Source organism: Sesamum indicum, linkage group LG1 (genome assembly GCF_026168435.1).
Source record: "Sesamum indicum cultivar Baizhima isolate 11 linkage group LG1, ASM2616843v1, whole genome shotgun sequence".
Classification (NCBI taxonomy): Eukaryota; Viridiplantae; Streptophyta; class Magnoliopsida; order Lamiales; family Pedaliaceae; genus Sesamum; species Sesamum indicum.
Window position 1 is genome coordinate 10,731,413 of NC_142657.1, and position 113,617 is coordinate 10,845,029.

The 113,617-nt window shown below is 35.9% G+C and overlaps 6 protein-coding genes, 1 long non-coding RNA gene and 1 other non-coding gene across 9 annotated transcripts; 4 read left to right on the forward strand and 4 right to left on the reverse strand.

Moving 5' to 3' along the window:
* Positions 1 to 22,175: 22,175 nt before the first annotated feature.
* Positions 22,176 to 24,963, reverse strand: LOC148789450 (uncharacterized). The gene is made up of 6 exons (XM_088883099.1): positions 24,882 to 24,963; positions 24,596 to 24,825; positions 23,941 to 24,273; positions 23,517 to 23,790; positions 23,130 to 23,326; positions 22,176 to 22,358 (listed from the first exon to the last, which is right to left on the reverse strand). Exons 1-6 carry the CDS (start codon positions 24,961 to 24,963, stop codon positions 22,176 to 22,178), a joined length of 1,299 nt encoding a protein of 432 aa, XP_088739225.1.
* A 17,678-nt stretch (positions 24,964 to 42,641) lies between these two features.
* Positions 42,642 to 45,191, forward strand: LOC148789451 (uncharacterized). The gene is made up of 3 exons (XR_016067531.1): positions 42,642 to 44,767; positions 44,925 to 44,991; positions 45,121 to 45,191. It is a non-coding gene; the product is annotated as an uncharacterized LOC148789451 (long non-coding RNA).
* A 1,775-nt stretch (positions 45,192 to 46,966) lies between these two features.
* On the forward strand, positions 46,967 to 50,711 carry LOC105157444 (rRNA biogenesis RRP36-like protein). Of its 2 annotated transcripts, none has more exons than XM_011073856.3 (10): positions 46,967 to 47,126; positions 47,444 to 47,556; positions 47,811 to 47,941; positions 48,025 to 48,091; positions 48,830 to 48,882; positions 49,090 to 49,144; positions 49,230 to 49,304; positions 49,405 to 49,522; positions 50,078 to 50,124; positions 50,218 to 50,711. In XM_011073856.3, the coding sequence occupies exons 2-10, from the start codon at positions 47,473 to 47,475 to the stop codon at positions 50,323 to 50,325; spliced, it is 738 nt and encodes a 245-aa protein (XP_011072158.1). In that variant the 5' UTR covers positions 46,967 to 47,126; positions 47,444 to 47,472; the 3' UTR covers positions 50,326 to 50,711. The 2 variants fall into 2 exon arrangements, with proteins under 2 accessions (XP_011072158.1, XP_088741549.1); XM_088885423.1 differs by having other exon boundaries at positions 46,983 to 47,122.
* Positions 50,712 to 51,580: 869 nt separating this feature from the next.
* LOC105157455 (F-box protein PP2-A12) lies at positions 51,581 to 54,383 on the reverse strand. The gene is made up of 3 exons (XM_011073867.3): positions 53,831 to 54,383; positions 53,384 to 53,502; positions 51,581 to 52,353 (listed from the first exon to the last, which is right to left on the reverse strand). Exons 1-3 carry the CDS (start codon positions 54,158 to 54,160, stop codon positions 51,933 to 51,935), a joined length of 870 nt encoding a protein of 289 aa, XP_011072169.1. The 5' UTR covers positions 54,161 to 54,383; the 3' UTR covers positions 51,581 to 51,932.
* A 9,868-nt stretch (positions 54,384 to 64,251) lies between these two features.
* On the forward strand, positions 64,252 to 64,323 carry TRNAE-UUC (transfer RNA glutamic acid (anticodon UUC)). The gene has a single exon. It is a non-coding gene; the product is annotated as a tRNA-Glu (tRNA).
* Positions 64,324 to 73,165: 8,842 nt separating this feature from the next.
* LOC148789452 (uncharacterized) lies at positions 73,166 to 73,711 on the forward strand. The gene has a single exon (XM_088883104.1). It carries the CDS (start codon positions 73,166 to 73,168, stop codon positions 73,709 to 73,711), a length of 546 nt encoding a protein of 181 aa, XP_088739230.1.
* Positions 73,712 to 84,401: 10,690 nt separating this feature from the next.
* On the reverse strand, positions 84,402 to 87,732 carry LOC105157467 (GRAS family transcription factor). Its single transcript, XM_011073876.3, has one exon. It carries the CDS (start codon positions 86,783 to 86,785, stop codon positions 84,767 to 84,769), a length of 2,019 nt encoding a protein of 672 aa, XP_011072178.1. The 5' UTR covers positions 86,786 to 87,732; the 3' UTR covers positions 84,402 to 84,766.
* Positions 87,733 to 90,528: 2,796 nt separating this feature from the next.
* On the reverse strand, positions 90,529 to 99,575 carry LOC105157473 (plant UBX domain-containing protein 8). The gene is made up of 11 exons (XM_011073882.3): positions 99,339 to 99,575; positions 97,591 to 97,652; positions 96,899 to 97,478; positions 96,729 to 96,812; positions 96,545 to 96,660; positions 95,793 to 96,012; positions 95,456 to 95,671; positions 95,259 to 95,381; positions 92,808 to 92,951; positions 91,043 to 91,099; positions 90,529 to 90,897 (listed from the first exon to the last, which is right to left on the reverse strand). The coding sequence occupies exons 1-11, from the start codon at positions 99,420 to 99,422 to the stop codon at positions 90,790 to 90,792; spliced, it is 1,794 nt and encodes a 597-aa protein (XP_011072184.1). The 5' UTR covers positions 99,423 to 99,575; the 3' UTR covers positions 90,529 to 90,789.
* Between the last annotated feature and the right edge of the window lie 14,042 nt (positions 99,576 to 113,617).

Sequence of the window (113,617 nt, forward strand, 5' to 3'; positions counted from 1 at the left end):
GAGGTACCTACTGCTACATCGAATACACTAATTTGTGCTTTTATGCAGGGATTACAAGATGGGGATTTCTTCAAATCCTTAATTAAGTGGCCCACTCTCAATTTTTACAATCTCCTAGCACTAGTGGAATAATACATTAACTTGGAGGAGGGTATGGAGTACAAGAATGAAGTTGTTGGTGAAAAACGCAAGGAATAAGAGGATGAGGACCTACTCCAAAAAACGCTTTCTCAGAATAAACCCTGTCCACAGGCAGACATCCTCTTTAGAAAATAAAGCCCTACCCCCAAGCAGGCATCCTCCTCACAATAAAGCCCTGCTCGTAGACAGACATTCTTCACGAAATAAGCGTTGCCGCTAGGCAGGCATCGCCCTCAATAAATAAATCTTCACATTCAAGCTTCTATCTGGGAGTATTTTTAATATTTTAACTTAATAATCTTGGAGATTTATTTTACCACATTCAATGTGTTAACATGTGCCTTCTTGTAGGGATTTCACAAGGGAGACACCCTTCTCAAACTTTTTAGATTAAAGCCCTGCCCTAGGGCAAACACCTTCTCAATAAAAACCCTATCTTCCACACAAGCACAAGGACCTCCTCCGTAGAGGTACCCCAACCTTTCGTCGGGCAGACACTTAGGTCCTTCTCTGATGGATTTGTAAGCTCTGTCCCGTGCAAGTATCTAAGCCTGATTTTCAAAGGACACTTTGTTCTTCCTCCGACAAGGTTCCTAAATCTTGCTTCAAGTAGGGCCCCCTCAAATAAGCATTTCTCCAAGGAGGCACAGTAATTTTGCTCCCTGTAAGACCATACATGTCTTTATTATTTAACATTATCTTGCAGAACAATAAATCCCTACAAACAATTGATCCAAAAGGCCCACACTCCACCGTGGCATCCAATTGTCATAGGTGTCAGCAACCACCTCAAACCACATCAACCCTAGGGTTCCCACTTGAGTAAGGAGGGATTTCTTGGTAGTTGGGACTCCTCACAAGTGAGGGGTTTCCGAAGACAAAGATGACTCGTACTAAAGCACTGCTAACTATGGATAAGGATGATTTATCCCTTATCCAAACTAACTTTGGCAAGATTCTCGAGAGTGGGATACACCTCCTTAATACGGGGGCACTCCCTCTATAAATATAGGTTTACTCCTCTATACGGGGGACATCTTTATTACTCTCTAAGCATTTTCTAAACATTATTCGAGCACTCCCCAAACATATTATCTCGTGTTCTTGCTCTTTTCATCAATTTTATTGACCATATCCTAATGTTCTATCAAACTTGTTTACTTTTTGGCTTTATTCAATCTCAAATTCAATACTAACTTGAGCATCGGAGTGCTAATACCTTTTTTGCAGGTCGCCCCTTCAGGATTTGCATTTGTTTTGACCCAAACTTTGAACGATAGTCTACTTCCATAGTAAATAAATAAAGAGAGAAAAGAAGAAAGTAAAAGGGTAATAATTGTCTTTGTTTCAACCCGAGTGAAAGTGGATATTTGTGAAAAAATTTATTAAATTTTAGATTAACTTTCAAAAATGTAGAAGAATATCATATTTTATGTATTTAAATAAGTTATAAATATCAAGTGTTAGATAATTGAGTTATATTGATATCAAATATAGTGTATCAAAGATTATGGATTTTTGATGTATTCTAAATTTAGTTGTCATTAGACGTGTGATGATGGGTGGAGAATGGGAGAGTTGGGAAGTGGTTTAAAAGAAGGGTATTTTTAGTAGTTTAATAAATTGCTATAAGAACTATTTTGAATATAAAATTTTCATTTTTGTTTTTTATAAAATGTTAAATTCATTTTGCAAGAAAAAAAAAAGAAAGGTTAATTATATTTTGTTATTCGAACTATGACCGTTTTTACATTTGGCATCTAAACTTTTTTTTTTTTTTTTATGTCAACTTACTATTTAAACTTTACGAAATTTTGCACTTGCTATCTATAATTATTTTTTCATCAAATTTTTTGTTGAAAAAGCATCACATGCAATACCACTACAAAAGAAGGGGGGATCTGGCACGAATAAGACAACCGTTCCGAAATTCATTCCATATTGGAATGGGTTTTGGAACATATTAGGAATGGAACTTGGTACATGACGTCATGATCCCCGCTTTGTATGGGTTATAATTTTGGAACGGCCACAACGTTCCAATATGTGTTCCAACAAAATAGTTACAAACTCAATTGCAAAGACCGTTCCAACATAGTAATGGTAAATAGTTGAATCTCTATTTGGAGCACATTATTAGAATTACGGAGGGTCTTGCAATGACCATTCCTATATGTGTGGCAATGGATGTCAAACAAATGACAGTTAATAAATGTAATCCAAAATGAGGTACAATTTGAAACGGTTTGAGTACGCACATAAGCAATTATGCGAAAAATCCTTCCTAATTATGAGTTTACATAAGACGGAATGTGTTACAATTACCGTTCCAAAATCCGGTACAAGTTGGAACTTTGTTGTTTTAGTAATATATATTACTAAGACTGTTCCAAAATAAAGTACAACAGCTATAATTCAACGGTCAAAATAGCCATTCCTAAATTCGGTACAATAACCATTTCAAAATATGAAATAACGGCTACTTTTTAATGGCTAAATATGTGTTCCAGTACCTATTTCAAAGTTTTCTATATATATATATATGTGTTTCTCTCTTTCTATTTAATCTCACTATCTTCTTCCATTCTTCTTATTTTCTCTCTATTTCCTCAATCTCTCTAATTTTTTTTATCTCTCACTGTCCCACTAATATTGTTATACTCTTGTTCGTCAATCTCTCTCGAATTTTCATTGATATTTGATGTTATTTTGATCAGGTTACAACTTTAATCCTTTATTTATCAATTGATTATATTTGTAGTAATTTTATCAATTAAATTTAATGTTATAATAATATATGTGTGTGTGTGTGTGTAGGACTCATCATCATATTAAGACAGTCGGGGAGATGGATGAATGAGAAGAACCTGCCGAGAAAGATGGGTCTTACTTTAGAGTTTGGGGATGGTGTTGCTACATTTATATAATGGGCCAAATCTGGACATGCATATATAGATGGTGAGAAAATTAAGTGTCCTTGTCGGAAGTGTAAAAATGAAGTTTTCAAAACCATGGACAAGGTAAATTTTGACTTGTATATGAAAGGTTTTATGCCGGAGTATTATGATTGGACTTCTCATGGTGAGGAGAGGGTGCACGAGTATTTTGAGGCCATCACTGCTGCCCCTTTGCAGGAGGAGCAAACTTTCATTTCTCATGTTGTGGAGGGTACTAGTACGCACTGGGGTGATGCGGCACAGATGGATTGGATGCAGATTTTTTTATGCTAGGGACCGACTATTTGGTCTTCTAATTATAACCAGGATAGTGTGCCTGATAATGGTATAAGGTCTAGTTCATATTACAGTGGGGGCCCCTATGATTATGTGTCTGGACTGAACAGATCGATTTCACGATGTAGTACGTGCTATCGAGCAGCCGTTGTAAGATGGTTTCACCCAATCTCAATTAGGGACTGTAGCTGAGTTGGTGAATATCAAGATCGAGGGCCATATTTCTCAGCATATATATGATCGAATATCCCAGTGTGTTGATCATATATTGCCCCGTAATCACACCCTTCCCATGGATTACTATAGTACAAATCAGTTAATAAGAGACTTGGGTTTACCTATTGAGAAGATTGATGCGTGTAAGAATGGTTGCATGTTATATTAAAAAGATGATATTGATCTGGATTACTGCAAATTTTGTGGAGAAGTTAGGTACAAGCCGACCAGGGTGTGAAATCCTAACCGCAAGAAGACCCCATATGCCATTCTTAGGTACCTGCCGATTATCCTCGCCTGTAGAGGTTGTATGCTTCAAAAGCCATTAGCGAGCAAATGACGTGGCATGCCAACCATCAGACAGAGGAGGGATCCATGTGCCATCCGCTTGATGTAGAGGCATGAAGGCATTTTGACCGAACATATCCGGATTTTGCAGCAGTGCATCATAATGTTAGACTGGGATAGTGCATGGATGGGCTCGCACCAGGCAGTACAATTGTTCATACTCATGTTGGCTCGTTATACTTACACTATATAATCCCTCATCGAAAATGTGCATGAGTTCTTACTATATGTTCCTGACAATGGTGATCCCCGGTCCTTCCAATCTGAAATGTCTCCTTGATTTTTACTGGAGCCGATGATCGAGGAGTTGAAGAATTTGTGCCATGTCGATGTACTGATGCGCAACAATGCAAAGAATGAGATATTCACAATGCACGCCGCGTTGATGTGGACTGTGAACGACCTACCTACTTATAAGATAGCGTTTGGATGGAGTTCCGCTGGTGTTATGGGGTGTCCAGCTTGTATGGATAGCACACATGCATTCTAACTGCAGAATGGTAGGAAGGCGTGCTACTTTGACTGCCACAGACAGTTCCTCCCTTCGAACCATCCGTACCGTAGGAACAAGAAAGCATTCACTAAGAATCGAGTAGAAAAGAAGGTTGCATGATCAAGATTAAGGGGAGAATAGATTCGTGATTTGGTTGAAGAGTTTGGTCCTGCGGTTGAAGTACCGTTGCCACTCCCGAACGGGTACAGTAGCGAGCATAAGTGGACAAAGAAAAAGCATCTTCTGGGAGCTCGAGTACTGGTCCAAGCATCTGATAGAACACAATCTTGATGTCATGCACATTGAGAAGAATGTGTTTAACAATATATTCAATACCATGATGGATATAAAGGGAAAAATGAAGAATAATTTGAATGCACGGAAGGACCTGAAGATTATATGTAATTGGCTGGATCTTGAGGTGGATGAAATGAGGCCAAACATGATGCCCGAAGCTGTATAAACCCTGACCAATGAGCAAACGAGGATGATATGTGAATGGATTAGTCATTTGAAGTTTCCTGATGGTTGCACATCTAATTTGGCCGGTTGTGTCGACATGGAGCTGAGGCTTCAAGGCATGAAGAGTCATGATTGTCACGTATTCATGTAGTAGTTGATCTCGATTGCCTTCCGTGAAATGCTTCCTAAGCCTGTGTGGAGTGCATTAACAAAGGTCAGTCTTCTATTCCAGATTTTATATTCGACGACTTTTGATAGAAACAAGGTACAAGAACTAGAAGCTAATGTCACAACCATCTTGTGCAACCTTGAGAAAATATTTCCGTCAGCTTTCTTTGACTCAATGGAGTACCTAATTATTCACCTGTAATATGAAGTGCACGTGGGAGGGCCTGTGCAATATAGGTGGATTTATCCATTTGAAAGGTAATTAGTACATGAGTTATTCTAGTTTTTTGAAATAGTTCTAGTGTCATTAGGTTTTCTAATAAATATTCGGTTATTAGATTTTTTTGAGACTTGAAAATGAAGGTGAAAAACAAAGCACACTCAAGGCATCAATTATAGAGGCGTACCTTGTAGAAGAAATTGATCTATTCACTTCTCACTACTTTGAGCTGCAAATTCTTCGCAAACCAAACATGCAACGCAAAAATGATGACCTTTGTATGAACAACACTAGTATCCAACAGTCTGTTTTCAACTACTCTAGCCGAGGTAGTGGTGCATCAAAGAAGAGATGCCTCAGTGGATTAGAACACCACATAATCGAGACGTACATATTGACCAACTATGAAGTAGTCACGTCGTACTACGAGTAAGTGTAAAGATACCAGTTATAGTTTATTCACATTGTTATTGTGGACTTTTAACCTATGTTTTGATATGTATGTGAACAAGTCCTTTTTGAATGAACTTTACGATCACCATTCGAAGGACCCTATTATTGAGGAGCTAGTAGCTAATCAATTTAAGGATTGGTTCAAACATCGTGTAAGTTGTGTTTTATAAATTGTGCCTTTTGAATTGTGTTACAACTATAATTTGTCAATATATGGTTTCTCTCATATGTGCAACACAAGTAAAATCCAAATTGAAATTACACGGACAACGAGCTTTTCAAGTTGCATTATTAGGGTCCTACAGCTGAAGTCACAACATTCCCGCACTACTTTTTAAATAGTTACAATTTCCACACTGAACTTCACAGTGTAGGCAAGTCTACTATGAACTATGTGGTATGTGTTAAAAGCTCATCATGTACAGACACGGACTGTGACTTCTATGGGATTCTTAAGGAGATAATTCAGTTGGATTACCCACTTATTCTAAACATGCATATCATTCTGTTTAAGTGCCATTGGGTCGATCTCGTGAGAGGTGTGAAGGTACATCCTCGTTATCACCTCATTGATGTAAATTTCAACAAAGTATATTAAAAGAACGAATCATTCATCCTGGCACAACAAACAGTACAAGTCTACTACACGGAGTACCCTAGCATGAAGACAAAGTGGACTGGATGACCGTCTGCGAAACAAAAGCCAAAAGAATCATTATGACTCTCGATGGATTGAAGTTACATTTCAGGAGGAAGAGACAATACCTACTCCACAAATTGCGACGGACAATCATAATTATGACAGGAATGACCAAAATGGTATACAATTAGTCGTTGAGCTTTCTATTGCTAATCAACAAGGAACAGGTACATCCCGATTGGAAAATTGTGAATCTGATGACGAGTCTGACGAAGATAGCTCTGACGAGGATTACGAGACTGAAGAAGACAATAATTATGATTAACAGTTCATCATTTCTGTAATCAGACATCTCTAAATAATCCTTGCATAAATTAATGATTAATTATATATATCTGCAAAAAAAATTATTCTATTTAGGAACTGTCCTGAATAGAAAAGACCGTTCAAAAATCGTTCCTAGTAGGAATAGTCATAATTAAAAGTCGTTCCTAAATGTATTCGTTCCTTAATATTCGTGAAAAATATTAAACTTCCAATAGGAATAGTAAAAAAAAAACGTTCCTAAATACATTACAACATCCTATAGAAAAAAAGAGGAAAATTCAAAATATAGGAATCCCCCGTTTATTTTGACTGTTCCAAAATCAGTTCTTGAAAAATTTAATTTCGCGCCAAATAAAAAATGGAGGAAATATCAAATATTGGAACGAGTTTTAAACATTTGATACTTCCTAAGCTGAATTTAAAGAAAATCGTTCCTAGAGGAATTCCAAAATCGTTCCTAAATATGCCCAAAGATTCTTAGTTCACTTTCAAGTTACGATATTTCAATATTTGGGACCCTAATTAATTCCAAACTTAAAACGCATAATAATGCTTTACATATGTGAACATATCTAGTAATCTGATGTAAAATCACATGGTCTGATAGACAATTGCATTGTTATTAACCTCGCTGATTGTGTATTAGATACGACATCTTAGTATCCATATAACAAAAATGTCCAAAACTTCACCAAATATAGTATTTGTCAATTTAATCATATCCAATGGTCTGATTAGGCAATTCGGTATAACAGTATAAGATGCTACTTACATTTATATAAGACTAACAATCTTATATGTACAAATATACACGATCTTCCAAACATGTATCAATTTAATTCAAAGTATTATATGTTTTCAATGACCTTAATTAATTTATGATTTACTTTTCTCTGATCATTAACATGTCTTAGACAATTTTTTCTTCATTTTTTATTTTTATAATTATAGAGAGAAATTGATTTTGGCACAAAATTAGGAACGATTTTGGTTAAAATAGGAACGTTCATCTAAATATCCTCTGAATACGGCATTATTTTTGGATAAAAGGAGATTGTTTTTCTATTTAGGAACGATTTTAGGAACAACAAGACCATCATGTCTAAATAAACCACGAACACTTGACCAATGTGCATCAACTGAAACGACGTAGTTTTGATTTTTAGGAACAACATCTGGAACAGTTTTTTAAAATGTTTATTCCAAAGTCCGCTCCAACATTTTAATATATATACAACACTTAGTAGATTTTTTCTTTCCCTCCCTCACTCTCACTTTCTCTCTCTCAAAATTTCTGAGCCGCCGCCCACCGCCGCCTATTCGTTCTTCGTCCCTCCCAGATCTCTTTTAATAGTTAGTGCCCCCTTTTTTTTTTCTTTTTCCTCCCCCATTTTTCTGATCCCCCCATTTTTCTGAAAATATTTTCAGAAATTATTTTCTAAAAATATTTTTCCCCCAACCCCCCCCCCCTTCATTTTCTGAAAATATTTTCAGAAATCATTTTTGAAAAATATTTTCGGCAATTTTCCGCCCATTTTCTGAAAATATTGTGTAGAAAATATTTTTGTAAAAAATAATTTTCTGAAACTTTTTTTGAAAAATTTATGAAATTTTAACTTTTTTAAAATTAGAAAAATTTGCAGAATTTTTTTTAACAGAAATTGAAATATAATATTTTTGAAATTAAAGTATATTTTTCTAAAATTACAATATAATTTTCTGAAATTATAAAAGTTTATGAAAATATAATAATATATATATATCACAGTGAAATTAAAATATATTTTTCTAAAATTAAACTGTAATTTTTTGAAATTAAAACATAGTTTTCTAAAATTAAAATATAATTTCCTGAAATTAAGATATATTTATGAAATTATAATATATTTCTGTGATTTTTGTGTAATTTGTGTAATTTTTGGAAATTTATAGTGTAGTTCTGTAATTTATGCAATTATTGTGTAATTTATTGCATAGTGTAATTATTTGTGAAATTTCAGTATTATATATATTTTTGGTGAAATTTATTGTATAGATGTGCAATTTATTAATTGCAATAATCGAAACCTTAGACTAATTCAATTTTCAATAACAATATTATTGAAAATTTCAATATCAATAATCAGAATTTTGCTCATTAAAATTTCTAATAATATTATTTAAATAACAATATCAATAATCACAATCTTAAATTAATTAAAATTTCCAAAAATAATATTATTTATATAACTATATCAATAATCACAACCTTAGACTAATTAAATTTTCAATAATAATATTATTTAAATAACTATATCAATATCAGAACCTTAGACTAATTAAATTTTCAATAATATTATTATTTAAATAACAATATCAATATCACAACCTTAGATGAATTAAAACTTTTAATAATAATATTATTTACATAACTATAGCAATAATCATAATTGTATGCTAATATTTCCAATAATGTCAATTACATAATCATTACAATGACCACAAAGTGAGGATAATATTTTCAACAATTATTAATTAGTTGAAAAAATATAGTTCCTTTGTAACCACGTACAAACAGATCATGTATGTCTTTAAGCTTCTTTAGTGCATCAAGTGAATTTTGCCAGTAGAACTAGTTAGATTTATCTATTTTCATCTGTCAAAAAAGACAATGTTGATAGAAAAAATTGAATAAATTTAAGTAGTACTATAACAAAAAGTTCAAGTGATAAGCTAAAAAAGCTTAAAAAACAATGCTTGACCTATTATATGTGCACAAGAGAACTATACGCTTTTAAATAATTAATGAGTACGATAATCACAACTTCATGATAATATTTTCAATGTGTAAGAATTGGTATATTCTTTTTTATTTACATATTAATGTCAATAATTGCAAAATTTAGATTAATACTTCTCAATAATTTGTATGGATCATGTCCAATGGTACGCCTCATGTACCACGTGGTCGTGGTTGTGGCCGCGGTCGTGGCCTTTCACTTCCAGCAACGCCATCTAATGCTTCTCAGGTTGGAAAAACAGTCCTTCTATCACCCCACCACCTGACACGGTCAGACTGTCATCCCATCCATAGACTCTAGATGATGTTGGAACATCTAGAGCTGCACTGGCAGCTGAGGAGGCCATACAATAGTTTACTACACCAGCAGCTGCATCCACCACCACCACCGCCACCACCAGCTATCCCCCCAACCATCAGCGCGTCTGTACATCAGCCTCGATGACTCGAGGTAAATTTATTTATGAAAACTTCTTGATATTATTTCAGGTCTAACCGTCGGTTCCACGAACGTATCAATGCGGTGGTGAGGGAACACTTTCCCCACTTTTGGCCATGTCTAAGGTAGGTGCTGCCAGAGCACCAATATTTATGGTTCGAGAGCATGAAGGTAATATTCAGTATCATAATTTGGTATAATCTAATAATCTAAATTATTTAAGGAATTTTACTAATGTTTTGTTTAATTTTATTATTATAGATGATCTACCGGTGGGACTGTGACGATGAGTCCATGTTTTGGGTATTCCACATATAGGCTAGAAAGTACATTCGAAAAATATTCTCCATCACCCGGTCGAGCCTGGTCAAACCACTTTGGATGGCCAACGATATCTGGCTCCACGGTGTCCTCGATTGTGTACCACTGCAGATCTTCCTCTATCGGCATGCACAAGGGGAAGTTGGTAAATACATTATATTATTTTTTAAGATTTATTATTATAAATAAGATGCTAACTATTTTATTCTTCTACACGGGTAGAGCTCGGTCGGCCGCCCAAGCAGATGGAGTTATTTAAAAGATGCTACAAGAAAAAAAAAAAAAAAAGAGTGGCAGCTGGAGTGGGCTGAGGTTGGCTGAGGTGGCGGTAAGTACTTTATTAATATTATTTTTTTAAAGAAATTAATTCTTGGTTAAAAGTACTAATATTTTTTTTGTTTTGCAGAAGACATTCTAGGAGCTGATGGAAGATCGTCAGCCTCAGCCCACGGTCAAGGACCACAATCCCCTGGCCGAATCGGAGGCTTCGGTGGCGATGACGGAGCAGCAGATGTGGTTGGCTGCAGTCGGGGGCAAGAACAAGGGCCGAGTATTTGACATTGGTTCTGAAGTCTACGTCTCCAACCAACTTTTACATCACCATTGCCACTGCCATCGACATCTCCAATGCCATAACCAAACCCGGCCATGGAGGACCGCATGAACTGGCTCGAGACAATGCAGGCCACGATGAGGGAAATGCAGGCCACCTCCTCGACTGCGGGACCGTACCAGCCAACTGCCTCCAATAGCGCCCTAGCACCGCATTCTACAAACCTCCCAGCCTCGAACCAGGATAATATGGACGCCGCTGATAAGGAGTGTTGAGATTAGGTTTTAATTATTTTTTATTTTTTGAATTAGATAATATTTTATATTAATATAATCTTTTTGCTTAATCATTCATGTTTCATAATATTTATTACATTCTATTATTTCATATTTATTCAATTAATTAAATTCATAAATATAATTACTTAAAAAATTTATTAAATTAATTTAATTATATATTACAATTTATTATATTATATAAATTTATTTATTTATTAAAATTTATTACATAAAAATATAAAAATTATAAAATATAAATAAATTATAAAATTATAAATAAATGACCGTTCATAGTACCATTACTAAAACAATTCTAAACACGTGTTCCTAAAGTGTGTTGACCGTTCCAAATACCATTGCTAAAACTATTTCAAATACGTGTTCCTAAATAGTGGCTGATTGTTCCTACGACCATTGCTAATACAATTTTAAATACGTGCTCCAAAATAAGAACGACCATTCCTAATACCATTACTAAAATAATTTTACATATGTGTTTCTAAATAAGACTAACTATTCCTAAAACAGTTATAGAAGAATGTTCCAAGAAAAAATATAACTGTGCCTAATACTATTGCAAAGATTGACAAACAAACTATACCAAAGACCATTCCTATATTTATCACCAATACAAGTAAATACAGTTTCAAAATTTAGGCATGAGTATTACAAAGACCGTTCCAAAAGTAACCCAAAATAAATAATATAACTTTTCTAAATGTTGTCAGTTCGTTCTAATTAAAAAAAATATAATTTTTTATACAAATTTAATATTAGAACAGTTACCAAGAATCATGTTAAGATTAAGAAGTTAAGTAACAAATATTTTTTATAATCTCTCCCCCCCTCTCCCATCTTCTTTCCCACGTAATTCGCCCACTAGTCTTCTTGCCCACGCTGCGGCCCTTCCCACCACCTATCTTCTTCCCTCCCGATGTGCCAAGGGCACTGGCATTTCAGGCACCCTTGATGCACATTAGGTCATGAGGTCGCTCAATCAGGTTGAACAACAACCTTCATAAATAGACGCTGGACTCCGCAATTTTAGAGTTTTAGGCATAAACTTTTTGTCTTGTAACTTATAAATATTTATGTTTACTCATGGGGGACTTTATGCCTCTTGAAGTGTGAATTTCAACCTTTTCAGTATCCGGTGTTGTAAATAGGAAAAATATTTTTAAGAATATTATAGGGGGAACGAGTATTGTGAAACTTGGTGTAGTCTATGTGTATTAGTCCCCCTCAAGGCGATCGCTTTGCACTAGCATCATTTCTACAATGTTTAATTTCTTTCCATTATCAATGAAATCCATATTTTGAAATTGCGCTCAAATTTAATGCTTACGTACTGCACCATGCTTACTTGTGTTGTTGTCGAATTTCATGTTGCTATTCTTGTCGGCGCTCTCTGTGCAAGTGTCGGTGGGAATTTTGTGGTTGTTGCTATCGGATGAAAGTAGTATTTACTGCAGGCTACTAGCCACACGGTGTCACTTTCCCAGCATTGCCGAAGGCGCCTCGTGAGAGGTGCTATATGAGCCTCGGTACCTAAACCATGGGGCATCGGTGGGTTGTAGTGACCCATGCAAGTACTGCTAGAATGTCGGGCCAAGATGCTGAGAACCCAAGATAGGCGGTGTTGCCGAGCGAGCGAGCTACGAATCCAAAGATGAAAACTCCTGGTTGACTGAGATGGTGATTAATTTGGAAGAGAAGGTCCCTTCCATGGAACAAGAGATCACAATGTTGAATTCCGAACTGGAGGAATGTCGGTAAGTGGTCCAAGAAATGGCCTGTGCTTTTGGAGGCGGTGGCATTGTTGATATGTGGCGTGAGAAGGAGCTGATGTCTATTCAGGTTGGTCTACTCCAACATGCGGTGAGCATTATCCCTGTTATTGCTCATGATCCTGATGCTAGGTTTCAGATTCCTGAATTGAAGACCTATGATAGTGCTCTTGTTGCGAATGATGCCAAGAAATTCCTTTGTGATATAGACCAATGCTTCCTTGCTGCAAATGTGGAAGATGAGGGTATGAAGGTGACGACTATGATGATGTACTTGAAGGCTGATGCCAAACTATGGTGGTGCATCAAATATGTTGAAATTCAGGTCCACCAAGTGCAACTAGATATTTGGGTCCTTCTTCAGGAAGTAATTCAAGAGTAGTTCTTCCTGGAGAGCATAATGGCAAGCGGGCATTGTGGAAGTTGGAACATACAACCTCCGTGTAATAACTCGATTCCATGTAATATTATTTAGTGAATAAAATGAATATTCGCTATTGGCATTTCCTGTGTTGTGCTCATTGTATATGTTTGTATTTCTATTGGATATCACAACAAAGCCCACAGACCACTTTGACATCCATACAGCAGTTGGACTACGCATTGGATGACAGTCATGAAATCAACTGCCAAGGGTTGGGTCTGAAATATTCCAAGTCGAGTACCTTGAGAATGGACATCGGATATCCTATGGAGACTTGCATTAAGAGTTGCATTCATTTAATGAGTGCCGCATTTCATCGGCGACAAACATGGGACATCTATGTGATCTTAGTGGTTCAATTGGCTAGGTGTCGAATCGACTGAACTGACTCGCGAGGATCGTCATAAGAAAATCTTGGAGGCTTGGTCGGTATGACTGGATCCCCGGCTCCGATAGTACAGGAGTATAGTCCTCAGGCTTGAGGAATCACGACAGTCACATGCATATGATGACTGTGTCTTATATTTGTGCGAGAGGTGATCGTGTCACAACTATGGTCATCATAAACCTTGCCCAGTGCAGGCAAAGCATGTAGCGAGGACGGTGAGTTTTAAGAAGAGGATCTGTCCTGTGTCGATACATGACAGAGGTATCTCCTATGCACTTGGAGATGCATTTACGCTTTATGAACCTGTGGCCACAGTCATTGGTCGAACAGGAAAAGAGGTTCCTATGTCGAGCAATTTGGCGTAATGCTATCTCAAATATTAAGCATAGATGCTTGGTCCAGGATAGGAGCCGACACCAAATTCCATGCCCTAGACTAAAGTCGAGAGACGGTAGACGGAAGGAACGTACCCGTATCGACTCGAGAATCTAAAAGTTCACATGGATATTCGCCTAGTCTCTAGTGCCATAAACCGTTGTTAGACGGCCAACCATGGTGACGGGCTATTTTGATCAAGGATTGATCGAAAATTATTAATTAAATTTGATTCAATTAATAATAGTGTTTGACAGTAGCCCAAGTCTAGTTGAGAGGTGAACATAAATAGTCACACACAAATCATCGAGAAGGGACGAGGAATTAATTCCATAAGTAATTGCATTACTTATAAATGAGAAAGATCTATTGGATGGAGGAGCCTAAAGATAAATTAATAGGATTAATTTATATTGAGCTTGCTCTTATTATTTAATAAGTTGGACTTATTAATTAATAAAGACTTATTTAATTGAATTAGATATATGATGAGCTTAATTAGGTGGATTTTAATTAAATTGGATTTAATTAAGATTAGTTGGGGCCTTGTATTTTATCCTGTAAAATCAGCCAAAAGCCCCCTAAATTAAGCACATTGGATGGTTCTACAAAAGAAAATAATTGACTAGAAATTCTTACTTTTGAAAAGTACTATGTTGATCGTTCTTTATTTGGAATAAAGAATATATTGCCTTATGGATAATGGAATAAACCTAGACACATTCTAGCACATCCATACAAGGTATATGTGTATTCTAATTAGTTAATTTGGAATAATTAATTATTACACAACACAAAAAGGGTCCTTCTACCCTAGAACAACTCCAATCGGCCGCCCCCTCTCTCTCCAAACACACTTGGTGTGTTTTCTCCCTTATTCTCTTCTAGCAAAGGGAATTAAGGGATCCCCATTTTCCAAAGTGGTGTGGACGTGTCTTTAAAGGACTTCTACGTTGGAGTCTCGCATGAACAAATCAACAAAAAGAGGTTCGAAGAAAATCAAACAAGAGGCAATCTTCGATTTTATGTTTCTTGTACTCCTCTGTTTTAATTTCACCATGAGCCTTGTTTTAGTTTTTATTATTTATTTAATTAACTATATTGAATGTCCGGGAACTCCAAGGGTACACCCCTTGGAACCATGGTCTTATTGTATTCGATTTTTAATCAATATTTATTTTTAATTACCGTTTTCGCTTGCACGTTCCCGGGCCGATCTAATTGCCACACTTTTCACAGGTGAGAGATTTGGGATCGGCTATGGTAGCGATCGAACGCTTGACAGATTTCAACATCGAGAACTAGACTGAAAAGCAGATGATGTATAACCCTGCACAGAATAAGTTGGGAGGGGCAAAAGCGTTCAAGAGTTATTCCAAAGAAGTAAGGGGAGATTGAAAGCCCCACACACAGAGTAGTACACAGGACATTTCAAATAGGCACAAGCCCCACGAGAATAGGAAGGAGGCACCATAAAAAAGCAGTGGATGCTTTCTATGCGATGGTCCACATTGATATCGGGACTGTCCAAAAAAGTAGTTGTTGAACGTGTTGGCAACCTTTACTGACAAGGCATCTCCAGCAAACCCAGTGGAGCCACGAGCATGTACGGTGGTGAGAATGAATCGGAGATGTGGACAACTTGGGTGCCATCTCAATGGTGCAATACATTGTCCCATCAGGTGGCGACAAATAAAACAATGCCACTCCAGACGAGGAAGGCTGCCCCGCCTCTAACTAGAAACCTAAGGACGAAACACAACCTAAACTTCTAGGAAAAGAGGGCTAATGTCTGTTGATGTGAAGATTCATGGCAAGCCAATCTGTGCCATGTCCGATATTGGGCTACTCACAACTACTTTATGAGCATCAAAGTGGAGAGACTTGGGTTCATGCTATAGAAGGGAGTTGATCAGGTGAAAACGATTAACTTGGCCAGACAACCTATTGCTAGTGTCGGCCAATCTGTGCTAATCAAAGTTGGTTTATTCGAGGGCAAGACCAATATTTATGTCGTGGTGATGGATGATTTCAAACTCATCCTTAGGCAGTATTATGGTGTGGAGCTTAGCAAGTAGCTAAAGGATATATTGGAGAGCAGCATTATCAAGCCCGCTAAGTCATCATATGGTGCGTCGATGCTCTTGTAGAAGAATGTCGATGGCTCCTTTCATATGTGTTGCGACTATGGGATTTAAATAAAAACACTATGAAGAATGAATAACCCATACCACTTGTGGTGGAATGTATCAACCATCTAAGTCGGGCGAAATACTTTACGAATATATACTTGAGGTTGGGTTATTAGCAAGTTCGAATCTAGGAGAGCGATGAGGCGAAGACGACTGTTGGCTTGATGAACGCTCCGAAAACCTTCAACACTCTAATGAACCAGGTACACCATGATTCTTGAAGAGTTTGTGATGGTGTACTTGGATGATATTGTTATCTACAGTGGAACCTTGGCTGAGCACGTAGAGCATCTACGACAGGTTCTGGCGAGAATTTACGAACATGAGTTATATATGAAGATGTCAAAATGCTCGTTTGGTCAGGAGACTATTAGTTTCTTGGGGCACATTATGGAGAGAGAACGAATTCGAATGGAACCCAAGAAAGTTTAAGCTATCAAGTAATGGCAGCCACCAAGCAATGTACACGAGTTGCGATCATTTCTCGATTTAATGAATTTTTCATAAGCGTTTTGTGAAGGGTTACTCCACGATAGCTTGGCCCATGACTTACTCACTTAAGAAGATGGAGACTTGGAGTTAGACACCCTAATGCCAAGTAGCTTTTGACAACTTGAAGGAAGCGATAGTGCCAGACCCTGTATTGGCCTTACTAGATATGTCGAAACCATTTGAGGTAGACACCAATGCTTTAAACTTCGCATTAGAAGGGGTCTTAATACCTTCAGAGCAGGAAGCTAAAAGATGTATAGCTGCACTATTCAGTGCATGATAAGGAGTTTCATTCCCTTACACTATGGCATCATTATTTATTGGGCTCTCCATTTGCGGTCAGGACAGAAAACACTATTGTGAGCCATTTCATGACTCAACCGAAGTTGACGAGTAGGCAGACACGTTGGCAGGAATTGCTGTCAGAGTTTCATTTTGTGCTGGAATACTAGGCAGGCTTTAGCAATCATGTGGCAGACGCACTAAGTTGCAAGGTGGATTTGGCAAGTTTGGGGTCAGTAGTAGCGCTCTCCTCTAGTGTGGTTGCCACCTCTGATTTAGCAGCATAGGGCCTGGTCCACCTCATCGAGCAGGGCAAGGCTCTACAGTTTTGGTAAGAAGATGAACTCCTGATGACCAAGAAAAACTGTTTATATGTACCAAAAAGCAGGAACCTGAGGAAATCATTAATTTCAAAATGCCATGACACTTTTTGGGCGGAACATACTAGAGAAGAGCGCATCTACGCGTTAGTGCATGGGCCTACTATTGGCCACGGGTGCAGAATGATGTGGAGACATATGTCCGCGCCTGCTTGATTTTCCAACACAAGTAGACCACAAAAAAAAAACTAGTTTGCTGCAACCATTTCCCATTCCAAAGAGACGTGGGAGAGTGTTTCTGTAGATTATATCTTAGGATTGCCTAAGGAGGGAGAGTTAGGTTCCATCATAGTTGTGCATGGTAGACTGACTATCAAAATATGCCACATTTAATGCAACCCCGAAACTTGTTACGACGAAGGGACAACTCATTTATTTTTCAAGTATATTGTCAAATATTTGGACCTACCAAAAGATATTGTTAGTGATCAGGATTCCTTTTTTCACTAGCATCTTCTAGACCGAGCTGTTCAAACTTCTCGAATGGAAGCTTAGTAAGAGCTCTAGCTGTCATCCACAATTTGATAGCCAGATGGAGTGCTTCACTTCCATATTGGAGGAATACCTTCGATACTTTGCTTGTGGTATTAAAAAAGATTAGGTGAAGCTCCTGGATATCGCCCAACTATGTTTCAATGCTCAAAAGAGCTATTCCACCAACAAGAGCACTTTGGAAATTGTCACTAGGCAGAAGCCGCTCTTCCCTCACAACCGCGACTCCCAACAGAGCGTGAGATCCCCTCTAGCCCGAAGTTTATCTTAGGAATAGAAGCAAAACGTTGACAAAGCCAGAAGTTTCCTAAAGAAAGCTCAAAAGTAGATGAAAAGTATGCAGATAAAATATGGCACCTCATTAGTTCAATGCGGAAGACTTTGTGATGGTGAAGGTCCTTGACCCGAGATTGTTAAAGGCATCTACGGGAAGAAATCCTCTGATGCAGAAATATATAAGCCATTTATCTATCATCAAGCGTGTTGGAACAATGGCTACGAAGTAGAGTTGCCTTCGTGGTGGAAGATCCACAACGTTCTTCATGTGAGCTAGCTAAAGAAATATTTAGCAGACTAGGAGGACGATGCTCGTGATCATTCTAGCCACCCACAACTTGAATTGACAAAAACGAAGAAGAAGGTAGCTGAAGCAATCTTGAAACACGGCGTTACGAGTACTACAAAGCGTAGTCATACAGAGCACTTGGTGAAATGGAGGGGATGCAACTGCGAGTAGAACCCTGGGAGCGAGTGACGGACCATAAGACATTTCAACCTCTTGTCGGAGCTTACCATACTTCCCTTGCGTCGAGGACGTCGCCATGTCAAGTGGGGGTGAATATCAAGGGCCATTCGCACAGACAGTCTAGATGCACATTCTTCCATGCAGCCGCTCTATCAGGCTGACCAACAACCTTCGCCGTCAGATGCTGGACTATGTAGTCTTAGAGTTATAGGCGTAGGTCTTGTGCACTTGTAAATACTTATGTTTACTCATAGGGGACTTTGTCCCTCCTGAGGTGCGATTTTCAACTTTTTCAGTATCTAATGTTGTAAATAGGAAAAAAAAATTTAAGACTATTATAAGGGGAATGAGTCTTGTGAAGTTTGGTATAGTCTGCGTGCTAGTGTCTCCCTCAAGACAATCCTCTTGCCATAGCACCGTTTGTAAATCATTAATTGCTTTTCGCTATCAATGAAATTCACATTCTAAAATTGCTCTTTGTTTACTACTATTATACTGCACCCTACTTGCTTGTGTTGATGCTGTCGGATTTCGTATTGCTATTCTTGTCGGCGCCTTGTGCGAATGTTGGTGGGAATTCAATTGTTGTTGATGTAGGGCGGAAGTAGTAATTTACTGCAGACCACTAGCCACATAATGCCCTTTTTCCCACATTGCGAAAGGCACCCCGTGAAACAATGTCACATGTTGTCTTTCTTCTAGCCCCCCCCCCCCCGTTTTCCTCCATCGCCCCTTCTTCTTCCCTGTCGCCACCACCCAATTTCTTATTCCTTGTCCTCTTCCCCCAACTCTTTGGGGCTTTTATCTCAATTTGGAAAAATGATACCAATATTAAGAGGATTCATATCAGTTCATATTTGAAAATGGATTATCATACAAAGTAAACAACAGTATCAATTTTATCCAATCGAAATAATATTGCAAAGTAAAACTCAATAATCATCGTGTCATCCATTATCCCTATACACAAATTAAACTGGGCCTCGGTATATTATCACTATATTATTTCATTAAGTTAATAATTAAAAAGCAATAATTCATAAAAATAATTAGTTTTCATATTTACAATCAAATGAAAGTTGAAAATTAAAACGTTCAAGATTTATGAATTTGAAATAAGCTACGTTTAATAAAATAAAAGGGTTTCTTTTCATCAATTTTTAAAACATAGAGGGTATTAAAATAATACTTTTTTGTTGTTATAATTCGGTACATGGATGGGCATGCGTATATACTACAACAAAAGAAAATATTACTTTCAAACTTATTATTAAAAATATATGTTAAGTAATAAATATTTTTATCTCATTATAATAAAAATTATATATAAAATTATCACTGTAGAAAATGAGAGCCACATGCGTAGTGATTGCTTAATAAGATTTTTCCGCACTAATTATTGTAAGTGACGGCTTCTAAGTATTATTGTGACAAAAATCATCAAAATGACAAAATAAAAATTATTGTGACTTAATACATATAACTAATGATAATTCAATCCTCCAAATGCATTTTTTTTGTAGGATATGATAAATTAATCAAAGTAATATTGTGTTTACTTCAATAGTGTAATTAATGGATGAAAAAGTGAAAAAAGTCAAAATATTGTCTACTTTATTGGATAATAAGTGTGACAGATGGAAATAATGGAAATGTCAAAATATATATATCACAGTGTTTTTTTATGTTTGGATTTGTATTTTAAATGGTTTGTTTTGTGCTTTAAAGATAGAGAGGAAAAAATAAAGATAAGTATGTGTTAAAAATAGGTGGTATATTTGGATTTGTATATTGAGGTAATTTAAAATATTTCAAAATAAGTGGTATAGATTTGATGTTGGAATTTGAGAGATAAAAGTCACTATTTATTATCAAATCATGTCTCTTTTATATTATATATATATATATATTACTTAAAAAGTTAAAAAATAAAAAAAAACACACAGATAAGATGTAAAAACACAAAAACAGACATTGGAGTGTTTCACTTTGGTGCTTTGAAGATAAAAAGAGAAAAAAAAAATAGATAAATATGCATTGGAGATAAATGATATGTGTAGTTTTGTATCTTGAGGTAATATAAAATAATTTATAATGAGTGGTGTAAGTTTAATGTTGAGATTTGAGGATAAAAATTAATATTTTGTCAAATCATATTTATTTTATATATATTTGTATATAAAAATGTGTATATATATAATATTTTGTTTGTGATTGAAATATAGTACAAGTATTTATGTTAAGTAATTTTCTTTGTTGATGATTTGTTTTTATATTTTAAATAATAATTACAGATCAGAATGAATAATTAAATGTAATGTAGTATTGTGTCCAAATTGATTTCATTAGACTTTATATTTAGACTGAAAAAATATAATAACTCAAATAATAAATTTTTTGAATTAAGAATGTATTATTGGTATATTGTCCTTAATTTTTAAAATTTTCCAGTATTTCATTGAAATAGAAAAAATTTTGAGTCCAAAAATTTTAAATAATTTAAGCTGAAAAAAATTGTAATTAATAGTAATCCCACTTCTAAATTAAATCAAAATAAATTTAACATTAATTCGAAAATTTTCCAATCCAAATTAAACCAAAACAATGTAAATTTTTTTCTGAAAATTAATTGTGAAACCCGAATTTTTTGATGTTATTGGACTATTAGTGCCCGAGGTGGGGGGGGGGGGGCACGTGAGGCGCATACACCGTGGAAACGGGCGGTGCGTGGAACAGGGCTGCCGGGTGACCAGCGACGAAGGGAGTTCGGTGGCTGTCTTCCACGCAAGAGTCGGCGGCAGAAGACGTGAGGTGAAACTCCAGGCAACAGGCGACGGACGACATCGACGACGCGGGCGGCGGACGGGACTTAGTGGGCCAAGCACACAGGCTAGCACGCGGCGCTATTGTTGATTGACGACCAGAGATGAGATTGGGGACAATTGATCTGGATATGCGGCGCCTCGTGAGTTAATTATTTTATTTATTACAAAAAAATAAAAAAAATATATTAATATAATTTTTTAAATAGTATAATATGCGGCGCCTCGTGAGTTAAAAAATATTTTTTAATTATTTTTTTATAAATTAATTATATAAAATTAATTTTCAATAATATATTAAAGTCCAAAAAATTATAATATTAAAATTGTATTAATTTAAAAAATTACAATTAAGTGTACAAATGTAATAGTGTATATTTCTTGTATAATTGTAAAAAATACAATGAAGTATACAATTTTAAATGTCAAAAATATCCACCCGTTCCACAATTGTGTATGTGGAGTTGACACCGAGGTCTTTGTATTTCCTCGTCCACATTTTGCATTGGCTCATTTTGCGCCTCATTATCATCACCACCGAACTGACTTGATGTTGTTACAGAATTAGACTCCACATTATCACGATACGCACTAAACGATGGAAATAGAATTAGTAAAATATTGTATCTTGGTGGATATGGCTAATTAATACCAAGACTAAGGTCAAAATGTACTTGTGAAGAATAATCTTGTGTTTGGTTTGACATATATAGAGTCGATTGAAATCAATCATCTTGAGGCGATTGACGCACGTAATAATCATGAGGTGTATATATTGTAGAACGACCAGCTATATCCGCCCCAACATCATGACGTTCAACTGAATCAGTTGACATTCGGCTAGAACTTCTTCTTTGCCTGTGGGATGTTCTGAGAGCATCTTCGGATGGAGAAGCAATTTGTTGTGGCTGATAGATTATAACTTCCTTGATAATATGTAACCCGTGTTCGAATCTATCCACCAATTGACTATATCCTTCAATTTTTTTTTTTGGATAAACGTAATTTTCATTAAGTAAAAATAGTTGTATAACAAGGTGTTCATCAGTTGATTTCTCCCTTGATAGGCTAAGGGATACGCCATAATCTATATAAAACACTTGTACTAACAAAACTGGCAAGATTAATGCTGAGAATCCTCTGTCTGGCATCATCCACGATCAAGATAGCAAGTGTAACGGGCGTTCTCTCTACATGCTCAAATCGTCGGATGTTCCTTTCCCTCCAAATGTGGTAAACGCATGAGGCAAGTAAGGCCCGAACCGCTATGTTGATGATATGCTTACCTCTCCATTTTTGTGAAGCCCACTCAATGTCTGTCCCCCAATCCCGATTAGGCCATATAAATCGAACCAATCTTCGTACCTCCGTAAGGCATCTCCTGCTAAAGCGACACCGGAAGAACAGGTGAGTGTGGGTGTCCGTCGCCCCCTTGTCACATAACACACAGTCACTAAGATGGGAAAGCCAAGGTTTACCGTCGTGGGCAGTTTGTCAAGGATTGACATCCACAAGATAAATAAGTGGCGAGGGATCTTCAAAGAGCCCGAAAGTAGTGCAGCCCAAGCTACTCTCGTCCCCAGCGGCTTCCACAGTCTGTAAAGTGCTTGTACTGTGGGTCGGCCCTTCTCAAAACGCCAAGTGATACGATCATTCCCTCCAAGGATCGGCGGCAGTACCTGTGTAATCTCTAAGCACTCAATGTCAATGATGATGGGCCAGTGCCATTGCCCCTCCCTGATCACACTGCTAAGTTTCGCTTCGTCCGGTAGCTCAAGAAGATCCGGTCCATGTGGGAAGGTATCAATGAGGGGGCCGAGGTGGTGCCATGTATCCTGCCAAAAATAGTAGCTCTGTCCATCGCCAATCTGGTAGTCTGCCATAGGTCGAAGTACACTGCGTAGTCATAGCATCTTCCTCCAGCCCCACGAACCCCCACGATCAATAACAATCCAAACAGAGGTATCCCGTAACCTCCCATGGTAAAGCCACTCCACCCAAATAAAAGTCCTATCACACCAGATGATGTCACAATTTTTTGCATATCAGGGCACGATTAAGAGTACCAGTATCTCTAAGCCTTAGCCCACCCTCCTCCTTCGGCTTATATACCTCCTGCCACGCTACTTTTAAGTAGCAACTCGTTAACGTGCCTTTCCAAAGAAAATCCCTCAGACGCTTCTCGATCTCTTTAATGACCCCTTTTGGCAAAATGAATGCGGATGTCCAATAAACACTGAGATCCATAAGGACTGATTTAATAATTTGGACCCTCCCCGCATATGATAACGACATTCCCCCCCATCCATTAATACGCGCATCAATTTTTGATAAAAGTGGCTGACAATCAGAGAAAGACAATCTACATGAAAGTAAAGGAAGACCCAAGTACCTCATCGAGAGATACCCCTCCTGGAAATCCAAAACCGCTAACATCTAATCTTTTATCCCTTGTGCATATCGTGAGATGATGAGGTGGCTTTTTTGTACATTCAGTCGAAATCCTGACCACTTCGCAAAGTGGTCCAGCCCCTCCTTAAGAACCTTGATGGAATCAATATCAGCTTTGCAGAAGAGTAGTAAATCATTTGCAAATCCCAACTGGAAAACCCTCGTTGTCTCACATTTCCAATGATAGGTAAATTGCATGTCATGCTCAATCAGTTGCAAAAATCCCAAGTGCATAACTTCCATGACAAGCACAAAAAGGTAAGGCGATAAAAGGTCTCTTGTCGTAGCCCTCTCGCTCCAACAAAGAACCGGTGGGGTTTTCCATTGAGGCATATCGAGAATGAGGCCGTCGTGACACACTCCTGAATCCACCTAGTGAACATTGGTGGGAACCAAAAAAGCTGCAAAACCGTTAAGAGGAAGTCCCACTCCACTGTGTCATAAGCTTTCCTAATATCCACTTTCAGAGCGCATCTCGGAGGAAGGCGGCCTGATTGTAGCCCGTGAATAAGTCCTGCGCTAGCATAATATTATCTCCAATGCTTCATCCTAGGACGAGTGCTGCCTGACAAGGGCTAATTAACTTGTCCAAAACCACACTCAAATGTTGGATAAGTAGTTTAGCAACAATCTTATATAAAATATTGCAACATGATATAGGTCCAAAATCACCAACTGACATAGGAGTGTGTACCTTGAGAATCAGAGCCAATAATGTGGAGTTGACTTGCTTAAGAATTCTCCCCGTGACAAAGAAATCCAGTACCGCCCTTGTTACATCTTGCCCCACCACTGGCCAGGCTGCTTTAAAGAACCCTAACGAGAACCCATCAGGTCCGAGAGCCTTGTCCTCGGCTATGTCAAACACTGCCTGCTTCACATCATCCAGAGTGAAGGACAGTAGTAATTGGCGAGTCTCATCATCTGTAAGTACATGTCTCACCCACGGTCTAATAAATCTGATATCCACCGGTACTCACCGTCTGGTATTGCCTCAAAGGTTCTAATAGTATGAGACAAACTTATGGATAATCTCCCCTGGCTCCATGTGGACGGTACCATGCTCATCATTAATCTGCAAGATTCTCCTTACCACCCGTCTCTAAGCAATCTTGCGGAAGAAAACACCGGAGCATTGGTCACCTCCCTTTATCTACTGTATCTTGGCTCTCTGTTGCAGCATAATTTGTTCAAGTTTGGCCGCTTTGGCATACACTAGGCGACAGCAATGTTCCAGGCACAAGTGGAGCTCATTCTGTCTGTCAGAGCTCAACAGGTTTTGCATTTCTTTAAGAAATCCTTTGGCCAATTGGACATTGAGCGTCAAATCCCCCTTATTCCTCCTCTGCTGTCGGAATACAAGTTTCAGGGCCTTGAGTTTACGTGTGACCGCATACATAAACACGCCAACCACCTCATGTTGCCAAATATTCTGCACACTGGGGATGAAATCAGGCAAAAGGGTTAGGTAGTTATCAAAGCGAAACATACCTCCGAGTTGCTGCTGTCTATCCCCATATTAGACTAACGGAGAGTGATCAGAAGTTTGTAGCGTAAGGCTGTAATAAGATGGAGTAGGAAACCATGCCAACCATCTATCATTTATGAGAACCCGATCCAACCGCTTTCATAAACTCCGCGGGCTCAAGCTGCAATTATACCATGTGTACCATTCACTTTGCATAGGCAATGGCATCAATCCGGCCTCCTGAATACCAGCATTAAATTCTTCCATGGCCATCCTTATATCTCTAGATATGCCCACATACCTCATTAAGATCTCGGACTGCATTGAAATCTCCCCCCACCAACCACGGAACGTCCATACACTGGCGAGCCAATGTCCCCATATTATTCCAAAGAGCCCGACGGTCAACCACCTCAGATGCACCATAAACAAAAGTAAAAATAATGGATTCACTGATAGCCCTAGTAGTCACAAGATAGTGCATAAATTGTTCTCCCAAATCGAGTACATAGACATCAATAACATTATCATCCCATGCAAGCCATATACGATTTCCAACAGTAGCATAATCGACAAATCATTTCCATTGAGGTAACAGAAAAGACTGTATATGCATAATACGAACGCGAGTTTCTAAAATGCCCAGAAAATGTAATCTGTATTCCGAAACAAGGTCCTTTAATGCAAGTTGATGGTCCCGTTTATTCAGCCCACGCACATTCCATACAACGGCATTCAACATGGATCACTACTAACGGGGTTGCATGTATTAGGACCCCTAGTAGGCTCATCTATGTCATCAAGTAAACGTAAAGCATCAAAGGCATTATAGGTGACCACTGCCATACCCCTATCATTATGATTGGAGACATTGCGTTCAATAGGGACATCGCTCTCTTCAGGTCTCGATACCTTAACAACCTCACAATCCAGACCCTGTGGTCTTCTATCCTTTTCCCGAACAGTGGTCGGTGGCTGTCGGGGAGCGTTTACTTTTGGCACATACACAGCTACCAGTAGTTGTCGGGGAGCGTTTAGTGGTCTAGATCGATACAAAGTTTCAAGGGCATTCACCTCGTCTGCCTGAAAATTGTAGAAAAATAATGAGCCTTGTGTTTGAAAAAAAAATATCCAAAATAAAGTATGTGATATTATGTAACAACGTAACACAACTTGCAACATAGGTGCTTCTCTAGGTTGGTACCCGCTTTCCACACGTTTATCTTTAGATGAGGACACGAAATTTCTTGTTATATTGTAGTACTCCAATAATCTCGTTATGTTTCTCTTCTATTGGAAATAGGTGGCCTCTTCGCAATCGTATCATATTTTCTTTGTCGTCTGGTGATGTATTTTATGTGTTGCAGGTGTCAATCTGTGCCCGTGTGATTTTTACAGGAGATCTTATGGAGGCTCATATCCCGAGTATCCGTCGCTTTTGGAATATTATGCCTCATCTTGAATTAGCGAAGAACCCGTTCGGGATGATGCATTTCAACTATTGCATAGAATACCAATGGATATGATGATCTCCACAATTGGGGGTTCAAATCAGCGACGTAAGTCATAATGACATCCAAGTCCATATCATACGGCTGCTAGATGAACTGTAATAAATAAAAAGATGTAAATTAATTCGCATTTAATTCACGCTATAAATGTATGTATAATATTAAAATAAGTTACCTGATCCGCCCGCATCTCATCCAATATGTCTCTTATCCCCCGGATAATAGCTCGTACTGTTTGGGTGAACATGTGCTCGCAATTCCAAGTAGCACCATATGATGCTGTTGGGAGCCAACGATTGTTGTCCATTTGGACTTAACTCATAAATAGTCGTTTCGCACCAAGTCCAGGGCAAAGTGGAGTGATCTATGACCATGCCCTAATCTGTTCGAATAATACAAATATGTTAATAATTAATATTCATAACAAAAACATATTGTGTAAGTATTATTAAGTAAATTTTACCTGCAACAATTGCAGCTTTGCCTTTTGTGCTGGCATTGCATAATTCACAAATAAAAATATCAGCACAACACTCTCCCAACTATTGTTCCTGGCCGTTTCTATATCTTCTAATTTTGAAAGATATAGTGATGATACCAGGTTACCTGATAAATCTGGGCACATCATCCCTCCCAATAGAAGCAGCGCAACAGGACAGGCGTACTGGACCATCGGGCTAGAAATGGAGATGATACGCAAGTAATTTGTCCACTTTCTTCTCCCAATCCAACGAAGTACCTGTAGGACAGAAAACACGTCAAACTAGTCGGGTCGTTGCCCGACTATAAGACTCCGACGCTCAAGTCAGAAAAGTGAGATCGAATGATTAATCTTTTAGTGATAGAATTCTCATAAATTTTGTAATTACCTTCCGCAGTATAACTCTGATCATATTTATACAATCCCGACTTTCCTTGTACGACTGCCACGCGTCTTAATCTTGAGCCTTCTCCACCACTTAATTAGGCGGCCAATATGGGATCATGCATCTGGGTCGCCTAATTAGCTATATTCTCGGGATCTGGTTGCCTTAATCACGCCGTGAGATTTCTTGCTCTATATGGAATAAAAAGGACCGTTGAAGTGCAAAATGTCATTAATACCCTCCTTCAAGGGCATTTATGTCTTTTAGAAATTCAATCCTCATCATTACTCCCCCACTTCTGCTGTGAAGTTAATTACTGCAGAAGTCGAAAAGTCTACTCTATCTATCTGATAGACTATCAAGCTAGAGAGGACACTTGGCAGGCTATTAATGCGCATCGACTTGTGTGCGGCAGTACCTGTCCACGTGCCTTTCTCCTATTAGTGAGTTCTCCCGCCTTCTGCTTATATATATAAACATCTTGAATTTGAAAACTTACTATTCTTCACTTTCTAGTTTTTACGCCTTTCTGAGGTCGACATCTTCGAGCATTCAATCAGGGGTTTTCTTCATAACCGTTTTCAAACCATTTCCAGGTACAATGTCTTCTTCTCAAACTTCTAATATTGGTTCCCAATCTGCATCTACTTCTACTCCATTAAATACGCCCATTCATGCATTAGCTCCTAGGATTAGACCTGATAAGGGCCGTTAAATAGAAGAGTCTGACCCTGATGAGGCCCATACATCCAGTCCATGGTAGAGCCTAGTCCTTGGATGGGTATTGTAAGTACTGTGCGACAACATCTTCAAGACATAAAAGATAGGTTTTTCATTCCTTCTAGTTATGAAGTTATCATACCTCGTCCCTTCGATCGTATGCATCAGCCCCCTCCTGGTTGCTGTTCCTTTTCACTTCATCATTTTGAAGTCGGTTTGCGGTTACCTTTAGCACCATCCGTATCCCACATCCTCCATCATCTTAAGTTGTGTCCCATGCAATTATCTCCTAATTCTATTCGTCATATTATCCTTTTTATCATAATCATGCGAGTCCATCGTTTTGAGTCTAGCTTCGACAATTTGTGGTCGCTATATTCGTTTACGACCTCCAAAAGGTCAGCAGATGCGGGTTTTTTTCTATTTATCTGCTCGTAAGGATTGTAGGTTCCTTGGTCCTCTTACTTCAAACGTTGGTCCCTGGAAGAAAAAGTACATCTTTGTTCGCCCACCTCAAGGCCGTTCCTGCCCTTTTTCTCTTAATTGGGTCGTAGAGAAACCTAAGCCCATTACCGAAGGAGGGGGGCTGGAAGGAGATCAGATAGGTAGCCTTACCTCTTACCGGTACGACCCGAAAAATCTTTGTAGAAGAGGTTCTCCGGCTCGCAAATCTATCTCCCCCTCCCCTCCAAGTGGAGGGTTCTCTAGGTGATTTTTTTTTTCGATCAGTATTCTGACCTGTATTTTCCTTTGCGTAGAGAATATGGTGAGCCAAGCTCGTCTTACTCAACGTATCCAGGAAGTCCAGGCGAGAGCAGCCGCCGAGGCTCGAGTTGCCCAAGCCGCTCAACCATCCACTGGCTCTACACCACCAGAACCGGCTGCTTCTGCGACCCTAGGGGTCGTAGCTCCTCAGGTGCTTGAGACAATTGAAGTTGGTAGTGAGGAGACGCGATCTCAGGTTCATTTGCTTAACCCATTCGGTCGCAACGACACCCCTGGGTCTCACAGTGGATTAATCAGGGAGGAACCAGCGGATGCTTTGAGAAAACGCAAGGAACATGGCAAATCTCCTCTACGTCCTGATCGAATCATTCAATCACGATCTACTGGTCCCTATCAACACTCGAAAGAGGAGAGGATTGAAGAAGAGAGGAATATGGATGCCTTAAGAGGAGTTACTAACTGCTGGAGGAAGGCTAGGAAGGATCTTCGTAGCCCTTACCATCGAGTGGCCGAGCTGGAGGGTGACAAGTGGGTGCCTGACTGGAGAATTTCTCCAAATAGTACTGTTTTTAAGACACTGTCCGGACAAGACTCGTGGGAGTTATACGACGCCAGCTGTCTCCCTCGCGATCAAGCCGCCTTGCTACTGACTACCTTCACTCGGCTGGAGGAACATTGCGATCATTCTCTAATTCAGGTAACGATACATACCTCCTTTTCCCCTTCTTTTCTGTGTTTTTCCTTAGATATAAACATCGCGTTTGTATGTTTTTTCTCTTTTCTTAAGGCTGCCAACTTTGTTAGAGGCCTATCTCTCAAGTGCTCGGGTTTTAGGCAAAACTAACTAGCAGCCGAGCATAGGAGCAGGGATCTTAGGATCCAACTTTCAGAGATTGCGTCACGCGAACGTGAATGGGATAATCAACGATCGTCTATGGAGGCTCGTATTAAAGAACTGGAGAACCAAATGGCCTCCGAGGTCGCTAAAGCACGCGATGATGGCGAAAAGGTTGGGTTTGACGCTGGTCATGCAGCAGGAAAAATAGCCGGGTTAATTGAAGGTCGAGAAGTCTTCCTCCGATCTGAATTTGCAAATCATACTCGGGAGACTCGCCTTCAAGCCGCTAGAGATTTTCTAAAGGACCCTGCTTTTGAGTCCGCTTTGGAGATAAAGGCTGCGGAATTCTTGATGCGCAGGTTCGATAGATGCAAAGCGCAGGTATCTACTTTGAATGGGTTTGCATCGGGTTTTGACACCGCACGTCTCGATCCCGGTCTCGACGGCAACCTTCAACCATTTCCTGAAGAGGAGTCCCCTGCTGTTGCTGATGATAAGTTCGTTGTTCTTCTAGACGAGTTGGATGAACATTGATTTTGTGTTTCCTGCGAGTGGCCTTTGTATGTTAAGACATCTGACATGTATCTCTATTTTCAGTACCTCAATCTCTTAGATAAGTTATCAAATGACAACCCAATTCCATATGTGGCTATGACTGCTATACGATCTTTTACAGATCACTGAGCTTCAGTTCCCATACGATCTTTTACAGATCATCATAGACTTGGATAGCATTAAGATGCTATATTCTCGATAAGCATTCTTTTCCAGAATACTCTTTTCGAGATCTTTAAATAAAGTTTAAAGTAACCTTTCTCAGGCATTCGAACGAAATCGCATACGTCTGTGATAAAACTCTTTCTCAGATGTTCTAACGAAATCACAAACGATAAACCATCTTTTTCAGATGTCTGAACAAAACCATACGAATAGAAAATCATCTTTCACAGATGCTTAATTAATTAGTCTTCGAACAAAATCGTACAAATGATAAATCATCTTTCATTAGATGTTCGCTTATTCTAATTCGAATAAAGTCACATAAATGAGAAATCATCTTTCACAGATGTTTCGCTATTCAACCTCTAGATAGCTCGACCTTTCACAGGCTCTCTATCGATGAAGGAAAATAAAATCCAAGGGCGGTTTAAGGGCGACCATTAAGACAGCCTTTTTCAGGCTCGTTTCTATGCGTAGAATTTTCTGAGGTTTTGGATGTTCCATGGTCGCGGCAAGTTTTTGCCCCGCATGTCTTGCAACTTATAAGCCCCACTTCCTATGATCTCAATCACTTTGTAGGGTCCTTCCCAGTTTGCATCCAGCTTTCCCACATGTCTGGAAACTTCCACCTTTTTGAGAATGAGGTCGCCTACTTGCAACGATCTAGTCTTCAAATTTTTGTTGTAGTTTCTCAGCATCAGGCTCTTGTGGTGCATCATTCTTGCCTGTGCCAGATCTCTCTTTTCTTCTATCATATCCAGATCGAAGCTTCTTTGGGTCTGGTTGAATTGCGGGTCGAATTTTTGGATCCTTTGTGATTCTTCCCCAATCTCTGCAGGAATCACAGCTTCAGAACCATAAACCAAACAGAAAGGAGTCTCACTTGTAGAAGACCGAGGGGTCGTTCTGTAGGCCCATAGTACTCCAGGTAGCTCCTCGTCCCATCCTTTCTTCGATCCTAGCCTTGTTTTCAAATGGTGGAGGATCGTCTTGTTTGTAACTTCTGTTTGATCGTTTGACTGAGGATGGCCAACCGCAGTAAAGTGCTGACGGATTTTTAATTCTTTCAACCACGACACGACCTTCTTTCCTTGGAACTATCAGTACTCGAGGTATTCCGAATCTACAGATTATATTCTTCCAGATGAAGTTAGTCATTTCTCTTTCGGATATCTTCGCGACGGCCTCCGCCTCCACCCACTTAGAGAAATATTCAACTGCCACTATGATAAACTTTTTCTGTGCCTTAGCAGGTAGGAGGGGTCCTAGTATGTCAATGCCCCACTGGTCGAATGGGCACGTGGTCGAGATCGGAGTCATAGGTGTTGCAGGTGCATGTATCAGCGATGCGTACCTCTGGCAGTTCTCGCAAGCACGCACAAATTCCCTGGCGTCTTTTACTAACGTAGGCCAGAAATACCCCTGCCTTAATACTTTTAATGCCAACGGTCTAGCTCCCGAGTGGTTACCACAGCTCCCTTCATGGATTTCTCTCAGAACGTACGCAGCTTGATCTTCATTCAAACACTTTGCCAAGTGCCCTTCAATCGTTCTCTGGTATAACTGTGAACCGATCAGTGTGCATCTAGGTGCCCTCGATCTTATCTTCCGAGCTTTTAATGGGTTCTCTGGCAATACCCCCTCTCGCAGATAAGATGCGATTTCTTCTATCCATGCGCTCGAAGTTTCGGTCGTATGCATTTCTCTATTACTGGAAATTGAATGCTGCTTCTTGATCATCACCGTTATCTTTCTCTCTTTTATCCCCAACAGAAGGGCTCCGAACTTTGCTAGAGAATCTGCCCTCTCGTTCTCATCTCTCGGGATCTGCTGAAGTGAGCATTTATCAAAGCGTTGCATGAGTAGTTCAGCTCTCTCCTTGTAAGCTATCATTGTTTTTTCTTTAGCTTCATATATCCCTTGAATCTGCATCACGACTAACTGTGAATCGGTGTATGCCTCGAGGATGCGTGCTCCAGCTTCGTATGCCAACTCTAATCTTAAAGTCAGTGCTTCATACTCCGCCTCGTTATTTGTTACAGTAAACGATAATCGAACGGCGACTTCCATCTCAAGTCCACCGGGCCCTTCTATTACAATCCCCACGCCGCCATTATTCGCATTAGCCGACCCATCTACATGCAGCATCCAGATGCCTGGTTCTTGGGGTGGCTCTTCTGACGTTTCATTCATGAAGTCTGCAAGTACTTGTGCTTTTTCCGCGGTCCGGCTCTGATAACTAATATCGAACTCCCCCAGCTCGACCGCCCATTTGATCAATCGACCAGACGCCTCTGGTCGTGAAAGAATGTTCCGTAAAGGTTCGTTTGTCCTTACGACTATCTTATGCGACTGGAAGTATGGTCGTAATTTTCCCGCTGATACCACCAAGGCTAAGGCCAGTTTTTCCACTTGCGTGTACCTTTTCTCTACGCCTTGTAGCATTCGACTAACATAATAGACTGGATTCTGTCACTCTCCGCTTTCCTTTATCAAGATTGAACTTATGGCATTATCCGAAATTGCTAGATAGATATATAGTGTATCTCCTTCTCTAGGATTTACTAGCAGTGGTGGGGATCTCAAGTACTCTTTCTATTTTTGAAATGCTAGATCACAATCGCTAGTCCACTCAAACCTTTTGGCCTTTCTCAATATTTTGAAGAAATGTAAATTGCGATCTGCTGATTTAGATATGAAGCGATTAAGTGAAGAAATTCTACCTGTTAATTTCTGCACTTCCTTCACGGACGAGGGAGACTTCAGGTTCAGGATCGCTTCAATTTTCTCCGGGTTCGCTTCGATTCCACGTTCGCTAATCATGTAACCCAGGAATTTTCCTCCACCAACCCTGAAAGTGCATTTATTTGGGTTCAGCTTCATTCCATACCTTCTCATGATCGCAAAGGCCGCCTCCAAATGCTTTAGATGGTCTTTTGCTTTTTGGTTCTTCACAAGCATGTCGTCCACATAGATTTCCATCGTCTTTCCGATCAGGTTCGCGAACATCTTGTTCACCAGCCTTTGGTAAGTGGCCCCTGCATTTTTCAACCCAAATGGCATTACATTGTAACAAAATATACCTTTGTCTGTAACGAAAGATGTTTTCTCACAATCTTCTGTCGCCATGAAGATCTGGTGGTATCCCTGATAAGCGTCCATTATGGAGAATATCTCATGTCCTGCCGTAGAATCCACCAACAAATCGATCCGAGGTAAGGGATAGGGGTCTTTTGGGCAAGCCTTGTTCAGATCCGTGAAATCTGTGCACATTCTCCACTTCCCTGCTGTCTTAGGCACCATCACCACGTTGGCTAGCCAATTAGTGTACTGTACTTCTGATATATACCCGGCCTTCAGTAACTTGTTGACCTCCTCCTCAATAATACAATTTTTCTCCACTCCAAAGGCTCTCTTTTTTTGTTGAACTGGTTGTACGGTGGGATCGACGTTCAATCGATGCATTATCACCCCTGGGTCTATCCCCTTGAGGTCGGTGGGTTCCCAGGCGAACATGTCAACGTTTTTTCTGAGGAAGGTGATCATAACATTTTCGAACTCACCAAGTTTTGATCCTATCCTCGTCCTTTTACCGTGGCCTTCCTGCATAGGCTCGATTTCCTTATGGTCCATTGGTTCTATCCGTTCCATCAGCTTTGGTCGCTCCATCTTGCTTGAGTCTTCGCGCCTTCTCTTTTCGGTAACCTCGCCCTTTTTCAGGGACAAATTGTAGCACCTCTTCGTTTCTACTTGGTCACATAATACTTCTCCTATCCCATGTTGTGTAGGGAACTTCATTTTTAAGTGGTAAGTTGAGACGACTGCCCTGAAAGAATTAAGACCCGGTCTCCCGAGAATAACGTTACAAGTAAATGGTGTATCAATAACAAGAAACTTTACCATTAACGTCTTCTTTTTTGGTTCTTCACCGATAGACACCGGAAGGTCAATCGCACCGAGGGATTCTACTTCTGCTCCTCCAAAACCGACCAGAGGCATTTTCACAGGTTCTAATCTCACACTGTCCAAATCCATTTTCCTTAGTACCTCTCTGAAGATGATGTCTGCAGAACTTTCGTTATCAACTAAAACCTTATGGACCGTGAAGTTCGCTATATCCATCTTGATCACCATCGGATCGTTATCTGCACCTGCCCTTTCGCCCACGTCGCGGTCACCGAACACGATCTCTTGCTCAGTATTTATACTTATTAACTGAGCTCGTTTGTTCGATTTATATTCTCTTTCAAATCTTTTCCTCATTCTGCTGGAGCATCCGTCTGAGCCTCCTGCTATTATATGTATGATGCCTTTTCACAGGCGCATTGTCTCCCCTACCTTGATCATTTCCGCGTTCCCCCCAGATCCTTTTTCTACCTGGGCTTCTCGATCGGCTACGACAAACATCTTTCATGTCATAATGTTGTAATTTACCCTTAAAGTAGCCTTGTCGTAGCAGACGCTCGATCTCATCTCTGAGTTGATAGCATTCTTCTGTGTCGTGCCCTTTCTCCCGATGGAAACGGCAATATTTATTCGAATGTTTCTTCACTGGCGTGAGCCTTGTGTGCTTGGGCCACTGCAGTACATCATCTTTCTCCACCATCATTAGCGCTCTTGCTCTGGTCATGTTCAACGGTGTGTATTGACTGTATTTGGGTTGGTATGGGGGTTCTCTAGCTCTTTCAACTCTCGCTCGTGGTTCCTTCTCTCTTCCTCTTTGTTCTCGAACTTGACCTCGGTCCGCATTGTATCTCCATTCTTCATCCTTCATGGCATTCATTTCTTCTTCATCTATATATTTTTGTGCCATTGCCATGAGTTGTTCTACGTCTGCGGGAGGATCTCGAGCTAAAGCAGATGCGAAGACCCCTTTCTTCAACCCATGAATAAGAATGCTGATCATCATGTCAATACGAAGGTCTTGTACTTCTAACATTTCGTTGTTGAAGCATCCCATAAAACTTTTTAATGTTTCATTCTCTTTCTGCCGTATAGTAAAGAGATGTGTCGCGGACCGTCTTTGCTTCCTCTTACTAGCGAAGTGGAACGTAAATCTTTGAACAAGCTATTCGTGTGAGTCTATACTCCCAGGGTGTAAGCTCGTAAACCATTCCTGAGCCTTACCTGTTAAAGTAGTAGCAAACAGCTTAGCTATAATGGGATTGGGCTGCCCGTATAAGTTCATTACCATATCAAAAGCGGCCAAGTGCTCTTGGGGGTCTTTGGTGCCGTCGTACTTCGGGAGATCAGGCATCCTGAAGCTAGGGTTGACCGTCTCCGTAAGTATCTTGTTACAGAAAGGAGAGTTTTGATTATGTGAAACAATCTCCCCTCGTTTCTTGAGTTCATCGATCTGTTTTCCCAGTGTAGCTATTTGTTTGCTGACATTGTCTACCTCCGCCCTCGAGATAGCCGGGCCCCTCTGACGGCTTCGATCGCGGCTGCTAGACCCGACCTCTGAGGGGGCATGATACATGGGGACTGTTCCCTTTTTTGCTAGTTCCTTCCGACATATGTTCCGAGTCTTTAAATAATTTCTTCTTTGTAGTTTCTTTTTCCAACAGAGTAGTAGTCCTCCTCTCGTAGGCTACGACCGCATTTCTACTAGCTTCTTCAATCATTTGCTGGAGTTCGGCCCTTGTCATCTGGATCATCGGTTCTCTGGTTTCCACAGGTGTCTCCATATCGGGCATGTTTTCTTTGGAGTGTCTCTCCATCTCTTCCCACAGACAGCGCCAAATTGATCGGGCTAGAAATGGAGATGAAACGCAAGTAATTTGTCCACTTTCTTCTCTCAATCCAACGAAGTACCTGTAGGACAGAAAACACGTCAAACTAGTCGGGTCGATTAGTCGGACAGAAAACACTTTCTTCTATAAGACTCCGACACTCAAGTTAGAAAAGTGAGATCGAATAATTAATCTTTTAGTGATAGAATTCTCATAAATTTTGTAATTACCTTCCGCAGTATAACTCTGATCATATTTATACAATCCCGACTTTTCTTGTACGACTGCCACGCGTCTTAATCTTGAGCCTTCTCCACCACTTAATTAGGCGGCCAATATGGAATCATGCGTTTGGGTCGCCTAATTAGCTATATTCTCGCAATCTGGTTGCCTTAATCACGCTGTGAGATTTCTTGCTCTATATGGAATAAAAAGGACCGTTGAAGTGCGAAATGTCATTAACCACGATTATGTCTTTTAGAAATATGTCTTTTAGAAATTCAATCCTCATCAACCACGATTTCATGGGGAGTGTTATGAGTAATATCAACCGCCTCTAAATGAGATATAATTGCCTGTGTTTGTAGTCGAGAGCCCTTGAAAGCATTTGCATCCGGGCTAACGCCTAAATAAGTCAGGCGATATTCCTGCCATTGTTGTGTTTGTGCGGTTGATATCAACTCCTATCACCGACTCGCCATCTATTGGGAGTGTCCCATATTATTTGGATATCTTGTAGGGTAATTGTGTTGGGCTTGTTGAGATAATACAGTCCCATCACGAGGGTCGTACAATAATCGTCTTTCTATTTGTACAAAAAATTAATTTGTCTAACCCCACATGAAATATTTGTAAGAATATAATATGGTAAACTCTTATGAATGAAAGTAACACGAGATGTTTGATTTGAAAATGCTTGAATGAAAGTAGCACGGTAAACCCCAGCCTTTTATAGACATTCGACTAGTCAGATTTAAATTTAAAGTGATAGTGATAGGTCACATTGATTGACCCATCACTATGGACGTTAGGTGGCAGTTAGTCGCGACCAGCCTTAATTTAAGACTGGGCGCTGGCAGCCTTGTTGATTTAACAAGGCTGACGACGGTCAGCCTTGTTGTTTAATACAAGGCTGACCATCATCAACCTTGTGTTTTTTAATTGTTAGCCTTTTAATTAAATAAGGATGACACATCGTTCAACTTTTTTTTTTAAAAATAAAAAAGTTGGTGGTAGGTTTGATTGCATGTATAACTAGTTGCGGTTATGTGCTTGAAATAGACGCAACAACCCATTCAGTCTTTGTCATCTCAAATACAGTCATGCATTATTTCTCTGATTCTTGCAACTATGTCTACTTCATCTTCTCGCATTGAAGTTTTTGTGTATTTTGGTGGTGAATTATCGAGCGATGGATGGTCTGTTACATATGATCAAACGCCCATTACTGAGGATTTCTCGTTCATCCAGGTATGCTCAATTTCTGTCAAAGATTTATCAAAAAATTGGCTGAGTTAGTGCCACCAGTGAGCTAGCTGTGAACAAACACCTAAGGGGAAAGAAGCACAAGTCAAAAGAGGTTGCATTGAGAGCTCAGAATGCTGCAAAAAACTATAGCATCGGACTGTTACCAAAGAAAGCTACCAAGCCTATCCAGGTTCCAGGCACAGAGGAAGGGGTGAAATTTACATTTCACTCTTTGGTGTATATATGCTTGGTAGGAGTCTCCTCTCAGAAAGCTTTGAATGATCATAACAATGGGAAGAAACATATCCGGCAAGAATAATTATACTTCATTGTATTTTTTACAATTGTACAATAAAAATATATACTATTATATTTATATAATTAATTGTAATTTTTTTAATTAATATAATTTTAATATTATGATTTTTTGGACTTTAATATATTGTTAAAAATTAATTTTATATAATTAATTTATAAAAAATTTAATTAAATGAAATTTAAAAAAAATGCCCCAAGTTGCGTTTTCTAATCACAACTTGGGCTTTTTTATAAAAGAAATTATTTTTTATTCCAAGTCATGGTGTCATATTAATATTAATATATTATAATAAATTATATTAATATAATTTTTTATTTTTTTGTAATAAATAAACAATTAACTCGGTGCCCCATCGATGGGAGAGCGGCGAAAGGCCACCGGTCTTGAATAGCTCATTCCTGACACCGGTGCGTCTGGTGATGTTACCAATCTCTGTCCTCGATGGCCAGTCTCCGCCTCTTGATGCGGCCAGAAGACGTGCAAATCATCATTGTGGTGGCAGCTCGTAGCCTCGACCAGTGGGGGAAGAAGAAGAAGTGGAGAGAATGGGCCAGAGAATGGGCCAATCGAGCTATTATTAAGTATGATTACATATGTACTTGGGCAGCAAAACCAAAAAAAAAAAAAAAAAGAGTTATAAAAAAACACAAACAGTCAAAGACACGCCTAGACAAGGTGTAAACTGTTGCACTATGTTTATATTCATATTTTTGCATTTTTCAAAACAAGATAAAACACATTCAATGTTTATTTTTATGTTTTTACACCTTATCTCTGTGTTTTTTTAATTTTCAACTTTCTATATAATATATATATATACACAGTTATATATATAATACAAAAGATATATGATTTGACATTAAACAGTAATTTTTTTCTCTCAAATCCCAACACCAAACCTACACCATTTATTTTAAAATATTTTAAATTATCTCAAAACACAAATCCAAATATACCATCTATTTTCAATATACGCTTACTTATCTCTATTTTTCTCTCTTTATCTTCAAAACACAAAACAAAATACTCAAAATACAAGTCCAAATATAATATTGCAATATTTGAATTTGATTTTGGCCCATCTAAAGAATTGTCCGAAACCAAATCCAAACATTCTAATGTGTTTTTCCTTTCTCCCTCCCATCCAGCCACATGGGTTGGATTGCAAAACCAGACCTCCTAATAGGGGCTAATGGAGATTAATCTCAGGCCCAATAAATTTCCACTGGGCCCAACTCATTATGGACGAGGGTGGATTTCTAGCCCAATGTAAACAACCCCTAGTATTATTATCTTCTTTTTAGTGTGAATTTGAATTTTGGATTACACATTCTGTTTCGTACCAATAATTACCAATATTTGTTTCCTAATAGTTGAGGTCAAATATTACCTACCAACATCGAATCTTTGCCAAATGCGTTTGAGTGGGCTAAAAGTATATGTTGAGCTGTGTGTTGATTCTTACGTGATTATATTTTTTGTTTTTAGTGATATTAAATTAATTATAAAGATTCTGCTCGACACACATAATGCAGGCACAATTCGTCTTGATAGATATATGGAGTGCTAGCTAGGGGTGTTTTCCTATTTTGTAACAACAAAAAAGAAAATCTATATTATGAACATATATTATTACGTAATCAATTTCAGATCTGTACATGCGATGGCGGCTGTTAACTCAATTAAGACCAACCACGAGATGAATAATATAATTGGCCAATTTAACTTATAATAAATTTTATTTTATTATTATAATTGTCAATATAATTAATTAACGTGCATATCTTAATTTTTGTGTATACAAAATTGCGACTAATAAAACAACAACAAAAACAATAATAATAACAGTAAAGATTAATTACATTTAGACCCCCTCTAAAAACACAAACAGAAGCAAAAGCAGCAATAGCAAAGATCGTCTTCGAATACCATTGCATTTTTCCTTACAATTCTAACCTTGGCTGGTATAAGTGAAAAAGAGCAGTCATAAGGGGCGTAGCGTATGTGTGAGAAGAGGTGCATCTAGTCTTTTTTTAGACTGACTGTTGATTATAATCAACTCCTATCTTACAAAACAAGTCAAGCCCTAAGCAAAACTACACTTTTTCTCGAATAAGTTCTGAAATTACACTTACACCCATTTTAGAAAATTTTCCTTTCACCGATACCCTCTGTTAGGGTTTGGACGAAAAATAAAGACGCTAACAAAAAAATGCATAAATTTATAATTTTATCCCTCATTTAACATTTCTATGTATATTTTTGTGCTTATAAAGGAAATATATATATATATATATATATATATACGTGTGTGTGTGTGTTGTGTGTGTGTGGAGTGAGGTTACAGTAATATAACTATTTTTTCCTTATAAGTCAAAATTATTACATGAGAACGATAAATGAGAAGTAAATTTGAAAGTCTATGTAATTTTTTGCTAATGTCAATATTTTTAATACAAACCCTAACAGAATGAGACCGAGTGTAAACAATGAATTTTTTAAAAGGGTGTCAATATAATTTTAGAACTTTTTTAAAAAACAGTGTAATTTCGTATTTTTAAAGAGAGTTTAAACGTAATTAGCCCTAATTAATAATAAAAGGAATTTCTGATACACTTAGTGTATGAATTATATTTGATAATTACTTAGCATGGGCATATACAGAACACTTGTAATGTTGTTTCAAATTACACAATTAATGTCGATACACTAAAATATGTCCCTTCTTATCCGATCCAATATTAAGTTTACTTCAATTTTTTTGAACATGTGATAAAGTGATGTAGTCTGTAATAAATTCATATAAATTTGTATAAATTAATAATATCAGAACTATGTAATGTTATTAATTTAAAGAAATATTAATTAATTGACAAAATTGATAATTTTATTAATTTAAAGAACTTTTTTTCGATTCGATGAATCTACACTATTTTTCATGAATAAAATGACTTTGCAACCAATTACGTGGAAGGAAACACTCGTAGCAGCAACTACTCTTTCCAACTTTTGGTTGCATTATCATGCAACATTAGAGCTTTTGAATGCAGTAAGAAAAGTTAGAGATGAAATATAATTAAATTTAAATTTTAAAAAAAATATCAATAGAATTATATTTACTAAGTTGTCCTAATTAATATTATAGAATTATTAATGTACAAGATTGAAGGGATCATAAATTTATAAAAAGTCTTCAAAAAAATTATTATCTTATTAATTTATCGAAATTATTAATTTAGACATTCTGCCCCAGTATTATGTTTAGAGATTATTAATTTATCGAGTATTAATTATAAAGGTTTTGTTTTACAAGGTATACTATATTCTTGGAGGATATGTTTAATTTGTCGCTGACAGCGGTGATGCACGAATGACGGATGCACAATGGTGTGCGATTGAATTTGCCGGAGGAGTTGATTGGAGAAACCCGGTGGGAAGTTGACGGAGGCGAGTGAGGAAGACGATCACATTTTTTATTATTTTTTTTATTTTTTCAAAATTAAATTCAAAAATGTTGAAATAATGATAAAATTGCACTGAACTTGGGGAGAAATTTTTGGGAAAAATACCAGAATGGATAAAAAAAAATAGGATAAATTACAACGAGTTTCTTTGAGGTTTGTCATAATTACGTAGACCTAATTTGTTGTTTGAAAAATTATGAATACTTTCTTAAATTATAAATAACTTAACGAGTATCTTTTCATGACAGGCAACTCATTGTAGGGGGCATCTGTTACAGTATTTGCAATTTTAGAGAAGTAGAATAATTTTTTAAGCAACGAAAAGTATTTATAATTATAATAAATATCAAGAAAGCCCATTATAACTTATCCAAAAATTAATTGGATTCGGACGTGATCAGATCAGAACCCAACCCTGCTATGATACATATTGATACAAAAGAAGCCAACACAGATACTGGTGGGCTTTGTCTTATTGTTCGAAAAATTATAAATTTGTCTCAAATTTTAACCATTGTACATGAGACTCAATTATCACTAACTTAATATGAAAATTTTCCATTCTATGTAAATAAAAAATAATTTTTTTCCTATTACTACCTATTCTCAATTTAATCCTGTAATTTTTTATTACGTATTAATTCCATCCCACGATGCACACATGTTGTACAATATAATTTACTAAGAATGTATATATAAATACTCATCCTCATTTTTAAAATATAATTTAAATAAATTCTATGTTTGAACAAAATATGTCAATTATACGTTAATCCAACACCAAATTGTGATAAAATATTCCTATCCATGCAATCGAAAATATAAAAAGAAAAAGGCAAAGCAAAATAAAAAAATAAACTATAGATAGAAATATATCTAACTCGACAATATAAAAACCAAAATACCCCTCCCGAATTCCCACTCAAGCCGGATCATGCCCCGACCCAACCCTATCAGGACCCGAAATCAGGGCCGTTTGATGACTTTATATTTGGAAGCTCGAATAATGATACATGGATTCACACGAATACGAATATTTTACCTATAAATATTCCAACTGTTTTGAGTAATAGTAAGTTATTTAATACCTTCTACTATCTTATAAGCTTTTCGATCTCTCGAACTGTTCAATGAACCTAATGGATCTTCTACTCATATACCGAATACCCGATCCGAATTACTTGACGGGCAACCAAGAAATATTTGAGAGGAGAAGTTACAAAGGCAAAGTGAAATTAGTGAATTAGATTTTAAGCAAGTAAAATTGCAATAACAGGAGTATATATACTAGATCTACGCCTCAAACCCACAATCTTCATTCTCAAGTAGGTGGATCATGTACGGTTGCGAACAGATACGGATTATTCAGAGCAGAGCATATGAGCAACTACGACGATGATGAGATTTTCCATCAACGGTTTGAGATGAGAACGCTAATATAAACGACGGTGGCGGTGGAGCGACGATCCCGGTATCCTCTGCCACCTTCTTTTCCTCCTAATCCTGTTGGGCCTCTGCCACTTTCAGGGCCACCATTTCCTCCACCTGCCGCATCGCCGTGCGTGGCCGCCGCCGCTATTATGGTGGCTGCTAGTATTGCCACCAAGACGGTGAATCTCGCTACTCTCGCTTTCCCACTCATTGCCTTCACCTGAAGCTAAGTATAAAAATTAGAGTTTCGGTGCTGTTTGGCTAAGTTTATCTATAAGACGATTAGCGGCATAGTTATAGTTTTGGTTCTCATATATTTTTACTAATTGTTTTTCAATCTCTAAATATATTAAAATTCTATTTTAGTTTTTCAACTTTTAAAATATTTAACAGTTTTGCTCCTTAAACATAATTAATGACCATTTCACCCTTTCGAAGAAAACATATAGTCCGATTATTTTTTCCCTATGCTCGTGATTAGGCCAAACATGCTTCCAAAAATAAAATTAAGTCTCCATAAATTTATACACTAGAAAAAAATTTAATATTGTTTACCATGGTAAATGATTACTATTAATTACGGTTAAACAAAACTAATGCAAAAAACTAACTTTTCTATCACGAAAAATTTATTTGTCACGACTAAGAACTGTGGCAAATGTTTTAGCCACCTTCACAGTAACCACGGGCAATAATCGTTTTATTACCGTGGTTAATAACTATTTGCTACGATTATTTATTTTTAACCATAATAATTAATCGTAGTAAAATATTATAATTCTTTTACATCACATAACAATTTATTTAATCACATTGTTTTTGGGGTATTCAAAGTTCTCGATTTTATGGACTTTCTCCAACCACACTACCCACGAATACCGAGGATTTGGAATACCAGGAAATAAGGCGATGAAAAAAAAGATACAGTATGAATTTATGGAAGCTTAGTTTTATATTCGAAAGCATATTAGGCCTGATTATGAGCATGCAATGCCACTAAGATGATCCTCTCCAAGTTATTATACAATAAAATTACCGGTTTACTTTCGACAATCACCTCTTCTTCCCAAAGTGGATTTGTTCCAGGGAGACTCATTGGAGATAACATAATTTTGGCCCAAGAAATGATCCACTCGCTTGATCAAAGGCACAGTAAAGGTAAAGTTGTAATCAAACTTGACATGGCTAAAGCCTATGATAGAACTCGATGAAAATTTTTGTACTCTATATTTCATGCCATGGGTTTCCCGCATAGATTTATCCTGCCTATTAAAAATGCTGTTGAGAACTGATGGTTCACAGTTTTGCTTAATGTGAAACTTCTGGTTTTTTCAAATCAACCAAAGGTCTTAGATAAGGTGAGCTTATCTCCCCTACTCTTTTCATACTGGCTATTGAAGCTCTTTCTCGTGATCTTGATTTCTTATTTAGGACTAACCTTACTATGTACTATCAGTCACACTACAGAATTCCTGTCACTCACTTTTCATACGCAGATGATGTCAGTATTTTTACTAACTCAGAGGAGGACAATCTCAACAATCTAATGGTTTTTCTGAACCTGTATGAATCATCCTCTGGGCAAAAGATCAATTTTTTGAAAGGTACTTTCGTACCCAGTAAGAAGGCCAATTTACTTTCCTAAAGGATAAAAAACATCACAGGCTTCACTATGAAAGAGCTTCCCATTGGGACTCCACTTTGTAAAGGTAGGGAAAAAAAATTCCTTTTTGCGAATCTTATTGACAAAGGTCGTTGTAGGATTTCAAGCTGGGGGCAGATTACAACTCATCAAGAGTATTCTCTTGTCTATGCCCATTTATCTCATGCAAGTACTGAACCCTCCTATTGCAATTATACAAAAATTGGATCAGCTCTTCGCTAGATACTACTGGGGCACTACTGATTCTCAAAAGAAAATTCATTGTACCATCGAACATTGCCACCCTCATTGCAGGATCAGCCCTATTGGAAAGCATCCAAAGATGGCAGGTTCACAACATCATTAATTTGGAAGGAAATCAAAGATCATAGAACAATCACTCCTATCTTCAGGAACATATGGACTCCACTTTTCGCTGAGACTATTTCGCCAATCTTGGATGCTCAGCTGAGACTACCACCATCATCACTCAGGACCAACTTTATGGTAAGATTTCAGGTATTGTTAAACTTGACCGTCTCAATATGCCATACTTCTGACTTTCATAGTATTTCTTGTTCCAATTATTTGTTAGTTGAAATTAAAAGTATTATGAAACCATGCTCATTTTTTGTTTCGTGGAAGCATAGGATTCACCTCACAAACTGATTCTTACTAGTTCATGCTGCTCTGGAATTCTTGTTTATAGTCATAAAGGATTTGCTCTCGTCCTTTCTGCTTACTATGGTACCCTTGATATTGTACCACTTTTGATTTGTTGTGTCTGGAACGTGTCTGTTGGAGGTGCTCTCAAAGAAATTATCATCAAAATCGATGTGTGTTGAAATCATCAAAAACTATAAAATAGAGTAAACGATAAATTATTGTGGTCGTGGAAACATATAAAAACATTCTCATATTCTCATGTTGAATTCTTGCATAATAATTTTACAAAATAAAAGAATGCTATCGATGGTACCCTATTAACTAATTATCCCAACTACAAAAGTAACGGCACCATGGTATATGAACCAATATTGTGTACAACTTCCACAAATATGGGGGCAAAATATATATTGTCATTCGACTTATGTCTATTTTTATATTTTGATATTTTTTATTTTTTGATTTTTTGATCAACTTATAATTTTATAAAATTTGTACTTTGTCATATTCGATCATTTTTTTGTTGATTTTTTTATTGAAAAAATATCATATGTTGTGCATATGTGAAAAATCACATAACATAAACTTTGAGTATCACATGTGCACTACATTTGATGTTGTTTTAACAAAAAAAACTTAATTAAAAAATAGTTACAAAAGGCAAAAATGCAAAATTTTATAAAATTGAGATGGTAAGTTGACCAAAAAAAATTAAATATAAAAATATAAAAACGGTCATAGTTCAAAATGTAATTAATCCTAAATATCATATACGTAATTGTTTATTATGACATAATTTATTTTTATTAGACACGTTAATTATTTATTTTTATTTACATATTAAATTACTGCTGATCAAATATTTATAAATAAAGATATTATTAAAAAATAATTTAATAATTTTTCGATCACCTTAAACTTTTACTTATAAATCCATCTCCGATGCAATGTCAACTTATCTTCATTCACTTATTTTTAAGTTAAATAAATAATATGCATTAAGTTTTTCAAGAAATTCAATAAAGACGACTCTAATATAATATATAAATAATTTAATATAGAAAATAATTTTAATTAATGGGTAAATTACAATGAATTATTCTGAACTTATCATAATTACAAATATTTATCGTTGTTTCAAAAATTATAAATATCCATAAAATTAATGAACGTTTAACAAATACCTTTCATGACAGTCTATTATAAAAATAATTGTCAAGCGATCGCTGATTTTAAAAAATTATTTACAATATTTTAAATAACGATAAAATATTTATAATTATAATAAAGTTTAGGGGGTCATTTGTAATTTACCTTAAAATGGAATACATCACTTGTATTTTTGCACCTCTTTTCTTTAGGAAAAGATTATTGTGTGGATTTTTAAAGAAATTGCGATATAATATTTTAAGATTTGCAAATAACTTTTTACTAATTTGTTTAATATATTATATAAATTAATTTCATTAAAGATCTTCTTCCCCCTAAATTCCAGCGAGAACTCAACCCTAACTCACAGATAGCAGCGAACAATCGAACTCGCGTCACCGGATTTCGTCGACCGAGCATCACCGAACTTCCCGCTTCCCACCGCCGTAAACGTCGTTGCCTGAGCAGCGCCCAACTTTATCGCCTCGCACCGCTGAAATTCGTGGGTAATTTCTTGCTTTTATGTTGAGAAAGAAAAGGTTCAATTGGGGATGGTGGTTCACTGAAAAACGTGTAACTAGGGTCGCTTGGTTTTCAGATTTAAACACTGTCTTTTGTCTTTTATTTTCAGGTAATAACAGCTTTGTTTTATTGATGGTGTTTTATGATTCTTTTGGAAAAATTTGGTATTAAAGTAAATTCTCCGAGGGGTTGAAGTAGAAATAACGTAGTGAATAAGAACCCTATATGTTCTTTTATCCTTGATTTCGAATTCTGGATATGAGTATCATCTGAATCGGCAGTTTCAATTTTGTTCGAGCAGTGATATTTTTGGGTGTCCCAAGAATTGAGATGAAGAAACCCGAGCCTGCTACTGCAACTTCAAGTAAAATTAGATTTGACGATAGTGATGACCATGAGTTGTCGTCTGAGGATGTAAGTAATCTGTCCGGGCTTGTTTTACGTGTTGAGCTGGTTGTTCTGCTGTTTGGATACCCATGGTGGCATTTTTTTTGTTGCAATTATTTTATGCTTTAGTCCATACGTGTTTCAACCAAAATATGCCCTGGAGCTATGTCTTTACCTTTGATTATTTGTGGTTGATATACCGGCATTTTTTTTTGCATTTGAATATCATAGAAATGTCACGTCAGATATTAGGGTATCTGTAAAAGGTTTGATATATATAGGAGGGTGAAATAGAGCGGGAGCTCGCCGAGGTAACGTTTGAGGAGTTGCAGAGAGCAAGGTCTGATGGCTCTGAAATGGTTTATAGGAAGCAGAACATGGAGAAGAAAGGCAGTCGAGCGAATAAGAATAGGTTTCTATTGTTTAATTCTTTTCCATATCGATTTCTTGTGGGTAATGGATTTCTTTTAATGGTTCAGTTTGGAATTTGTTTAGGCCAATGGAGATGAGTAGCAAGAAGCCTGTCAGCAGATTCAGAGAAGTTATTCAAGTGCCTAAAAAGGTGAGCTTCATTGTCATCTGTTTGATTTATAATTAATTGTTGGAATCTTTAATCCTTCTCCATCCTATTCTATGTAACATATCCAAACCTTGACAGTTTTTTATTTATGATTTTAAGGTTTTTGCTTATGTTATTGGTTAAAGACTTAGAGATGCTTGTACTCATTTAGGATTTTCCAGGCAACATATACAGTCGCTTTATCTTGCCTTGTCATTGGAAAGTATGTTCAATTAGACTGAGTAGTTCCTCATGCTATTTCAACATGGAATTAGACTGAGTTGTACCTCATGCTATTTGTACATGAAACATCCTAGTTTGCAGTTCTTGGACTTGATTGCAATTGGCTACCTGATTTACTTTTATGTTGGTTAGACTGACCTAGGACTGCTGGATAAGTGTCTTACTTAACTTGGGCTTGCTTGCATGCTTTATGAGTTTCTCACTCATGTTGGAGAGTAATGTTTGTATGGTCAGCCTGAGAATTTCACAATGGATTGGCAGGGGTCAACCAGGATTGAGATTGGAGCAGGTACTTAGGCTGGCACATAGTCTTCTGGGAAACCTTTTTTTCACAAAGATAGAAATTTTTCAATCTTTTACTGGACCGAGTGATGGTCATGTGTTGGCTTTGCATTTTGCTGCTTCTTTATTGTATCTATATCTTGTTAAGAGTAATACACTCTGGCACCACCCTCCAATTTAAATGTGGTTAAAAATCACCCTGTACTTTATCTTCAGGTGGTACGGGATCCTCGTTTTGAATCATTATGTGGCAATCTTGATGTGGACGGGTAAGCTTTCTATTAAGCTAGGCCTCTTTCTTGTTCAGCTTTGTATGTGTGTATTGATTTGAACATCCTTCACATGTGTTGTTGCTGTATGAACTATTATAATGTTGAAGTATAAACAATTGTATGGTCTCTTCATTGGTTTATTACAGAATACATCTCATGATACAGTTCTTGGATTTGATTTGACATGATACTATGGAACTGTAGGTTCAAGAAGAGATATAACTTTCTTTATGAGAATATACTTCCAGCTGAAAAAGAGGTATGCTTCAAATTCAGATGCTTTCTTAATAAAGGTGCTTTAGTGCAATCTTCTGCTGGCATGATTTCCATTTTGGGATCTGTAGGAACTAAAGAAACAGATGAAGAAAGCAAAAGATCCAGAAGCCATAAAGGAATTAAAGTATCGAATGGCCCGGGTTGTAAGTGCTCATTCAAGTTTATGTATTATAAGTCATTTAGCATATTGCCTACAAGTTGCCACTGACTTTTAAGTTCCTTTAAACACTTTACATGTACTAGGATAAAGAATTGAAGTCCGCAGTAACAAAGCGCACTGAGAAGGATATATTGGCTGAGCATAAGAAGAAAGAGAGGGAAGCTGCAAAGAAAGGCAAACAACCTTATTATCTGAAAAAATGTAAGAATTTCTGTTTCTCGTTCTCACTTGGACTAACTTTTTGGCTTTATCATAAAGCTAGAACACACATAAACTGGTTTAATTATGTTTGCTAATGTAGAGGAATTGACTTTCTTTTCCCATCTGATCTATTTCTCCTTACCGGTTTTATGATGGTAAGGCAACAAGGAACCTAGGTCCAAGTCTTTTGACCGGTAGTCAAATGATAAAAGCAGAAAAAACTAAGAACTAGGAATTAGAGAAAAGGAAGAATGGACAAATGTGGGTTCACTTAACATTTTTTCCATCCCTTTTCTGTTCCTGGTGGATAGAGGAACACTTTGAAATTATATACCGTGCTTGGTTTAGGACGATCCTAAATTACCCCTTTGGTAGGATGCTGTTGTTTTTGCATTAATTGGCTTTCCTTTACTATTTAGTTTGTATCATCTATTCACTTGTTATGCAAAAGAGCAAATTAAACAGAATGATTAAGGGGTGGAAAAGAAGGTGAGGAGTCAGTAATATAATAGGGAACGAAACTTTGAAATTTTAACATGATGTTTTTGCTTGCAGCGGAACTTCGGAAGCAAAAGCTTGTTGAGAAGTACAAGGAACTCAAGGTATTGGGACTAGAAATGATCAATTTGCACTTTTTGATGCTGTTCTCTTCTATTGCCTTATTTACAATGATTGTTCCATTTGTGACTTATCAGGATTCTGGCAAACTTGAGGCTTTTATTGAGAGAAAGAGAAGGAAGAATGCTGCAAAGGACCACAGATACATGCCATATCGACGCCCTGCTGAAGAAGGAAGCCAATAGAATCACTAAGTTTTTCTACTAACTACTCAATTGAAAGCCTGCGCTCCTTTCTGTTGCAACTATTCTGCAGACATGCTTTTCCAGTTTGGTACGCAGGAAGGATGCTAATCATGCGATACATTGTTGTGCATTGACTGATTCTACGAGTTATGGCTATCTTATCTTTACCCTTCGGTCGAAGATGTGCAAATGTCTTAATGAAGCAGGGGAAAGTTGCATGGTTTTGTCTTTGTTTGATGAGGAGCGTTTGACCGACATGGAACTCAGAATTCTTCTTCCAGTTCTGCCTTAATTTATCTAGTTACTATACTGTAGTATGAATCTGCCAGAGCTTCTTATTGCCAGGGTGTTAAAGCACCAACTTGATGACTTGGTTATGACTTAAACAGGGTAGCATATATTTAAGTACAGCAACAACTTTAGCTCTGAGCAGCAATATTGCTGCTCAAACACGTACAGTTGGACTAGAGCAACCACCTGAAACCTATATAATGCATATATAATGCACGGACAGGAACATGGCTTGGACGCACTTCGGATGTGTCAAACACGGCATCAGCATATTCAAAATTATAAATAAAATAAGAAAAAAGGACACCACGTTGGATATGTTTTTGACATGTTTAGTTTTTTTTTTATATATATTTTTCAAAAAGGTTTTGATTTTTTCTTAAATAAAAAAAAAAGCTTTGAGCTTAATAAAAAAAAATCTCTCGAACTACAAGTTTTGAGATGAAATTACTAAAATTTTAAGAGATAATTATGATGATATAATTAATTTGAATGACTAGAATTTTTTCATTGCGTACTTCTTAAAATAAATTGATTATTTATATTTTTTTAGCACATTTGATTAATAATTAAAATGTATAATATATTTATTTTATCTTGATGATATTTTTTTATATGTATATTTTAATTTTTAAGAAATTTAATTTAGTAAATACATATATTATATATAGCTGTGTCGTGTCTTGAGCCGGAATTCATTTCGGCTTGTCCATGCATCATAGCCTGAAACTTTCTGGATATGGCGGGGAACGCTTCGCCAAAATTCGATTTAGACTGGTGTGTTTCATAGTTACGTCTGCCAACAATGGCAAAATCTTGATACGAACAGAACGGTTAAACTGAGAGTGCTTTGTGTTCACGAGCCTTTTCATTCAAAACTGTTTGATAAGGGAAGAAAATAACGCGACAAAGGAAAACAGAGTCACAAATTGGGAATAGCAAAACAAGGCATTGGAGGAAGACAAGAAACCAAACAAGTTCATACTTCTCTTAGTAATTCCTCCTTTTGCTTAACCAGTAACTCTTACAAAAAAATACTGCTTATTTAGGACCCAAGATGATGAAGAAGGCATGTAATTAGGTTCTGGATACTTATCCACCCACATACATTATGCCCATATGGAGAAATGCTTCCACAGAGATATTACAGAGACAGAGAGAGAAAGGTTACCATGTGTACATGCCAAACAGCTCAAGTCTTTAACCAACTACTGCTCATCTTGAAAAAAACACAAGAGGAGAACTCAACTAATGCTCATTTTTCTACACAACCTACTCTATAGAACTCTACATCCTACAAAGAGATTTGGTTGCAATTAAAAACGCTGCAGCCTCTCTCTATACTCAGCAGGATATATAAGCACAGAATCTACACAAAGACCTCCTTTTGTATGTGTGCAATCAATTTGCGTCATCGAAAACTTGACTCTCATTGATTTGCAAGAACTGGCAACAACAAAATCCCCAGCATGATAGTGAATCCATTTTCCAGGTTCCTTCAAGTAACACTGTTTTGTAGCTTGTTGGCCATCCGAAGTCGAGAGCTGGAACCGTACAGGCTTTCTATCCCAACCATGAATATGCTCAGAGTTGCAGACCCGCCTCCCGAACCTCTTGTGTGCTCGTCCCAACTGCAGTCGGAAAAAGAGACTGTATGATCCAGGTGGAAATGGGAACTCGATTTCTCCATCAACCTCAAACCACCATATTTGCTGAAGATATGCAACTGAGTAGAACCTGAATGGAAGAAGTGAACCATTCTCATGAGTATGTTCATACTTCTAATTATAAGATAAATTGTATTCATTCCTTTTCAACTAAAGAACTGAAGATTAATGCAAGAACATTCAAATGTATATCACATATAAAAGGGAGACCGACAAGGGAATTAAATCCACATGTAAAAACCGCCTTTTCCTTCCCCTCCTTTTGTTCCCATGAAAAATCAAAATTGCTCCAATGAATTAAATTGCTCTGTTGTCATTTCAATGATTTAATCCAATGGTAGAATAGAATAAAACAAGTTATCATACCCGAATTCATTTTCAGGATCTAGACAGCCGTTGAGGTTTGTGGGGGCTTTTCAGTGACCAAGGCAGTAAAGATTAGCAAGACAACATTAACTTGTTTATGTTAATAGATTAGCTTAATGCTCTGCACCTTCTATTGGTATGACATAGTCTCTGCAAATAACATAAACCTATGTAAATTCATGAAGCAAGTATGAAATGTAGTATCACTTGTGTGAACCCAAAAATTGGTAAAAGTTATGGGCCTATGGCAATGATTCAGCACCCTAATTAGATACAGCACCCATGAACATGCGATCAAAGCCTTGCATATACGATCTCAAGATCCCGTTGCTATCTCTAGTTAACAATTCATTTGAAGTTTTGAACAAATCACAACCATGCAAATCCAGCAGGCTCTAGATAGCAACGGGGAAAAAGCAAGAGAAAATCTTCAACTCTGAGATCGAAAAAGACTTATTGTTTGTTGATAAAAGCAGCACTAACCTACAAGTTAAGGCCAATTATTTCCTACAACTTCAGTATACCACTGTCTTAAAACAAGAAAGAATATGGTAACAATGGTAGGTTAGAGGCAGTAAAATGACAAAGAATGGCAAAGAGCCACTGTTATTGAATTTAGAAGAAAACCCTCAATTACTGCTTACTAACTCTCATATCTAATATCCATAACCAACCTCAAATCAAATTTCTTGAAATTACAGAAAACAAAAGTGACATTATTTCTAAACCCTCACCTTGATTCATCAGTTGGAATGCGGCTCCAGTATCTCCTATCATCAATCCCTGTAATTGCCAAACCATTTGACGCTACTAACATACAGGTCTTGCCTGTGCTCTTATCCAGCCAGACTTTCTGCACATAATCCAAATGAAAAACCACCCAGTTAACAATTACATGAATATCAAAAACCCCTTTTCCTCAACACCACATAAGATCAAAATAAGGGATTTTTATCAGTTTCCTGTGAAAAAAATAACTTCTACCAAAAACCCAAATATTTCTACCAAAAGAAACTTCCTCTAAACCCTTCAAGAAAAATGAATCCTCACTATTTTCTTCTACTAAAATTTCGAACAAAATAGACAAGTAGAAACAAACAAAATTAGGGTTCAGACACCCAAAACAGTGAGTTTTCGTATCAGTCAAGAGTATGAAACGCAAAAGTGTATAAAGATCGAACCTTAGTGCCACCATCAAAAGAATTAGGCCTACAAAGCGTGGAATAAATATCCCTCTTACACAAATCCTTACAAAAAACAGCATCTCCCTCAAATACTCTCTCAATAACATCTCCGTAATTCAAAGGCAACTTGGACTCCCAAACAAAATCCGCAGACGAAGCCCCTCTAAAAGCCCGGTTCAACATTGCCATCCGGCAGATCTGCGGCGGGTCCAGGTACACCAGCACCGCCGCCACACAGCTCTCCGGCATGTCCCCCAGCCCAGGTCCCGGCGACGGGGCTGCCACGGTGCCTCCACTCGTAGCCAAGAACGAATACGACGACCCCATTTGAGAATGAATTGGGTTGGTTTTCCCGGCGGAGAATCGGAAAAATGGAAGATGGGTGGTGGTGTATATAGATGTAGATGATAGATACAGATATAGAGAGAGGAATGAGGAGAGAGAAATGCCAGTTGGATTACATATATAGGTAGGAGGTGGACGCGTACGGGGTATGTATATATGTATGTATATGCGTAGGTGTGAATTTACACCTTGATCGTATGTGTGTGTGCGTGTGGACGTGGTTATGAGTAGGAATGAAATCAGATGGGGATTAACAACTAAATATAGAATCTTTGTTTGCCTATCAATGTTGACAATTATTCAACTTCTTTCAATTTACATTTTTGCCCTCGTTTCTTGATATTTTTCTTATACCCAATTTTCAATTATTTTCGAGTTTAAATTACAATAAATTTTCTAAAATTTATCATAATTATAAATATATTTTTTTATTTAAAAAAATTACAAATACTTCGCTAAAATTGACGGCCACTTATGATGCATGGAAACGGACGCGGCGACATGGACACAATACAATACAGACACAAAAGACGAATAAATTAGGACAAGACACGACATTGACACGGCTACATATAATATACTTTTTTATTATATATATTCTCAATTCCTCATAAATTAAAGAATGCGATAAAAAAATATCAAGATAAACATAAAATAAGCATGTCTTACATCTAAATTTTACGCAAAGTGGTTTAAAAAATATACACCATTAGTTTATTTTAATTTTGTTAAATAATAATGACCATCTCTCAAATTTTTAATAATTTCATCCCTAAACTTTTAGTCAGAGAGAAGTGAATTAATAAATTTTTTTTAATTATTAAGCCCAAAACGCTTTTTTCTTAAACCACCCAAAGTTTTTGAAATTATAAAACAAAAACTTCTAATATGTCCAAAACGTATTGGACAGCCAGTAGGCATGTCTGAGGCACGTTCGTATCAGATACTGAATCGAGTAATTTTTTGGTATGTTCGTGTATTATAGACGGCCATCTAATGGATACCCCTATGATGAGTTGTCACGAGGGGTATCTGTTATACGACTATTAATTTTAAAATAATATTTATTATTTTATAAATACAAGAAGGTATTTATAATTATGATAAATTTAAAAAAAAAAACTCGTTATAATTTACCCTTTTATTTTTCCAGTGCTCTCTAATTGCAATCAATAATTGGAGCACACTCGATATATATATATAGAATAAAAAATTTTATTATCATTTTATTTAATTAAATAAAAACATTGAGGATAAAATAAATTAATATTGAACATGCATGAATAAAAAACTGTTAAAAAAGTTAATTTACTAAAAAATTAAATTATAAGTACATGGGAAAATTAAATTAACACCCACTTATTTATATCTATTTATTCAAACCACCCGTATCATTTGAAAAATTATATATATATATATATATATATATATATATCCACAGAAAATTTCAATATTATCTATACAAACCACCAATATTTCTTGAAAAAAATTACACATACATCCTAGAAAATGTCGATATCATTACACAAACTCATCACTCTACTTTTTGACTGCCGAGGATGGTTCTATAATTATACAATAAATAGAATGATTTGTATGAATAAACTATAGATCATGGGGTGTAAATGTAATTATTTCCGAGATATATTCATGTTAGATAAAAAATTATAATGATATGAGATTCACAAAATATTACTACCTCAATGGACAACGTAAAAGTACTTGAATACCCTTGTTATTTTTCAGCAGAAAAAAAAATATATATTAAATACAACTGGATAAATGACCAAGATACCCAAAATAGAAAATAACATCCGACACCCACGTTGTATTTTTCAATCTAATATGAATGTATTTATAATTAAATCAACTTTTTAAGTACGTAACTTATCCTTTCTTTAAGTAGTTTTAAATCAATTAATTATTATTAGTTCTTATTATACATATCTTCCGAATAAAATAAAATACATTATTTATAAAAAATCATAATAAATATGAAATTTAAATGAAATATATAATCTCGAATGAAAATCCAACATGACACACATGATATTTCGATAAATCATTAGTACATCCTAAACCTCCACACATCTAACATAATTATTTGGGACCCTCCAAACATATAAAATAATAATTTAGGTAAAGATGAATTATTTTATGTCAATAATAATAATAATTGAATAGAAACAAAGTACATAACCATTACAAATATAAGGTATAAATTTATGTCTGCAACTTTCGGCTCTCCCTATTGATAAGTCTGAAAACCAACCAAAGGATTCGAAGCCACGTGCACCCACTCTCTCTATTAACACACACACATATATACATATTTATTTTTATTTATATTATAATTATAACAATATATATTATTATTATTTAATTAATTTCATATAGTATGTACTAGGTTGTGTTGCATGTCGCCTCATCCTTTGATTTAAAAAATAAAAATAAAAATACGTGGGGGGCTTTTATGTAATTTCTTAATAAGAGTTTCAAGCAAACTAACTAGTCAATTTAGCTATTAAGGATAAATTAACTTGAAACATTGCATATTATTATATCCTAACACAGTTACATATTCATTTGGATCGTAGACGAGAAGTTTGAACAATTTATAAATGGGGTTTTCTTTCGAAACGAAACTGTTAGGCTCATATGAATTCATAGTGGATAATATTTTACACAATAAGGATCGTGTCGCATATTGCATCGTACGCTCGTCCTAAGACTCTCGTCTACATCGTTTACAAATAATGAGGTTGTTCGATTCCTCTGCTATCTAGTGATGCAACATTTATGAGAACAAGACCATGGGCTGTCAAAAATTCTTTGTTTAGAGGGTTAATGATGTAAATATGCATTTTATATTGATTTTAGACGTAAATTTGAGACTCATAATTCATATGAAGTTAAAACAGACAATGCGAAGTTAGCTTGAAATCAACATGCAATGGAAAGGTGGTAGGGCAGCCCTTAATTAAAATACTAAAACAATGAAATTAGTGGTGGTCAAATGATCAAAATATGCAAGTGTGATTATTAGATCATACATGTAATGCTATTAGATGGGCACTATTTTACAGCCATGTGTCTCAACTTCATGGGCTAGAATTTTCAGGCTTAATTGTGCTTTTAATCTTATAAGATTGGAGGTTCAATATTTTTAATTTTTTATTTTTATGAAATTTTTGAAATAGTTTAAAATTAAAAAAAATCGACATATTTAGTTATCTATTTGATGAGATTTTTTAAATAATTTCGAAATTGAGAAAACTCGACACATTTAATCGTATGTTCAAGTCTTCGTAATAAAAATAGATGGCAAGAACACATGCAATGCTTGTGCCCATCATCAGTTATGTGAGAAGCAAAGCTAATGGATATGGGCGTTGCGTGTTTCTTGCCGTCTATTTCTTTTTAGGAACAATTATGATTTTGGTCCCAAAACTGACACTTTTTTTTAACAATTTTGGTCCCTACAATTAGATGTGGTGTTAGAGTTGACGGAGAATGTCATGTGATGTGCATATGAGGCAGAAATGATAGGAAGAAAATAGAAAGAATTATAATTTTGGTCCCTAAACTTAACAATTTAGTCACTTTTGGTCTTCAAATTATCGGGCTTGACAAGATTTGTCCTCAGTCTAATTATATTTTAACAACTTGTGCCTTATTCTCTCATTTTTTCCAACTCTCTTATCCTTTCTCAAAGGAACCCTAGCTCGATTCCACTCGATTTGCTCAAATTCATCGACGATTTTCTGTTATTCACTAAATTAAACTATTTTTTCTTCAAAATCTATTTAAAAGTTTTGAGTTTTTAGGTTGAATCCCCAAAGTGTAGAACCCTCAAACCCTAATCATGATTTACGCAAGCATGATTTTTCTATCCAGATTGTGAGGAATTCATGATGTTAAAAATAAAATCTTAAATCCACAATTGTGGAAGAATTGAGACAAGGCTTGTGAAGTTTTGAGAATGAGAAAATTTTTTCCCCGATCATCTCTTAAGTAAACCTTCAAGCTCGATAAAAATAGTGGAAATTGTTGTTTTCAACCAATTTCATGAAGCATCCAACCTCTAAGGTGGGAAAAGGAGGTTTTTTTCCTTCAATGTTTCCTCCCTAAATTCTAATAGCAAATCTAACAACAAGAACCAAAATTGTAAAAAAAAAAAAGTGTCAATTTGAGGACTAATATTATCATTTGGAGAGGAAAACTGAATAAGTTGTTACTATAGGACCAAAATTGTAATTCTCCCTTTTTTTGACAGAAACCTAGACATGGGACTTAATACGTCGACTTTTTTCAATTTTGGAATTATTTTGAACATTTCATAAAACAGAAGACTAAATATTCCAAATTTTTAAATTTTGGATCATTTTAAAATGGGATAATTACGTTCCCCTCCCTTGATATTTGTTACAATTATACGTAGACCCTCTATAATTAAAAAATTATATTTTATTCCCCTGTTATCTGCTTCCGTCTAACAAATAGGTCCATCTAGTGACAAAAAATCAGGCGATAATTTTAATATTGTCACTAATTATATATATTTTGTGACAAGAATATCTATTTTATCACAATAACTAAATTCATAATTTTAATAATTAATATTATTTTCCAAAAAGTGTTGGTAGCAAGAATTAGTGACAAAAAATATAGTCAAAGTTGTGACTTCTTTTTTTAAAAATTAATTGTAATAACTTCTTTTTTTTTCTTAACAAAAGTGATTCAATGTCATTTTAACACCACTACTCATATTCTTTTCTTATGTCTATAATACTTTACGTTAAAAAAAAAAAATTCTCTTTCTTTCAAAATATAATTATTAATTTACATATTTTATTTTTATTAATAATATATATTAAAATCTAAAATTATTTATTATATACGTACAGTAACAACGCCTCACGACCACCAGTGCTCCAAAAATCAAACATAATCCACTGTACCGACAGAACATCCAGTTCTGAACGACTGTAGGTAGCATTAGTCGCATTTTTGGAATATAAAAATGAAAGTTTGCTAATATATATAAATGAAAATTGGAAGATAAAAATTGGAGGCAGCTTGACGTGTGTATGAGTCACCCAAACATGGCAACCACGCACCCATCTCTGCTCATACCTTAAATTATATTTATTTTTCCACTTAATTTAATTACCACCAATAATGTTTTATTTATGCATATTTAAATTAGTTTATTTTATCATTTAATTAAATAAATATCATCAAAATTTAAATTATTGTTCATGCATTAAGTATGATGCTATTGGTTACTGCAATCCTATCTCACCAACTAAAAAAAATCTAATTTTAGAAATTCTTTTACGAGAATAGAGAATTAAAAGGATGTTAATAATGTGGTTCCATATACTGATAGGAAGCGAGACTATTGTATTTGATTTTGTTAATTAGACAAATAAATAGGAATATAGAAGTGTACATTAATCATGATTCTAATATCTTAGCAGCTATATGAACTTGTAAAAAAATAAATAATCAAATATTTTTAGAAATATTTAGAACTTATTCGGCACAGAACCACTTTGCATTTTACTTGGGTGGAGACAATTTTGGGTACAGTCGGCAGTATGAAAAAATAAAAATAAAAAATTAGCGTGTCGTGACTATCATGTGGCATGTACCTAGTAAATTGACAAAGTTAATGGAGAACTTAGACGCGTAATATAAATTTCTTAAGAGGAAACCCTTTTTTTTTAAAAAAAAATTGTGAGGTTAATGGAAATCTTGACTATAAGAGTGAAGATTTTTAAATGAGCAGCCTATTTTGTAGCAATTATGATATTTTATTGATTTTCAATTGTAAGAAATAACAGAAGTGACTTAAAAGTTAGTGGGAGTGTTTGATTAGAAATATCAAATTCCAGAAATAAGGAGTGCAGATCAAATGTTCTCCGTCATTTATGTGTGACTGAATGGTTATCCTTCAAAATTATTACGTGGATATTGTAAATCAAATTTAAGAGAATAATTTCAGTTAACACTTTAAGTGGACAACTGCTTAAAAGGAAGGATAAGCCTAATGATTAAAAACGAAGCTAAAATAAGCAAGTTGATTTTCTGTTTATGTGCAAAATCAATGAAAACATGTGGTTTCTAGAGGTCAAGTGTAAAATAGATAGTTTTATTATCAGTGTAAAGGTCAACCTAGGGTGAAATGCTTATGCCTGCTTAAGGGGTGTAGTTTTGAGACGTTCTACATAAATGATGAGATTTGTCTCTATTTATCATAGCCACTATCGCAATTTTCATCTAGGTTGATGACAACTGACATATATAAATGAGAAGTAGACGAGAGGATCAATGTGGATCTTCTCCGAACAGTGGGGCAAATACAAGTTTGATATTTGAAAACTCCATTTACAACTTAATTGTTTGCCAAGTAGTGATACTGTCGATTCTATCGAGCTATCATTTGATAGGCTTAAATCAAGAACAATCACCAAATATGTCAAGATAGTGAGAAAGTATAGTCATCGTTAGTCATTACTATGTGGCTAAATAAGTTTGATGACTACAAGTGACATGGAGATATTACTGATGGGATGTGCACATAATTGAGTTTTTTCCAACATGTTCTACAAGTGGTATGATCACTATTCCTTTTACCAAAAGCCTTTGTATGGATAAAGATATGTGTGCTGAACTGTAAGAACAAGCAATTGCTACTAAACTATAAAATATCACCAAATCCTTGATTGGCCCTCTCACACGGGCAATCACCCTGGTTTTGTGATAGCGAGCCGGATGAAACTAAAAGATCATATGGCATTAATGAGTCATGTAAGTGATCATCTTTGCACTTCAGAAGTGAGAAAGGTCAATAATTAATTGTCAGCTTATTTAAAGAAGTTAAACTAAGATTATATATTTAATTGATTATGAAGTATGTCCAAACTTCATAAAACTCCTACTTAGAGTTGAACAAGCGAACTACTAGAAGACATTAAAAGAGTGACTATCTGGTGGAGGGCATCTCAGACGTTTGGATAGCGACTGGATTAGGTTCATATAATGTTAAGAGCAGTGATATGCCCAAATTGAGTTGGTGCTCCATCATAATATGTATTCATACTGAATGTTCTTTGAGACAACCTCTTATGGGGAGCGCCTACATGGATCTCTACTTCGTCACTATACAAGCCCATATCATTTCTTTACTCTTTTTGGGACTCTAAACTTGATTATGCTATTTTAACATGATATCTAATGATCATGTGAGGTTTCCTTTGTCGGAGCTTATCAAGATCAAACTGATTGATATGAGAGGTCGAGGGAAAACTAAATTGGTTATGCACTTATGTTCTAGTTGTTCATAACCAAGGTGACTTCGATGAAAAATGTCTGACTAGTCATGAAAAACAGATACATATTTGAAAAATTGAGCATGCTTTATTTATTGAGGTATTAGAGATGTTTGATTAAGTGTGACCATATAGTCTAGGGTACAAGTGAGTTGTTAAGTTGTAGCGTTATGTTAGTTCAATGATGACCTAATACAACTTTTCTTGCTGTACATTTCTACCTTGGTTGCACACCTCATTTCCTCTATAAAGGAATGAATGTAAGATTGAGAAATGGAGATGATGTGTATCGTGGAGATTATGTTGGACACTGGGTGGGGTTTGTGAACTCATGACCAAATATGTATTCATATTTAATATAGAGCTTGAAGTCTCCCCCCAACTTGATTTGGGATAAGGACTCGTCTTGGATAAATTCGATCTTATTTGTAGTCTCCAAATGAATGTTCAAATAATGACTCCTCTGGATAACCCTATTTGAGATAGAGTTTGAAATCCTCCAAATGCATGTTAGGATAATAACTCTTTTTTGGGATGGAGTTAAGTACACCTATAAATAGGGTATATAGCTGTAATCGAACAACATAAGTACAAATACAAGTGAGTTGATCACAATACAAAAACTCTCTCCAAATACTCCCTCTTTATACTTCTATCCATGGTTTTCATTATAACATCATTAAAGACTCCAAAAATTTAAGGTGTGTAAATGACTGAATTGCTCTGGTAGGGGTCTTCGTGGTTTGTACTACAATTGGAGCAAGATCTAACATGATGATCTCGAAGATGGTGCATACTGATGCAGGTGATTTTCAAGATGACGAGAAATAATGACCGTGATCCAATGAAGGCAAGGGCCTATAAATGAGCTAAATTCGAGTACGTGGATCCACATTCTTTCGTTGCCACATATTCAATCAATCCATATCTATGTGTTAATTTAATTAATTAATTTGTATACAAATAAATTCATTTGTTTATGCAAGATTAATTTATTATTTTTCACCACATCAATATCTCAACAAATAAAAAAATATATCAATTCAATTAATACATCATATAACTAATGAAAATATATGAAATAAATTTACATAAAGTGAGAGAAATAAACATACATCTTGTAGGATTTAAACCCATCGCCTCGAATTTGTATATGAACCCTAAATCTTAACTACCAATCTAATACATCATCGGCCATAATATCAAGCTGTGTTAGGATAAATAATTTATATAATTATGCCAGCTCAATGATTCTAAACATAGATCATTTTCAATTTATTTTTTCATTAAAAAAGGGAAAATTAGAAAAAAAAAAAAAAAAACTTATTTCTCAGCGGATGTTTCACTCTATAGATATGCGGGATTTTAACAAATTATTTAATTTATTTCTGATAAGATATGAATATTTAGAGAAAAAGAATGAAAAAAAAGAAAAAAAGAAAAACGTGTTATAAGTTATGAGTAGCAAATTGCGAGTTATCAAACCAGTAATGATAAGATAGGCAGCGTGTTATGGTGAGACTGAACTAATATCATATATATATAATTTCTACATGGAACACGACTTTAGAGTACATGCATGTGGAGACCCTCAGCCGACAATATTAAAAAACGATTTTATTAATTAAGAACAATTTAATTAATTTTGAGTGATCCTAATAATGCCTCATTAATTAATTATTTTTAGAGGAATATAATGTAATATTTAAATATGACTATAGTCTATATATTGGCTTCGTTGCACATTGTCGTCAACACAATTAATTAATAATTGCATTCTCATTATTCGACAAAGTACAATTCATCCAACTGTCCAATTTTCATTAACTCCCACATGCACGAGAATTAATTATTAGAAATAGTTACACTTCCTTCCCGGGAGATTTGGTGTATTTGTACGTAAACTTCTGTAATTTGAAAAATTATATTTAGCATTTTTGAAATTTATTTTTATCTAACAAATAAGTCATCTGTTGATCAAAATTCACTGAATTTGTTGATATTAACAAAAAAACTGAATAAAAATTGATATGTACCATCGATTGACTTATTACTGACTTATTGCAGGTTAAATATTTTTTTTTGAACTAAACTACCCTTATAATGGTGAAGATATACCTCCTCACATGCAGTAACGCATGGAGACACATGAGGGTAATTTGATCATAAAAAGATGTATTTAACCTGTAATAAGTCAGTAATAAGTCAATTAGGAGAAAATATAGATTTTTTTTTCCGTATACTTGTTAATATCAGCGAATTCGTTGAATTTTAACTAATGGAGGGACTTATTTGTTAGACGAAAGCAAACTCAGGAACGCTACATGCAATTTCTCAAACCATAGGAGGTTTATGTGTAATTACACCAAATCTCAATAGATGGAGTGAAATTATCCCTAATTATTATTACTGAACGTCGATTTACTATTGTAATTTTTATTGCATCTTCTGCTATTTTACGTATACGTATCATGTATATAAAGATTCTTTTAAGATACGATTGATGACATTATATTTATACACTAGACGTGTAAATATAAAATAAAATAAAAAGATGCAATATAAATTAAAATAAAAAAATTCAATTCGATTGTCGATGCACACTCAATGCATGTGCAATATATACTTATAGATACAATCATTAAGGAAAAGTTATAAAAAATAATATCACTTACTGAACGATTTTACATTGACATTCTGTAAATGATGTTTGTAAATGATGTTTAAGATGCATCATCCGTTGTCGTCCAGCGGTTAGGATATCTGGCTTTCACCCAGGAGACCCGGGTTCGATTCCCGGCAACGGAATTCTTAAGTATTTTAAATCTTCAAATCTTTTATTTAATTCTTAGGAAAAAAATCCTTCCCACTTAATTAATAAGTTGGGGCACAGTCTCTATCTATGCAAATTTTATAATACTTTTTAATATAAAATATTTTATTTTATTTAATAAAGTATATATAAAATAATAAATTAATATTGAACTTATAGGAAAATAGTGACGAGAAAGATGCATGTATATATATATATATGTATTTATGCTAAAATAGTTAAAAACACTTAAAATTAGGTGGTTTTAAATGGTGGCAAACATTGAGTATGTTTTGACTTATTTCAAAAATAATTTGGAAATGAAAACAAATATAGTAATAACTATTAGAAAATAGTGGGGGAGTGGGAAAAGTTGGATGAATAAATAAATAAATAATCAAATTAAATATTAAAAAATACACCAAATAAATAAAACATCAGAGATGTTTTCGTCTAATATATAACTAGTAAGTATGATATATTTTATGTATGTGCATAATTTTTAAAAAATAAATTACGATAAAATATTTATATAAATTGAAGATAAATATATATTAAGATAATAAAGTATAAATTTAAATATAGATGTAGATAATTATAATTATTATTTGAAGAAGGTATGAAAATGTGAAGAATTTTATTTTTATTTTTTTAATAATTGAATTATATAATTATATTAATATTTCAATAAATTAACGAATACATCAACTATAATAAATTCATATAAAATAAAATAAATATTTAATAAGTTTAAATTCATAATCTTGGACTTGGGAATTGATTGATGAGTGAAGAACATGGGGTCTTATCATGCGTCTATTCTATGCGGTGCACAATTGGACATTGATTGATAAGCTGTACCATTGATCAATCTTTTTGTGGCCCAGATTGCATCAAACCCACCTTATTAACATTCAAACTATAATATGATATAATTACCCAAAAATAAATAATAGGACTTATTTTAATTTATTTTCCAAAAATATCTCATCCACACTACCTATCAAAAATATCTCCTCTCATGTATTTATTGCACGTTTCCATCTAACTAATATACACTCCCCATTTTGCTATTATGTACTGACAGTGATAATTACGAAATTTTATTCAGAAAGTGCTTGGATGAGTTTATAATTTTTTTAAAATATTTGATTTTTTTTGAAAAAAAAATGAAGCACGTGTCTAGTGTGCCGCGTCCACTAGTTTTATCAATAATTGCCACAATATTACAATCTTTTTTATCTTTGTCTTTCTGACAAACTATGAATTAAAAATCCCTTTTATTTTTATTAAATGCAACTCAATTATCCCTCACCGTTAAATTAATCGAATGGCATTGGTTGTCTTATCAAATGACTATTATACCCTTATCTATTACATGTTATTTCTTATTTTATGATTGATAGATTTTCTTTTGTTTAAGAGTCGTAAGATTTTATTAATTATTCTTAATAGTTAGACCTTAAATTTAATATAAAGAAGTTAAGAGTTTAGATTTAACTAATTTTAAATATATATTATAAAAATAAAATTATAATTTTAAAAAATAAATTAAATGAAATTAACCCCCAATTCCCATCCCTTCTCCCTCCACCCTTTACCGTCGGACCTTTGCCTCGCACACTCACCTGTTGCCCCCGTAGGCCCACAAAAAGGGTGCCCCTACAAAAGGGGGATTATAACGAATTTAAGTTGTCGTTGTCCAGATATATAAGCAAGTGGCAACCATTATTCCCAATTGAGCGGATCGTCATACTTCAAAATAGTACAAAATTATTTTTAACCTATTTTTAAAAGATAGATGATGTAGGCAAGCGTTTCATATTAATTGCAGACAAGGAACTTGAGTGGCTAATAAGCCCCAAGTCCTCTCCCTGACGAGACGCCTTTTCAGGACAAATCCGTTAGGCTCATATGAAGCCAGAGTGGACAATACTTCGTGCAAGGGGCATTGATTGAGTCGCAAGTCGAATTATTTGGCGTTATCTATGGAAAAATATTACCCCAATATTGAGTATGCAAAGTAGGTCTTGAGCTTGGAATGTTCACAGGGCGGACACTATTCGCGAAGCACAAATAAACGAAGCCGGACAAGACCCACCTTGCAAACAGTCGCCTTCTCGTGGGATAACCCCCATACCTCATGAATAAGCCCCTCTCAACAAGGAGATCCCCACACCTCGTCAACAATCTCCAACCCCGCCCCACGATAGAGCACCCCTCCAAAGGTTCCACCCCAAGAACTAATGGTACAACTGATGCAAGAGGCTTTGGTGATCCCAATTTGTGATGCATCCACTCGGGCGGCTACACAAGTAGTGGCCTAATTTGTAGCACACTAGCTCGAGAAACCGCCCCCTCCTTCCCTTAGCAGAAGTCGAGAATTATCCTCAGCTCTTGAGGAAGAGGAGCAGAGGCAGGAAGAGGTAAACAATAGAATCTCTCAAACTGGGGTTGCTCAAACTAAAAAATAACCCCCCCTCCAAAATCGAGGCAACCCTCCGCACCCCCACCGTTTAGGGGAGCCGGTGATCATTATCTACCATTGGTCGTAGTCCCTCTGAGATGTGACCCTTTTGCCCCGTCACCCTGGCCAAAACACTCCTAACAAGTGTTAAGGTCTCAAATCTGTCGGAGTATGATGGCACAAGAGATCCATAGGAGCACTTAGATAAATTTTACGCCAAAATTGATTGGTATGATTTAAGTGATACCGCTTACTGCAAGTTATTCCGCACGACGCTTTCCAAATGTGTTCTTCCGTGGTTCAACGAACTGCCCCTGGAACTATTTCCAGCCTCGATCAGTTGAAGCAATATTTTTTACATCATTTCTTCATGAATAAGAGAGTCTAAAAAACGACTGCATTCTATTCACCATACCAAGAAGGAGAATGAACCCTAAGAGACTATGTGCAAAGATTTGTGGAGGTTGTACACGAAGTGCCCCATGTCAATCATGAGTTGTTAGCTAGCATCATTGAACAAAACTTGTTGTTGGAAGATTCAAGGAATCTATAGCAGGAAAACCCCCTAGCACTCTAGAAGACTTACTCATGTGGTAGCAAAAATACATTAGGATCGAGAAATCCAATGCTTTGGACCCTTCCTTTGCCTTTGAAAAAATAGAGAGGAAGATAAAGAACCAAAGAAGAAGGAGGAACGAAAACACTTACTCCAGCGGGCTTCACGCACCACACCCCTCTGAACGCTTCCAGAGGAGAAATATAAACCGTGGCAGAGCAACAAGAATTGATTAACCAATGCCCAAGGAAATTGAAAGATAACCCTAAGAGGCTCAAATTCGATAAGTATTGCCATTTCCACAGCAACAGAGGACACACAACAAAAGAATGTCATCATCTGAAGAATGAGATAGAAAAGTTGATTCAACACAGATACTTGAAAGAGTATGTAAATCCGCATCCTGAAGGGGGTCGCTAGCCACAAGTTTCAACTCCCGCTCAAACCCCCAATGATGACAACCTCCCTACGACAGGTGTTATCACCGTGATCTCAAGAGGCCCAGAAGGGGGAGACTTGACCAACGCGAGAAAGACACTAGCTCGAGCAGCTAGAGAAAATCATTGGCAAATCCCCATGCAAGTCCATAATATTAGCTCCAATGAGACAGAAGAAATTTCATTTGGCCCGCGAGATATAGACCTGATGAGGAATCAAAACAATGGCGCCTTGGTCATCTTGGCTATGCTATCTAATTTCTGGGTTAAAAAAGCGTTGGTAGATAGTGGGAGTTCAATAGATATTATATTCTGCATTGCGTACGCCTAACTAGGGATTAACAATGGTCAGTTACAAAGTTTTAACATCCTGCTTATGGGTTTTAGTGGTGCAATGATCAAGTCGTAAGGGGAGATGACATTGCCATTGTCCCTCGGGTCATATCCCAAGAGGTCCACAAAATGGATAAGTTTTTCGTGGTTAAGATTTCATCCGCCTACAACATGATCTTAGGGAGACCGAGTTTAAATCTTTTCCGAGCTATAGTATCCACCCTCCACATGAAACTTAAATTTCCTACTTTAGAAGGCATTGGGGAGGGCATAGGAGATGACGAATGGTGAAAGAACGCTACGCGAATACCCTGAAGAGATTACGAGAGAAGCTAGAGAAAATGCATCTGTTGATAAATGAAAAGAGAGGGTAGTCGACCCCGAACATGAGACAGAGGACATCCCGAAAATCCCTTGTGAAAGTTCAGAGAGAGGAGAGTCAAAACAGTTGAGGAATTGAAAGTAGTTAACCTCGCTTGTGAAGGGGAAGGCGAGGAGAAGAGAACAAAAATAGGCACAATGATGAGCTCGCTGCCGAAGAGTGCTTGATACAGTTCCTTAAAGAAAATAAACAAGTGTTCACATGGAACATGACAGATCTCCTTAGAATTTCAACCGATATCATTACCCGCCGCCTCAATATGAATCCCAACATGAAATCGGTAAAACAAAACAAAAGGATATTTGGAGCGAAAAGAAGTCCTCCTCTAAAGCCAAGTATGTGTCGTCCGTGCAGTACCCAAAATGGCTGGCTAATGTGGTCTTGGTCCCTAAGACGAACGAAAAACGATACTTATGCATCGACTTCACGGGCTTGAACAAGGCATGCCCAAAGATCCATTCCCTCTCCCGCAGATCAACATGTTAGTCGATTCCACTTCCGGATGTGAGATGTTAAGTTTCTTAAACGCATACCAAGGGTATAACCAAATATCGCTAGCACCTGAAGACCAAGAGAAGGCTAGTTTTGTCATGGACCAGCGGGTCTTTTGCTATAATGTTATGTCGTCCGACCTAAAAAAATATGGGAGCAACATACCAACGACTTGTCAATCACATATTTCAAAATCAAATCGGCCGAAACATAGAAATATACATAGATGACATGTTGGTTAAGAGTGTAAAGGAACAAGACCACATCAATAACTTAAAAGAATGTTTCCAAATATTGAAGTCCTTTTTCATGAAGCTAAATCCTGCTATGTGAACCTTTGGGGTGCGAGGGGGAAAGTTATTAGGATACATGATATTCGAGAGACGGATATAGATGAAACCCAAGAAAATTAGCGCCATCATGGAATGCCACCTCCCCATTCGATCAAAGATGTGCAGAAGCTCACAGGTAGATTGGTAGCTTTAAACCAATTTATCTCAAGGTCTGTGGACAACGACCTCCCATTTTTCAAGATCTTCCTAGCACGGAAAAATTTGAGTGGACCAATGCTAACCAAGAGGCGTTCAATTAGTTAAAAAGATACTTAGTTCGGTCCTAATGCAACAGGAGTGCAAGGAGCACCACCCATATATTATGTTAGCAAAGCGTTGCAAAGGGCAGAAACCAAGTACTCTCAGATTGGGAAGTTAGCCATCTCCATAATAGTCACGGTGAGAAAATTGAGGCCTTATTTTTAGTCGCACCAAATAATCGTATTAACAAATAATCCCTTGAAGAAAGTCTTGTCTAATTCGAAGCTTTCAGGAAGAATACTCAAATGGGTGGTGGAACTAAGTGAATTCAATATCGAATTCTGCCCAAGGCCAACCATTAAGACACAAGTGCTACCTAATTTCATAGTCGAGTTGGAATACGAGGAGGCAAGCATCTTAGCACCTACTTGGAGCTTGTATGTTGATAGAAAATCTATCAGCGGTGGAAAGCAGGGTAGGAATAGTTTCGGAGAGCCCCCAAGGAGATAAGTTGGAATACGCCATATAATTGGAGTTCCCTACGTCAAATAATAAGGCAGAATACAAGGCATTCTTAGCAGAAGGGGAGTTAGCTCCAACCGTCAGAACAAACAAGATTGTCATTTATAGTGACTCACAACTATTGGTCGATCAAATCCAAGGCTCCTATGAGTTACGAGGGAAAAAATGGCTAACTATCTCCTGAATTCAAAAGGTCTACTCGATAAATTTTGAAGAGTCATCTCTAATACAAGTGTCAAGAGCAGACAACTTCGTTGCTAACCAACTGGCTAAATTAGCAAGTTGATGGTCGCGATCCGAAGCAGGAGAATCTCCTTTCTCTCACGAATAGGGTTGCAGTCGAGCAACAAGTGGAAATTTTGTGCACGAACCCACTCCCTCCGAGCTGGAAAGAAGATATCATGAAATTCCTCACTCAAGGACCACATCTGAAAACACAAATGAGGCAAGAGCCTTAAGAGTGAAAACAGCTCGCTTTGTGATGATCGATGGGAGCTATACAAGCACAGCTTCTCACAACCTTTCATAAATTGCTCAATTCCAAGGAAGGAAACTACGTTTTGCGGGAAACATATGAAGAAATTTATGGAAACCACCTTGCGGAAAAAACCTCAGCAAGAAAAGTTGTGAGGCAAGGTTTTGGCCAAAATGCTCCAAGATGCCCATGAGATGGTAAAGCGTTGTCGCGCCTGTTAAGAACATGCAAGCATCAATCACCAACCAGCTGCACTAATGCGACCCCCCGAGAGCCCTTGCATATTCGATCAATAGAGCATGGACTTAGTCGGACCATTACCGCAAGTCGTGAGACAGAGGAAGTTCTTGATTGTCACCTTAGACTACTTCACAAAGTGGGTAGAAGCTGAATTCTTGGTCAAAATAACAGAGAAAGAAGTGATTAAGTTCCTTTGGAAGAAAATCATGTGTCGTTTTGGCATTCCTCGCGCTTTAGTATCCGACAATGGGACCCAATTCTTAGGAAAAAAACTCAAGGAATGGTGCAAGGGATTAGCAACTAAACAGTTCTTCACTTCAGTCAACAACCTACAAGCAAACGTTCGCACTGAAGTCACCAATCGAACGATCCTCGAGTACTTGAAAACTAGCTTGGGATCGGGCAAAGGAGCTTTAATGGATGAGCTCCCCAGCGTTTTGTAGGCATACCGAATGACGCTATGGGCAGCTACCTGGGAATCTAAGGAATCTCCTTTTACTCTTTCTTATAGGACAAAAGTCATGACATCGGCAAAAATCGGAGAACTCAGCTGGCGAGTAAAACACTATTACCCAGCCTCTAATGTGCAAACCCCCTTTTTGTCTGTTATGCTTGCAATGGGAGGGCTAAAGTAGGAGGCCAACTTTCTGCCCCTCCCATTTTACTTCGAATTTTTTTGTTTTCTGCATCTTTTAGGAACTTTGTAAGTTTGTAACAAGTCTCAAGTAATGAAGTTAATTTCTTCGTCTTAGTTTGAAATTTATTTGACGTCGAGGTTTTGGGGTTTCACGAGGTCCTTAGAAGCCGTCATTAGTTGCCCCAAGACCCCATAGAGGAACCCCCCCCCCCTCGAGATCCCCCTCAACAATGTTGCCTCCAAAAACTTTGCCCCCTTTGAGGTTGGTAAAAAATCAACTCCGACTCGAGCAAAACTACTTCCTGAGGTCACACGTGACAAAACTAAACCCAATGCAATGAACAACTCCATAAGAGCTAAATAATACCGAGTACATAACAAAACATCAGAATACATAGCCGACTACATGGCAAAATATTCAAATACATAGTAGATCGCATATCAAGAGAAGCTGTGTGAAATATTACACAAGCCATAGGCATTCATGAAAAGTCTAGATGTTGCACAGAATAATCCAAGTAATGGATAGAAACGCAACTCATGAAACACCTACATACTATGGAAAGTATCTACTCATCTCCTTCCCCACCATGGCCCTGGGGGCTCCATCGCGAGCCGCTTCATCCTGTTCTTCTCATAAATTCGGGACAAGAAAACTAATATCCTCCTCAGTGACTTGCCCTTTCTCGTAATGGGCTCGACGGACGGCACAGAGGCATGAGTGAATCGCATCCGCATAGATGCGAGTAGCCATAAACTCGATCGCCTCGTCTGTTGTCTTATTGATGAAAACAATATCCGATGCGGAGGCTGAAAACTTCTTACCCATGATCCTCTCTCTCGAATTGACACTCCCAGGCAGTAGCATTCTCTAAGGCTTTGTTTCTTTTCCCCTCTAATTGGGATAATTCTTTGTCACGGCTCTTCAAGGTAGCTTCCAAGCAACCAATCTCTTCCTGTTGTGCTACTCGTCGATTCCGCACTAGTGTAGACAAAGTAAGAGCCTGCAAGAAATAACATAGTCAGCCAAATGGATGTGAGGGCTAGACAAATAAGAGAATGAAATCTTGATGTTTGTTGTGGATGAGCCAACACATGCTCGTGATGTTTTTGTCCCTTCACAGACACCCTCCTCGCACGCACCACGTCAATGTTCAACTTCTTACCTAAAAATGAATGAAAGAAAAATCAAAGCTTATATACGAGGAAATCAAATTATGATATATAAATATCAAAATGAGGGAGACAACTGATACCAGATGAAAAATATAGGGTAATATCAATATTGGAGTTCATCATCCTCAGCATTCTGAGTTACAGCAGCAGCAGAGTGTGCATTTGGAGAAACAGGGGCAGCAGATTGATATTGAGGAAGAAGACATCGGGTTTCTGGACATAGGCTGAAGAAAGTCGCATTACTTAAATACGTTTCTTTTGTACTGATGTTTAAATTGCTTATGCGGATGCCGCATCATTTATACACATTGTCATTGGGCCAAGTGGTTACACGTGCCATTAGTTTGTTATTCTGTTATTGGTAGTTGGTTGACATGTCCAGTGTATATATATTGTGTAAGCATCGTCTTCTTCCTTGTATTGAACAGACTTGCTGAGATATTTTCCAGAAATGGAGAACAGTTTTTTCTCCCAATTGCTTGCTCTTGTCTTTCTTGCTTTGAGTGTGAATTTCTACATGGTATCAGAGCATTCTATATGAAGGTCTCTGGGTTACATATTGAACACACAGTGTTGTGTTGACGAAATATGGCGGATTTCATTTCAAGTAGAGCTGTGGCTGAACAGCTAGAGCGTGAAGCTCTTTATATTCATCCATCGAAAAATTCTAGTTTGACGTTGGCTACGTCTCCGTTGGATGGTACGAATTTTCTCCCTTGGAGTCGATCTATCTATGTTACTTTGGGAACAAAAATGAAGCTTGGCTTCATTGATGGCACGTTTCCAAGACCAGAAGCAGGATCAGTAAATTTTGAACAATGGCGTCGTGTAGACCTTATGGTTACTTCATGGATATGGAATTCCATTTCCAAAGAGATTGTTGAGTCTTTTATGTACGTTAATTCATCGAGAGATCTCTGGCTAGAAATACAAAGTCGATACCGTAGGAGCAATGGCCCGATGATCTATCGGATACAACGTGAAATCTCCTCCATTTCACAACATGATTTGTCTCTTACGGCTTATGTGACAAAATTGAAGAAGTATTGGAACAAACTATCTACTTTGGCACCTAATCCGAGGTGCACTTGTGGCTGTTGTATATGTGGGGTAAACAGGGCGATTGAGGAATGAAATGAAAAGAAAATATTCAGTTGATGCAGTTCCTTATGGGATTACACGAGGTTTCTGATAATGAGAGAAGCCAGCTATTGATGCAGGAGCCTCTACCTGACTTAGACAGAGCTTTTTCCATGTTGTTCACAGTTGAGAAGCAGAGGCAGGTGCAAACTGAAGTGACTACAGTTCCTCAACATGTAGCCTTTCAGTTTGCATCGAAGGATAGCAACTCAGAAGGGTTACAAACTCTTTGATATTGACAACAATCGAGTCATAGTGTCAAGAGACTTCACTTTTATGAACATCTCTTTCCTTACTCCGACTCTGTTTCTCAGCAGCAACTTGCATCTTGTCCACTTCCTATTGCAACTCCTTATACAGACAGTCCTTCATCTGCTCAACAGGATACTTATACATTGCATCCATCACCTGAATCAACTCCCTCCGTTCCTGAACATGTTCTTACTCCTGCACAACCTCTTAGGCTTTCAACTAGAGCTTCTCACCCCCTACTTGGTTGAACGATTTCGTTTGTTCCGCCCATCATCCTCAGGTTCTGCATACTCATGCCCCCACATATGTGTCTTTTGTAGCTTCTCTATCTTTGTTGCAAGAGCCCACTTCTTTTTCAGAGGCCGTGCGGTATAAGGAGTGGAGAGACGCCATGGATGTAGAACTACAGGCCTTAGAATCAAACAACACTTGGAGGCTTTCTGTTTTGCCGCCTGGTAAATCAATTATATGGCTAAATAATCCCGTCGACAAAAACAATTGACAAAGACTACCCAACTCCTCAATGTGATGAATCGTAATCGGTAAACTGCTCCACTCCGAGGTTAATCCCCAACCATCATCCGTTTCATCTTGGTCATCCTCACACACTACCTCCTCACCCTTACTACAAGTCCTCTTCTAAATGGTCATCAGAATGAGTCCCATCACCTCTCGTTTCATCCAAATCGTCATCGTTCAAATCCTCTAAGTAATCACCTGAATCAAAAGGAGGACACTCAGGCAAGCCCATAATTGCCGCAATATGATCGGGAGATTAACTTAGCAATAATGACAATTTTTGCAAGTGTATTTTGCTTACTCTCGAACTGGTTTCCCTGTGAGAGCGTAAGCTATCCAAGAGTGGGGGCTATATGATGGATATATTGATAATATTAAATGATATTGAGAGTATATTTATAACTTTCCACTTAAAATACACCGTAAGAACCTACATCTTACAATACCATAAAATTTCATATCTCACTATAAATACTCAAAATAATATTTTTTATTATAAATCACTATTCATTGATTCGAAATATAATATATCCAAAAAAATCTCTCGCTAAAAAATAAAAACAAGTCCTAATAATATTATTATGTCGAGGTAATTTTTTCGTTCAATTTCTTAATCGAATCCACATCCACATCCACATCAATAAAAAATATTTTAATTGTTTCATAAAAATGCATAGAGTAAAATAAAATTTAGCCTTAATTGGTAAAGGCTATTCCTTCTATATAGGACTCTCTCTCTCTCTCTCTCATATGATGTGAAATGCTGAAATCCTAACCACACACAGACCTAATAAAGGCCTAAGAAACGACGGTTGATGGAAGCAAAGCAGTAATGGATTGGCATTATACATAATTACATACCATATAAATCAACGTTGTTTTCAACCTCAGTATCCCAATTTTTAGCCTCAACTTTTATAGCTGTCAATCTAATTTTAATACTCATTACTTATTTTCTTATTATAATTATTTTTGTTGAATATCAATTATTACAACAATCATACTCTAGTCAATAATATCAAATAAATAAAATTTAATCAACACTTATTATTCAGTAAAAACAACACACCTGCTATTCAATAGACATAACATTACGCATAAAGTAGGGGTTCAAACACATGACCTCTAAGATCATGGGACCTCAACTTCACTAACTGAGTTAGGCCTCATTGCCACCACGCTCGTTACTTACTTTCTCCTCTTTTCTTTCTTTTATATTTTAAAAAATAAAGATGAGTTAGGTTTACTGAAAAGTGTTAAAGACATGTTTATAAATGATAATAATGTGTATTTCCAAATCAATCATCCAAACACAACCTAAGGCTGCATTTCAAATTAGTTCCAAAGGCAAGAAAGCTTTTATAAGTAGTTATTTTTGAAGCATTATTCTGAGGTTGTCAATTTCCTTAAGAGAATGACTGAAGTTGATGTCTAAAAATGTTGATAAAAAATAAAATAAAATAAAAGTAGAGGCTGTAACCCTAGCAAAACCCACAGCCTTTAATTATTTCCCCACAAAAATTGAAAATTCCAAAAATAATTTAATTAGAATATATTTTAAAAAGTTTTTTTTGTTTTATTACACATGACCCAAAAGACATACGCGAAATAAATGAAAACAAGCCTAATTATTTTATTTTTTTCAAAATTTTATATTTATATATATTTTTAATCAATACTCAAAAGAAATTTGTCATTTTCTTTAATATTAATTTTATTTGTCGAACGTGTTCCGTTGGTTCACTCAATCATTTTACGTCATTATCAATTTTTTAACCATTATTTTTAAAATTAATTTGTATAAAGATATCATAAATGTTCACTTTTATTAAAAATTTCGATGCCAATTCAAAAGTCAGCATTAATTGCTAGACACCGTATTACCTTAATGGCTAAGATTAGGGATTTATAAACAAATTCAAGATTATGGGTTCGAGCTCTGTCAAATATGTGGGTGTTTATTGCACTTTATGTAAAATTATTATAATTTATTTTATTTTACTTAATTGTATCGATATGTTGATGGAACTAACGTATTATTTATTTTATAACAATATCGACATAATAATATATTTTTATCTTTTTTTTAAAGAAAAAAAAAAGGTGAATTGTTTGAGGAAAGATATATGAAGTATAAATATCAGGGAACATTGAGGGGGGACCAATACCTGGAATTGGACTCATTCCCATTGTTCTAAAATTACAAAATGGCTTATCATGTCTAACTCCACTCAATTTTATGGTTGATTTCAAGTTCAAATCATTTTGTCCCTGCAATTGAATTTAGGTAGAGCCAATGTTTGGGAGAATATTATTTAGGCCATAATTTTGTTAATTAATTTTTTTAATTATAATTAATTGTTATGATGAAAAATAAATAGTCGTAGTAAATATTCATTCATTATAGTTACTTGACAATTGTTAACTATTAATTTTTTGTGAATGTGGCTAAAATGTTTATCATGGTTAAAAAACCATAGCAAAAGCATTTGCAATGGCTCATAACTCAAAGTGTATAGTGGGTTGGCCTAGGATCGGCATGGACCAGCTCGAAAAAAGCTCGGCCCTCTGCTATTCATGGCCGGTCTTGGGCATAGGCCCCAATTGGGTTCATTTTAAAATCCAAACCTAGCCCATGTATTGGCCCGGTTGAGGCCCTGACCAGGCCTTCATCAGACTCATATGTGCTTGTTTTATTTTTTATTTTATTGATATTGAGGTCTTGTAATAAATAATTATTTAAATTTTATTGTCTTATAAAATAAATAAATAATAAATTAAATCGCAATAAAAATTATATATAGAAAAATAATAGTTAAGAATATATAATGAATTTAAATAATAATTTGACTAACAAGCTTACAATAATAAATTTAAAAAGAACTTAAAATAAATTTTGGAAAAAAAAAAAGAAGAGTTAATTTAATTAAAGTACTAAAAATTTAGAAGTAGAACAATAAAGACAAAAGATTTAGAGTTTCAAAAATATAAAAAAAAAAAACTATTAGAATAGTCAACTTAGAAGAATAAAATAAAAATTATATGCCATACATTATTTTACAAAAAAAAAAAGGCCAACAAGCCCGGTCCAAGACTAGGTGGTCCTGGTCCTGGGCTAGTCCCAGATATTGGCCTGAGTCGAACCAACTCATTTTTTATTGGTTCAATCCTGCCCTGGGTTAGGGTAGCCCAACCTGACCCACTGTGCATCTTGACTCCTAACCATGGCAAACAATAATTTTCATATTGAATAAGCTAAGTTTTTACATCAATTTATCTAACTATGGTTAATAATAATTTTTTACGACGTCTTTAATCCAGAGCCTTTAAAGTGTAGCTAATTGTATTTTTTCTTCTAGTGGCTGTAAAATGTCAACAGTCAATTATGTTGGCCCAATTGGTAAAAACGAATCGTTTTGTATTAGAAGTACCTATAAGATTTTTTAGTGCAACGAACGAGTTTCTATGTTCAGCATAAGCCCCCTAAGGTAAATAATTCGATGTGCTAAATGTGAAATTTCTAAAATATCCTATGCTCTTAACAATTTACCAATACCAATTTGGTGCGCTAAATGTAGAATTAAAAGGGCATCTTTAAGTTACGGAACATTTTTACCTGTGGTTGAATTAAAAAGGGGTGGATATTTTTTTTATTTTTTTAAATGAATCGAAGTACAATTATATCATGAATTTAAATATTAATAATTTAAGAATTAAGATATCAATTATCACCAATCTGGTAATATTTATCATTAATCAACAACTGCTATTAAAGTAGACTCTTACCAACACATAGATGGGATTTAAATTCATAACCTTATAATTATTAAACCTCATCGATATAGGGTAATCTCTTGAAGATCGTAACTGTTGCCTTCAACTTTAATTAATTCAAACTATGGACAAGTCAGGACCCACGCATTTTTAGTTTGGGCCGTTCCGTTCTGATCTCGATCCTATCCAAACTCGACTATGTAAAGATTCACCATGACCAACTAATCATTCTTAGATTTGTGGTTTACGTGAAACCATACAACTCGAGAAATCTATGAATATCCGTCTTCCATGCATCAAGTACAACTTTTGCTACTCTAATATTTCTTACGATTCTAAGTATTTCTCCTTCACAACCCTATCTAATGTAGGCATCAGGGCTATAATCGAGACCTTCTTGATAAACAATTCTCTGCCATATAAATCTTCATTCAAGAAGAATTTAAACATATGTAATCTATTTAAAAAATATATTCTATATTCGTGATGTAAATACAATCCAAACTAAAAATAGTAGTATCGTTCATATTCGTGAACTAAATTAAACCTCGTGTGCAAATAAGGCCAATCTTGGGAGAATATTATTTAGGTAATAATTCCTGTTGAAGAAAAAATAGTACAATGATTACATCATTGATAATTACAAGTGACGACCATAAATCAATGATTAGGAAAACTAACACCAACTTCTGTCCCCCTCTGATGTTGTCGTGTCCAAGTGAGAAAGTACCATCACCCACCCTACTTATGTCATAATAATGCATGCCCAACATCAGTTAGGACCAAAAATATCTTTGCACCACTGATTTTTACATGAAAAAATCTTACATTATTATTATTATTATTATTAATCATGATTTCCTTCTCTATTTAGAGTCTAAATAGTTCAAAAATAGGCTAATTCTTTTTTAAATAAGTAAAATAATGTTAAAAGTAATGGTATTTCACTTTTGTCTTTCGATTTCCATGTATCCTGTATCTTTCAAATTATTTGACAGAATCGGACTGGAATCGAGCTCAATAGGCTCTTATTTCCCTGCTGATTCTGCCAAACCCCTTCACTTAGTTGTGGTTTCGTTGGATAGTAAAAAGGGATGGTGGGAATCTCGTCAATTGAACAAGCTTGCAAGACAGAGCACATGAGCCCCTCTAATGCTTTATGATTGTTTAGATGTGGCGTTCGTAAGGATAGTTATAGATGTAAAAGTTGTACCAGAAAGTATGGAGGGTATGTATTCATAGGTATGACCGAATTGTACGAATGCACGTGAGCCATTAATACAGTTTTGATTGTGTGTTCACAATGAATTCGTACTTAGGGTTCAACAAAGTCAGAATCTATTCGATAGGACTTAAATGCTACACGTATTGAGTTCAGGCTACCTGAGTTGAAAAGAATATAATTTAGTGTATTCCTGTCATTTTGGGATACCCAAACGCACCCTTCACGTCAAGATGATTTATGCAACTTGGTAAACAAAGCAAAATTTGGTAAACAAACCAAACTATGATGAAATTGAATTTCGGATAGCATCGAAAATTCGATACGAGTTTTTGGTTCGATTTTTAGATTTGGTTATTGATTAATCAAACCAAATTTGAATACTGATTATATATTTAGATATTTATGATACCGATTTGAAATGTGAAAGAATTTCGAGACATATTTAACACTTTTAGGGATCGTAATTCCTAAATCTTATCTTTATTTTAATAATGGTGTCTTTGATTTTAATATTGGAATTGAATTCTTGTGTTTTATTTTGTTTTTTTTATTTGTAATTAAAATTTGAAAGAAGAAATTATTTATTTATCTTTACGTTTTTATTTTTACAGGCTCTTCTCACAACTACTTAGGATTAGGGAAAAATACAGTTTACTCTCCTGTAATATGAAAAACAAGTAAAAATTCCTCTGTAGAAAATGAAAGAACAAATTATTCTGTATTCTGAAAAATAAAGCAAATTATTCTGTATTTTAAAAAATAAAGCAAATTATCGTCATATTCATACCATTGTTAGGGGGTAATTTACTTCATTTTTCAAAACACTATACTTAATTACCATTAATTCTTATACTCTTTCCTTAATTACAACCCTCTTATAAAATATTTTTTTTTATTAATATAATATATAAATATCTTACGAGATAATAGGCATCGTTAACAGTTAATATCTACCCTCCTTAGATGTCCCTCATATACACAACCTTAAAGGAAAATAACGTCGTAGCCAGCTATATGCCTACTTAATAAGTATAGCCAACCAGTCTCTCTATATATGTACATGTGCAGCCAGTCAAGCATAAGACAATCATGTAGATGTAAGACATAACACATGGCTACAATCATATATCATCCACAATATAATATCTGATGTTATCGTTTATTTCCTTATAGCACTACTTAACCAAATTGGAGTGCATCACTCAATGGCCTTTGTCGGCTATCATCATCATCATCTCAATCACAATACTTTTTCTATTTTTTTCTTCGATATCATACAGCACACAAGTCGTATGATACTCCATCATTATTGATACCACACAGCAAACAGTTCGTATGATACCCCATCATCACTGATAGGACACAGCTCGTATGATATCCCGTCTCACTCATTCACACGCACACAGCTCGTATGACATGCCAAATAATTTTTATTGATCGATAATAGCACATAGCTCGTCATTAATCATATCATCAAAAGCCATTGCAGTATGCCCCAGTTAAGTAAGTCATCTTTTATTCTAATTCACAACAACAATATCATTAACTTTATCACTCAATTCTATTTAATTATATTTTCTCAATTTTTTCATTCAATAATCAATTATACGATCACATAATCGTTCATCTTATGTCTGTACAACACATTATAACAATTTCACAGATATCAAGGTAATCCAACAAATAGTCCATTATCAAATATATAAACAACCAATATATAATGTCCACATATAAATATATATATATATAGTAAATAATAATAAATATAATTTATACATATATATATATATAGTAAATAATAATAAATATAATTAATACATTATAGATATTTTAAATTCTAAATAAAATATATATTTTCACCAATCCTTTATATTTTATATATATCGAAATTCAACTCTCCGTTCCAATTTCTTCTAAATAACTACACTTTCTAAACTTCTCAAGTATATATTTAATTTATCAACTAACTCATAAGAATTCATTTAATTAAACCCCTTATATCTTCATAATGATCGTTCTTAACATCAGTCCTAAATTGAATTATCACGATAATCTCATTTTTTTTTTAATAACATAATATTTCTTAAATATAAGTTTCTAATATTTCTTAAATATAGCTTCCCGCATATTTTTATGAATTTTCTAACAATTCCTGGCTACTATATAATTTAATTAAACACCAATATGTATAATTAAGTCTTTGATTAATAGGACTGATGGAATTGAGTAAATTAACTGTAGTAATAATTAAATCTAACAAATCTAATAATTTAATTAACCAACTATAATATTTTTAAATCAAATAAGATATTTAATTCAATACTAATTTAAATAGTTAAATTCATAAAAAATTTCGATTAAACAGTACATCGAACAATATAAATAATATTTAGTAAATAGACTAATCAAATAATATAATTACATAAATTAATAATAATTAAAAAATAAAAAATAACTTACCAAACGTCAATCTAGTGTGTGAATTTGTAGGTGAGGCGGTGAGTGGCTCCCACGCCACTTCCACACCTTTCTTTATGTTTTCTTGTAAATTTTAATTTAATTTTTTTTCAAAATATCAATTACCTCCTTTCGATTTTTTTAATTAATAAAATTTTCTCCCAAATATTTCAATAAGCTTCAATTTACTCCATTCAAATTTTAATATATTCCAATTTTAACTTATTATTTATTTATAATTTAAGTTCAAATTTTTTAATAATTATCAATTAGTCTCAATTATGTATAAAATCCTATGGACGTCACAATAATTATATTTATATCCCCTCAAAGTTTAGAAATTATATTAAAAACCCTTTTCAAAAATGCCCCCGATTATAAAAAATTATAAATAACCCCTTCAGATGATAATTATGTAGCCCTCAAACAGTAAAGTAAATATTGGTACTTTACCTTTACTGATTTTTTTTTAAAGTGAAAGAAAAATATTTGCGAAGGTAGAGGGTGGGTAAAATAAATAATCTATAGCTAATATTAGTCCATAAAATTATTTTCTAAGAATTATAAAATACATATAAAATTATAACTTATAATGCAAAAGGATATTTTGATCAATTCACCACAAAAACTAATCGAAAACCTAACGGATGCTAACAGAGTAGTCTCGTTGTTAGAGATACGTTAAAATCATAAGGGTATTTATAATTCCCCAATAACAAGGATATATTTACAATTATACCAGGAGATGCGACGGTAAATTTTTCCACTTTAGTATTTGGATGCAAAAATTTTAGATTATTAAAATTTGGGCTATCACCAAAGGCTGCTATGGCCCATTGGGCTCCAATATTAGGTCCAGAACTTCACTATTGTGGCCTGCCTAAATTAGAAAAATTATTGCCAATATAAAATTTAATTATACCTAATTAATTAGGGTACAATTTAATTATTATATTTGTCAGATGCACTATAAGAGATTTATATATATTAAAAATTACATGCATTATGTAATTAATTTGAATTTGACTGAATATAGCTCAAAGAAAAAGTTGAGGACAAATTACACTAAAACCATATATAATTATGTCTTATTACACGAATATCCACTGTTCTTTGTGAATTATAAGGTTTTAGATTGTAATTGTAGTTACAAGTACTCTCTGTGTTCAAAGGCGAAATTTTAAAAGTATACTGAGGTAAATTGATCATATTTTTACCGAGACCTTACAGAGTTATGTCGAATTTACACAAATATCCTATGTTCTTTGACATTACAAATTTATAGGTTGTAATTACAAGAACACTCCTATTCAAAGGTAAAATTTACAAGAATACTGAGGTAAATTGCATCAACATCCCCTTTAAATGATGAACTTGTTAATTTTGGAAAAGATACGACTTTTGATTATAAAAATACACAATATTGAAAAAAAGGATGCCCCCTATTTCTTTTTCTTACATTCTCATAACTTCGATATGTGTTTTTTTGGGAGGAAAAAAAAAGAGAAAAGATAAAATAATGAACTTTAATTATTATTCATTTTTAATAAAATAAATTTTTTGTTAATTTATACTATATATAAAGCGAGAGCACGTTTTTAGTGTCTGACTTAATTTTGGTATGTCATTTATTTTTAAAATTATAAATTAATTAATTAATTAATTATTTCGTAACTTTCCCATTTATCATGGTTTTTCTTAATAACTATCTTTTGGCGGTTATTTTTTTTCCTGCAATTTTTTTAATTTTCCTACTTTGTATATTATTTTTATTTGTCAATTTTTTATAAATAAAAAATATTTATATTAATTTATATTTTTAAATCACAAAAACTAGTAATACAATTTATATAAATATTTTATTTTTATTCATTTTAAAAAATTATGTACATACATAAAACGTGCCCCATTTACTAGTTCTTTTTTTAACACCCCTTACCCCCCTTGGAAATATTGAGTCTAAAGAGGTATTTTATTGTAAAAATTGATGAATACAACCAATTTTCAGTAAGAATTAAAGCCTAAACTGAAGGGGTATATTAATATAATTTTATTCTATTTGTAAATAAACTAGTAATTTCTTACGCACTCTACATGTGTGTAATTCTTTAGAAGAAAGGAAAATATGTGAGACAGACCCATCTCACTTAATAACAAAATACTAACAATCATGACACGTTGTTTAGCGAGTATATTATAAATAGTATTTTTCACACTTTAAACTATATCATAAATAAAAATAAATATATGTAAGATAGATCAGTTGGTACGCAGTCAAGTTAATATAAAACTTGTGAAGTTGAATAAGTTAGTTCGTTTACTTTCAGTTGAAGGGTACTGTTGGAGTTACAAAAATTTAGTGCATCGGTGTCAAAATCGTCACTTAGTGTACACTTTTTTTAATTGATATATTTGTATAGATAAATAATCAAAGAAACTAAAACTTGAACAAGAAAGGAAAAAAGGAATCTTCATTCATATTCAGATCTTCCAAACTATAATCTTGAAACAAAAGAACACATTGACCAGCTTACATAAAGAATGAAAGAATTATAAACCAAACAACCTCAAACGCTACAAATAAAACCTGAAGTTTGCCTGAACTACTCCAAGACTGCATTGACATCCTATGTGTTGTTCATCAACATGTAATTTCCTTTCTACCTTAAAACAAATCTTATCTGCAGCAGAAAATAATGAAAGAATGAATGATAACATATTTCTCTACCTACAAAGAATGATCAACTTTAACTCCCTAGTCATCGTATACGACAACGGAACTAAAAATCATGTATGTGTGTGAAAAAGAATACGGTTCTTGTTCAACTTGGCTGAGAGCCGCCTGCAATGTCGACCGGCGTCCATGCTGAGACTGTGTAAAGAGGCTGATCCAACCAACTCAGGGTGAGAGAGGCGGCTCCATTCTGCTCTCGTTTATCGACTCTGTAACTCTCGCAAGAATACATCTTCAACATCATTTGGCCCTGCAGTAGTTCCCTATCACTTATTCCCATGCACCGGAACCCCCCTTGCTCCATCAGTTGCTGCCACTTCTCAAACGTTTCATGCCTTTCGTACCTGTCTCGTCCCTCACACGCAATGATATTTCTGATTTCACGTGCAAACATTTCTTCAATCTTGATCCTGACCGGGCTGTCCAATGGAAGACTTGAATCGACAGAGTCAAAGACAGCTGAGTAGTATTTCAATGAATTGGAAAGTCTTGCGTCCACGCTGATCTCGTTGTGGGATGCTTCTTGCTCAGCCATAACGATGGCTTCAGCATTTGTGCTCCGGATCAAACCCAAAAAATCCATTATCGTTCCTCCTGTGCTATCATAGAGCATCTTGTGCAACTGGAACACGCAGTTCACAACCACGGTTTCCTTCTCCTTAACATGAAGCATCCACAGCCTTACGTCTTCCAACCTATCAACAACTGGATGGAACTCAAACGGCAGATTCAATGCCTCAGCGAATCCAGCTAGTCTATCACCTGTTTCAATAAGTTCTTGTTTCGATTCACCTATACCGGTAATTCTAACATGGCTAGGAGGATTAGTCCTGGAAGCCAAACTCTGAAACAGACTAGGCCACTGCAGCCCTTGCTTTATGTCGAAATCAATGATGTGAACCCTATCCTTTCCTTCGAAAGCTCTCAACAGAATCTCGTTTGATGTGAAATGGATGAACTTTGGAATTGGGCTCACCTGGTTCAAAAGCCTCAATGCAGTGCCACTGTCTTCATCAACCCGATCGAGCTCCCGAGGGGTGGTAATGTGGAAGATATGTGGCCAAAGTCTTGCAACCCGTAAAGCTAAGCCCTCAGTGAAATAAGCAACAAGGCGGTGTAAAGGGGAGCCTAATGGAGAAGCAAGCTCCCCTAGCCTAGCAAGGCAATGGTTTACGGCGGCAATGTTCTTTGAGCCTATTTGTTCAGCACAGGCCACAAGTAAGCTCACAAGCTCAAGACAATCGTGTTCCAGGTGGTTATTTTCCCCATTATGCCTTGCTACAATGACTTCCGTACTTTCACTTGGATTACGTGGAGATGAACCATTCCCAATTTCATGCTCCACGGGATTGCCGCCCAGCCCAAGAACCAAACGCTGACTCCCAGAAGAAGTACTTGATGATCCTGAGGCCTCCTTCTCCGGACCCTTGATTGTCTCAACATTCTTGTCCCCTAAGTCAGTAATCTCAGTCACAACAGAGTCGAACCAAGGGATATTCGACAGAGGGGGCAAAGGCGGCGCTACCACATCGCTCGGGACAAAACACACCCTTTCCTCCTCTCCTGAACATGAAAGAGAGAAAGGCACTTGAGTTGTGTTGAGACCTGTAACCTGCGGAACAGACCGTGGCACGTTGAAACCTGGATGGAACCAAAAGTTGTCACTGCTAAATTGGCCTAAACTCAAATGCCCCTCTTCAACAGGCGAACCATCGGACTTCCCATTGCCCCTTTTCCTCTTCACTCTACTCGTGTAACTCTCCTCATGATCATACGACACTTCTCCTGCATACCTCTTCTTGATGCTCTTACTTTTCTCCCAAAATTCATCTTTTTTCTCCCTCCTACCCTCTGTTGCAACAGGGGGAAGTTTGATATTCTGCCTAAGAGAACAACCAGAAGACTTAGCTTCAATAGGCTTCTCAATCGAAAGGCCAACTGGCCTAACCGGCTGCGATCTAGACGCATCTTTACGTGCAAAACTACAAGGTAAATCCAATCTTTGTGTGCTCATTGTAGGGATATGACAAGCTTGAAACTGTGCAGATGTTTCACTCCTCAATCTATGCCTCGGTGACAGCAATGTAGAAGAACAACCAGCCAACATTCTTCAGACACTTAACCAATTTTAGGCCTTCTTTTCTTCTATAAAACTCCGATTTCACCCACCCTTCAATCCTTTCTATGTTTCTCTATCTCTCTCTTTTTGTATCTATACTATCCAAACTAATGACAGTGTACATTTACAGTAGAAAAACAGAGTATATTCCAAGCAAATTATATTATGAGGAGAAATCAAGAGAAACAGAACAATGTTTTCTATAGTGAGTGTGTGAGTTTCAAGAAAATGAAACAAAAAAACAATAAAAAAAAAGAACACAACAAATATTTGGAATCCGATGTCGAAACAAATCAAACAAACACAACTGAAAGCCACCTCCTGCTTGTGTCTGTGCGTGTGTCTGTGTGTATATATGCTTGTGCGTGTCCTATATGATGATGATGATGATATCAATACGTAAATAGAAGCTTATGTGCAACAAAGAATATAAAGAATTATCAACAAAAAAACAACACCCACCAAAACAAAAGAATCAAAGAATTGAACAAAACATTGGTACGTATGTATATGTGTATATATATATATATATATATCAACACCTACCTAAAAAAAAGACCATCGGATTCCTCAACTTTCAAAGCCAAATCATTCGCAAGAAACGCGATTTTTCATCAAGAAACCTCTGCAAATGACGCATCTTTGCTCAAATGTGCTGCTGAAAAACACAGAAAACAAGTGATCAAGAACTCCACACATAATAACCCTCAAAACTTCCATGCTATTTTAAATCAGTCAACCAAAAACCCAGCTCGAAAACCCCTCAAACATGCACGAAAACAAACAAAAAGGCCATTAATCCCTCTCCCACCAACAATTTTCAGTCAGTTTTCAAGAACCCCACAACCCAAAAAGCCATAAAACCAGACGCAGCTCAGTTTTTATATACTGATGTGTGTGCGCGAGACACCCTCTTGTTCTATATAGCTATCATCAAGTTTACCTTAAAGAATTGATGGGTGGGGTAAAAAAGCGAAGGTGGGGGAGTCCCAGTTTGTGGGCGTTGGATGAGGATCGGAGGGTCGAGAATGGAGGAGAAATGTGACCGTTGTGATGTCGGTGAAATATGACCGTTGAGGGGAGTTGGTGAGTAGTTGCGGGGACACAGTTCTTGGGTGGGGAAGTCTGCTGAACCACGTACGACGCACGTGCACACCCCCCCCCCCCACCCCCCACTTTTTCTTTTTCTTTCTTTTTTTTCACACTTTGCAAACTCGACCGTTGGTTTTAACCATCATGGTTTTTGACAATCATACGGTTAAAAATCATTATTAACTGTGCCTGCTACTTACAAAATTTTAACCGCAATTAAATTTGATCAGATTTAAATCAATTATATGATAAATATAATACATCTATCGTATAATCAATATATAATTTAAAAAAATTAATCAATTATATAAAAATTATATCATAATTATTATACGATTAATTTGATCTGGATAATAATTTTCCATTCAGCTTTAACCCCTCTGGTTAAGTACATTAGTGGGACATTAACGTTGGTTCTTGATTCTCTAACACATGGGACAAAGCCCCTAATTATGTTATTACACTTTCACTGCACATATCCATTCTTGTTGGAGATATGTTGGACAACATGCTTTAATCATATATTATTTATAAATGTGGATTGCAATCTCGAAATTTTATTAGAACTGCATGAGTTAATTGTTTTGTTCAGAGCATTAGTTCGATTGAAATTGATTTTAAGTGAATAATTTTGTGTAAGGAGTTTGAGTAAACATATTTGATAAACTTTTTTATAAATGGGTTTATAAGATTTTTTAGGCTTATAAGTATTCTTTTTAAAACAGATGAAAAGTTCCTAATTTGTTGTTAGTATTTTAAGAGATTCTCTCAATCTTGATTATATTAGTTACAAATTTTTTGTTGTTAATTTTTTATGAGTTTTATGATATTATTTTATCTAAATACCACGTTTATTATTAAAAATTAAATTAGTAATCTACTCTTTAATTCAAATTTGATTGGTCGTTTTCGAAGGTCTGATTCAAAAATTGTTGAATTGCTTGTTGGATTCCGATCCAACCTTTGTGGTATAATGGGATTTTTGGCCTAAAATCTGTATTATTGTCCGAGACGATTACCTAATAGTCCCTAATATCGGCTAAGCTAACTATTCATGACAAGACACGTTAACATCGTCTTCGACCACTTGAAGAGATTTTTGTTGGCATGCTTTATTTCCCTATTTTCTACTTTCACGAGTTGACAAGTGGTATTGATATTTTTGTTTTATTACGGAGTATTTTCGTTATTTCACTATTTATTCCATGTCATAAAAATAAAAAGTAAACACTAAATAAATATATTTGGTAACAATCAAACAATGCATCAAATAAGAAAAATTACCTATTAAATGACAAATACATCACAGTTTATCGTGATCATGATCATGCAATAATCAATTATCCCATAATTCCATCCCATTTAGTAAATGAGTCTAATTGCCAAATAGGATCTAATATTTTTTATAAGCTTCAAAATATCTCATAAATATGTAAGCTTATTATGAGAAATAAACTCTAAGAAAATCAGTACAATATTAAGCAATAAAAATAGGATAAATTACACAAATTTTTATATAATTTATCATAACTATAAATACTCTCTTATTATTTAAAAAATTATAAATATTTTCTCAAATTAACGACCTTTTAACAGATACCTTCCACATTAAAATTATCTAGACGAAATATTTATAAATTTTTTAAATAATAAATCAATGTTTATAATTATTGAAAATCTGAAAGCAGCCTCCTAATGTATCCAAATCTCAAAGCACTACTCGTCTACCAATATGTGACACACTTCACTTAGACCCAACATTCTACTTGCAATTAATTCCGCCTTAGGTAAGACCATCAGGTAGTATTTGGATTGGTAGTCAATCACGACATCAATAAAATCAGATAAATAACATTTAGACATTATTTATCATAAATACCGTAAATAATACATACTGCACAACAAAATAATATTTTAAGCCTACAACGAGATTCAAACACATGAACTCTATGAGTAAACTAACTGGAGCAAAAGAAATTGATGAGAAAGATGAAAGAATAAATAGCGGACTCCAATTCTATATAATTCAGTAAGATGTCTGTCATACTTTCAAAATTATGCTGAAAGTTTCTGGGTGAAAATGTTTGTTGTATAGACGGAACTGGCAGTGGTCCTACTCAAAAGAACCATGCCTTGCCAACAACATAGGATATACACTGAAGACGTATCAAAAGAAAGACGACCCTTCCGACAAAAGGGCAAAACGGAAAAGACAAACAAATTAATGCATTCAAAAGACAAGAAGTTGTTCCTGTCTCTCCCTCTACAACACTCTCAATTTAGAGGCCACCACACACTTCTGTAACATCCTTTACGAATTTAATGAACATCCTCTCCCTATCCGGTTATCGTCTGACACAAAAACTGTTGGGGACTTCATACTTCTCAAAATTAATCCTGTCATCCATCAATCAACCCAGAAAGAAATTAACAAAAATGAAAAGAAGGAGAAGAGCTTCATTTTTAGCATCGGCTCATCAACCGAAATAAATCTGTTCCAACACTCTTTGATGTTATCATATGTAAACCTAGGGCGTGCGAGAAGTGTTAGGAGGCGGACACCACAAGTCCAGCATAAAAATTATCTTCACGACAAGCATATAGTAAACTAATAGCAATAGTGCAGCGATGCTCTAACCTTTGACCAGGGATCGGCAAATATATACATTTACCACAACTATAGAAAGTGCAGTCAAGGATCGTTTTCCAGCTGATTACATGTCTACACCAATGAGGTTCTATAAATTCATGAGCAAGAATCATCAGATGCCTCTGAATCAATTTATAAGAACCAGCCCTAATATCACTCAACCAAAAGCGACGTACTATGAAAGTATGGGTAAATTGGCACAGTTCAGCCTGCATCCTTAGAAACTTTACAAAGTAAGCCTACATAAAGACTATATCAACTCCAGATACAAGGCTTCTTGTTTGCTGGTCAGACCCAATTCGTGGAGAGTTGAGGTACTCTCTCCATCACTAAAAGCACGTCGAGGATAAGGCCTCACCTAAATCAAGATACAACACCAAATTAAGACATCAGTTATGCTCCAAGGGCTTATATCAATGCCAAGAACAAAAGAGAATTTGATTAATTATTAACTGCATAACCAGATTGACCAGCAATAATAAGATAATGATAAAAAAGTTTACCACTCTGTAACTGCCAGGTTTGACCACTCTGCCGACATCAATGAAGTCAAAGAGACACTGTGCCACAATACAGATAATCCTATCAGCTTAAAATCCCTTAACATGCTAAATAAGATTTCACCATCTAAAGCAGAGTTGCAGCCATCAAATACATACAAAATGACATCCAGAGCGAGACACAACATTTTCCAGGGACGACCGAGGTACAAAAGCGTGTCAGATTCTATCTTATTCGGTCATCATATTATGGTTGATACGCTTAAACTCCCTCCGAAATAGGGTAATTACATTATACCCCTTTAATTTCAAAAATACATCTACACCCCTCAAACATGCTCCATTTACAAGCGCACCTCTACTGGTGGTATTTCGGACAGAGGTCCTCATCCAATGGTCCTGATATTTTACTAGCTAAAAAAATACTCTGGGCAATGAGTTGAAACTTGTAGAGATATATGTATAGAAAAAAAGACGTCAGTACAGTTACGTACTATTCTAAGTTTATAATCATTGAACATGAAAAAGATATAGATCCTCATTGTTAGTTATCTTAATATATTTGTCAAGTCAGACTATTTCCACAAATAGGGTATAACTGTAATTGACAAATTTGAAGGGCTAAAGTATAACTACACTATTTCCAAGGAGGTCCATGCACAACAGATCTTGTATTTAAATATGTATTCCAACAAAACTAACCAAAAGGATAAGATGGCTGAAAACATGAAATATAGTACTGAAGATGAGGAGGAATTGATTAGTTGTTTTTCCCATCATCTATTAAGAGAACTCCCACAGAACATGAAAAGAGTTGCTTGGACAATACGGAGGGGATTGAGGATACATCAATCTTGGATGCAATTTTTTAAACCCCAGCCAGGACCAGCAGGTCGGACAGGTGAAAACTGTCACCAGTCCATAAAATGGTCCTGTCCAACCCATAAAACTGAACTGGTTCTATTTTTTGAAAACCACTTGAACCGTAAGTTGAATCGATGACCCAGTCCTGAATCAAGTAAACCGTATTCATAAAATTTTCTAAAATTGATACAATTTGCAATTGTATCCATGACATTTCATATGAAAATTAAGAAAAATACCAACAAACCAACAAGCACATTATGATAAAATAAAATATATATACTATTTTAAGAATGGCCATGCTACTATTTATCGAAAATCAAATTTAGTTATAACTTAATTATAATGGTAAATAGTTTGTTATTTTTGTTATTTGCAATTCTTCTATTTTTATTGTTGACCTAAAACCTGTAATATACTGATACTGATAAATTTTGGTATACTTTTATTTCCTACTAACTTTGAAAAATTATTTATATTTTTATATTTTTTATTATTTTAATATAATTTTATACATAGTTTTTATTATAATATAATTAAGACATCACTCGTTCAACTACAGTGGAACTAGTAACCCTTGACCCATCAATTTGTCGGTTCGATCAACGGTCCGATTTTTAAACATTGCTTGGATGTGTCACTTTCATTCTTTTTCTTTTCCTTTGCTATTAGAACATTTTCCTAATTTGCATCTTTAAAGCTAAAAAATTGAACCTGATTATAAAACAAAACCAACATTTTTTTGGTTTTAAAATCAAATTTTGATCCTTCCGCGCATGCTCAATTATCCTATCGACATGTGCATAAAATACCCACAATACATAATTTTACACAAATATTAAGTATGCATCTCGCATTTCTACTCTAGCCCCAGGAAAGCTTATGTAATAAGGGCAAAGATAACCTGTAGCTTGTCTGATTTAAGAAATCTTCGCCCTCGCCTACTTCCATCAGGCATCCGTACAAGAAGTGTAACAGCATTCTCATCATCTGGTGTTGGTTCCTGAGGAAGGGAAGCTTCTTTTGCAGTCAATTGTGTCTCAGTTTCCTGGCCAAGGCCAACAGCAAAACATGAGCATTGCTGGAGCCAAAAGTACTTCATTCTATCAAAGATTGCAAAAAAATTGGAAGAGCGCTCCATTTAGATCACTGAGATATCAAAAACATAATACAAGCACTGGGCACAATCCCTAAAGTATGAGCCCAAAGGCTACAAATTGTTCCATTTTTGCAGAACTATAATCTCCTTTCATAAATTGACATGAGAAAAGAGGGACACTTCCATTCGCTGATCAAATTTCACTTGAGTTCCCAACTTAATAGCTAAGTTGTGCAAGCACTACCAGTCTTATGTGGGAAAAGAGAGTTTGACTTGGAGACTGCTGTAATTCCTGGAAACCACCATCAATTTGAGGGCTTTAATTTTATTTCTGCATAGATTGGACTAAGGTATGGAAGAGCCATCACAAAAGCAAGCCGATAACCATGGATAACGAAACCAAATTTGACCCTGTAATACTCACAAATATGAAATCTACAAATCAAATGTAAATAAGCAAATCTAGGAAACAACGAAAGGCAATGGGTTATGTGATACCAACAAGTCAAAAACAAGATCACTGAGACCAAGCAGAATTTGCTGGTGTGACGAAAGAATTTGATGCAGACAAAATAAGTATCTAGGAAAACCAAAAATCAACTCTCAACTCTTTCACACAAAAATGTGGAATCCTATTTAGAAACATTATAACCTAAAAGAACCTTTATCACATATATAGTTGATCCCTTGATTCACCTTTTGATCTGACCAACTATATGACAGTATGATTCCATATCAAGAGAATACCCATTAAAACATAATCAGATAAAAAACTGATCATTATATAATTTAACATGGACTAAATTAAGATTATATTTTGACTACAACACATCATTGATAGAAGTCCTTGGTTATTACCGTGTCTCATCTGGGTTTGTTTATTATGTAAATCAGTAACACATGATTTTCAATAGAAGGAATGCCTAGATGGCCTCAACTGCAGTAATTACTTTTAGCCTAGTACACAATTCACCTCATACTTACTCTATTGAATCTGATCTTGCCTAGCAAGGATATCAGCAATTGTTTGCTTTACATACGCAAATCAGTAATTAACCTGTTAATCCAGTCTGCATTTGCAGGAATTATAATTATAGGGAAACAAGAACAAAGTTACGAAAGATAAAAGCATAGAAACTGATGCCATATTTTCGTCAAGTGGACATGCATCAGTGTCTTCACAGAATAGAAGTATGTACAAACAGCTCCTCGTGTACAAGATCTTTGTTCAAATTACAAGCAAACCACTAACAGCTGAACTGACGTAAAGCTACTAAGTTTAAGTGTGAAATGCAGAAAGTGGCTGAAAACCCCTGGTGCAGAGAAAAATCACCTCACCAGTCTTTCTCAGCCCACAAACCAAGCTGATAAACCACAGATGTGGTCCAGAACTCTCCCACAAAGAAATTATGTGAGCATAACATTAGCTACGCACATGACGCAATGGCATGGAACCCTTGGCTAGAAGTCTCTAGTTCACCTTATAATTACTATTGAAATAGAAGGTAGAGATAAATAAGTCAATAAAATTCATCTGCTGCAGGACAACCAACAAAATCAAGCGGATTGGAAATTAAAATTAATAATAAATCCTACTGAACATCACAGACATTTTATCTCTGGAAAAATGACAAAAATACTCTAGGTCTCTGCATGATCTATAGTGAAAACCCAAACTTCAATGCTAACTTGCTGATGACTTGTTAGAAGTAGTTTACGCCCTGTGAAAGGTCCATTTCATGCCATGTTCCAATCTAACGCAAATTAACCGAAAAAAAGATGAGGTGTATAGGTCTGATATGACCGTCAAAGGAGATACTGAATCAATTCTATTACTAATGCTTTTAGCATGTTCTGTTGCTACAAGGACAAAACCTGTGATGGAGAGAGGCAAGGGAGTTAGGAAGTTGATTACTGCAAGTTTGGCATTCTGTTTAAATCTTCAAGGTAACGGAAAAGGATGAGGGAAGGGAAGAATAGCTGCTTGATTCCCATGTGGGGTCTACCTCCCGGAATGACGTAAAGCATACACTGTCATTTCTTAACGCTGTTGGCAAAATAGTCAATGGTAGTACGAATAGCAACAAGAAGATATCTATTGGAGTTATGATTGATATATAAGTAATATAACTTTTGTATCTAAAATTCATAAAAGACCATCTTGGACCAGAAAAAGCCTTAATCCAGGCAAGTGTAGATGATCAGCAAGTTCTAAAGCGACACAAACTAAAATCATCAAGTTAAGAATCTCAATACTTTTTCCTCTTGAAGTTTCCTGCGCAATTCATCCTCCTCGCGTCTCTCTGCAGCTTCAGCCTCTTCTTTGGCCTTCAATTCCTTCTCTCTGTCAGCTTGTAAGGAAGCAAGATATTCATCATCCTGTGCAAAAATTAGAGGTTTGTAGTCAAGGCAAGCTAAAAATTTAGCAGCACTAAAATTTTATAAAGAAGAACCTGTTGTTCTCTGATCAATCGTTGAGCGACAAGAGAAGGTGATGGAGGACGAGCAGTACGCCTGGAGAAATGACCCATAGATGTGCCTAAAGCATTCTGTATAAGCTGATGACTTGCATGAGGGAAACGATGCCCACTTCCATCAGGGATACCACCAAACATTGCAGCCTCAAGCATTAAAGCTTCATCATGTTCCTCGGATGAGATGCCACCCCACTTTAAACATATATACAGTTATAAGCATCAACTATTACTGTGCTAAATTCATAAGAAATGGACTCTATTCTTTCCAGCTGACTGAATAAATAATGAGCAAGAATTAGGACAAAAAGGTTACCTCATCAGAGGGTAAATCACTTCCATCATGCTGCAAATGATGAATACTATCATGGCACAGAGGACTTGAAGATGCAGTAACCTCAATATCTTCAATATTTTTGGCGGTGCTGGTAGGACCTGTTGACACACATCTCCTTCTATGTCTAACAAGAGGCAGCTCTTCTACATCTTCAGTTTCATCTTCCAGGGATGTGTTCCCAACTTCAACCCGAGATTGCCTACAGATTTCAAATGCTTACTAGGGAAGAGAATGTCTTGAAGATATCATTGAACACTGAGAGACACTATCAGATATTAATCATATTAATTTTTCAAAATTTTTTACGTTCTAAATGGGTTGGGTTAAAGAACTGCACTAGACAATACATTAATATAGAAGAGAGCAAGAAAATTAAAGACTGCAAAGGCTACTAGGAGAGAAAAGCATAGGGTACTTGGTTGACAATCTCATTCTTCCACAACATTGCTATTGTTGTATGGATACTTTGCACACCAACACCTAGTATTTTCTTATTTAGTATTCACATTTTCCAATTCTTACACATTTTCTTTAGTGAATTACGATTACCTCTTGTCCCCAGGCTTTCAACACTAAAAAGATTTTATAATTGGTAATAACCTAACCAATTAATAACAATGGTCCTCTAGAGTGTCAGTGTATTGAAGAAAGATAGGTCCTGTAACACATTACCTCTGTGCATGCGGCAACAAATAATGAAAGAATGAGCCTATCAACAAAAAAGCATTTACCATCCATTTGACGGCAGTTTTTCCGTCCTTTCTGGTGCAGCTGATTTCAACCCTTCTACTTCTGAGGCTCCAACCTTCCTTTCTAGTTCCCTGAGCACTTTTCCTTGCTCTGCAGTCTAAATTCAGCTCGTGTTAACTAGAGCTATTATTGAGATTCAAATTGTGATGCAGAAGAAGATCAAACCTGCAACGACAAGGAAACTGCATGTGCTAGTGAAGCATTTTCCAAGTAAGACCGTCCAGGCTGTGGAACAGAATCTCTAAGATCCTATACCAATGGTGACAACCAATACTAATAAAAATCATATAGTTCAACAGCAGCAGCAAATTATATTTTGTAAATATATCACATACAAGATGTTCATCAGATTGTTGATTTAACATTGCAGTGTCCTGCTTGGAAGCCTCAATGGCTGCTCTTAGCATTTCGTCTTCTATATCATTCTCATAGTCAGGCACTTCCATAATAGTGGGACCGCCTGGTCCTGAATTTGTGGAGCTATCTCGAGAGCCAAGTCCATCAGCATGTGTAACTAGTGGGTCAGGAGAACTTTTCTTGTCATCATGATCATGATCATCATCTTCCTCATCTATGATAACAGTTCCACGTACTTCTGGGTCATGGACATGCGCAGTTTCAGTGACGTCTTCAATGGTGGGCGCACCACCAGGATGACCGGACTCTCTAATATCATCTTTCACCTCAATTGGAATCTCCCTCACCTCTCTTGGATGTGAGATAAAAGGTGACCGAGCTGCTGCATTACCACTATCAAATAAACTTCTGGTGAAGTTGGGATTGAGGAGAGAGAAAGGATTCAAATCCGTGGCAAAAGGGAAAAGAGAAGAAAGAGGTCTATGGGACTCGAATGGTATTGGGTCATCCACATCCATTATGCCATCTTGAGGAGCAGTTAAAGGCGCTGCTTGAATTCTGAATGTAGAGACACAAAGATATAACAGAAGATATTAATGTGAACCATCAAATTTATTACTCAGAAAGAATGAAGGAAGAACGGGCCTCAGACAAATGATAAAATACTAACGGGTCGCTATCGCCTTCACTAAAATGTGCATCAACAGCTTCATTGAGATTGCCATGATGTTCCTGATCAACCAAGGATATGAGCTATTAAATCAAAATCAAATGATGATACAAAATAATGTAATGCAGAAAATTTAAAAATAACGGCTGTTTATTCTAGATATAAAATTCCGCCGATTCTTGAAGGCTCTTAAGCATGATAGCTGAATAGTTGACTGTAACTATAATTCAGTCCGGTTGAATTCACCAACTTAGTTTGCTCAGATCATGGCATGATAGCTGAATGTGTCTCAACACTTATTGGCCGCAAAAATTAGTATGCCAAAATGACTACTATGCATGCCTTTGTTTCAGAATCATCAACATTGCACTGATAAGCTAACTTTACAAATGAGCATTTGTGAAATTTACAAGGAAAGATCACCAAATAAGGATGTAAAATCCAGGATGGCTACTGTCATTGCCCTTGAAATGTTAGTTAACCTGCAGTGGTGGGTTTCGAAACATTGTTAAAAATGCACGAAATGGAGCACAAACAATCAATCTCCTAACCTCTAGCTCCGTATCTTCTAAGGAAGTTATTCTCAAGCTTCCAACAGAAGATTATGAGAGAGAACATGAAGTATCTACGGAACTTGGACACTGATCTATCCACTAAGCATAATGTACGGAAAGTACTAATTGACTAATTGATATGTACGCCAGCCAAACAAACAAAAATATAATGGGACAAAGTTGGAATGCAAATGACATTATAATTGGACAAGGTTGGAATGCAAATGACGTGTTTGAAGGGATAAATTATTTTTAAGGAAAAATCAGGACATGGGCATTCCAACAATATCAACATCAACCTGCAATTCATTTTCACCATTGTTCTATAGCAATCTTCTTGTTTTTTGTCTTTGTCTGCCTCTCACCTTTTCTTCTCTAAGATTACCATATATGTAAATATATATTCATACTTCCATGCAAAACTTATGCAGTATGAGCAAGACACACGACAGTCTCAAAAACTAATATTACTTGGACGAATGTGTACGATTATGAGAACTAGACCAAGCAGTCTATCCCATCTGTTTCTTGGTGTCGCGTTCACTGTCATCCAGTATCAAATTCACGAAGCCCCTCTGCTCTCAAATCCAAGAATGGAATTGATGAACCAGATTTACAGACTTTTTGGTTGCATAGCATAAATCGTCCTTGATGCTAACAAAACACAACAAGCACTTACCAAGAATTATGGCTCTTACAAAAATGACACGGCCCTCTATGATCTGGCTAAATCTCCTATCAAGGGTATTGCATTCTTTAAAGTTTAAACCCACCGACAGTGAAGTTGACAATTCTCAGCAGAATAAGCAACATCATTCCGTATTGCATTCAACAGTTCTAAGTTGACCGATCAAATGCTCACTATACAATTACTTCAGTCAGTAACCTCCAACCTCCACCACATCACACTTCCACGCCACCACAATACGCAAGAAAATATGCACGTAAATTACTGTACAACTACGGATGTTTATATCCACTCTTCCACAGAAGTGTAGGGACAATAACCCCTAGCTTCCTACAAGCAACCAAAACTTGCGCAGCTTTACCATCAAGCAACCACCGCATATTACTGATCAAAATTTAACTAAAACAAACCAATCGAAAAAATTAAAGAAAAATCAATAAACTAAACTAGAAAAACACAACAGCATTATACATCAATTAACAGCAGTGACTTTCAGTAAATACTACCTCAAGTTTTCGAATAGCGGTGGCTTCAGAAACGCCGGTAATACTCATGAAAGTGTCGATCGCTTCTTGATCAGGTCTCGTCATTTTTCCTGATTACTTCGTACTAATTGTTCGCTAAAAATGGAGAAAGCAAACAGATTCTTCTGTAAATGAACTAAGTTTTCGCTTTTGTTGTTGGAATGTTTGCAGAAAACCATACTGATATACATGGGTAAGGACAGAGCTGTCCTTTTGACACCGAGAAGGGGTAGTTTGGGAAGTAAAAGGAAATTGGTAGCTTTTTCTATTATGTTCTATAAACTTCCACGCCTTCTCTCTTTGTGTTCTTCCGATTTTGGGCTTTAGATAGAGTAGAGAATATCTTGGGCCATAAGTTAGCTTATATATCTCCACATGCTAATGCATATGACGAAGTATATATTCACTTTTATAAGGGTAATTTTAGTATAAAATATTTATTTAACTTACAGTAGGTTAGTAATAAGTCGATCAACGTAAATATATATTTTTATTTAATTTTTTTTTGTTAAAATCAGCTAATCTAGTGAATTTTGATTAACGGATATATCTATTTGTTAAACGAAAATGAATGTCAGTGGTACTAAATATAATTTCACAAACCATAGAGAGTTTACGTACAATTACACCAAATCTCATGAGAAGGCGGTATAATTTTCCCTTACTAATATTTCTAAATGCTTAAAATGATTTTATATACTATTAGAAAAGACTAAGATATCATCAATATAAATGACTATAAAGTTTGAAAATTGATTAAAAATGTTATTATTATATTCTGAAATTCTGAAGGTTCATTTTTCAAGCCAAATGGCATAAAATGGGACTAAAAATGCAGTTTTGTATCTATCTGATTCATTTATTTAAATATCTCAATATTCTGATTTTAAATTAAATTTTAAGAAAATCATTGCGTTATGTAATCTGTCTAAAAGACATTCTTTATTGGGGATCGGACATCTTATCTATTTTAAACTTTATTAAGAGGTTTATAATTTATTTCAAGCCTAGGTTTTCCTCTTTCTTTTTCTGCATGCTTATTGACATAAAAATCAGTACATGACTAGGGTGATTTCGAGGATCTAATTAATTTTTTTCTCTATTAGGGAATTAATATCACTTTTACATAATTTTAAATACTCAGCATTCATTTGGCAAGGTCTTGCTTCAGTAGGGATATTTGCTTCTGAAAATTATTTTCATAAGGAAGATTCACAATATACTTTTTTTTTATACCAAAATGCATTGAGATGTTCGATACATATTTCAGGTTCAAATTTATTTTGAATCATTTTAATATTTTCTTGTAATTTAAGATTTTCAAGTAGTTTATTTATTCGTAATGAATTAATTTCTTCTTTTGTAAAGCAAATTTGGATAGTCTTTGAGATTATTAAATCCCTCGTTTCATTGATAACTCTATCTATTGGTTGAGTGATTAATTCAAATTTTATTATTTCATCTTCAAAGGTTACTATTATACCTTTCTCATTAATATTTTTTATTGGAAAGATTTTCTTAAGAAAAAGTGTTCAAAAAATAATTTCGTTCTTTTATTAATAGGAAGTTTGTTGGAATACATTTTTTGTTATTACATATGTAAGCTTTTGAATTTTAAAAGCTTATATTCAATTTTTGTCCATTAGCAGAGGATAAAGAGACTGATTATATTTTTTAATATTCTTGATTTCTTCTTTTAATTTTTCGACTTCTACTCTTAAATTTTCTAAAGTGGAGGGATTATCTTTAATTGTATGCCTTTCATTAAGCAACCTCTTGACTTCAATAATTGTCTATGGTTCAAAGGGTTTACTAGCAATTCTATTATAAACAGGGTTGGATTCAGATGTTGAGGCTTTATTATTATTTTCAATCTTACTAAGAATGATATCCCTTACTTCGAGATCTCTTATTTCTCTAAGTAATTCGATAATACAATTATCAGTGAGAACATTTATTGTTCCCATCTGTTTAAATTTTGTCATTAATTCATAAATTCTTGATGTGAACTTTCCTTAGTTTTTTCCTGTATGAACAAGAGGGTTCTTCTTCTTCCGACTCAGAAGAGATTGATGAATGTTCAGAATTCTCTTCGAAATTTTTAAGTTCATCTCGCTCTCCAGACTTTTCTTTAGATTGTCCTTCTGGTTCAGAAGATCTCAATAGAAAGTATTATATTGAGCATATTTTGTTTTTTTTTTTCTTCTAAATTAAGACTATTCTTCTTCTTTTTTAATATTTTAATTAGCTTTTCTATTTCTGCATCTATTTGCAAGATGATTTATTTCCCCATAAATGTAGCATCTCTTTATTTTCTTTGTAGCATTATTTTTAGCATTCCTTTAATTTTTTCTATCTAAGTCTTTTTCTTTATTTATTTCTATTCTTGATTTATTCTTTTTTTTTTTTCTAGAGTTCTATACTTAGGGAGTTTTGGTCTATTGGGTGGTTTCGTTTCTATTCCAAATTGAGCGCAAAATTGGCCTAATTGAATTTTTTCTGTTGAATTTTATCTTTTAATTTGTTGGTTTAATCTAATTTCATTGCATAGATTTAACCCTTCTTGGATGCAGGTTCCAATTAACTTCCCATAAGTATATTGGTTATAATTAATTAATCTGCACCTCCCCTTTCGCAGAGTATTTCTAACTCTCTCAACAAAAAGATGAGGGAGGCCATCTATGAATTTAGATTTCCCATGAACATCATTTGATTCAGGAAGTTCCATAACTCTACTGAAGAAGACGTCTTTATACCATCTAAACGAAGTTAAAGTTTTACATTTTAAATTATTTAGTAGTGTTCTTATATTCTCACTATTATCCGACCATCTTCCAGTAAAATGTTCTATAATATTGATAGCTAATGTATAAACTGCTTTTTCTTCTAACAAATTATTTTTAATTTCTACTATATTTAATATTTCATCTTTGTCAATTTCACTGAGATAATTATTCTACCATCCTTTCAATTGACCAGTGAATCCCGCTATAATCATTTTAGCAATACCTTTATCAGAATCATTATTTCCTTTACAAATAGTGTGCTACACATCATCATCCTATGTATAGTATTATAAAAAATTGTCTTTTTGTAAATTCATTAATATTCAATTCATAAATTTATTTACCATTATAACTATTTTGGTCAATTATCTCTAGTTCTTCATAAAAGAACATCTTGGGGTGTTGGGCTGGAATAATAAAATTTAGTTTGCATTGACTTTCTAGCAAAATTTTCTAATTTGTTAATTTTTTTCGAGAATTTTTCTCTATAATTTTGAGAGTTTATATTATTATTTAAAGTATTTAATTTAAATTTTTAAATTTTTGGTCAAGTAATTTTTCTAGTTCTTCTATTGATTTTAAATTAAAACCTTCAATATCTGGTGCAGTTTAAAAAAATACAATTTGTTTAAGAGATTTATTATCTTGTGTTCTACAATTAAGATAAAGTGTTTGAAGAAGTTTATAGTATATTCTATAACATATACATATTAATTCTGATCCAAATACATAATTATACCCATGTGTTTTAACATTCAATGTCACTGCATCAAGTGTATTTACATCAGACAATGAAAATTGTAAATTTGGGTAAACATTAAAGAATACTGGTCCATGCGCCAGAGTAGATTGTATTATCCCTATTAGAGATTTCTTCCAGTCTAAATTCTTAGCATCTTTTAGAGCAGCCAAAAACTCTCCAGTAAATCTTCTAATGTTAGAGGCTTAAAGACTATTTGTACAAGACCTATATGTAGAAATTTATATTCTTCTTGGTAATGTGTTATATCCATGACATCCAAAACTATTATTAATTTTTCCTCATTATCGAGTACAATAGATTCTTCAGTAGTTTTTACTACCTGCTTAATTTTCCAAAAGTCAAATCTTCCAAAATTATAAATTAGTCTAGGATTTACTTTAGGAACTGTCCATTTATTTAATTGATCTAAATTCTTGGGAAGTTCATATTCCTCTTTCTTAGCATTCTTCATATGATTAATATTACTATCAAATAAATACTCCATATTAAGCAGAGAAATAAAGCACTGCTGAATTATCCAATACAACTTCAATAACATGGCTCTAATACCAATGGAACCATGGCCTTAAGCCCTGGAGGATCGATAATTTTATAGAAAAATTTAAATCCGACCATGTAGGGTATGACGAACCAACAATGTAGGCAGAAGGCAAAAGAAATAAAAAAAATTCACAATAAAATCCGTCCATGTAGGTGGTATGAAAAACTGACCATGTAGGCATAATACAATAAAAGAATATTTTTTGATAAAGATAGATATAATGAAAACTGGATATATCAAGGGAAGACTAGGTTGAAGCCTCTTACATTTTGTTAAACCAACAGGTATGAATTTTAGTCAAAGAATGCCACATAAAGGCCCAAAGAACGCCATACAAAACTAGGGAAAAATGGCAAAGGCGACCTTGTTCATACCCATGATATAACTCAACGACCCAGAGTGTCTTTTCCTTATAATCATCTAATTTCTCGTTATATTTATCTTTAATAAAAATACTCTCTTTTTTTTAGCCTTGCTATCTCAGTTGTTATGGATAATTCAAGAATAGTTGTTTAGTCTTGCATTAGGCTAAATGTATGAACATAAGTAAATAAAAGTGCAGAAATATAAATAAGAAAAACTTACAAAATTGAAAGTACTCCCTACTCCTCCTTATGCAAAATAACCCTTTTCTATAACTAAGAAAAATAAGAACAAAGTACAAATGGCTCTGCTTTAGCACACGAACACTTCCGAGGGCATGCCCAAAACAAAGAAAGGGGAGGGGTTATTGTTCGGACTTGAAATTTCTCTTTCGCGTCTGCATGGCTGCCATCTGCCAAGTGTCGTCTCATTCCTGACACGTGTCCATTAGTCAAAAGTTTTCAATTCATCTGCCATTCAGTGGTCACTTCATTTTTTCATAATTTTGAAAAAGTTGTCTCTCTGATTCTGATCCTGATTGTTTGTGGTTGTTTTTTTCTTTAGAAGATTCTGAAATTGCCATTTTTTATTTTCCCTTCAAAGTGTTTCTGATTCCTTTGAAAAAATTATCAGGAGGTCTTCTTGAGTGAAGTCCTCAAATGGATCCTAGATTCTCTTGCAAGATAAGAAAATTTATCCTCTCTGTCTTTGGAAGAGATTTCCATTGGAGATGCAATTTCTAAAAGATTCTTTTGGAGATCTTTCTATATTTGTTTAAAATATTCTTCAATCATTTGTTCTTTCGTATAGCTCCCTTTTTATTCAGGATTCTCTAAGAAATATGTTCAAAGGGATTAAGAGCTTGGTTTTCCTCCTTCTCAGCAAGAATTTTGTATTTTTGTATCTTTTCCTCCATTTCATTGATAGTTTGTTGATCATAGTATTTCTTGGTTTCAGGATCCATCTACATTAACTTTCTCCAAAATTTTGAGCAATATTTCCTTTTAATATATAGAATTTTTTGTAGGGTAATTCCTATTTCTAGTAACTATTTCCAAATCCATGAAATGGAGAATTTCATACAGAAATAGAGGAAAATCATTCCTTCAATCCATTTCCTCGATTTTTCTGCTTGGATAATCCTTGGCGAGTAATTCACCCATACTAACTTGTTAACATGGGTTTAAACCTACTTTTGGGTTAAGTTTCGTGAAATTCTGAGAACGCTCAAAATTTAGCTGTTTTTTTACACGGTTTTATTAAAGAAAGTTTGTTTCCCTTTCATACTAACTTGTAGTTATTATTACGCTTAGAAAATTTACCATACAAATGCATGGGTTTAGACCTACGTTTGGGTCAAGTTTTGTGGAATTCTGAGAACGTTGACAATTTAGCTATGTTACACGGTTTTATTAAAGAAAGTTTATTTCCTTATCATACTAACCTGTAGTTATTATTACGCTTAGAAAATTCACTATACAAATGCAAGGGTTTAGGCCTACTTTTGATTCAAGTTTCGTGGAATTCTGAGATACTTCAAATTTGAGCTGTTTTACGCGGTTTTATTGAAAATACTAACTTGTTAACATGGGTTTAAACCTACTTTTGGGTTAAGTTTCATGGAATTCTGTGAACGTTCAACATTTAGCTGTTTTACCCACATCTTGCTGGTAATCACTAATTTGTTGAACTCACCAAGGCAGCTCGCAAAATAAGCCTCTAGATAGCTTTTGCCTCCTCAATTTTGGGAAAGTCAAGCACATCCTTCTCAACCATTTTTTTGCACTCATGGCCAACGGCTTCTTTTTGTAGTCTCTTCAAATCTTTCTCCATTTGCTGGAAATGGCTAGCGGCCTCATTCTTTGCCTCTTTTAGCTTTGCAATACCAGGGATCCATCTTCTCCTTTAAATTTCGCCTTTGAGCTTCACTCTAGGGATGGGAGGGGTCTCCTGAGGAAGAGAGAAGAGTTCGTCACATACGGAGGTCGTCTTCAACACAATTGGACAAAGTATCAAAAAACATTTGAAAGAAAGAAAAGCAGTCAAATTGAAAATGTACCTTGACCACGTATGAAGAAATTATCCCCTCAAGTTCCTCCCCAGTCGTGGAGGCTAGGAGGAGTTTATCCCCTGGAGTTAGCACCCCCTCATAAATTCAGTCACCAGGGAAGAGTTTTTCCCTTTATCTTGCTTCACAGATAGGCGAGTATGCAAATAGTCTGAGGTGGCACGAGAAGATTTGAGAGGACACCCCACTCATCCCTAAGAGAAAGAGGAGGATGAGGTCCAGAAGAAAGCCTTGTGGAATTAGTTGGGGAGGGGGCAAAAGAACTCATTCTAGCTTTCTTGGAAGAGGCCCTTGGCAAGGCCCCCGGTGAAGGAGAGACACGTCGCTTCCCCTTAGACTCACTGGACGCATGGGTTCCCCTAGAAGATTTGGAGGGAGGGATCCCCCAGAGGTGTGATAACGCATCATCTTATTGAACATAATGTTTGTTGTCAAGAAAAAGAATGAAATGAGGTTATGATCATGATAAGATAAAACAATCAAGAATAAGGAGAAATATAAATACCTAGGGAATCACCCAAGGGTTCCACCCAAGGAGTCAAGCAAAAAATGCCCCAATAGCGTTTCATTGATCAAACATGGCAGTTATAAGGCCTCTTGTTCAATTCATCCAACAAGGAGGACAAGACAACAGTCCTTGCCTCAACATTTACAATAGGAGGAAAAAGGTGTATCCAATGATCATGGAAAAAGGTCCAAGCACGAGGAGGCAACACATAAAAGAAACTGTCTGTCCAGCATTTTGGAGGGTGGGGGGCAGGCAAGAAGGACACCCCCCGCCAAGGCATAAAATGAAGAAAGCCCATCTCAGCATGTTTTAGTCGAAAGCTGGCAAAAGCCCATACACTTAGTTTGCCAAATGTACCTCTTTGCTAGCATGGAGGACATGGTCCCAAGGAGGTCCCCCAAAGCTTTGGATTCCTTGGTGGCTAGGACTCCCTCGTAGCTAGGACTCCTTGCTGATGAAGGATCTCCTCCAACTCGAAAACAGGTCTTCAAAAGCAAACCTAACACAAGATTTTAAATCAAGGCTTATCCAAACAACCTTCATCCTCTTTTTTCGAAAATTAAGGAATACGTGAAGACCCCCATCACAATGGTACATCCCTCTATAAATGCAGGATTGGTCCCCAGGTAGGGACTCCTTCCAGACTTCTTGAACACTGTGTCTTACTTTTATCTAGCATTCTAACTGCGACCTTAGGACAATTTCTTTCACAAATTCGATTATCATATCTCAATTTCCATTACAATTTACTTTTCGCGATTATTTTCTCTTGAATCCAGTACTTGTTGGAAAAATGTTTGGTTCCAAGTAATGGAAAACGATATTTTGAAATAGTACAATCGGATTTAGAAATCAAAAGCGATAAAGCACGTTGGAACAAGTAATATAAAGCAATTAGAAACGCTATTTACGCCAAGAAATTTAAATCGAAAACTTACAACGAGAATTGTATTGTAACAATTCTTAGTCCAATTAGAGTCGTTAATTTAACCGAATCGCAGAATTGCTGCTTGCCTTGAAGAAAATATACGCCCCGTATCAGCAGTGCACCGGGTTCAACGTAATTTCTCCCAGGATAAGACGGTTATAGTTCTTTCGATTTTAGTACTATACCGAAGAACACCTCGATCAAACACTCAGAAGCTCGTTATTAAAACAAGAGACTCAAATCTTAAACAAATTATAGAAGTCGAAAGAGAAAGGGAGAGAAAACTCAAAATGAGAGTTTGTTGTTTGTGGTGTGTTCCAAATGAGAAAACTAAAGACAATTGAAAAAGAATTCAATTGTTGCTGCTGCTGTTACAAATCTGTGGGTTTCACCACCAAATTCCTACAATCCCCCACAAACTCATAGATTTGAACTCAAGTTTCCATGACTTGCTTTCAACAATGGTACCTTCCGGTTCGAACCACTGTCTAAGTTATCTAACGTTTATTATCACTAGGTTAAATAGAACTAAGCCTTGAATTTAAACCTGTGAGTGTGACAACGTCTGTCAGTAACAACAAGCCACCAGCTTTGTGTTGATCTTTAGGGTTGACACTTAGGCCATGTGTCATGATCCTGTTCATGAATGCTTTTAGGAATAACCCAAATTCCTTAGTTGCGGCCAAATAATGACATTAACTTAGTTGGGCGTCTCCAGGGATGCACTGCTAGCATCTCGTCTTATAAACTTGACCCCATTCAGAGATAAACTCTTACTATACTTGCAGTAGCAGCACCTTCCAAAATTTCAGGGGACAAACTCTAGATACAAAGTATCAGTCTATTTAGTGCTTTGACATACCCTTACGACTTGTTGATACCACATCGAACCTTCTTTGTGGATCTCCACTTAAAAGGTTGGGTTGCTGTCGTAGATACATCACTCATAGGTTTTTAGTCCCATCCCCAATCTGGACTTATGAACTTGTAACAGATTCAATCCTTTCGTCAAAGGATCAGCCACATTGTCCTTTGTTCCTACAAAGTCAATGCCTATTACTCTATCTGACACTAATGCCCTTATAGACTTCAGTCTAACCTGGATGTGTCGTTTGGTCTTTTGATTGTATTTACGACTCCTCACCTTTGCTATTGTGGTTTGACTATCACAATATACAGCAATCGGTGAAAGAGGCTGACTTACAATGGGAAGTTGTGATAACAACCCAAATAACCATTCTACCTCGGTACCAGTCGTATCTAACGCACATAACTCGGTTTCAAAAGTAGACCGGGTTATCAAAGTCTGTTTTGCAGACTTCCAGGAGACTGTGCCCCCACCTGAGGTGAAAACATATCCTGAACACCCATTACTTCCGGAGGTTTTGGCTATCTAGCTAGCATCACTATATCCCTCAAGAACAGCAAGAAATCTGCCATAATGTATGGCCAGTGACACCGTGCCCTTTAGGTACCTTAGTACTCTATTCAAAGCACCCCAATGGGTTTTGTCAGGACAACTAGTGTATCTAGCCAGCTTAGAGACAAAAAAAGATATATCTGGTCTCGTGCCATTTGCCAAATACTGTAAGCTCCCAATAATTTGGAAATACCTTAGGTATGCAACCGAAACACCACTTTCATTTTTTAATAAAGCTACAGAAGGATCATATGGTGTTTTAGCAATTCTACTGTTTGATAACCAAATTTCTCAATTATCTTCTCAACATAATGAGATTGAGAAGGGGCTATTCCATCAGTTGACCAAGTCAACTTGATGCCAAGAATCACATTAGCCTCACCCATATCCTTCATTTCAAACTTGTTTTTTCAAAAATGACTTGGTTTCGGTAATAATATCTAGACATGATCATATTAATAGAATATCATCAACATACAAGCATAGAATTATCATTTTATCTCCTTTAACCTTGCAGTATATACATTTATTATTCTCATTTACAGTGAAGCCGAACGCAAGAATAGTTTTATCAAACTTTTCATGCCACTGTTTGGGTGCTTGTTTAAGTCCATATAGAGACTTAACAAGTTTACAAACTTTATGCTCGTTACCATGAGCTACAAACCCCTCAGGCTGATCCATGTAAATTTCTTCCTCGAGTTCACCATACAAGAAGGCTGTTTTCAAATCCATCTGATGAATCGGGAGATTATACACCTAAAAGCAAGTGCTATAAGCACCCGAATTATAGTCAATCGAGCTAACAGAGAATAGGTATCGAAATAGTCTATTCCCTCCTTTTGTTTAAACCCTTTAGCCACCAATCTGGCTTTAAACTTATCTATGGTCCCATCAGGTTTCAGTTTTCTTTTAAAGATCCACTTACATCCAATAGTAGTACACCCCGGAGGGAGATCGACTAGCACCCACGTTCCATTGGAAACAATGGAGTCCATCTCACTTTTGACAGCTTCTTTCCACTGCTTGGCTTCTGAAGAAGCCATAGCATCTTTGAAAGTGATTGGATCATCCTCAATGTTGTAAGTGACAAAGTTACTTCCAAAATTCTTGACAATCCTAGCTCTCTTACTCCATCTAGGTTCATCTGACTCCTCATGAGTCTGATTAGAAATACTAGAACTAACCCCCACATTTGACATCTTTTCCACATGTTCAGGAATATATGTGGAGGCAAGTGAATCATCAAGCGAAACATTTGAAGGTATTCCTATTTTTAAAGGAAATATCTTCTAGGAATACGGCATTACGAAATTCGACTATTGTGTTGACCTCAATGCCTGGAATTTCTGATTTAATAACCAGAAATCTTAAGGCATAACTTGTCTCCACATAGCCCAAGAACACAACTCGACAGTCTTAGGACCCAGTTTTTTTCGTTTGTGTTCTGGGACTAGCACTTTTGCTAGGCACCCCCACACTCGAAAGTATTTGAGGCTTGGTTTCCTACCTTTCCACAACTCGAAGGAGTACTCGTATTGTGTTTCAGAGGGACTCTATTCAGAATATGGCAAGCCGTATTCAAAGCCTCTCCCCACAAATACTTTGGTAACCCGGAGGTTAGTAGGAGACTGTTAATCATGTCTTTGAATGTTCTATTCTTTCGTTCAGCCATTCCATTAGACGAAGGGGAATATTGAGGAGTCTCTTCATGAATAATGCCAAAAGTTTGACAATATTCATCGAACTTATTCGACTCATACTCTCCTCCTCTATTGGACCTTAGTCTTTTAAGTTTCTTACCAGTTTGGGTTTCTGCTTCATTTTTAAACAAAATAAATTTGTCTAAGGCTTCATCCTTATTTTTCATGAGAAACACATAACAGTATCTACTGCAATCATCTATAAAGGTGATAAAATATCGTTTTTGGTCCCTGGTCAAAACTCCATTGTACTCAGAAATATCAGTGTGAACTAAATCAAGTACTTCCGAATCCCTTTCAATTGACTGATAGGGTTTCCTAACTTATTTTGCTTCTACACAAACTTGGCATTTGTGATTTCGTTCAATATTTTGATTAGGAATTAAATTCAAATTCATCATTCGTTTGATCGAATTGAAATTTAAATGACCTAACCTATTATGCCACAAAGTAGAAGATTCAACATTCAATATAATAGAATCAGAAACATCAATTTTATTATTATCAACTCGAACTTTGAACAAGCCATCGTCTAAGTAGCCTTTACCAACAAAAATACCAAATTATTGAATTACAACTTTATTAAATTTAAAAACCAATTCATATCCTTCCCTAACTATTAAAGAACCACTCATGATGTTTCTTCTGACAGTGGGTACATGATGAACTCTTTTTAGCGATAGAATGCGTCCTGAAGGAAACTTCAAGTCCACGCTTCCTATCCCAAGTACTTCAGCTGTACTGGAGTTCCCCATGCTTATTGTCCTTCCACTGATGGTCTGATAAGACACAAAGAGAGATTTATCAGCACAAACGTGCACATTCGCTCCAGTGTTAATCAACCAATCATACAGTTCGTAAATAGTCAAGAGTTTGGGTTGTACAGATACATACCCACCAGTTGCTCCTAAGGTGCTAGCACCACTAGGACCTCCCACAACCATGACAACTGCCTGCCCAGTCTTGGCCTTTTTATTAGGACAAAGCTTGGCCCAGTGTCCAACCTGCCAACAGTTCCAACATGGTTTGTTTGCTTTTGGTTTCTTATTTTTGGAGGCCTTGCTTTTATTGATGGCTTTCGAATTCGAGTTAATCTTATTCACTTTCTGTTTCCCCACTATATTGGCCCTTGGTTGATGTTCAACAGGCATATTGTTCGTTTAATTTCTATGTTCTTCCTCAATGCTGATAGCAATCATAAGATCATCCAGAGACAATCTCCCTTTCTGATGCTTGAGTGCCATGCCAAAATTTTCCCATGATTTGGGAAATTTGTCCATTATGGACATGACCAGAAACTTCTCGGGAAGCTTCATCTCAGCATGAGCCAGAGCATGCCCAAGGTTGATAATCTCATGAGTCTATTCAGCTACAGATCGGTCCTCAACCATTTGATACCTCATGAACTTGGAAACAGAATACTTTTCGAGCCATTGCTCTTCAGTATCATATTTTCGGTCCAACTCATCCCACAGAGACTTAGCAGTATAAGAATCAGAACAATAGACATCGAAGAGTGTATTTGACAAGGCTGACAAAATTGCTCCTCTGCCTATTTGATCCCTTTCTGTCCACTGCGCTGTCTCAGCAGTTTTAGGATCTGTATCAGTAGGTTCAGGTCTGATTACCTGAATCACAGACAAGAGTCCTTTCATCGTCAACCAAATTTTCATTTGTTGTTGCCAACGTTTGAAAAACTGGGCTGAAAACTTGTTCCGGTAAACCGGTCAAGTCGACCTTGGGTGTGATCGGAATTGCAACAGAAATCGGCTCGGCCATCTTTAGTATTTTAGTAAACTAAAAGTAGCATTTTAAAAATGAGTTTAAAAATAGCGTTTTCCAAAACAGTTCCAACAACAAAATCCGATTTTTCAAAACTTGTATATTTTCTTCAAGATTGTTGGAATAATGTTTGGTTCCATGTAATGGAAAACGACGTTTTGAAATAGTACAATCGGATTTAGAAATCAAAAGCAATAAAGCACGTTGGAACAAGTAATATAAAGCAATTAGAAACGCTATTTACGTCAAGAAATTTAAACCTAAAACTTACAACAAGAATTGTATCGTAACAATTCTCAGTCCAATTAAAGTCGTTAATTTAACCAAATCGCAAAATTGCTGCTTGTTTTGAAGAAAATATACGCCCCGTATCAGCAGTGCACCAGGTTCAACGTAATTTCTCCCAGAATAAGACGGTTATAGTTCTTTCGGTTTTAGTACTATACCGAAGAACACCTCGATCAAACATCAAAAGCTCGTTATTGAAATAAGAGACTCAAATCTTAAACAAATTATAGAAGCCGAAAGAGAAAGGGAGAGAAAACTCAAAATGAGAGTTTGTTGTTTGTGGTGTGTTCCAAATGGTGAAGAGACAAGCCTATGTATAGGCTTCCAAAAATTTCAGCAATAAAGAAGGCCATAATTGCAAGAATTCCCCCACATGAAACCGTCTAAAACGTCCAAGACAAATGAAGTAGCAATTGAAAATGGGTTTTCGGTTTTTGATCCTCAATCAAGCACATTCAATAGCAAATTTAATCAAATTTCAAATAACAAATGAAATTGAAGACAATTGGCAAAGAACTCAATTGTTGCTGCTGCTGTTACAAATCTGTGGGTTTCACCACCAAATTCCTACGGTACTAACTTGGGCGTCGGAGTGCTAACGTATTGTTTTGCAAGTCCCGTTCCCCAAGTCTTTCTACTTGTTGATTTACCTCCAAGATGAAAGCCCAAGCTTGTTGGACCTATGTTATTTCCGCACGCATCAGTAATATATTTTAAGCGTGAAAGATTATTTAGTATATGCAGGTAGGAACAATATGTTATAATGGCTACTATGTATATATATATAAGCATTTCTCACTTACAAAATGTTGTTTATGACACCACAACATCCTTAAGTTAATTATATTTTCTTTCTTTCTTTAGTTCATTTTTTTTAAGTGTGATGTGTTGATTTATATATTTTTTCTTATTTATAATGTATTTTAAGAAGTGAAAGATGATTTATCATAAACATATAGAGACAATGTGGCATGACGGCTAGCTAAGAAATATTAAGTAAGTTTCTATCTTACTTGCACACTCCAAGACCACTAATACTATTTAATTTTCTTTCCAGGGTTTCTGGATATAAGTATAATTTTGATATAAGGTAAATTACCGTGTACTCTTT

Coding starts and splice junctions, on each gene's coding strand:
- LOC148789450 (XM_088883099.1), bottom strand. CDS start 24,963: ATGGTACCGTCCACATGGAGCCAGGGGAGATTATCCATAAGTTTGTCT. Junction 24,274..24,595: donor TATTGGCTCTGATTCTCAAG/GTACACACTCCT, acceptor AATGTTCACTAG/GTGGATTCAGGAGTGTGTCA. Junction 22,359..23,129: donor AGTGCTTAGAGATTACACAG/GTACTGCCGCCG, acceptor ATAATCTATCAG/CCACAACAAATTGCTTCTCC.
- LOC105157455 (XM_011073867.3), bottom strand. CDS start 54,160: ATGGGGTCGTCGTATTCGTTCTTGGCTACGAGTGGAGGCACCGTGGCA. Junction 53,503..53,830: donor CTTTTGATGGTGGCACTAAG/GTTCGATCTTTA, acceptor GATTATGTGCAG/AAAGTCTGGCTGGATAAGAG. Junction 52,354..53,383: donor ATTCCAACTGATGAATCAAG/GTGAGGGTTTAG, acceptor TCTTCCATTCAG/GTTCTACTCAGTTGCATATC.
- LOC105157444 (XM_011073856.3), top strand. CDS start 47,473: ATGAAGAAACCCGAGCCTGCTACTGCAACTTCAAGTAAAATTAGATTT. Junction 47,942..48,024: donor AGTCGAGCGAATAAGAATAG/GTTTCTATTGTT, acceptor GAATTTGTTTAG/GCCAATGGAGATGAGTAGCA. Junction 49,145..49,229: donor TACTTCCAGCTGAAAAAGAG/GTATGCTTCAAA, acceptor TGGGATCTGTAG/GAACTAAAGAAACAGATGAA.
- LOC105157473 (XM_011073882.3), bottom strand. CDS start 99,422: ATGACGAGACCTGATCAAGAAGCGATCGACACTTTCATGAGTATTACC. Junction 96,661..96,728: donor CAGTTTCCTTGTCGTTGCAG/GTTTGATCTTCT, acceptor AGCTGAATTTAG/ACTGCAGAGCAAGGAAAAGT. Junction 91,100..92,807: donor TTAAATCAGACAAGCTACAG/GTTATCTTTGCC, acceptor ATTGTGGCACAG/TGTCTCTTTGACTTCATTGA.
- LOC148789452 (XM_088883104.1), top strand. CDS start 73,166: ATGGCGGATTTCATTTCAAGTAGAGCTGTGGCTGAACAGCTAGAGCGT.
- LOC105157467 (XM_011073876.3), bottom strand. CDS start 86,785: ATGTTGGCTGGTTGTTCTTCTACATTGCTGTCACCGAGGCATAGATTG.